At 40.2% G+C, this 121,151-nt stretch overlaps 2 protein-coding genes across 2 annotated transcripts; both read right to left on the bottom strand.

Annotated features, from left to right (window-relative positions):
* Positions 1–10,078: 10,078 nt before the first annotated feature.
* LOC118841601 (zinc finger protein OZF-like) lies at positions 10,079–75,079 on the bottom strand. The gene is made up of 4 exons (XM_036749154.1): positions 75,018–75,079; positions 67,723–67,849; positions 66,276–66,368; positions 10,079–11,485 (listed from the first exon to the last, which is right to left on the bottom strand). The coding sequence occupies exons 1-4, from the start codon at positions 75,063–75,065 to the stop codon at positions 10,230–10,232; spliced, it is 1,524 nt and encodes a 507-aa protein (XP_036605049.1). The 5' UTR covers positions 75,066–75,079; the 3' UTR covers positions 10,079–10,229.
* Positions 60,251–62,296, bottom strand: LOC118841598 (zinc finger protein 658B-like). The gene is made up of 2 exons (XM_036749151.1): positions 60,427–62,296; positions 60,251–60,342 (listed from the first exon to the last, which is right to left on the bottom strand). The coding sequence occupies exons 1-2, from the start codon at positions 62,264–62,266 to the stop codon at positions 60,251–60,253; spliced, it is 1,932 nt and encodes a 643-aa protein (XP_036605046.1). The 5' UTR covers positions 62,267–62,296.
* Positions 75,080–121,151: the final 46,072 nt, after the last annotated feature.

Below are 121,151 nucleotides of genomic sequence, written 5' to 3'. Positions count from 1 at the left end.
AAAAACCACCCAGGTCCAGAAATTTCCTACACATCCCCACCTACATACTCAATAATCCTTTCCATTGTCCTTTCATGGTGGCCCTTTACCCTTGCACTTGAGGTTCACTCAAGCGCTTCACATCTCTTTCACTTAAGGCAGGATTCCTGGGACCCTGAGGTAAGGTCTGAATTTTGGGAAAAGGGAACCCAAACTTAAATCTGGGGATGGTGACCCCAGACTTTTGAGAAGTCATTGGGAGTCTGGAAAGGAGTTAGCAGCGGGAAGCTTGTCCAGTAGCCATGACAGGGAGGGAGGATTGCTCCATGTGAACCTGGAGCTAGACTCACCACAGGGTCAGAGGAGGAGCATGAGACCCAATGGTATAAAAAGCAAGCAGAAGCCAGAAGGTGTGTGAGGGGCTGGCTCAGACCTACCTGGGACCTGCACCCAGAAAGCAGAGATCTCAAGTCCAAGTGAATGCAGTGTGCTCTTAGCTCTGGGGGAAGAAGGCAGTGACAGCTCAGCTCCAGGGAAGGCAGAGAAAGTTCCGCGGCAACGACAGAAGGCGGAGCAGGCTCAGCACAAGTTCCGGTTTTCGGCCAGCTCACTTTGGGAGGGTCCTCCCAGCCTCTGAGGCTGCAATAAGGGAGGTTTCCTCCAATCCCGCCCAGGGCCAGGTGCGCAGGACCTTTTCTTCGTCTCCTCCCCAAGCCCTGCCCTCCATCACGAGGAATGCCTGCGCCCTGCCACTGGGATGACTCTCTTTGGCCCTAGACTCCTCCCAGGCATCCAAACTCCACCCCAGAGCTCGGCCACCACGCTCCCTGCTGCTCCTCTCTGAGAGCTCCTCCTCCCCCATCATCCTACCACCTGATTTCTCATTGGAGGAAAGATTCAGGACTTTAGGAGCTGGGAGGGGAAAACAAAGAAGAGGAAACCTGGAGATTTCCAGGCAAGCAAGGGATTCACAGCCAAACAGAGCTTTGCTTCAGAATGCAGGTTGTTCACCAAATGGTCAGTTTGATTAGCACATTTCTCCTAGTTTAAATTAGAATGTGGCTCCTTTAAAGTCAGATCCCAGCAGCATAAGTGGGGCGTTTGACCAGCTAAGGGCAGAGCCAGCTTTAATGGGAAGTACACTTAAAATACGGTACGTCAGGGCATGTGTTTAGGAGCTGAAGGAATAAGAATTAAATGTAACTGGATCAGAATCCCCGTCTCTGCCTGTAATCAGCCTAGAAAGTCAAACATCAAAGATAATTCTAACCAAGTTAATCAAACGAATGGAGGATGAGGGCAATTTGGTTTCATGTGTTAACATTGTAACATTATGTTGTTATTATGGTCCAAATTTGTCTCATTTGGGGATTTGAGGGAACCATCATATACATGGTCTTCATTTGAAAAAAAAAAGATTTCGAGACATATATGCAATTGCACTCTTAGAAAAGGACTTGGTCTTTAGATCTGAATGCTGGGAAATTATAATTCAGTTTTAAGACTGGTTACAATGTTTCCAACTGTTCTCTATTTAATTGGGTATTTTTTGTTTTAAAATGAACAATAATAATTTACTCTTTGAGAAAAGTACGAAGGACCTGGTAAATTCTCCATTTAGGCTTTCACCCTAATTAAAAAGGCAAAATGTAAAACATGCAGAATTAAAAGGAGCCTAGTATACTACTTCAAGGTAGAAACACATTGAGGAGACGATTCTCTTAGGTCAGGAAGGAATTCAAGATGAAGCCAGCTTTTATGGACGTATGTTGTAATGACATAAAGACAATCTGGCTAGGTCCAGGGCAGTAAAATGGGATAGGCCATCACATCTCAGCACCTCCCCTATTGCCAGGACATGAGGGCTACCAGGTGCAAACAGGCAGAGGGTGACTGACCAGGTGATGATTTGTCATTTGTTGTCATTTTTTAACTGTCCACCCTGAAAGTTTGCTTAAAGGAGGCAAACCAACTAGGGGATAGAAAAATTTCTATTACTTAGGCATTTATTCATTCATTCCATTTAAGCATAGTGGACAGACATACATGCATGGGACTGAGCCAGAGAAAGTCTGACTGACTTGTACAGAAGAAAGAACAGGTTTTTATATTTTTAGAACAGTCACAATTCAGCATGTTTTTGTGTTACTCAATGTTATGATCCCCATGTATGCTGTCTAACTGAAAGTTAGTTAAAGGAGGCAAACAGAGCTTAGTGATAGAAAATTTATATTCCTTATACATTTATTCATTCATTCCATTTAAGCATAGTGGACAGACATGATCATGGATTGAGCCAGAGAGACTCTGACTGACTCGTACAGGGGAATGAACAGGTTTTTATATTTTTTTTGAACCATCACAATTCAGCATGTTACTCAATTTTATGATCCCCATGTATGTTTAACCACAAGACCCTTAATGGAATAGGTTTATACACCCGTAGAATATTAAGCAACATAGTCTCTCAGGATTAGGGTCTGATCCCTTAATGATTAACAGGGGAAGGAATGTTCTTAGGTCAGCTGGATCTGACCTGGTTGACCCAGAAAAGATATTCTCTGAGCAAACCATAGAGAACTAAGAAATCCAGGTTCAGGCTCTTCCAGCTGATCATTTATTCAGGCTCTGGGTCTTATTGAAATTGCAAAAATGCTATAAAATGGTATAAAATGTTCCACAATGCTTAACCATGATACAAGACAAGGATTTTCCTTAATGTAATAGGTTGTAAATACAACAAGATAAGAGTGTTGACAAGCGCCAGGTAAAACTACAACCCAGCGTTTCTGTATTTAATTTACCATTAACATTCCATAACATAGTATATGCCTGTAAAATATTAAGCGAGGTAGTTTCTCAGGATTAGGGTCTCATCCTTTAATACTTAACAGGGGAAAGAAAGTTCTTAGGTTAGCCCAATCTGGCCGTGTTGACAAAAGAAAAAGGTATTCCCTGAGCAAACTTCAGAGAACAAAGAAGCCCAGGTCCAGGCTCTTCCTCCAGTTGATCATTGTTTCAGGCCCTGGCCTTTATCCAAATTACAAAAATGATATAAAATGGTATAAAATGTTCCTCATAACCAATGGGATTCTGTATTTTGTGTAGACCCTCTGGGAGTGTCAAGGGCAAGGTCTATCCACCAATAAGACTCTATAGTTTTGGTCACCTGTACCTATATTGTCTGGATATCAAGCACTATAAAATGAAGGCCCAGGAGGAAGGGGACATCTGAGATAGGGAGGATGATTGGAGGTCCACTTCATTAGAGAAGGCCACAAGCCCTTTAATAAAGTGCCGTTGAGTCAGAGCTCTACCTCAATTTCTGTTAGGTTGGGTAATTTTTAATCCCCACATTTCAGTCACTTTAATATTAATAGAGAATTGAGAGTAACAATGTGGGGAAAGAAGGGTTCATTCATTAAAAATGTAATATTTTATCAATTGGGGTGAGAGCTAATGCATAGAAAAGACTTGGACAGCTTATTTATGAAAAACAATTACTTAAACTAGTTGCCAGAAATCTAGAAGATTAGGATCAGGAGTCAAGACTCAGGCTGATGCATAGCGTAAGAGAGTGGCCACTTCTGCAAATCCTTTAATGTTTGGGAGGGCTCATCTATTTTTCAAACCTGATACCAGGAGACACAGATTTGGCCAAAGTACTTGGCATATGATGCTCTTCCATTTCAAACAGAATGATAAGATTCACTTTATTCAAAGTTGTATTCCTTTCGTGTCAATAAAAATCTCTTTGCACTTTGTTGCATTTTGATTTCTTATTAAAATATCTGATTTATGTTACATTTTAATTTATATTTCACTTGTAACTTCCTTAATATTTATATTATTGGGCTTCTGTACAATTTAAGAATTTATTAGACTTTTCTTAATTTTTTAGATTCCCAAGAACTAAAACCTGAATCTCCCTAGTTATTATTCTTTATCTTATTCTGTTTATTCATATTATGAGCAATCACTGCCCAAAAGGCAATCCTGTCATTGATTTATAATTACCGTTATACCTTCCACATCATGGAGACTAGGGGCGCTACACCCCAGCAATCTGCTAAATCTGCATAAAATGTTTTAGTCCTTCTATTAGTACCAGAGATGAAGTCTGAATTTCTTCATTTTCTTCTATGGGGTGTTTGCAGTACCTTAAAATTTGGATTAAGGATTTGGTCATAGCTCTGTGTCATCTCCCAGACTTTGGGTGTCATCTGTGGTTTCCACAAAATTCCCACTTAATTTCTGATGCTGAACTGCTATATATTGAAAATGCCATGAAGAAAGTTGTGATGTGGAAGGTTAACTGTAATCTATGGCATCCCTATCTGCTTCTTAATAGAAGCACTTCCACATCTCTTTCCTTCTGCCTCCTCCCACATTCTCTCTTCCCTACCTTGGGGAGAGCTCATGTACTCTAAACATCCATATAAGGAGAGGGTCAGCTCACATTTCTCTGTATTTTACACCTGGCTGCACTATTTCTGACAGACTTTGCCACCATGCCCCACTGTCTGGTATCTTTTGCCCAAAATCTCTTCCTTTGGTGTGTTGTTATCCCCTTGAAAGTGTAAATGCCGTGGGGACACAACAATCTCCCTTTCTATTTGAATTCCCAGGCCTTAACACAGTGCCTGGCACATATTAGGGCCTGAATAAATGCTCATTGATCAGTGACTACCCAAATACTCTCATTTGTGGATCTTGCTTTTACTTTAACAGCTCACCATGACCCAGCCATTGCCAACTTTTTCACTCTTCTTAAGCCCTACTTCCTGATACCTACTCTTGGATCCAATGACACTGGTCTCCTTGTTATGGTAGAAAGAAGACGCTCCTCTAGGCTCAGGGAATTTTCTCTGGCTCTCCACAATACCTGGAATTCTCTGCCTCCTCATTTTGGCCTCCTAGGTTCCTTCAAGTCTCAACTAAAATCCCACCTGCTGTAGTGTAGGAACCCTTTCTCAACTCTTCATCCTAGTGCCTTTCTTCTTTTAATTATATCCTGTATAGCAGTCTATAGCTTATGTGTACATATTTGTGTGCTTGTTGTCATCCCCGTTTAGATGATGAGCTCCCTGAGGGCAGACACCACTTTTTGGTTCTTTTTGCATGACCTCTGCTAAGCACATTGCCCTACACATAGTAGGTACTTCATAACTGTTTACTGAAAAACTTCTTCACACTGGGTGCAATGTCTCCAACTAGTCTCCACAGGCAGCTCTCCCACCTTGCAATCCCTTTCATTTGGGGAACAACAACTACTTGACTGTTGGATGTCTTTTGTGTTTGACAAGGCCAACAAAGGACAAATAAGGACTGACAATCCTTTCAGATTATTTGAACCCCAAAAAGATACAAAGCTTGAACTGATCATCCAATCTGCTATGCTCTATTCTAAAAATGCCCCTTTCTCTGTCAGCAACTTCAAATACCAGATAAGATTGACAAGGGGTATCTTTCCTGTTGGTGACAGGATGTCAGCAATCAGAACACTGGAATTTCCTTTATCTTGATGTTCTAAGGAAATTTGCATCTTGGGATAATAATCTCTAAATGACACTACCTTGTCAATTGTCTTGTTCAACAAAGAAACTTCCTTTCTTATGATATAGGGATCTTAACTGACTTGTACAGGGGAATGAACAGGTTTTTATATTTTTTTGAACCATCACAATTCAGCATGTTACTCAATTTTATGATCTCCATGTATGTTTAACCACAAGACCCTTAATGGAATAGGTTTGTACACCCATAGAATATTAAGCGACGTAGTGTAATACAGGGAAAATTAGGAACCCCTGAGAAACCCCTAGCTACTCACAAGCACCCCCAGAAAGAATGGACTGAGATATCTTTGGCATTCAGCAAACCCCCTGGACTCCATGACTCCACCAAAGAATGTCAATTGATAGGACCATCCCACTGAATGATAACCTGGCAAACCCTTTCTAGCAGATATCCCTGGGGCTCTGTGACTCCACCAAGGAATGTAAATGAGATTATCCCACTAGTATGATAACCTGACTGAATCTTTTGATCACCCAGGACCTTTGTTTCTGTTCCCCCCATCCTGTAACCCCACATATCCTATATAAGTCAAGCTGTCACCCCAACAAAGGGCCATTGATTTGCAGTTGTTACCCCAATGGCCGCCAGATAATAAATTCTCCACTTAAAACTTAATTCTGTGGCATGTCTCACTCGCTTCTGGTACATTTTGGAGGCCCCAGCGAGATGAGGTGGTATTACAGGTTACCGCCCTGGAGACACAGGCAGAATTTCGGACCTCAACAGGGAGTCTCTGAACCCAATCCACCTTCTCTCACTTCAGAGGGCCGGCTCCTGGGGATTTCTTTTCCTAGGACTCTGATGTGGAGTGATGGTCTCGGAGAATGGGCTCTTTGCTGACCTATCCCTTTTTGGCCTACGGAGAATTCTGGTTTTCACACCTCTAGAGGTAAGGTTTTTCTGGTTTGGGGCTTATTCAAAATGACAGTCTGGATTCCTTACTCCTCCCTGCCCTTAGTTTAGATAAGAAGAAAAAAATTTCACCTTAGCCCACCTGTCAGAAGGGAAGATAAGAGGAGGGGCAGCAATAAGAAGATGGTAGGGGTCAAGAAGCCTCCAACATGGCTTCTTAAAAAAACTGATAAGATTAGACTAAAACTTGAGATGGGTTTGGCCTGGTAGTTTAATTAGTGAAGTCTGCCATCTAATGGAGAAGAACCCACCCTCAGGGGGAGATGAGATGGCAGATCTCTTTAATAAGTGTTCCTTTCTTTTAGAATGAGTTATCATGAAAAACAAATGCCCTTTTTGTGTCTCTATGTGTTTAAGAAGCTGGAATGGGATTCCAGCATACACAGTTATGACAATGAAAGTACTAACTTCTGAGTTGTTTTGTCTTATGGATGAAATGTAAAGGAAGACTGAGTAATGGGTTTGAAAGATTTGGAAAGGTAAATTAAGGTTGAGGGAAAATAGGAAAGGCAGATAAGAAAGTTTGGGGACAAATGGGAGTTAGCTAAGCCTCTCTTGTCCTGGGAATGATAGTTTCAGATGGTCAAAGTAAGTTGGAGATGAGTATGAGGAAGTATTTAGAAGATGGAAAAAGGTATGTAGCTTGATTTGATAATTACTAGCTCAATGAAATTTGGGCAGTCTTATCTGAAGGATATTTATTTGCTATTTAAGATTTTATGGGACTACAATTTAATATTGTCTTAAGCTCTGATTACAGGAATAGGTCACGTGAAGCCAGTAATAGTATGGCAGGCATTACAAGCTGAGAACTTTAAAGGTGGATGTCTGTGCCTGGGAAACAGTTTTGAAGATGACCTTGGACATGGCCTAGGTAGGATCTTCCTGACTTTATTTCCCAACTCTGCTATTTCCTTTCTGAAAAGGAAAGTCCCCACCTGGTTACTTCTAAGCCCTGCTTTCAGCACCTGGTGACTATATGATTGGCTATCAGATATGACGCATGCCTGGAATCAAACAGAGCTAAGGAAGTTCTTTCCCTCTGTTAAGATATATGACATTGTCCCTCGTTTCTTTCATAGCAAATTTTAATTATCAAGAAGCTTTGTAAGCACTATGCCAAATCTGTTAGGTAATAGATAGATGAATATTGAAATATCTCTGAGTTTTTATAATAGGATACAGGTACGAATAGCTTAATATTTTAACCTATGTTCATGACCAAATAAAACATTGAAATAATATACGGATAACATCCTCCAAAAGGGGAAAATGATTAGGCAAAGCAAATAAGGCAAAGATGTAATATGATCAATGTCTAATGAGAGGAAGGGATAGCGAATTTTGAAAAAGGCAATAGGATCAGATTGATTCCCCTAAGAATTATGTACAGATGTGTATGATTGGCTCTAAAAATTTATCAATTCTGGAAATTCGAGCTGATAAGTGTGTTTTGGTAATAAGATCTTAAATTTGGATGCTAACACAAGAAAATTGTATAAGATAGTGGTACAAGTGAAAATATATCCCCTTTGTAAAGTATCTGTAAGTTATAATTGTTTGAGAATTTCTAGATCTGAACCAGAGAAGCAGAACTCTCTTTTACTATCAAGGGACCAGATAACTACAATCAGGCATCTGGGATTTTAAAAATCCTGCTTTAAATGAACATTGTGACTGTAATTTAAAGTTACTCTGTATACAAAATGTGCAATTAATTGCTGGAATTGAATCAGAAACATTTTTGGCTTTGTTAAGATGTTTTGTGGACTATTTGTAAATGCCATCAAACAGACATGGCATGGGTAAAAGTCTATGATGTTATATATGATTGTTAATAATGATTGAATTACTTTGTATGGTTCAGGTTTGTTTTCTTATTATCCAATTTATGAATGTAAAACATGTGACATGCAAATCTCCCCCTCTATGGTGAGTCATCTAAGTAATTGGTCTGTACGTGACGCAATGTAATTGTGCAGTTTGTGAATTATGGGAAAAATTTTATTGTAATTGTTTGTACTCAGCCCTGTGTGGCTGGGATACTGAACTACTTATTGTATTTGTTTGAATTTGGTCCTGCGTGGCTGGGATCTATGTTGTGTTTCTTTTCTTAATCATCAAATTACATGTGTTCTGGGAACCCCGTGTGAGGAGTGGACATCTGGGCCTATAGGAGACCTTGCCCTGCGGTTCCAAGAGCCTGAGAGGGACAGCGCCGGATGCGGATGGCTTTCTCACGGGATCCGGAACCAGAACCTGAGCAAAGACCTGGTTTTTTTTTTTTCCCTTCTGAGTCCTTGTGATCCCAAGACTGTTTTCCTGAATTTTAATATTATGTTCCCTCTGCTTGCTTACAATCAGTTTACAATTTCTGCCCATCCCTGGGGATGTCCAAATACAGAAAAGGGAAAACCTGACTCCACCTAGATACGGATTTTAGAACTTCACCCCTATGGAAGTTTTTTTCCATACCTTTAATTGGTCTTTAGGCGAAACTTTCAGTTTGCCTTTGACCAGAAAGGGGGAAATGTGGAATGTTTTATACCATTTTTTTTTTAAATTTCTGGAGTGCAGTACCCAGGGAGGCTCCTTGGACTCTCCTTGAGTCTTCCAACTAGGTCTGGCCTTCCCCTGGGGCCAACGACCTAGTGTTGTCATTGGGCCAGAATCTCTGCCTGAGCCTTGCCCTTTATTGTTACTATCAAAATGCATGACCAAAAGGTCAGATCTAAAAAGCTTTTAGTCTAGGTGAATTAGGACCCATTGTGTTTTAGTCAGACAGATGTGGATAGAGATAAGATTCCCTGTCCAAGATGGAGTCATGAGTCATATCCCCCAGCCACTCAGTAGACTATGTTCACCATTCATTATAATACTCATTCTTATTAGGTTTTAACTGATCAGAATTGTTTTATGCCTGTTGGTTATGCCCACTTATCTAAGGGTATATAAGTATTGACAGGCCTCCATGATTCCTCTTCAGTTGACAGGAGATAGCTAAACAAACATTCTTTTGTTTATTATTCACTAGCAATAATTAATTAAATCCAGAAATTACATGTCTTGGTGTTTGCTTGCATCACATTTGCATATTACAGTGAGAGTCTACATACAAGTTTTTATCACATTAGGTTTCTCTCCACAGTGCATTCTCTGATGTCGAGCAAGATTGAAGCTCAGTGTGAAAGCCTTTCCACATTGATTGCATTCATAAGGTTTCTCCCCAGTGTGGATTCTCTAATGTGAAGTAAGACTACAGTTTTTTCTGAAAGCCTTTCTACACTGATTACATTCATAAGGTTTCTCCCCAGTGTGGATTCTCTCATGTACAGCAAGATTGGAGCTAGAATTGAAAGCCTTTCCACATTGATTACAATCATAAGATTTCTCCATACTGTGAATTCTCTGATGGGCAGAAAGACTGGACCTCTCTGTGAAAGCCTTTCCACAGTGATTACATTCATAAGGTTTCTTTCCAGTGTGGTCTCTCTGATGTGCAGCAAGATTGGAGCTAGAATTGAAAGCCTTTCCACATTGATTACATTCATAAGCTTTCTGCCCAGTGTGAATTCTCTGGTGTACAGTAAGATGGCTTTCGGTTTCACAACATCGTCAATTTTCTGATGTTGAGGAAGGTTGGAGCTCTGTCTGAATACCTTTCTGGATTTATCACATTCATAAGGTTTCTCCCCAGTGTGGATTCTCTGGTGCTTAGCAAGAGTGGAGATCTGTGTGAAAGCCTTTCCACACTGCTTTCACTCATAAGGTTTCTCCCCAGTGTGGATTCTCTGATGTACAGCAAGACTGCAGTTGATTCTGAACGCCTTTCCACATTGATTACATTCATATGGTTTCTCCCCAGTGTGGATTCTCTGATGTACAGCAAGATTGTAGTTGATTCTGAAAGCCTTTCCACATTGATTACATTCATATGGTTTCTCCCCAGTGTGGATTCTCTGATGTACAGCAAGATTGTAGTTGATTCTGAAAGCCATTCCACATTGATTACATTCATATGGTTTCTCCCCAGTGTGTATTCTCTGATGTCCAGCAAGAGTGGCGCTTGCTCTGAAAGCCTTTCCACATTCATTACATTCATACGGTTTCTCCCCAGTGTGGATTCTCTGATGTACAGCAAGAGTGGAGATCCGCCTGAAAGCCTTTCCACATTGATTACATTCATACGGTTTCTCCCCAGTGTGGATTCTCTGGTGCTTAGCAAGATTGGAGCTCTCTTTGAAAGCCTTTCCACACTGATTACATTCATATGGTTTCTCTCCAGTGTGGATTCTCTGGTGCTTAGCAAGAGTGACGATCTGTCTGAAAGCCTTTCCACATTCCTTACATTCATAAGGTTTCTGCCCATTGTGGATTCTCTGATGTGCAACAAGATGGGAGTTGTTTCTGAAAGCCTTTCTGCAATGAATACATTCATAAGGTTTCTCCCCAGTGTGGATTCTCTGATGTACAGCAAGATGGCTTTTAAATCTGAAAGCTTTTCCACAATGATTACATCCAAAAGGTTTCTCACCATTGTGGATTTTCTGATGTTGAGTAAGGTTTGAGCTCTGTGTGAATGCCTTTCCATATTTATCACATTCATATGGTTTCTCTCCAATGCAGATGCTCTGATGTACAGCAAGACTAGAGCTGTAACTCCAAGCCTTTCCACTCTGATTACATTCATAAGGTTTCTTGTCACTGTGAACACTGTGATGCATAATGAAGGATGAGTGTTCACTAAAAAGTTCAGCACATTTGTGACACTCGTGTGGTTTCTCTCCAGTATGAATTTTTTGTTGGCAAATCAGGGATGACTGTTGATTCATGTCTTTCCCACAATGATGACGATTATAAGCTTTCCTTCCTTTGTGGATTCTGTGAAATACAGCACAGATTTTTCTCCCAGTGAAGTCACAGGAACCATCACACATGAAGCTTTCTTTGTGACTTTCTTTCACAGAAATCCTTAGCTTTCCAGTAGTCTCTCTCATTTCAGGTCTAATCTCTCCTACAAGAAACACACAGCAAAAAATATATACAGAGACACATGTACACACACACACATAATTATAATCCTTTCCCTCCATAGCAAGAAAGTAAACTAACTGAGCTATATCCTACTTCCCTAGGTGAAAAGAATTCAAAGTGAAATGGACAGAATAAAACATTTGAAAGTGCCATTAGCTCCCATCTGCAAGATAACTTGACTTACAAAGAACTTCACACACAATCAAATGGGATCCCTACAAACACCTGTGACACTGGAAGACCCAGCATGCTTATTATATTCTCAAGTCAGGCCATGAGCTCAGCATAGCTGAGTGACCTGACCAATAACCCTGCAGCTGAAACTAGACCTCCAACCATGCAAATGGGGTTGTTCTGTCCATGGAACTAGATGGTCTGTCTTGATTGCCCTTACATTTGTTCTGTTTTGTTTAGAAAAAAAAAATTTAGTTTTGCATTTTTGACTTTTCTCTCCCTCTTTTTAGGTCTTCCTAATTTCCTAAGACACAGAAATACTGAAATTAGGCCAATTCATAACCCTGCAGTGGAGCTTTAATTTCAAGGGAAAACAAGAGTCAATCGCTGTGGCAAACTTCACTGTTGCCTTATTTTAAGAAATTCACATGGCAACCTACAACGTTGAGCAACCACCACCCTGATCACTCAGCAGCCATGAATTGGGCCACAGCCTCCACCAGCAAAAAGATTAGGAGTCACTGAAGACTCAGATGATAGCAAGATTTTATTACCAATAAAATATTTTTAAATTAAAATATGTACTTTTAAAAAACAATATAGTATTGTGCATGTTTGTTGCAAACATAACTTTTATATGAACTGAAAAACCAAAAATTCAGGTGACTCACTTGATTGCAATATTCACTTTACTGCAGAACTCTGGAACTGAATCTGCAATATCTCTGAGGGGTACCTGAAATTTTTCTCATTCTTCTTTTGATTTTGACTCTTTCCTCCCTAATTCAGTTCTCCTTCTTAAACTATTACTAGCTTTACTCCTTGAGTTCCCTTATATCCCACTGTAGCCCATTGAAGTACATGTCTTTCCACTCCAAAACACTCTGCTTTCGCTGGCTCAGCTAAGACCAAGCTTCCTCATCTGTTGCATCTTCTCAACCATCTCCATGTTTGTATGCCAGATTCGGAGTTCGACAGCAGGGACTGGCTTTTCCCTTCTTAAAGCTTGGCGAGGGGCCTAGAAAGCTGGAGGTGCTTAATCCATACTTATTGACTGGCTGACTGGACCCAAGGCTGACACCAGGGCCCAGCTTCTACCTCTGGTCTGTCTTATTTGGCAAATGCAGCATCTGGCCTCAGCCTTGTTTCTGTCTCCTTCAGGTACCTTATCTCCTATTTGAATGATCTTGGTGTGGTTCTAACGCTGATGGGACCTAACCAGACCCATAGTGAAGATCCCAGAGACTTCTTTTTAGGCTCCTGAAGCATCCCATACTATGAAACACCTGGGAATTTCTACTTCCCACTTCCCCAAATTCTGACTGCCTCTCAACACAATGAATCTGGCCAACGATTCTCCAAGAATGGGCCAAAGATTGAGCCTCAGAGATCAAAGGAGGGACACAGTTTGATGATTTATGTAAAGATGAGCCTTAGATTAATTCTAAGTCAGGCAACAGCCTTTGCTAGTCCTTAGATGCTGCTGAACAAAGACAGAAAAAAGCATAAAACCAGGCTGCCTGGGTCCACTACAAATTTAGGCTCTGTAATTTCAGGTTAGACCTAACTGTGGCAAGGGTATCCTTTGACACCTCCCTAACTGACTCCCTTCACGTAGCTAGGTGGTAGGCTGGAAAGAGCACTGGTTAGGAAGACCAAGTTTAAATCCAGCCTCACACACTTAGTAGCTTTGAGATCCTGTTCAAGTGACTCAGGCCTCTTGGCCTTGGTTTCCTCATGTGTAAAATGAGACTGAAAAGGAAATGGCAAATCACTCCAGGATCTTTGCTAAGAAAACCCCAAATGGCAACATGAAGAGTCAGAAATGACTGAAATGACTGAAAACCACATAACTGACTCCCCATCTCCTTCACCACAGCATCTTTTACACTTTTTTTCATTCTTTCCCAACAGTCCCTCACTACTTGCTCCCACTGTTCACTTCCCACTCACCTTCTAAGCAGAGAAATGTGCCTTGTATGTGTTTGTTGAAAAAATTGGATACATATCAAGAGCTATCTTATCCTCATTTCCCATATATTAAATACTTTTTTTTCCTTTTTGACACCACTAGCAGATGAAATGGTCTCTTTCTGCTAGATAAAGCAAACTCCTTTCCACTTTCCACTTGATGTGCAAATCATCCCATTCTAGGACAACATCTTCCTCATGATGCTGCCTCTCCAGCATCCCCTGTTTTGGTACTTTCTAGTCTCTCCCACACTAATGACTCCTTCCCTACTGCCACAAATAAAACCATTTCTCTCTAATCCTCAAAACACAGTCACTTGATCCATTCAACCAAAGACATAGTTTCCAATATCTTTCTTCCATTTTTTGGCTAAACACCTGGAGATACCTAGTTACAACTGGTGCCTCCACCTCCTTTCCTCTGTTTTCTCTGAAATTCTCTGCAATCTAGCTCCCAATTTCATTGTTCAACTGAAATTACTCTCTCCAAACCTCAAAGTTGCTAAATCCACTGACCATTTCTTCACCCTCTTTCTTCTTGCCTTCTCTGCAGCCCTTAACAGTCAATCACCCTCCTTTCTCTCTTTCTCTGTTTAAGTGACACTCCTCTCATTGTTCCCCAAACCAAACTCAATTTCTGTCCCCCAACCCTGCCATCTTCCTACTTTCCTAATGCTCTCCAAGGCATCCTCCTAATCCTTCAAGCTAACACACACTCTTGAGCCCAATATTCAATCTGCTGCACAGTCCTATGATTCCACCCAGGTAACATCTTTCCCATACACCCCTGCTCTCCCAGCACTGCTACTGCCTTGCAACCTGAAGTGTTACAAGAAACTGCTACTTGCTCTAGCTGCCTTAAGTCTCCCCGGACTCTGGTCATGCCGCCACCATTTATCAAAGATCATCTTCCTAAAGTTCTAGACTGACCATGTCACCATGTCCTCAATAACCTCCAGTGGCTCCCTGGGAAAAGGATCAAATATAAAATCCTCTCTATGGCTCTTAATCACCTAACCCTCTCCTAATCTGCTAATTTCCTTTCAACTCATATCCCCACTAAACATACAATAATCCAGAAGTGTGGGCCTCCCTTCTGTTCTGTGAACAGGACACTCCACCTCCTGACCCTGTGGTTTTCCATGTCATCTCCACACCTAGAATGCTCACCCTGCCTTCCCTGAAGCCACAGCTACAGCCCACCTTGCAGTCCTCCACTTTAGTGCCTTCACTGTCCCAATGAGCTCCAATTTCTCTTGTCCATAACAGGATTCTACTTTAATGTTGGCATGTCATCTGCCACAACAGTCTGAACTCCAAGAGAGTAGGGGATGATCCTTGTATCTCTTTATATCCCTGGGGCTTAGCAGAGGGTCTGGAACAAGGCAGGAACTTCACAAATGTTCACTGACTTAAAGAAAGTCTAAGAAAGAGCCCATATTGGAAAGCCTAACCCCCTTTTGCACTTTCAGGGAAGTTCCATGCCCCTAATTGCCAAACAATAACTTTTTTTAGGATCATAGATTTATGACTGGGAGAGAGCTTAATTGTCATGGTGTCACATTTCCTCTTTTTACAAAAGGGGAAATTGAGACTCAGTGGGGTTTAGAGACTTGTCCATAGGATAAAATGTCAGAAAAACAATTCCAAGTCAGGTGTTCTGCACCCAAATCCAGCACTGCCTTTGCTACAACACTAAGAAGCCTGTTGTACTCACACCTCTCATATACCTGCTTTCATCTCACTCACCTGAACGGCAGCTCCTCAGGCCTTCTTCTTCCAGCATCCATGGTGCTTCACTTTCCTCAGAATACATCAAATATTCTCTGGGAACTGGAAGCCCTGAGTATGGGGAATCAGGGATGAGCATGGACAAAAACTTGGAATTTAGTTGTCTTTAGGGAAAACAGTGTACATACAAAGCTACTCCGTTTTGAGGATCACTCCATCATATTAACATATATCTGACTTATTCTCCCATTCATGGTTGTAATTCAAGTAACCAAAGTAGGATGTACCACATCAGCCTTGACCTCCAGCAAATTTGTCCTTGATGAATCAGCTTTGGCTCTGTCTCCTACCCAACTCCTCACTCCCTGAAACCTATAAAAACCTTGCTACTGTTCATTCAGAGAGTCACTGCCTGTTCAGGAACTCAATGAACCTTAGTTACTCAAATTCTGATTTTTGGCCAGTCTGTTCTTCCTGCCATTGATAGTGGCATGCAAGCAAGGAGCACAGGATGGTTCCCAGAAGTCCTTAAGCATGATTTAAATTACATTTATTTTGGGGAGCTTTGGGGAGATGTGGGGGAGAAGGTCATGGAGCCAATGTGGAATGAGAAAGTTTGACCTTGGTGCACTTTCTTCATAGTTTCCATTATCTAGAAATCAGAGGCAGCTGGTAGTGCAATGGAAAGAGCCCTGGGCCTGGAGTCAGAAATGCCAGGGTCTAAATCTAACCTCAGACAATTTATTAGCTGTATGCCTTTGGAAAAGTCACTTAACCTCTGTTTGCTTCCGTTTTCCGAAAGGTGAAAAGGGGATAATAATATCACCTAGTAACATAATATTTTAAAGAAAGCACTTAGCACAACAGCTGGTGAACAGCAGGTGAAGAGAAAGGCTTATTCCCTTCCTTTCCCACCATCTCTGCTGGAATGTGGAGACAAAGGAAAGGGAGATTAAGGACAAATGTGTGAGACTAGGTACAACTAGGAGTTGTGAGCTACAAATTGCATGCTTCTCAAAAAGAAGGATATCCTAAATACTTGGCCCTTCCCAAAAAGGAAGTGGTTGCTAAGAAAAGCTGGTCAAGCAGTTTTTAGAGATTTGGCAGACAAAATTCATGTCCAGGGAGAGTTGGACTAAATAACCCAAGGGATTAGTTCTACATCTCAGATGCTTCAACATTCATCTCATCTTTGACTTCAAGCTACCTAGAACTGATAAGAGACTCAGGAGCTTCAGGAGCAACATGGAAACCTTCATGTTGTCTTCACACAACGTATTGACCTTTTATAGGAAAACCAGGGAACAGGAGGACCCTGTCTCTAGGACACAGGACATCAGCACTTTTCCCTTTCTGGTAATGGATAAATGCTCCAAAGCCAGCACACTGATTGATGAGGATATTCCCTTTGATAGCACATTCAGAGTGACTAGGGCAAATGTCCTTACCCACGAAGAGCAAGTTCTGGGCATTCTCCAACATGACCTCCTTGTACAATTCCTTCTGAGGACGGTCTAACAGGCTCAACTCCTCTGGGGTGAAGTCTACAGCCACATCCTGGAATGTCACCAACTCCTAAACTAGCAAGAGTCACAAGATTTCAACCTGAAAAAGACTCCAGAATTCATGCAGTCTAACCCTCATCCAGTGAGAAGAGGAAACCGTAGCACAGAAAGGGGATTGACCTAAAAGTCATAGCCTTGTAGAGTATCAGAATCAACACTTAAATCATAGTCATTAAGAGCTCAGGGAAATATTGGGAAAAGTATTTGATATGATCAGTTGGAATAAAGTGGAGGAATGTCTTACTATGGAATCTTTCTCTCTATGGCATCTAGGACAAAGTGTGTGTTTTATCTCTTAGGTAGAAGGATTTCTGGAGGAGAAACAGATGATGATGTAAAAGTTCTTCCTTATCAATACTGATAAAAGCAATACCGTATAAATAAAATTCTGTGAATTTTGTGAGAAGCAGTCAAGTACAGTAATTTTGGGAGGAGCATAATGTTTGATTATAGAAAAGAGAGGAAAGCAACAGAAAAGATCTAGTTAATTTCCCAAGACCCTCAAAGTCTTATCTAGATAAGACATGAAAATGATTCATAAGACACACAAATTACAATCTGGACTGAACTGAGGGAGATGAGACTTTCTGGCCAAGTGAAGGACAGTTATCTGTTGTTACACTGAGGGCTTGAGGGTACCTGAATATTCTATGTCATGGACAAAACATCTTCTCCCTTCACTTTATGATTGCTTTCCTTTGTCAATACCATGTATTTCCTTATTATAATATTTAGTTACACGGTTGGTCATTTTTGTTGTTTTTGGTGCTCAAAGTGGACCAAAATGACATCACTAAAGTACAATGTGTCTTCTATCCCTTCACCCCCAATTTACATAGTAAGCAAAAAGATATAGGTTATACATGTGCAACCATGTAAAACATTTCCCTATTACTTACTTTGTTCAGAATGACTGGAAAAAAAGAATGTAAGAAATAGCAGGCCCCAGTCTGTATACAAACAGTATCAGTTCTTTCTCTGGAGGTAGGTAGTATGTTTCCTCATTAGTCCTTTGCGATTTTCTTGGATCATTGTATTGCTGAGAATTGCTAAGTCATTCGCAGTTCTTCATTGAACAATATTGCTCTTGCTGTATATAATGTTCTCCTAGTTCTGTTCACTTCATTTTGCATCAGTTCAACTAAGTCTTTCCAGGTTTTTCTGAAATCATCACCTTTACCATGTCTAATAGCACAACAATACTCCATTACAATCATATACTACAGATTGTTTAGCCATTCTCAAATTGATGGGCATCTCTTCAATTTCCCTTTCATAGCCACCACAAAAACAGCTGCTGCAAGTATTTTTGTACAAAAAGGGCCTTTCCTCTTTATTTTGATGTCTTTGGGCTATAAACTTGGCAGTGGTATTGTTGGATCAAAGGCTATGCACACTTGTATAGTCCTTTGGGCACAGGTCCAAATGGCTCTCCAGAATGATTGAATCAGTTCCTAACTCTACCATCTCCTCCAACCTCCATCATTTTCCTTTTGTAACATATTAGCCAATCTCATAGGTATGAGTTGGTGCCTCAGAGTTGTTTTAATTTGCATTTCTCTAACCAATTGTGATTTAGAGCCTTTTTTCATATGATTATAGATGCCTTTGATTTCTCATTCTGAAAACTACCTGTTTATAACCTTTGACCATTTATTGATTGGGGAATGACTTGTATTTCAATAAATTAGACTCGGTTCTCTATATTTGAAGAAATGAAACCTTTATCAGAGATACTTGTTGGAAAAAAATTTCCCCAGATCTCTACTTTGCTTATAGTTTTGGTTGCACTAGTTTTGTTTGTGTTAAAACTTTTTAATTTTATGTGATGAAAATTAGGGATTTTACATTTTGTATTATTCTCTATCACTTGTTTGTTCATAAATTCTTATCTTATACATAGACAGGACAGATAAATGATTCCATGCTCTCCTAATTTACTTATGGTATTACCCTTCATGTTTAAATCATGTACCCACTTGGCCTTTATTTTGGTATACATTGTGAGATGTGGGTGTATATCTAGTTTCTTCTATAGTGTTTTCCAGTTTTCCCAGGAGTTTTTGTGAAATAATGAGTTTTTGTTTCAAAAGCTAAGATCTTTCTGTTTATCATATATCAGATTACCAGGATCATTTACTATAAGGTAATTTATGCCTAATCTAGTCCACTGATCCATCACTTGATTTCTTAATCAGAACCAGAATGTTTTGATAATTATGGCTTTATAACACAATTTGAGATTTGGTATGATTACACTGCCTCCCTTGTTTTTTTTTTCTTCCTATCTATTCCCTCAATATCCTTGACCATTCAGAAAACCTTTTTCTTGGTGTTGTTGCCAGACCAAAATTAGCAGAAGCATCAGAGAACTGATCCATATGCTGTTATTTAGTTACATAGAAACAAGAGTAATTATGGAGGGCTCCTTCATACATTAAAAGCTTAATTTAATCAATATAGGCTGTATTTCAGCTAATTCATGAGAAAGATATTGACATTTTCCTCCAGAGAAAAAGAAGATCTAAACATACCTCTAGAACTCTGGAAATTTGGAAGGACAAAAGTCAAGAGAATGGACCATATATAGGAGAGGTGGGCTAAATTGGAAAATGCCTTGATACTTGGGATCAGTCATCTATATTTCCAATCTGCTACATGCACAATTTGTGTTTGGCCAAGGTGCTTGGAATGTGAGGGCCTTCCATTTCCACCATTAGGATATGATACACTTTATCAAAAATTCTGATATTTGGGAATAATTCTCCATCATATATACAACATTGTCTTTTATGTTTTATCAATGTGTTTTCTTTTTGAAAACACCTTAATTATGGTCCATTTTTCAACATCTCACTTCTAACTTCCTTTAATTTATTATTTTACTTTGGAACAATTAAGGTATTTTTTTGACCTTTAAGATTCCCAAGAATTTATAATTCTTGTTTTGCACTGGGCTCTCTTGAGTCACTACTCTTCATTTCACAGTACTCATCAAATGGGCTTTCATTGCAGGAAGGCTGTCCTCATAGATTCAGAACTGATCTCTGACTCCCTAACTCACACCCAGCAAAAGCTATGCAAAATCTGTTTCCTTTGCAAGCCTCCCACATCCACCTCTCACCATGAACTCCAAACCTCCATTTAAGGAGAAAGCTCATTTCACAAATCTCATTTCTCATCTGGCTCAACATCTTTGGGACTTCTCTGAGAACCTGAACTGGGGTATCTGCTCCACACTCCAACCTATTTTCATCATTTTTTTTCTGTTGTTTTCCTCTTTTAGACGGTCAGGTCCTTGATGCTAGGAGAGTTCTAAAAACCATCCGAGGAAAGACTTTCAAATACAATGGAAAGGACAGAGAAATGTGCAAGACTATTCCAAACCCACTAGAAATGAGAAGGTAATAGAAGAATATGTTCCAGAGAGCAGTGAAGCCCAGTATGGAGCCCAGGGAGATTTGTGCTCCAAATAGGAGCTTAGCGATGTGGGACAAAAGGGGATGAATGTTCAATGCTAAAAGAGTCAAGTATTTTTAGAAAGAAAAACAGAAATGAAGACATTTTTGTTTCTGTGCACCCAATGAAACTTTTGCAAAAATTAACCGTGGACTAGGGCAGAATGTAAAAAAGCAGAAATTATCAATATATCCTTTCACGCCATAATAAAATAAGAATGGAAATGGGTTCAGGAACAACAAAAGATTCAAGCTCAAATGGTGATGGAACAATGATACTTACACATTTAATACTATCCTATTGAAATTATGGGGGCAGCTAGCAGGCAGAGTGGATAGAATGTTGGGCCTGAGTCAGGAATCTGAGTTCAAATTCAGCCTCAGACCCTTATTAGCTATGTGGTCCTGGGCAGGTCATTTAAACTCCCTTTCCCTCAGTATCCTCATCTGAAAAATGAGCTGGAGAAAGAAAAACAAACACTCCAGTATCTCTGCCAAGAAAACCCCAAATGGGGTCACAAAGATTTAGATACGACTGAACCACAACATCGATAATAACAACAAAATTATGAAAGAGATATTTCACAGGGCTGAAGAAAATAACAAAATACATTTCGAAAAATGAAAGACCTACAATAATATAAAGGGGAATGATGATTAGAATTAAGGACAGAGGTGTAAGAGCACTTCCAGACATCACACTATAGTATACAGCATTGGTCATCAAAATCCTGTGGTACTGGGGGGAAAGACAGAGAAAGAGAAAGAGAGAGAGAGAGAGAAAGGAAGAGGGAGATAAATGAATGGAACAGATTAAACAAAGGAGATTCAGAATCATTAGAACTCAGTAACTCCATGATTGATAAAGTGGAAAAAAGAATACTTAGGGTAAAACCCGTTATATGGTTAAAAAAAAACTGCTGAGAAAACTGGAAAGCAGTCAGGAAGGAAATTAGGATTGTACCAACATCTTACACAATACTCTACAATACATTCTATATAGATGTGATTATTGTTGTTCAGTTGCTTCAGTCATGTCTGATCCTCCATGACCCCATTTGCTAATTTCTTGGCAAAGACATTATCAAAGAAAAGAGAACTGATCTCTTAAGAGCCAGAGGGTAAAATAAAAATTGAAAGAATCCACCAATCACCTCCTAAAACAGATCCAAAATGGAAACTCCCAGGAATATTACAACCAAATTCCAGAGCTCCCACATCCAGGAGAAAAGAGTACTAGCAGACAGAAAGAAGCAATTCAAATGTCATGGAGCCACAGTCAGGCTAACACAAAAGTGAGTAGCTTTTACATTAAAAATAATCAGAGGGTGTGGAATGTGATCTTCAGCAAGACAAAGGAACTAGGATCATGACCAAGCATCACATGCTCACAGAAACTCAGTATAATCAAACACAAGAATCAAGAGACTTATGAAAAGGTAAACAGGAAAGAGAAATCATAAGGGACTTACTAAAGTTGAACTGTTTTGTTTACATTCCTACATAGAAAGATGATGTGCATGATTCATGAGACCTCAATATCATAGTAGCTGAAAGGAATATGCATATCTATATATGCATATACATATATGTACATATGTGTGTCTATGTGTGTATATATGTAGGGATGTATACATATATATGTATACATATATATACACACACATAAAGGGCACAAGGTGCGTTGAATATGAAGGGATGATATCTAAAAAAATAAAATCAATTTAAGGGATAAGAGAGAAATATATTGAGAGAGGGAGAAAGGGAGAGACAGAATGGGTTAAATTATCTTGCATAAAAGTATCAAGAAAAAGTGGTTCTGCAAGAAGGGAAGAGGGGGCAGGTGAGGGGGAATGAGTAAATCTTGCTCTCATCAGATTTGACCTGAGGAGGGAATACCATACACACTCAATTGAGTATCTTACCCCACAGGAAAGAAGGAGGAAGAGGATAAAAAAAAAGGAGGATGACAGAAATGAGGGCAGCCGGGGGAGGGGGGAGGAGGTAATCAAAAACAAACATTTTCGAAAAGAGACAGGGTCAAGGGAGAAAATTCAATAAAGGGGGATAGGTTAGGAAGGAGCAAAACATAGTTAATCTTTCACAACATGAGTATTGTGGAAGGGTTTTACATAATGATACTCATGTGGCCTATGTTGAATAGCTGCCTTCTTAGGGAGGGTGGGTGGGGAGGGAAGAGGGGAGAGAATTTGGAACTCAGTTTTAAAAACAGGCGTTCAAAAACAACAACAACAACAAAAAAGTTGTTTCATGCAACTAGGAAATAAGATACACAGGCAATGGGGCACAGAAATTTATCTTGCCCTACAAGAAAAGAAGAGAAAGGGGGATGGGAGGGGAGTGGGGTGACAGATGGGAGGCCTGACTGAGGAACGGGGCAACCAGAATATACACCATCTTGGAGTGGGGGGATGGTAGAAATGGGGAAAAAATTTGTACTTCAAACTTTTGTGAAAATCAGTGCTGAAAACTAAATATATTAAATAAATTTCAAAAAAAAGAAAAAATAAGAACTTAAAAAAAAAAAAGAACATTCTTTCCTCCGTCTATTAGCCATTAAGGATGACACCCTTAACCCAAGAAACTATCTTACTTAATATTTTATGGGCATATACAATGTTATGGAATGTTAAACACAGAAACGCTGGGTTGTAGTTTCAACTGACCCTTGTCAACTCTCTTGTCTTATTGTATTTACAACCTATTCAATTCAGAAAAGTCCTTTTCTTCTCTCATGGTTAAGCATACATGGAGATCATAAAACTGAGTAACACAGGCATGCTGAGTTGCGACTGTTCTGAAAATGTACTTAAACTTTCTCATTCTTCTGTTCAGGAAGTCAGACTTTCTCTGGCTTTATACATGTATGTATCTGCTAGCTTTAAGGGAATAAACAATATGGATTCACATATCACCTACCCTGTTTGCTTCCTTTAACGAAACTTTCAGATCAACATGCCTGTGACAAGAACTGAGCATTTCCTTCACTATTCCCCTTTCTACCATTGAAAAAGAAAACTCCCAGAACTTTGAATAGTTCCTCAACTTGGCCCTTTCCCCATATCCTCTCAAGGGAAGTACTAGGCCCTTAACAAATGCTAATTAACTAACAGCTAAAGAAGGTGCTCTTTTCTTTGGCCTCCTCCAGATATCTCTGGTAAGGGCCTTTCACCATGCGAATATTACCCAAAAGCCAACTTAACCTGTTTTCTTGAGTTTCTATATTTTCCAGAAACACTGGACCAGAGTATGCAGGAGGTCAGGAACACCCCCAGCTCCTGCTCATAGTATTTGCTCCCTTCAACCCTCACTGCCTGCTCAGTGTGGCCTTGAGAGTCAAACCAGCTACAAGACAGGGGCCAGTCAGTGTGCACCAGATGGATACATCAGACAGAGCTGTTTATGCAGCTTATACCCTGGAGGATAAGCAAAGCATCCTGTCTTCCAGGTCTGGCAAGGAGATTTGGGCCAAAGAGGCAAAGGCAGAGGGGGAAGCAGTTCTATGGACATGTGGGGCAGGGGTGCTAGGCATGGATAAGGAAGCAAAGACAAGACCCCTACAGAACAGAGAGGAATGAGTGAAGTGGTCTTCCTTGTGACAAGGATCATGAGAAAAAAACTTAAAGAAAAACCCACACAGAGGAGGGCAACAATTAGGGGTGGGGGTACGAGGTAGTGATTGTGATGCCAATGTGCCATGAATCAGTTCAAAGTACAGAGAACAGGGTGGTGGTGTGACTACTGTTTTCAATTTCCTGCCTGTTTTGGCAAAGAAACAATCCATAGGTAGGGGATTGCCAGCACCATAGACAATGCTCTTTGTCTCTGGAAATGGCCTCTTTTGGGGATGCTGGTCAAGTCTGTAGACAGAGTGCACTCACCTGGGGTGGGGGTCTGCAGCTCCCAGGGACCGTTCCCTCTGGCTTCATGCTCCCTGCTTGGGCCAGGCCTTAGTGTTCTGCAGACTCAGAAGGGAAGGGAGAAGGATCCCCGGGAAAGATGCTGGCCTACAAGGATTTAGAAAGGGTGAGGCCCTGCTCTCAGGACAGAGAATGAAACCCCCAGATAGGGTCCAGCCTGGAAAAGATGGTCTCACCCTCTCCTACTCCTCTTCTTTCCCCTTCCTTTCCCCCATTCTCCTTCAGAGAACCAAGAGACAGAAGGGGCTTGGTATCCCAGAAGGGACGAGAACAGTCAGAGCCTCAGTGGCTCCTGAATAAGATATCTCCCTCTGACTGGGTATGGGACCTGGACCCCCAAAAAGCCACCCAGCTCCAGAACTTTCCCACACATCCCCCCCTACATACTCAATAATCCTTTACATTGTCCTTTCATGGTGGCCCTTTACCCTTGCATTTGAGGTTCACTCAAGCGCTTCACTTATCTTTCACTTAATGCAGGATTCCTGGGTCCCTGCAGGTAAGGTCTGAATTTTGGGAAAAGGGAACCCAATCTTAAATCTGGGGAGGGTGACCCCAGACTTTTGAGAAGTCATTGGGAGTCTGGAAAGGACTTAGCAGCGGGAAGCTAGTCCAGTAGCCAGGCTAGGGAGGGAGGATTGCTCCACGTGGACCTGGAGCTAGACTCACCACAGGGTCACAGGAGGAGGAGCATGAGACCCAATGGTATAAAAAGCAAGCAGAAGCCAGAAGGTGTGTGAGGGGCTGGCTCAGACCTACCTGGGACCTGCACCCAGAAGCCAGAGATCTCAGGTCCAAGTGAACACAGGGTGATCTCAGCTCTGAGGGAAGAAGGCAAAGACAGCTCAGCTCCAGGGAAGGCAGAGAAAGTTCCGCTGCAACGGGAGAAGGCGGAGCAGGCTCAGTACAAGTTCCGGTTTTCAGCCAGCCCACTCTGGGAGGGTCCTCCCAGCCTCTGAGGCTGCAGTAAGGGAGGTTTCCTCCAATCACGCCCAGGGCCAGGTGCGCAGGACCCTTTCTTGGTCTCCTCCCCAAGCCCTGCCCTCCATCACCAGGAATGCCTGCGCCCTGCCACTGGGATGACTCTCTTTGGCCCTGGACTCCTCCTAGGCCTCCAAACTCCACCAGATCTCGGCCACCACCCTCTCTGCTGCTCCTCTCTGACAGCTCCTCCTCCCCCATCACCCTACCACCTGATTTCTCACTGGAGGAAAGATTCAGGACTTTAGGAGTTGGGAGGGGAAAACAAAGAAGAGGAAACCTGGAGATTTCCAGGCAAGCAAGGGATTCACAGCCAAACAGAGCTTTGCTTCAGAATGCAGGTTGTTCACCAAATGCAGTCAGTTTGATTAGCACATTTCTCCTAGTTTAAATTAGAATGTGGCTCCTTTAAAGTCAGATCCCAGCAGCATAAGTGGGATGTTTGATCAGTTGAGGGCAGAGCCACCCTCAGTGTGAAGTACACTTAAAATTTGGGCTTGTGTTTAGAAGCTGAAGGAATAGGAATTACATGTAACTGGATCAGAATTCCCGTCTCTGCCTGTAATCAGCCTAGAACGTCAAACATCAAAGATAATTCTAACCAAGTTAATCAAACGAATGAATGATGAGGGCAATTTTGTTTCATGTGTTAACATTGTAACATTGTTTATGTTGTTATTATGGTCCAAATTTGTCTCATTTGGGGATTTGAGGGAACCATCATACACATGGTCTTAATTTGAAAAAAAGATTTCGAGACAGATATGCAATTGTACTCTTAGAAAAGGACTTGGTCTTTAGATCTGAATGCTGGGAAATTATAATTCAGTTGTAAGACTGGTTACAATGTTTCCAACTGTTCTCTATTTAATTGGGTATTTTTTGCTTTAAAATGAACAATAATAATTTACTCTTTGACAAAAGTACAAAGGACCTGGTAAATTCTCCATTTAGGCTTTCACCCTAATTAAAAAGGCAAAATGTAAAACATGGACAATTAAAAGGAGCCTAGTATACTATGTCAAGGTAGAAACACATTGAGGAATTGATCCCCTTAGGTCAGGAAGGAATTCAAGATGGAACCAGATTTTATTGATACATTTTGTAATGAGATAAAGACAATCTGGCTAGGTCCAGGGCAGTAAAATGGGATAGGCCATCACATCTCAGCACCTCCCCTATTGTCAGGACATGAGGGCTACCAGGTGCAAACAGGCAGAGGGTGACTGACCAGGTGATGATTTGTCATTTGTTGTCATTTTTTAACTGTCCACCCTGAAAGTTTGCTTAAAGGAGGCAAACAGACCAGGAGATAGAAAAATTTCTATTACTTAGGCATTTATTCATTCATTCCATTTAAGCATAGTGGACAGACATACGTGCATGGGACTGAGCCAGAGAAAGTCTGACTGACTTGTACAGAAGAAAGAACAGGTTTTTATACTTTTACAACAGTCACAATTCAGCATGTTTTTGTGTTACTCAATGTTATGATCCCCATGTATGCTGTCTAACTGAAAGTTAGTTAAAGGAGGCAAACGGAGCTTAGTGATAGAAAATTTATATTCCTTATACATTTATTCATTCATTCCATTTAAGCATAGTGGACAGACATGATCATGGATTGAGCCAGAGAGACTCTGACTGACTTGTACAGGGGAATGAGCAGGTTTTTATATTTTTTTGAACCATCACAATTCAGCATGTTACTCAATTTTATGATCCCCATGTATGTTTAACCACAAGACCCTTAATGGAATAGGTTTGTACACCTGTAGAATATTAAGCGAGGTTGTCTCTCAGGATTAGGGTCTCATCCCTTAATGATTAACAGGGGAAGGAATGTTCTTAGGTCAGCCGGATCTGGCCTGGTTGACCCAGAAAAGATATTCTCTGAGCAAACTATAGAGAACAAAGAAGTCCAGGTTCAGGCTCTTCCAGCTGATCATTAATTCAGGCTCTGGGTCTTATTGAAATTGCAAAAATGCTATAAAATGGTATAAAATGTTCCACAATGCTTAACCATGATACAAGACAAGGATTTTCCTTAATGTAATAGGTTGTAAATACAACAAGATAAGAGTGTTGACAAGCGCCAGGTAAAACTACAACCCAGCATTTCTGAGTTTAATTTACCATTAACATTCCATAACATAGTATGTGCCTGTAAAATATTAAGCGAGGTAGTTTCTCAGGATAAGGGTCTCATCCTTTTAATAGTTAACAGGGGAAAGAAAGTTCTTAGGTTAGCCCAATCCGGCCCTGTTGACAAAAGAAAAAGGTATCCCCTGAGCAAACTTCAGAGAACAAAGAAGCCCAGGTCCAGGCTCTTCCTCCAGTTTATCATTGTTTCAGGCCCTGGCCTTTATCCAAATTACAAAAATGATATAAAATGGTATAAAATGTTCCTCATAACCAATGGGATTCTGTATTTTGTGTAGACCCTCTGGGAGTGTCAAGGGCAAGGTCTATCCACCAATAAGACTCTATAGTTTTGGTCACCTGTACCTATATTGTCTGGATATCAAGCACTATAAAATTAAGGGCCAGGAGGAAGGAGGCATCTGAGATAGGGAGGATGATTGGAGGTCCACTTCATTAGAGAAGGTCACAGGCCCTTTAATAAAGTGTCATTGGGTCAGAGCTCTACCTCAATTTCTTTTAGGTTGGGCAATTTTTAATCCCCACCTTTCAGTTATTTTAATATTTATAGAGAATTGAGAGTAACAATGTGGGGAAAGAAGGGTTCAATCATTAAAAATGTAATATTTTATCAATTGGGGTGAGAGCTAATGCATAGAAAAGACTTGGACAGCTTATTTATGAAAAACAATTTTTAAACTGGTTGCCAGAAATATGGAAGATTGGGATCAGGAGTCAAGGCTCAGGCTGATGCACAGCATAAGAGAGTGGCCACTTCTGCAAATCCTTTAATGTTTGGGAGGGCTCATCTATTTTTCAAACCTGATACCAGGAGACACAGATTTGGCCAAAGTACTTGGCATATGATGCTCTTCCATTTCAAACAGAATGATAAGATTCACTTTATTCAAAGTTGTATTCCTTTCTTGTCAATAAAAATCTCTTTGCACTTTTTTGCATTTTGATTTCTTATTAAAATATCTGATTTATGTTACATTTTAATCTATATTTCACTTGTAACTTCCTTAATATTTATATTTATATTATTGGGCTTCTGTACAATTAAAGAGTTTATTAGACTTTTCTTAACTTTTTAGATTCCCAAGAACTAAAAGCTGAATCTCCCTAGTTATTATTCTTTATCTTATTCTGTTTATTCATATTATGAGCAATCACTGCCCAAAAGGCAATCCTGTCATTGATTTATAATTACCGTTATACCTTCCACATAATGGAGACTAGTGGCGCTACACCCCAGCAATCTGCTAAATCTGCATAAAATGTTTTATCCCTTCTTTTAGTACCAGAGATGAAGTCTGAATTTCTTCATTTTCTTCTATGGGGTGTTTATAGTACCTTAAAATTTGGATTAAGGATTTGGTCATAGCTCTGTGTCATCTCCCAGACTTTGGGTGTCATCTGTGGTTTCCACAAAATTCCCACTTAATTTCTGATGCTGAACTGGTACATATTGAAACTGCCAAGAAGAAAGTTGTGATGTGGAAGGTTAACTGTAATCTATTGCATCCTTATCTGGTTCTTAACAGAAGCACTTCCACGTCTCTTTCCTTCTGCCTCCACCCACATTCTCTCTTCCCTACCTTGGGGAGAGCTTGTGTACTCCAAACATCCATATAAGGAGAGGGTCTGCTCACATTTCTCTGTATTTTACACCTGGCTGCACTATTTCTGACAGACTTTGCCACCATGCCCCACTGTCTGGTATCTTTTGCCCAAAATCTCTTCCTTTGGTGTGTTGTTATCCCCTAGAAAGTGTAAATGCCATGGGGACACAACAATCTCCCTTTCTATTTGAATTCCCAGGCCTTAACACAGTGCCTGGCACATATTAGGGGCTGAATAAATGCTTATTGATCAGTGACTACCCAAACACTCTCATTTGAGGATCTTGCTTTTGCTTTAACAGCTCACCATGACCCAGCCATTGCCAACTTTTTCACTCTTCTTAAGCCCTACATACCTACTCTTGGATCCAATAACACTGGTCTCCTTGTTATGCTAGGAAGAAGACACTCCATCTCTAGGCTCAGGGAATTTTCTCTGGCTCTCCAAAATGGCTGGAATTCTCTGCCTCCTCATTTTGGCCTCCTAGGTTCCTTCAAGTCTCAACTAAAATCCCACCTGCTGTAGTGTAGGAACCCTTTCTCAACTCCTCTTCATCCTAGTGCCTTTCTTCTTTTAATTATATCCTGTATAGCAGTCTATAGCTTATGTGTACATATTTGTGTGCTTGTTGTCATCCCCATTTAGATGATGAGCTCCCTGAGGGCAAACACTACTTTTTGGTTCTTTTTGCATGACCTCTGCTTAGCACAGTGCCCTACACATAGTAGGCACTTTATAACTGTTTATTGAAAAACTTCTTCCCACTGGGTGCAATGTCTCCAACTAGTCTCCACAGGCAGCTCTCCCACCTTGCAATCCCTTTCATTTGGGGAACAACTACTTGACTGTTGGATGTCTTTTGTGTTTGACAAGGCCAACAAAGGACAAATAAGGACTGACAATCTTTTCAGATTATTTGAACCCCAATAAGATACAAAGCTAGAACTAATCATCCAAACTGCTTTGCTCTATTCTAAAAATGCCCCTTTCTGTGTCAGCAACTTCAGATACCAGATAACATTGACAAGGGGTATCTTTCTCATTGGTGACAGGATGTCTGCAACCAGAACACTGGAATTTCTTTTATCTTGATGTTCTAGGGACATATGCATTTTGGGATAATAATCCCTAATGACACTACCTTGTCAATTGTCTTGTTCAACAAAGAAACTTCCTTTCTTATGATATAGGGATCTTAAAATCGAGTAACACAGGCATGCTGAGTTGGGAATAAAAATGTATTTAAACCTTCTCATTCCTTTGTCCAGACAGTCAGAACTTATGCTCTGGCTCCTCATACATACAAGTAAGCTAGCTTCATTAGATTTAAGGGAATAAACAATGTGAATTTACGTATCACCTAGCTTGTTTGCCTCCTTTAACCAAACTTTCATGTCCACAGGACCCAGATGCTATAGGTTCCCAGCTGCTACAAGCTTGGAAAGCTCAAGATAGGTGGCAGTATGTGAACTGATAAAAGAGATAGAGAAACTCCTGCCCAAGCATTCAACCATAGCTCACATTTATGCAAATTGTAAAGGCATCCTGTTGGCTGGTAAGGGATAGAAATTAAGGGTCAGATTAATTTAGGTTAAAATGATGGTGTATCATTTGATAATTGATTCTACTTCACAATGGATACTAATCCCAATTTTGTCATGCTCCATTTCTCAGTTAAGCTCAAAAGTGTGGCCTCTCCCAGTTAGAACTAAAGGCATGGTTGAATTAGAAGATCAAGAGAATGACAATAATGAGACTACACACCAAAACGTATGGGATGCAGGAAAAGCAGGATTTATCTCTTTCTTCAATCTCTGGTTCTTCTCTCTCTCTCTCTCTCTCTCTCTCTCTCTCTCTCTCTCACACACACACACACACACACACACACACACACACACACATATCAAGAGTCCCAGGTGTGTGGGGTGGCGAGACCACCTGAAAACCCCAGTAATCACAGAGGCTTCTCAGATAGGGACAGAAACTGAATTAATCTTTATTTCACAAATCTCGAGAGATTTGGGCATCACTGCCACTAGGAGAGACTAGGGGAGGGAGGCGGCTCACAAAGGCAAAGCACCAATTTATATCCTAATGCAAGAGATTCCCACCCACCACTCTCTTTCCTCCCCATTGGCTGGGAGGCGGGCTTACAATCTAGGCAAGTAAAGCTAGACAAAGAACCAGGAAATCAAAGAGGAGGAATGAGGGAAGAGGGAGGGAGCTTCCACTTCCTGGAGCAGGGAACAAACAACCCCTATGCAGTCCTTCTTGTCCTTATTTGGTAACAATTCTGTGCTAGCATAGAGAGAGAGAGGCACTTATTGCCCCAGGCCTGGAATTCCTGAGAGTTAGGTAATCACAATCCTACAAGGTTAAATCCCAAGTCCCTTCCATCCTCTCAATGCTCCTGCTTATTCCAGAAAATTTAAAAAATAGTAATTTTTATTTTCTCTCCCTGTAAAATCTTCACAACAATTATTCCCCACTCAAAGGGAAATTCACTTAAAACTTAGTTTGGATTCATTTCTTGGCTCTTCCCAATAGGGAACTGTTGTACCAGAAGCGAGCGAGACACACCACAGAGTATAAGTTTTAAGTGGAGAATTTATTAGCCGGCGGCCATCGGGGTACGGCACCACAAATCAATGGCAAATGTGTTGGGGTGATGGCTTGGCTTATATAGGATATGGGGGTACAGAGTAGGGGGGAAGAGGAACAAAGGTCCTGGCTGATCAAAAGATTCAGTCAGGTTATCGTACTAGTGGGATAATATCATTTACATTCCTTGGTGGAGTCACAGAGTCCCAGGGATATCTCCCAGGAAGGGTCTGTGAAGTTATCTCTCAGTGGGATGGTCCTATCTATTGACATTCCAGGAAGGAACCAAGGAGTCTCAGGGATATCTGCTAGACAGGATCTGCCAGGTTATCTCTCAGTGGGATGGTCCTATCTATTGACATTCCAGGAAGGAACCAAGGAGTCTCAGGGATATCTGCTAGACAGGATCTGCCAGGTTATCTCTCAGTAGGATGGTCCTATCTATTGACATTCCAGGAAGGAGTCACCGGATCCTAGGGGGCTTGCTAAATGCAAAATCTGCTCAAGGTACCACATTAATCAGTTCTACATCAATGATTGGATTCCTGTACCTAAACTGCTTAAAAGGAAAAATACCCAACTGTCCATTGACAAGAGACTTGAACAAGGAATAGCAGCAACAGGTGCACTGTTACACTCTCCCAGGGTAGTGGGAATCCAGTATTAGAAACAATTCACAGGAAAGGAATTGGACATTTCATAACAGCTCTGCACTCTACAAACAATTCCTTTGGGCTCTATGTTTTTGGGCAGGCCTGACAGGTAGTTGGGCTGGCCCTCCCACTAGGTACTTATCTTCTCCCAAATGGAGGAGTTACAAAACTCTCCTGCTACCAATCAGCACTGTCTGAGGAAACCAGCGTCCATGGATTTCTCAAATCCCAAGCCTACTCCAAGGTTGAGAAATCTATTGCAAGATCCCACTTCAGTTATCTGTATGGAGAAAATGGAAAAAAAAAAAACCATTCTTAGACCAACATAAGCAAGCCATGTGTTTCACCCACTGCCAGAGTGGAAAAAGGTCTCAACTTTACCCCCAACTCCCACAAGGAGGGCTCCAATAGGAACTTGCTGGGCAGGTGGCAGGCAGAGAATGAGCATCAGGGGAACAGCAATATCACTTACAAATTACAGCATCTCTTCATCTCATTTTTACAGGTGAGTCAACTGGAAATCAAGGAGCTAATTAAGTGGCTCCCCAAGATCATGGAGCTAGTACATGCCTGAGATGAGAATTCTCTGGATTGATTTTGAGTTCCTTCCTGCAGAGTTCATTCTTGCTATTAAAACCCATCTTTCTAAACCTCACAGAGATCCCAGCTTGCCATGGATCACAGAACAAAGTAGCCTCAAAAAAAGTCAAATCATACTTTACCTAAAGCAATGGAGAGAAATCTAGGCAGCTTAAGATCAGCAGACATCAGCAGCCAATGGGGCAAACCTCACTGAACTTTCAAAGTCATCTTTCCAAAACATCCCACCCAGTCTACTGACTTTTCCAATGTATTCCAACACAATTCACCTCATTCCATGGTGCTATGCCAAACTCCCACATTGGAAGTGTCATGGGACTCAGTGATGGTCATTGTGCTCAATTGTGATGATCCTGTGCTCTGAGGGGATAAAATGAAGTTTCCTAAGGAATGGCAGAAACAGCAATGTGTTTTAACAATCCGGCTAGCAGCTTCTGTGGGGGTATAACACCCACCCACAGCCAGCACCCAGAAAGCTGCCGGCATGCCGTGAAAGCACAGGTTCTTTTTATCTGCTTAACCAAGGAAAGCATGGTGAAGGGGCTGACAAGCTTACTTTAATCCAGCATACAGACAGCATTCAGTTAGTTCAGGGGAGCATAGCATTCAGTTAGTTCAGGGGGAAAAACAGCCAGCACCCTGAACTTTAGATCATTCATTTAGTTCAGGGGGAAAATCCAGCACCCCGAACTTCAGAACAAAATACAAATTACAAATATCAACAGACAGACCCAATACAATTTATAGTTACCAAAATCTAGGTTCATCCCGAGAGTTCGGAATGAGGGCTGGTCCAGAGTCATGCTAGCCACTGCTCCCGAAGCTGCTCCAACCGAAAAGGGATCTTCAAATTGTCTTCTCTCCTCTTATAGAGTTTTTGACATCATCAAGCGCTGCCTGAATGACCAGAGCCAATTGGTGAACCTTGGGAGGTTCACATCCACGTAGATTGGTTAATACCCAATAGGGCATGGCTCTGGAGTTAACACCTCCCCTTAGACAGCCCCATGAATCTCAGAAAGAGGCCCACATGGTCTAAAAGCCTCTGCTGTCCCAGACATGTAAACCAGGCCCTCCCTGGAGTTAGCCCTAACAGGGGCCCAGCACCTAGCAAGGCTCAATGAGATAAACTGAGTCACTCAAAGAAAACGAAGGCCATTTTGCCTACCGATTAAGAATGTAGTCTTCATTGTAAGCCTATAGGCAACTCTTCAGATAGGAGAATTGCTGGATGAACACTAAAACATAAGCTGTCCCTCTATATGGAGCACCAGTCCACTATTGAGCGTATGCCCAGGAGAGGAGGTAGTGAGCCAATTTCTATATTAAACTGTGTAGCAGCATCCAGGGATATCAGCCTTGCCTCTTTCCCTAAAATCCTTACTCTTAACACACTCCATGAGGTTCAATCACTGGTTCAACCCCACAGTAGGAGGATGGAGATGGGAAGAGTTCTCAATGGAACCAGTTTTATTGATTGACATGGCTGACAGGTTGATGATCTGAGGTTTGAACAGAAAACCCAAGTATTCCCCTTTTTGTTAATTTACACAGTCAGTGAAATGAATTTCCATGAAGAATCACATACAGGTACAGAGAATGCAGTTCACCTGACAGTTGGTGTTGTGGCTGTGTCTGAGATGTCAGTCCCAGTGGGTATAGGGAACACTTATACAAATACAACCTATCTCACACACACTTCTAGGTAAAGAAGCTTCTTTGTTCTGTAAAGTAGTAGCAGCCTTTGGGGTATCCAGATCTAGATGATGGGGTGCTGGACCAGGTAATGAATGGTCAACTGAAAAAAAACCATTTGGCTGCTGGAGCCTCAGCCCTCTACCCCCATGTCAGCCTCTTACTGGGATGGTACATCCAGAGGTAAGATTCCTTCTTCCTCATTCTTCCTTCTTCCTTCATTCTTCCTCATTCCTTCCTCCTTATTAGGTAATTTTGAAAAGACCTTCATTTTATTGGACCAATAGATAAAAGGGCAGTTCCTTCCCAGGCCTCTGAAAGTATATAACAAATGAAATTCAGGGAAAAGCTCTGAGTGTCTCTGGTCCTTTAACTGGACAGAGATCTCACCATAGCACTCCCCATGGGCCTGACACATGGAAAGTACTTAATAAATGTTTATTGACAGAGTAACTGATTTAATCTGAATGGTTTCTTTGGTTCTTTAGGATAAAATACAAACCACTCTGTCATTTGAAGTCTTCACCAGCTAGCTCAGCATCCCTTTCCAGACTAATTACAAAATATACTCCTTTACGTCTTCTACAATCAAAACTAAAGAGCGGTCTTGCCCTCCATAACAAGTGATATTTCATCTCCTGTCTCCACACCTTTGTCCAGGCTGTGCCTCATTACTGAAATACACTCTACACACGCCTGACTCTGAGAATCCTTAGTATTCTTTAAAGCCGAGCTCAAGCACCTCCCCTTATAGGAAATCTAATTTCCCTGTCTGCCCATGTCTCACCTTCCATATGAACTGAAATTACCTTTCTATAGGCTTCACTGTGGCTTCATTGCATGTAAGAAAACACTTGCACCTAAGAAAATTCTTGAAAAGAAATGCAATGTAAGCAAATGCTCATACTATATGCAAGCCCACTCCTCAGATTGGGTGCATGAGAGTGAAGGAAAGAGTCTGGGAACATTGTGAGGATGGGGATTGAGATGAATCTAGGAGGTAAGCCAATCCCCTCTTCTTTGCAGTGACAGAGGCTGACTAGAAGGCCCTTGAGTAGTAGTGAAAACATTTGCCTGCTCTTTGTCCTAAAGGGAATGGACAGGGTCTTGGACCTTTATACCACTCAGTTCCAGAAGTTTGTGAGTTCTAAATTTTCTCCCCCTCCTCTTTCTCCACCCTCCCCTCCAAGATGGTGTAAAATCTCATATAGGTTCTGCATATACCTTCATATTAGACCTATTTATAGAATATTCGAGTTGTAAAGAAGAATTATAACCAATAGAATGAATCATGAGAAAGAAGAAACAAAACCAACAAAGAAAATAACATGGAGAGAGCAAATAGTTTGCCTCTATCAGCATTAAGATGGCATAATTCTTCCTCTGGATGTGGATAGCTTTTTCCATCATGAGTCTTTTGGAACTGTCTTTGAACCTTGTATTGCTGAGAAGAGCCCTGCTTGGATCTGGTTCCCAGTCCTGGTTGCCGGTTCTTCTTTGATAAGAGATATAAAACAAAAACATGTTGCCAATTAAATGACATCAATTCAGTTGAATATATTTTCCAAATTCTCTTACATAGAAAATCACTTTGTCCAGCTATGATTTTAATACACTAGAATGATTGCAGTCAGTTATCAAAATATCTATACCAGAACTTTTTGTGCCAGCAAAGAACAAGAAACAAATTAATTACACATCAAATGTTGAATAGCTAAAGAAATTCCAGAATATGAATTTAAAGAAATATTATTGAAGAATAATGCAAGGGATTCACAGCCAAACAGAGCTTTGTTTCAGAATGCAGGTTGTTCACCAAATGCAGTCAGTTTGATTAGCACATTTCCCTAGTTTTCATTAGAATGTGGCTCCTTTAAAGTCAGATCCCAGCAGGATAATTGACATGTTTGACCAGTTAGGGGCAGAGCCAGTTTTAATGGGAAGTACACTTAAAATATGGTACTTAAGGGCGTGTGGTTAGGAACTAAAGGAATACAAATTAAATGTAACTGGATCAGAATTCCCCTTGCCTCCTCTCTGAATGTAATCAGCATAGAGGGTCAAACATCAAAGATAATTCTAACCAAGATAATCAAATGAACTGGTATTGAGGGCAATTTTGTTTCATGTGTTATCATTGTAACATTGTTTACATTGTTATTATGCTCTAAATTTGTCTCATTTGGGGATTTTGGACAACCATCACATATATGCCCTTAATTTGAAAAAAAAAAAAGATTTCGAGACAGATATGCAATTGCACTCTTAGAAAAGGAACTTGTCTTTAGATCTGAATGCTGGGAGATTATCAATTCAGTTGTAAGACTGTGATTACAATGTTTCCAAACTGTTCTCTATTGGGCATATTTTGCTTTAAAATGAACAATAATAATTTACTCTTTGAGAAAAGTACAGAGGACCTGGTAAATTCTCCATTTAGGCTTTAAAAAGGCAAAATATAAAACAAGGAGAATTAAAAAGAGCCTATTGTACTATGTCAAGGTAGAAACACATTGAGAAGTTGATCCCCTTAGGTCAGGAAGGAATTCAAGATGGAACCAGATTTTATTGATACATTTTGTAATGAGATAAAGACAATCTGGCTAGGTCCAGGGCAGTAAAATGGGATAGGCCATCACATCTCAGCACCTCCCCTATTGCCAGGACATGAGGGCTACCAGGTGCAAACAGGCAGAGGGTGACTGACCAGGTGATGATTTGTCATTTGTTGTCATTTTTTAACTGTCCACCCTGAAAGTTTGCTTAAAGGAGGCAAACAGACTAGGGGATAGAAAAATTTCTATTACTTAGGCATTTATTCATTTATTCCCTTAAGCATAGCAGACAGACATACATGCATGGGACTGAGCCAGAGAAAGTCTGACTGACTTGTACAGAAGAATGAACAGGTTTTTACATTTTTAGAACAGTCAATATTCAGCAAGTTTTTGGGTTACTCAATTTTATGATCCCCAAGTATGTTTAACCATGATACAAGACAAGGATTTTCCTCAATGGAATAGGTTGTAAATATAATAAGATAAGAGTGTTTGTTGACACACATCAGGTAAAAGTACAACCCAGCATTTCTGTGTTTAATTTACCATTAACATTCCATAACATACTATATGCTCATAAAATATTAAGCGAGGTAGTTTCTCAGGATTAGGGGCTGTGTTGGGAATCAAAATGGGCTCCTTAGCACTTAGTTCAACAAGTGCCCTTGAAGAATTTGGCCTTTGTTTCCTTTGATTAATTCAGTGTCTTTCATTGAGTCTTACTAGGTGCTAATGTTATACCAAGAGCAAGTGGGACACGCCACAGAGTGTAAGTTTTAAATGGAGAATTTATTAGCCAGTAACCATTCAGGGTTCCACCCAAATCAAAATGGACCTGGGTTGGGGTAAAGAAGCAGTTTATATAGCAAATACAGGGTACAGAGGTTAATCATCTCTTGGAACTTACAGGTCAGGTCACAGGGTGGGGGGGGGTGGCACAGGGACAGATCAAGGATTTTGACAGGTTATCGTTGAGTGGGATAATCTTATTGACATTCCTTGGTGGCATCATGGAGCCCCAGGGACATTTGCTAAATGACAAAAATTCTGAGTCCATTCTTTATTATGCAAACTGGGGTTTTCTCAGGGGTGTCCTTAGCAATAACTGATTTTCCAGTACCATATTCCCCACTTCTCTTTATGGAGCTATTCAAACCTTTGAAAGAGGAATGACCTGATGGGGCGTAGCAATAAAATGAAGTGGCCAACCAAACACTAAGCAGGGGTGAGCCTGGGGAAGGCATGCATTTTGATAGCAACAATAAAGGGCAAGGCTCAGGCAGAGAATCTGGCCCAATGATAATGCAAGGGGAAGGCCAGATTCAGTTGGAAGACTCAAGGAGAGCTCAAGGAGGCACCCCCCTCCCCCGCTGCCGGACTGCACTCCAGATTCAAAGGGGTTCCCAGAGACTGTGCCCTCATCGCATTCCCTCAAACAAATAGGACCCAAATTCTTTTGGGGTCAGGGATGAAGGTCTCAGCTTCTGAAACTGCTTCCTGCTGGCAAGGGGTGTAGAGCTGTCCCTGCCTTGATGGGTTCAGTTCAGGGGCTACACAGTCTGAGCAAAGAAGCCCAGGTCCTGGATCTTCTTCCAGTTACTCATTAATTCAGGCTCTGGGTCTGGTTGAAATTAAAAATGATACAAAATAGTACAAAATGTTCCACATTTCCCCCTTTTGGTCAAAGGCAAACTGAAGGTTTCACCTGAAGACAAATTAAGGTATGGAAAAACCTCTATCTTCCTGAGGGGTGAAGTTCTAAAAATCCTTATCTAGATGGAGTCAGGTTTTTCCCTTTTCTGTGTTTGGACATCTCCAGGGATGGACAGAAATTGTAAACTAATTGTAAGCAAGCAGAGGGAGCATAATTGCTAAAAATACTAAAAATTCAGGAAAACAGTCTTGGGAACACAAGGACTCAAAAAGGGAAAAAGCAGGTCCTTGCTCAGGTTCCGGTCTGGACCCTGTGAGAAAGCTGTCTGCGTCTGATGCTGTCCCCTTCAGGCTCTTTGAAACTGGAGAGCAAGGTCTCCTATGGGCTCAGATGTCCACTTGGGAGCAGGGGCAGTGCTCAGATGTGACAGAAGGATCAAAGAGTCGATATTCACCTAACAGGAGTTTCCAGAACACATATGATTTGATGATTGAGAGAAAAAGCACAACATAGGTCCCAGTCACGCAGGGCTAAGTTCAAACAAATACAATAAATGTTTCAGTATCCCAGCCATACAGGGCTGAGTTTAAACAATTACAGTAAAGTTTTTCTCATAATTCACAAAACTACACAATTACATTGAGTCAGGTACAGACCAAACCACTTGGATGGTTCACAATAGAGGGGAAATTTGTATGTCACATGTTTTACATTTACACATTAGATAACCAAGAAAACTTAAACATGAACCATACAAAGTAATGCAATCATTATTAACAACGCTGACTAACATTAAATTCCTTGTATCCCAGTAGCACAGTACATATAACATCATAAACTTTTTAGCCATGCCATGTCTCTTTGATGGCATTTAAAAATAATCCACAAACCATTCTTAACAAAATTAAAAATGTTTCTGATTTAATTCCAGCACTTAATTGCACATTTTGTATACAAAGTAACTTTTTTTTTCTTTTTGGCAGGGCAATTGGGGTTAAGTGACTTGCCCAAGGTCACACAGATAGTACATGTGTCAAGTGTCTGAGGCTGGATTTGAACTCAGGTCCTCCTGACTCCAGGGCCAGTGCTCTACTCACTGCGCCACCTAGCTGCCCCTACAAAGTAACTTTAAATTACAGTTACATATTTACAATGTCCATTCAAAGCAGCACTTTTAAATCCCAGATGCCTGATTATAGTTTCTGGTCCCTTGATAGTATAAGAGAGTTCTGCTTTTCTGGTTCAGATCTAGAAATTCTCAGACAATTCTAACTTAATATAACTTACTACAATCACTTAAATTTGGCTCTCTTTTTTGAAACCTCAGAGTATTTCAGTTCATACATCATCTACTGTTTCTAAATTTTGTACCTGGTAGAAGAATCCTTTAAATATGAAGGTCCAACCATAAATTGAACTCATATTCTCTTTTATTTTATTTTTTTAGATTTTTTTTTCTGCCGGTGGAAGGCAGGGCAATTGGGGTTAAGTGACTTGCCCAAGGCCACACAGCTAGTAAATGTGTCAAGTGTCTGAGGCTGAATTTGAACTCAGGTCCTCCTGACTCCAGGGCCAGTACTCTACTCACTGTGCCACCTAGCTGCCCCCCATATTCCCTTTTAAAATTATCAGACAGATACTTTACAAAGGAGATATATTTTCACTTGTGCTACTATCTTATACAATTTTCTGGTGCTAACATCCAAATTTAAGATCTTATTACCAAAACACACTTATCAGTCCGAATTTCCAGTTACTGTCATAACTGTGTATACTGGAATCCCATTCCAGCTTCTTAAACAAACAAAAGAGGTTAATGACTGACCTCAACAGGTTGATGGATTTGTGTTCCGTGTTAACTCATTCTTTAGGAAAAGGACACTTATTAAAGAGATCTGCCATATCATCTCCCCCTGAGGGTGGGTTCTTCTCCATCAGATGGCAGACTTCACTAATAAAACTACCAAAGCAAACCCATCTCAAGTCTAAGTCTAATCTTATCAGTTCGGTTGACTTTAAGAAGCCAGGTTTGGAGGCTTCTGACCCCTACCATTTTTTTATTTTCAGTAAAACTCAAATCCTAGTAATTGCTGCTCCTTCCCCCTTCTTTCCCTTTAGACAGGTGGGCTAGGGTAACATTCTTTCTTCTTATCTAAACTAAGGGTGGGGAGGAGTAAGGAATGCAGGCTGCAGTTTCGAACCTCCTTACAAGATTTTACAGAACATTTTTCAAAAGTATTTTCCCTTCTTTAAACATTTTAAAATTTTATCCTGATGTTAAAAGGAATACTTACTAAACCTTTCTGATGAGAATTATTTAGAAGGTTTTAGAATGATAGACATCTCCTTCTCTTTCCTTAAAGCAAATTAACCCTTAAAAACTGAAATTCATTAACTGAGTTGGTGGAAAATGTCCCCATTCTCAAATATTGCACACAATTCCTAGATATTACAAAGTTCCCTAGTCAAAAGGTGTTGTAATGGGGAGGACACCTAGTTTCTATAATTACATACCCAATTATATTTACCTTATCACTATAACAAAGTTTACCAGGACTTTAAAAACTTTTCATAGGAATTCCTCTACACAGAAAGCTTTACACAAGATTGATAAGAATTCATGACTACATGGTTAACAACCTCAATTTCTTAATTAAGTACAACTCTTAATCTAACAACATCCAGATTACAAGAGGAATTATTTTCTGACAGCATAGGTAATGCAATGTTAACCGATATGCATAATATAACAAATTTAGAAATATAAGTACACCACAAGCAATTATCATGTATTTAAAACTTGAAACAGAATCTAATTAATTACCAATCTAGTGATCATAACTGAGTTGGATAAGCAAATCAAATGTGATTCATAACCCCTAGTGGTAACATTTTGATTTGCAAGGCCCAATACTTAGCACTGTAAAAGATTATTACCTATAAAACCACATTTTAACATTTCACAACATATCCTGAATTGACAGAGATTATAAAAGGACCCAAAAAGGCTTTTGTATAAATACTTGATTTATAGCAAAAACAATTTCAATTGAACTTTCAGACAAAACTTGAAAGTCATAATTTCTTAGGTTACACCAACTGTCCAACTTCTTAACCTAATGCAACTTTAACAAAATTTATACTATAGAATTGTAATAATGCCCTAAACATTATTATGTATGTAAAATTTTAACTACTCATTTCTGTCTAAGTAAATACATTTCTAAACCAAATATGACAGTTTAAAATTACCAAATTTTCATCACATCCTTTAAAAGCACCCAATTCACATATATCAAACTCAGATTAAAACCACATAATGGTCTTCTCAATTACACAACCTAAGAGAATTTTAGAAATACAATACAGAAACAATAAATTTCAGATGACATCAATTGCATTTCCAGGTTATCACATATAGGAATTGTTGATCCTGTTACTTCTGGTATTTCTATATTAATACATTAATATATAAATACATGCATAACTTATATTAATACATTAATATCTGTAATACACTTTATTTATTTTGCTGTATATTCTTCAGCACCCACTACCTCTGGCCCAAGTATTAGGAATATTTGCCTGGCCATGAATGAACTTATAAAGAAAAGAGAAACTTTGTTTGCACCCCACTTTCTCCAAGCTTCATCTTAGGCACACTGGTAATTAACAAAATGCCCAAAAAGATTTTTGAGGGGGAAAGGGGTATGGCCACTTCTCTTCCAAAAAACCTTTTGGACTCTTAAGGAAGATAAGATGGAGTGGTCCTTAAGAGCACATGGGTTTGCAACTTCCCCACTCATTCTTTATATCAAGCTAAAATATTTCTCAGTTTCCCCTTCAGCCTGCTGTCTCAGATAAAGGGAAAAATCCCTTTCAGTTTTCTAAGGGCTCCTCCCTAAGTGGGGCCTGGCAGTCCCTTGAGGGCAAAGGAGCCTACCTTTCCAAGCACTAACTAATCAGCCCTATTTCCCTATCAGGTTACAAGTTTCTTTTAGCTTCAGCTCCCCATAGCCTTTCAATGTGGAAGGTGGGGGAAGGGTGTGGCCAGGAGCACATGGCAGCTAAGAGCAGCACATGGACTCCTGGCTAGTCAGGTGGTCTCAAGCTGCTATTCTACAACCCGCCCTCCCCCCCAAATTCCTTTATACAAGTTTCTATCTCTCTCTTTCTCAAATTTTACTTTTTTTTCAAGCTTTGCCAAAAAGGATGGGCTACAAAGGTACCCAGGGGCACAGGACTGACTGTGAGTATGTGAATTTCTGTCTTTCTCCTCCTTTTGCCTGGGTGATTTAAGTTTTCCCTACAGCTCTTCTGCATTCCCTTCTAATCTGATCCGGGAGGAGAGGAGTTTGTTTTGACTGCTCTAACTTTTACTGCAGCCCTGGCTCCTTCAGACACAGGACAACAATAGTGAAAAGATCTCAATGATTGTAATTCAAGCAAACTTCACCTTTTGCTCACTCCTTAAAAACATTTTTGCACTTAAATCTAAGGGAGAAGATTCCCTCCTAACTTTGGGGACAAAGACAAGCTTGAGAGTCCCACTGAAAACCTTTTACCAGACTCCGTATTTACAGATAAACAGAGGTTTTTTAGCCAGAAGGCATTCATTGGGAGGAGGTGTTTCAGCAAGAGTGAGCTCCTGGAATGAATTTACAATTTCAGGAGTTCTTTCTCCCAAAATTCAACTAACCAGTTTCCAAACTTTTTAACAATTAAAACCCAGAATTTGCCAAAATTTTAACCCTATTTCCATCATAATTCCAAGTAATAATCAATCAAGGCCTCTGAGGGTTTTCCCATCCAGGGCCTGGCCCACACCAGCTGTCTTAGAGAAGCCCTGGCTGATATATCATCACTTGGTTGAGCAAATGGGGAAAAGTGGCAATGCAGAACATTGCAAAGTTGTCAACACAGACTACCATGTATCTTTTTTAGACAAAATCATGAATGCCTAGTTTTCTATGATGTGTAATAGATACAAAACATTTTGACATTCATTCTTTCATTCGATCCTTACAAGCATCCTGTAAGGTTGTTAGGGAAGTATCTTTGACCTAAGACTTGTCCCAGCACAAGACAGGCATCAAATTGGCTACAGCTCTTTTCAGTAATTATATCTCTTTAATGTGCACAGTTCAGTGGGGAGTTGGAGGAGCAGTATAAGTGAAAGTTGATATGATGACCCTTAGCTATCATAAGCATGAAAAACATAAGGGAGAAGGGAGAATTTTCTTAAGGATCTGGATGTTTCCTCTCTTAAGAGTCAGGTAGGCTAATCTGGCAAAGCATGAGATTCAAGGGAGCCTCTCTTAATAATAGCCAGGTGGAAAAAAAATTAAATAAAAAAACCCACCAAAAAGCTAAGTATTTAGAAAGTAAACATAAGTTAAAGAATGGCCAGACAAATTGTCATATATGAATGCAGTGGAATACTAAAGAATCACAAGAAATCACAGGCACATTTCCAGAGAAACTTGGAAGAATTTGTGAACTGATTCAGAGTGAAATGATCAAAACAAGAAGAATAATTTATGCAGTAATACTAATGTTGTAAAATGAGGGGGTTGTCTTCTGTTACCTGCAAGGTCCTGTTGAGCTCTAAATCTGTGATCCTATGATTTCCTCTGTGCTCTAAACTATCCTGAGGCCGAACTCTAGTAATGACAAACAGCATATGAAGCTGTGTCCCTAAGAGATTGCATTGGCATTATGTCATGCTTAGTTAGTGTGTTGGTAAGCAAAATGGGCTCTTAGCACTTAGTCCAACCAAGTGCCCTTGAAGAGTTTGGCTTTTGTGTCCTTTGAGTAATTCAGTGTATTTTATTGAGTCTTACTAGGTGCTAAGCCCCAGGCCCAAACCCCTATTAGGTGCTAAACCTATGTGGGTATGAAGCTCCCAGGGTACCAAAGGGTGATGCTAACTCAAGAGCCAATCATAGCAGCCTAGGTTCTGGTCATTCAGATGACGTTTGATGATGTCTGAAACCCTATAAGAAGAGAAGACAGAGCCATTTGCGCAGGGCTCTCACTCTCGATGGTGTTGATGCGGACACTCTGGGCAGCTGTAGCTAAGAAGCCCTCCAGCTTGTAAACCCGGATGCTGAGACTTTGTTAAACTCTGGTAACTATGAATTGGGATTTGAATCAGACAAGGTCTGTCTGTCGATGTTTGTACTTTGTTTGTATTTTGATCTGAAGTTCAGGGTGCTTGTTTTTTCCCCTGAACTAAGTGAATGATATTCATATCCTGAATTAAAGTAAGCTTGTCAACCCCTTAACATTGCTTTCCTTTCTAAAGCAGATTCAAAGAACCTGTGCTTTTGCAGCATGTTGGCAGCTTTCTGGGTGCTGGTTGTTAGTGGATCTTACACCCCCACAAAACCTGCTAGCCAGATTGTTGAAACAGCTGGCCTTCCAGCTGTGGCTCAGAGACATCAGGAGCACACAATGGAATCTTTGTGTCCCTGAGATGAGAGGCCAGAACAGGGACTGATACTTTTGGAAAGAGAAATTGGGACACCTTTGCGGAGTGCTCTATCTACAGCACTCGCACTACTGTCCCCCCACTGCTAGCCCGTCCTCTCACTCACCAAGTCGCAGCATGATGAGTCTTCGGGGTGCCACCGGCCTCCGCGACCGTCGCGGAGGATGAACCAGACAGAACACCTGAGGTAATCAGGGAGCTCTTTATTCCATCGCGACTACATCCCGGAACCCCGCACTTCCCCGAGGGGAGTGCTCTTATATCCTTACCCCTCCCTATGCGAGCTCTATCGTCCAATCACAGGCTGAATCCTACTATATATCCTAATATGGCAATTTCAGCAAGCTAGCTCTAAGTGTTCCCGCCCCCAACATCTCCCGTTCCCGCCCCCAACATCTCCCGTTCCCGCCCCCAACACACCTTGAGCACAGAAATCCAGGTGAGCCACCAAGGACTACAAGGGTTACAGTTGGTGAGGTTGCTCTGGGTAAGTCAATGAGCATCCAGACAGGGATGTTTTATTCATAAGCTTAACCAAGACATGGACATAAACAGGACATGCCAGACTAACATTTCTTTTCCTTTCTGACATGGTCACTAAACATATACATTAAGTGAAATGCTGCATTACAGAACTTACCTAGAATTCAGAAAAGCATTGAGTTATGTTTCTCACACTGTTCTCATGGAAAAGTTTGGGAGCTGCGAGCTAAGGAGAAGTTCCTTGAAAAAAAATATTAATACCACACTCTCTATTTTAGGCACAAGTCTTCCAGAAATGCTTTTCATTCAGTTAACATTATTTCAAATCTAATTATTTCTATTTAGAAAGAGAAATGTGCAAAGTGGAAAAGTCATCTTAGGCATGCCTCTAACACAAGACATTTTGAGCTAACATTTATGGGAATATTGAACTGGGCAAGTTTCACTCTATGACAAAGTTAAGGGATAAAATATTATTTCAGCTGGTAGAACAAGAGTCTTGTTAGCCAAAGGCTATTTGCATCGTAGCATGCTGCTTCTTGAGCAATGGGGTAAAAAACAGTAAGGGGATCTAAGAGGAACCCTATCTTAAACTTAGAACAGTAGCTGCTGTGAGTCTAGGCCTCTTGAGAAAGCATCTATTCCCCTGAGCTCAGGGCTGAATGATATAGGGAGGTTTTTGTACAGGGCTGGAGTACTGTGGGGCAGGCCAGGGAGTTACCTGCACACAGTAGTACTCTACAATAACCTCAGGCTCCAGCCTACTGATTGTGAGGGTGAAATCTGTCCCAGATCCACTGCCACTGAATCAAGAGGGAACCCCAGAGGATAGATTAGAAACTTTGTAAATCAGGAATTAACAGGATGTCCTGGTTTCTGTGGGTACCAGTATAAGTAAGTGTACCCATTGCTGTGTGAGAGGCTCTGACTGGCCTTGCAGTTGATGGTGACTCTCTCTTCCAGAGTCACAGACAGGGAGGCTGGGGACTGGGTCAAAACAACTTCCCCTTGTGAACCTGAAATTAATCAAGAAACATTTGCGGTTATAGAACCAAGATTGTTTATGGTCCTTAATTAAACTGTCACTTTAATATCTGGTCACAGAAAAATGTTTGTTTATTCTCACCAAAGCCCCTTTCTTCTAACTCAAATTATCTCTCAAGGATTTTTCTCATTGAGACAGTGAATCCAGCACAGGTCAGATTGCAAGGGGCCTCTGCCAGCCTCCTGTCCTTCACCATAATCTCCTCCCCATATTCCCTGTTGTCAGCTGGGACCACAGGAACAGCACAAATAGGAGCTGATCTGGGGACTCCATCTGAACACACTGAGCTCTGTCCAGTGCTGACCTCTTCCCCAGAAGAAAAACAAGCCTGTTGATAAAGGTTTTCAGCAGCAGGGAAGAGTTTGGAGGAGTGAATGCCAAACACCTAGTTATGGGGACAGTCCTATCATCTCCATATCTTAGAACATAGTTGGCAGTTCTTCCTCATGTGAGCCTGTTGCAACAATTCAGCTACTACCTGGTGTGGGGGTGAAAGACCAACACAACCCAACATCAAGAATACTGCCAGCACAGGTTCTTTTGATCTGCTTTACTAAGGAAAGTAGCATTAAGGGGTTAACAATCTTACTTTAATCCAACATATACATATAAGGTCACTTGGTTCAGGAGGAAAAGCCAGCAACCTGAACTTCAGAGCAAATACAAACAAGTTACAAACATACACAATATAAACAGACCAGATAAAAATTCATAGTTACCAAGAAACCATCAACATCTGGGTTGAGAAGCCGGGAAGCTTTTAGAGGGGCTGCCCAGAGTCCCATGCCAACACTCCAAGACTGAGAGCCTCAAGCAAATGGCTCTGTTCTCTCTTTTTATACAGTCTTTTGACATCATCAAACATCATCTGAGGGATCAGAACTTAAGCCCATACTATTGGCTCTGGTCTTAGCAACTGCCCTTAGGGCCCCAAGGGGCTTCATGCCAACATCGGCTTAGCAGCTAGTAGTTAGGAGTTTGGGCCTAGGGTTTACCACCTAGTTAGACTCAATTAAAGACACTTAATTAATTTAGCATTCTAAAACAGTAAAAAGGTCCCACCTTAATTAGTATTACAGAGTTCTGTCAGAAATCAGATTCACATGCAACCTTCAAACAGTGAGTCTCCCTCAGGTGGTCAAATGACACAATCATTACATGATCAAGGCTGCTTTCCCCTTCGACACTACCTTCCTTCCACCAGCCCCTTTGGTATGCTCCCTCAGAAATGCACCCCTCCCTTTGTGAGCCCAAGAAATACATCACAGAATCTCACCACACCTTCTTTTATCTAAAAAACTCACTTCAAAACCATTGACTAGTAAGGCAACCTTGTGCAAATTTGCTTATTCTTGCTGAAACTCAGTTTCCTAATCTGTAAAATGGAAACAAAAATCATGTACAAATTACATAAGATAATTTCAAGGTAAGACTACTTGATAAACTCTTAAGAGCTATTAAAATATTCTACTTGGCATTTATTACTCTCATTTTTCTCATCTTGTTCTAATGAGTTCAGATAGAAATAGTCATGGGACACATCACTATCCCATTGTTAATCCTTTCTATTTTATGTTCTGAAGGTGAAAAAAATAATTACTTTTTCTAGCTGGAATAAAGTATTAAGATATAAGCTCATCCTCTGGCCTACTGGCATTGCCATCTGGCAATAATAAGAATGGCTAATATTGATACAGCCATTTTAAATTTGCAAAGGTGATTGATGTATTAGCTTATTTGATCCTCACAATCTACCTGTTATTAACCTCATTTTATGAATTAAGGAACTGAGGCTGAAAAAGGGTAAGTGACTTGCCATGGGTCACACAGCTAATGGATTACTGAAGCATGATTTGAACTTGGGTCCTCTTGTCTCCAACTGCAAAACTCTATCCACTGCCCCACCAACAACACTAGTAGAGTATAGGATGGTGAAAATTATATATATCTCTGGATATTCCCACATGCTTTTTTTCTCCTATTAAGTCCCTGTGCGTTTTATTCCATGTAACTTACAGATCATGAGTTCATGGTGTGATGGCCCCTATTAATCTGTTAGTCTTACATTTTTATGCATAAATATAAGGCCTTGGTGATTGTGGGATATACTTTAGTCAGTGATAAAGTCCTCCTTCTGGGGCAGTGAGTAGAGTGAGAGGTCAAAAATGTTTTGGGATCTATATTTATAGAAAGGGCATCTGTCATTTGTTAGTTCATGAGGCATATCAAGACTCTAGTGCACAATTGTAGCTACCTAGCCCAGTAAGGTCTCAGTCAATAGGTGCTAAATGTTTACAGGCTATAGAAATTTCTTGCATGGTTTCTAACATTTCTTTGCATGATCTTCATTGACCACTAGGTCCAGACTCCTGCCATATGATTTTTATTATTATTAGCTTTGAATTCGGTGGGCTTCAATAAATGGCTTGGATTAAATAGCCTCTGGCTCTATTCTACCTCTAACACTATATTCCCTTAATCCTCATGGAAATAATGGCCTGGACCCCAGGATTTAGCTTAACCTCTGAGTGCTCCACTTGTCCTCTAATCCAGATGGGAAGGCAGAAAAAAAAATAAGAGTTGGAAAACTGAGAAAACCCAGATCTGTTAGGGACGTATCTGGTCAGGCAGTGATCTGACATTTCTTAAGTACTCACTATAAGCCTTTGAACCATAGCTCAGTTTCCATCCCACTGAGGAGGCTTCTGCTACTCCTCCCATATATCTCTTAGTTCTCTCTTGGAATTACTTGGTAGACACCAGTTGCCTTATCCACAACTTAATGTTAAATTCCATCAGGGCAGGAAACATTCACCTATGGTTTTTGAATGCATAACATTTTGCAAATAAGAGGTCATTAAAGTGTTGCCTTTTTAAATTGATGTGTTTGTTAACTTATAACTACAACTCCTGATGAGATGGGGACCCTGTCTCTTGGTGAATGGGTAGACTAGGAGACAGAGTACTTGAGGCGTGGGCCATAAGCTGAGAGCTGATGGGTCAGGAGAGACAGTGCTGCCTGAGGCAGGTTATAAGGATTGTGATCCCAGAAAGCCAAGGATTCAAGGAGCTTCAATGATATCATGTGAACAGAACAAGACCAGATCCTGCCTTGAAGTCCTCCAGTGGAGGAGGATTGAGTATGGCCACCATATTCAGGAATTTGGAGTGTGGACCTGTATGTTTGTTTGTTGTTACTCTGCCTTCTCTGAAACTGGTTCTATACTCTCTCACTCTTGCTGTATACTTGGACTGACACTTTTGTCCATAGATTCTCAATCTAGATTTATGTTGTGTCTGCATATTTGAAATATAACTTTAAAAAAAGAAACATGTATAAGTTTGCTTTAGGAGAAGTCTTCCAAAGCACCTAGAACTAGAGCTAGTTATCAAGAAACTGGGGGTCCATGAGCAGAATTAAAAACGACTGGAATTTAGAAGGGGCTTTGAGGCACTACCAACATGCACCTGTGCTCATCTTTGGCTGTGACACTTTGGAGGGTCTTTCAGGGCATAGGCTGGGAGTCTGAGGCCATCCTTGGGCCTGGGGTCTCCCAGGACCTGACCATGCCATTGCCAAGCAATGATGGAATTCTTCAAGTTTAGTCCAGTTTGACTGATTTGATAAAATGGAGTCTCAGGACATCTTGCCCAGTGCCTAGTATAGAGCAAATGCTCAATAAATGCTTTTGAATTCAATTGAAAGGATTGGAATCTTGCTGCAATCATTTCTTTTATAACAGATATCCTCAACAAACAAAGCAGTCTAACTTTCATCTGTTGCCACCCTAATTCCAAGTATTGCTGAGTATTGATTGCAACTAAGTGTTGTGAACTTGATGGGGTGCTTGGGTGCTTGTGCTTGGACCCTAATTCTAACAGCCTCTGCTTGGGTGCCTGTGCCTGAACCCCAGTTCCAAGACCACATCCAGTTCTAAAATCACATCTCTCTATAGCCTCAAAATACTGCCCTCTCCAGTTCAAGGGCAGCATGCCTTACCAAAACACTTATCTCTCCTCCTGATAATACAGCCAGCTGTACATACAGAATTTATTAATTTGGATTTCTTGTGTATATGCTAATTGGCTGTGCACTGGCCCATAAAATATTTACTACTTACTGACCTTCCTGATACGTACCCTAGACATAGTCAAATGTATTCTCCCTTACATTCATCTTCTCTAACAAGACATTTGATGGAAGCCACCTGCATATTTCCAGTCAGCCCTGACTGTTAGTTGACTTACCACACCTCCAGGTCACCCTGCCTTGGCCTATTGCCCAGTGAGCTCTGGGTAAGATACCTGTGCAGTAGACTCAAAAAGTACATGTTCCTTTAAGAACTGATCACCCCTTAATCACTCCCTAATCCCACCCCAAAACACCTAATTGACATGTTTCACCCCCAATTCAAATATATAAACTTTCCTGTGCCCCTGTAAGGTTGCAGGTTCCCTAAAAACTGTTGCCCACTGTGAAGCATAAAAAATCTTTGCCACCTTGACTTAAAGAATGCTTGAGAGCATGAATTCATTCCAGATGGCCCCAACCTTCTCCAGTACTTGGGTCCTTGAGGGGTACTCCCTCTCAAAGACCCCATCTGGGAACTCCAGTCTTAGGATTCTTGGACCTCATCTACCTCAACCCTCAACAAAGTGTCCATGGAGCTTTTGCTACCAGGATTCACTTTTAGTTCATGCAGCACTATATCACTGAATTCATGCTGCCTCAGAAAAACTGAGACCTGGGAAAGCCCTGAGCTTAAAAAGAGCAAGGTCTGCTACTGCTTCTTGGGGTCATCTCCAGTCATTGTGATCTGTATCTTGCCCCTGGACCCAAGTGAGTCTGGAAGAGAGAGTGAGGCTAGTGATTTGGCACAGCCTTGCCTTACTTTAATCCAATTCATTTGCAAGTAAAGACCTCAACTTCTTGATGTTATTGGTAATCTTGGAGAATAGAGGACAAACAACACTCTGTGACCAGGAGAAGGGCAATGGTGCCTTCTCCTGGTCAGAGGGAGGATTGAAAGGAGGTATTCTTCATGTTCCTCATCCTTTTGCCAAGTTCCAGTAACAAGGATAGTTAGTGCTAGAACAGGGATCAGAGAAATCACCTAAGAGGGTGTTAAGGGCCAGGTATTCATTGTCATGGTAGACATGAGCTAAACAGCTTTGGTGAGCAAAGTAGTGGAGGAAGAGCTTGCATCTAGACAGAAATGTCTAATTTGCAAACCACTCTATGTTGGGTCTTTTAACCCTCACAACAAACTTGGGAAGGTGAGTGCTCCTGTTAGCCCCATTTGATGATGGTGGAAATGGAGGCTCAGAAAGCTTATTTGGTTATAACGACTCAAGGCGGGGAGAAGGAGTCAAATACAAGTCCTCATTGATCAAATCATATTATTTTATTAGTGACTTATCTGATAAATATTAGAACTGATTGTGGAAAGGAGTATTGCTCTGCTACACACTCTCCCGATCAGGGCACGATTGGCTCATAATCATTTGATTAATGTCCATCAAAAAATTACATCTTTATTCTACCTGATGCTTGCCTTGGTGGGAAGGGGCAACATCCTAGTCATATGCACGAAAGGCTTTACCTTCCCTCTCTGTGACTGAGGTTGGGCTGTCCCCCACCTCTTCTGATGTTTCACTTCCTAACTACCATATTTCAGGACCAGGACTTTAAGACTCAGGTCAAGCAGGGATTGCTCTGGGTCATTTTCTCAGTCCCCCACAGCAGTAAAATCCTTCATCCTGAGAGAAAGAGGGATCACTTAGAATCCAAGAGCTTTGTGATGCTAATCATCTCCTGTTAATTGCTCATCCAGGGATATCCCTGAGGATGGAAACCAGGGATTTTGAGGGTCTATATACTAAGAGGGCTCTTGAACAGGTGATCTTCAGCCATCTCTGAGTAAACTGTGGAATGTCTCCATGGTCTTGAGTATCCTTGGTGAACACTGACTCCTGCCACCAGGATCAAGAAGTCTGGTAGGTGTTACCTTTCTCTAAAGCAAGGGACTACTCTCAGCTCTGGTCAAAGATTGAGTCTCATAAGAACCTGGCCTTTCAATAGAATCAAGCTCTTTCTTCAATCTCTAGTTCTTCACACACACACACACACACACACACACACACACACACAAAGGGGGGAGGGGAGAGAGAGAGAGAGAGAAAGAGAGAGAGAGAGAGAGAGAGAGAGAGAGAGAGAGAGAGAGAGAGAGAGAGAGAGAGAGAGAGAGAGTCCCAGGGAAATCCACTTAAAATTTAGGTTGGACTCATTTCTTGGGTCTTCCCAATAGGGAACACGGAAAGCTGCTCAGGGTAACATGTTAATCAGTTCTATGTCAATGATTGGATTCCTGTACCTAAACTGCTTAAAAGGAAAAATACCCAAGTGTCCATTGACAAGAGACTTGAGCATGGAATAGCAGTAACATGGGCACTATTACACTCTCCCATGGTAGTAGGAATTAAACATGAGAATGTGAGACAATTCACAATAAAAGTAATTGGACATTTCATCCCAGCTCTGCACTCTACAAACTATTCCTTGGGGTTCTATCTTTTGGAGCAGGCCTGAGAGATAGTTGGGCTGGCCCTCCCACTGGGTAGTTATCTTCTCCAAATGCAGGAGTTACAAAACTCTCCTGCTACCAATTAGCACTGTCTGAGGAAACCAGTGTCCCTGGTTCTCAAATCCCAAGCCTACCTCCAAGGTTGAGAAATCTATTGCAAGATCCCACTTCAGGTATGTATATTCAAAAAAGGAAAAGAAAAAAAAAACCTGCCCCACTACCTCCCTCTGCTGGAGAAGGTGTGATTTCAAGGAGGCAGTGAGGAAGGTCTTGCTCATAGACAGATCCTAGCCTGTGCCCCTGGGAAAATCCTAGTACAGCCTCATTCCTATGTGAATGGGTTTTGTCAGTCACTAGATGACATCACTGTAGCTATTCTGAGCATTGTGGAGCAAAAGGTTGCGTCTGCCCTTTCTACATTTTCCCATTTCAGACATGCACTAAAGGACACACAATATGACAATTCCATATCTTGGCTATGACTCTTTCTAGAAATGGAAATCTGTGTTGTGTGAGACTATGAAGATAAGGGTCACTAGGTACGAAACGGAGACTAGTTATAGTCCTTCACTTCTGGCTAATCACTTCTGTCCTGGGGGATTGCAAGGGCCCCAGTTTGATTCACCTGCCTCCAGTCTCTCTGCTCTCCAAACAATCAACAGCAAATAAATGCATGAAGAAGCACTTATGTTTCACCTGCTGTTAAAAAAATACTTTCCAATTCCATGTAAAAACATTTTTAGTATCTTCTTTTAAAAATTTTGTGTTTCAAATTCTCTCTCTTTTCTACCCTGTCAGTGAGAAGGCAAACAACTGGATAGACATTATACATGTGTAATAATGCAAAACATACAATAACCAGGTTGTGAAAGAAAACATAGACCAACAGTTGAAAAACAACTTATTAAGCTGGGTACACAACAAAATACTAATGCTGAGGATAGAAAGGGAAAAGCAGAAACAGCCCATGCTGCAAAGGCACTCATAATCTAACAGAGGATGGAAAATGATAATCATAATTAAGTATTATTACTATATATTTACTATAGAGCTTGAATTTCTGACTGCCTTTTGTTTGCAAAGCACATAAAAATTTTAGCTCTTTTTCGCCTTATAATTGCACCAGGAGGTAGCTGCTATTAGCTAATAGCACTGATATGTTGCATTACACCTTTTTATAGATGAGGAAACAGTGAAACTTGAAGTGATATGGTCAGGGTCTCACAGCTAGTTGTCGTCTGACACAGGATTTGAACTAAGGTATTCCTGAATCCAGGCCTGTTCTCTAACCACTGTTGCACTTAGGATATAGAAACATAGGTATTAATATAGATAGAGATTTCTCCTGATATGATTTGGTAAGATAAGCTACCAGTGACAAACATCCACCCATGCCACTTGGCATGTTCTTTACAGCTACAGCTCAGTCCTGGGGACTTGTCTTTAGCAGTCAGAGGTTAAGTAGTTGGTAAGGAACATGGCCAGCATAGGTCAAAATTAATCCATGATCCTGGATGTCTTGATTCTCCGTCCATTTTTCCATGTTGCCTCATCTAATCACATATATTTACATTTTTATAATTAAGTCTTTATCATCTATCTATATCACCTTTATCATCTATATCATCTGTGTCTCTATCAACCTATACTGGGAGAGGAAATGGGTTCAGAGAGATATTGAAAGTTATGTTGACTCACAGCCCCATTGTTCCCTGCCCCAATTCTCAGTCTTGGGGGCGGCTCTGTTGAGGAAGGAGACATCACGTCAGTATCTTTTTGCATTACTGGCTCTTCATCATGTACCCCTACCTCCAAATTAATCACTTTCTTGCTACCTTGGGGAAGAACTAAGATGCCAGGTCTCACCCTCTCCTGCTGAAGTGGACCTCTCTGAATTGTCTTAAAGTTCCTATAAAAGCTGGACCTGCCTTAAAGCAACTGCTGATCTTCAATGGTCAGCCTGTCAACCTGCTGCTTCCTTGAAAACCTTAAAAAGAACTCCTTTTACTTCTCTTTGTCTTAGCTTTTGCCTCTAATCAAGGTGAAAGCTCAAATGAACAATTTTCCTTTCAACACAAAGAGGGAGGTTTGGTGATCCCTTAGCCTATTTTTGGAAAGAGGCCACCAAGTATATTTGGGGAAAGACTGTCAGTCCTGGAGTTTGGTCTGGCTAAGTGTCTATTCTACTATCTAATTAGCCTGGTAAGTTTGATAAGACCATTAAAATTCTGATTTGGCCAAATTATGGAACAAAAAAATCCAAGTAGAATCAAGGAATCTCTGAGTTAGGACTTATTGAAGGTATGAAACCTAACACATGACTGAACCCACAGGATTTTTTGGGGATCAGAAGAAACAAAGTACAAAAAAGCATTATTATCCTAAAGTACCAGATCAGCAGGAACTATGGGAATTTTCCCTTCTCCACACAGGTGACAAATTAATATTCATTAAATTGATATGATCTGGTCTCTCCCTTACTAGAAATCTCCACAGGATCACTCCAGCACAAAACACAAAATCATCATCCTAGCATTTAACATTCTCCACAATATGGCTCCCTCCTACCATCCCAGGCTGAGGCCACATTAACCAGCTTTGTGCCCTCTCTGTTCTAGTAGAGCCAGCATGCCAGCTCTTCCTGCACACAGCGTTCCATCATTCATTGCCAGGCCTTTGCCCAGGTGGCTCCCTCAAATGACTATGCAGGCCCTCTCCACCTCTACCAGGCAGGAATTTCTGCAGTGTCTCCTATTTTCTTTTTTCTTCATTACTTGACGAAACCCTTTAGAAAGTGAGCTCCTTGTGGGCAGGGGCTGTTTCAACTGTCCTTGGTGATACCCAGCATTTAATAGAGCCTGGAACATCACCAGGGCTTATTGAATTGACATGGAGTACCCATATAATGAGGACTGGAGTAATTCTCTTATTTTCTGCATGCCAAGATCTGACTATCAATTTTATTCGAGGAACGGGTCCCATTTTGAATGTTGGAATCTGTTGAGACTGAGTTGGTTCACAGGTGTAGGAACTGTCATACATACTGCTCTAGGTGGAATTATATAATTTTCATTAACATTGTAACCACATTCTCTAACAGTTAAATTCATTTCACAGGATCCAGATCAAAAGGGAAGTTGATTTCTGAAGATACACTTGAACCACCCTTAAGGTACCATTTCTAAAGTTAACATTTCTCATCAAATAGTTTTCCAAAATCACAAAAAAACATTGAAGCATAATAACAAAAACAATATTACAGATTTAAAACAAATCATATTCAAATCAAAACAACTCTTAGATACCACATATTTCTTGTCAGATTGGCCAACATGACAAAAGAGGAAAATCATAAATGCTGGAGAGGATGAGGGAAAATTGGAACAGTTACATTGTTGGTGGAGTTGTGAACTGATGCAGCCATTCTGGAGAGCAACCTGGAACTATATCCAAAGGGATATAAAGATGTGCATACCCTTAGAAATAGCAATGCCACTTCTAGGGCTAGATCCCAAAGAGACAACATGAGTGGGAAAGGGAGCCATATGTAAAAAATATTTATAGCAGCTCTTTCTGTGGTGGCAAAGAATTGGAAATCAAGGGTATACCAATCACTTGGGGAATGGCTGAACAATATGTGGCATATGACTGTAATGGAATACTATTGTGCTATAAGAAATGGGGAGCAGATGAACTTCATAATAACCTGGAAAGACCTACATGATCTGATGCTACATGAGGGGAGAAGAACCAAGAGAACATCATACTTGATTACAGACACACAGTATCTGTGATGACTACTTTAATAGACTTGCCTCTTCTCAGCAATACAAGTTTCAAAGACAGCTCCAAAAGACCTATGATGGAAAAAGATGTTCATATCCAGAGAAAGAATTATGGAGTCTGAATACAGATTGAGGCAAACTGCTCTCTCTCTGTTTTCTTCTTCACTGGTTTTCCTTCTTCTTTCTCATGATTTATTCTATTGGTTATAATTCTTCTTTACAACTCGAATACTGTGTAAATAAGTCTAACGCAAAGGCTTATGTACAACCTATATCAGATTACATACCATCCTGGATGGGAGGGGGGAAGAGAAGGACTGGGAGAAAATTTGGACTCAAAAACTTGCAGAATTGAGTGTTGTTAACCATAAATAAAAAATAAATTTAAAAAATAAGAAATAAAACAAATCTTATTGTTTTGATAAGACAGATTTAAAACAAAAACATGTTGCCAAATAAATGACATTAATTCAGTTGAATATATTTTCCAAATTACCTTACATAGAAAATCACTTTGTTCAGTTATGATATTAATGATCTAGACTGACTGCAGTCAGTCATCAAAATATTTATACCAGAACTTTTGTGCAGGCAAAGAACAAGAAACAAATTAAGTACACATCAAATGTTGAATAGCTAAAGAAATTCCAGAATACAAATCCAAAGGATTATTATTGAAGAACAATGAGAAACGTCAGGATTCCAGGAGAAAAAGCAATGATATTTCTAGGACTTTAATCACGGTAAGTAATTTTAGATGTTTAATGAGGTCTCTTATAGTGGGAAATCTAATGAGGTCTGGAACAAGAGGCCTAACCTTGTTAAGTAGATCCCTAAGCTCTATTTCCAGCAAGATTTTTCCATTGTATAGTCAAGTACTGTTCAAATCCAAGGAAAGCCATTCAACATCACAGTAACAAGTCTATCTTCCAAACACTGACTCCAAAGAGGCCAAAGTTCCTCAGTTCTCTGAAAACCCAAAACAAATTCTAGGGAAAAGGCAGAGGTGGTGAAGTGCTATACAATCAGTCAAAACATGACCTGGAGCTGACTGAGGCTCTGATCATGAGGTTTTTACTGCAAAATTCAGAATCTAATTGAAGAAAATAGGGGGAAACCATTAGACTCTACAGATATAACCTAAATAACATTGCTTATGGATAGGAGTTGGAAGTGATGCACAGATTCAGGGAACTAAATCTGATAGAGTGCCTGAAGAACCACAGAGAGAAGTTCTTAATATTGTACAGGAGGCAACAACTAAATATATTCCAAATAAAAAGAAGAGCAAGAAAGCAAAATAGCTGTGTGATGAGGACTTACAGATAGCAGAGGAAAGAAGGAAAGGCAGAAGAGAAAAGGAGAAGAGACAGCCAAATGAATTTAGAATTCTAGAGAAGAGCAAGGAGAGATAAGGTTTTTTAAATGAGCAATACAAAGAAATAGAAGAAAAGAAATGAATGGGAAAGACAAGAGATATGTTCAAGAAAATTTCAGCTATCAAGGCAATATTTCCTGCAAAAATGGGCATAAGGACTTCTGGAGCCAAGATGGCAAGGTGAGGCAGTAACTTTCCTGGGCTCTTCCAAACAACCTTACAATAATGGCTTAGAGCCAATTTTGGAGCAGCGGGGCAGATTACCAGCCTAGGAAAGCTTGGAGGGTGAGCAGGAAAGGTGTCTTACTATACTGGGAGGAGAGTGCAGTTAAATGAGCAAGCCAGTGGCAGGCCTCACCCTAGGGGGCCATGGAATATTTCAGGAGAGTCACGAGAGACCTTGGGATTTCAGAGAAAAATTCAATCCATTTTTAGGGATTCATGCACTATATGAAATATGTAATGTCTAATGAGGTCTGTGCCGAAGAGACAGGACATCCCTCATTGATTAGATCCATAAGTTTTCTCTCCAGGAAGATTACTCCAATGTACACATTGGGGTACATAATGTACACAAATTTATGAGCTCCAGATAAAGGGCTTCCCACAATTACTGCTTTTATCAGGCTTCCTTCCCGTGTGAATATTGTGTTATCTAGTGACTTGCCTATTCCAGGAAAAGGCAAGTCCACATTGAACACATTCATAAGTCTTCTCTCCACTATGAATCCTTGATGTGAAGGAAGAGATGATCTCTAGCTGTAGATCTATCCATAGGGCTTGTTCATAAGGCAAAATTTCTGATGTCTAGCAAGTTCTATAGTCCATCTGAATGTCTTTCCAATCATTACAGGAATATGATTTCTACTACATGTGAATTCTGATGGGAAATAAGGAATGACTGTGCCTGAACATCTTTCATATTGATTATATTAATGAGATATGTCCTCTAGAATGGATTCTGTGATGTGAGAGAAATGTTTAGTGACCAATTATTGAATCAGGATTAAGCATATGCCATCTTCCCCCTTCCTTGTTCAGAAATCAGCCCCTGCAGGTGATTCAGCCAACCTTTGAAAGGCAGGGATAATAATGAGATGAAATATTGGATAACACTTAGCCTGCTGGGAAAGTTTAGATCTGACCAAAAGGTAAAGAGATTTTAGTCTAGGTGAATTTGGGCCGATTGTGTTTTAGTCAGACAGATCTGGATAGGAATGAGACTCCCTGTTCAAGGTAGAGTCATGAGTCATATCCCCCAGCCACTCAGTAGAATATGTCAACTGCTCATTACAATACTCGTTCTCATTAGGTTTTAACCAATTAGAATTGTTTTACGCCTGTTGGTTACACCACTTCTCTACGGGCATATAAGTGTTGACAGGACTCCATGATTAGTTTTTGGTTGACAACATACAGCTAAACAATCATTATTTTGTTAATTATTCACTGGCAATAATTAATTAAATCCAGAAATTATGGCTCTTGGTCTTTGCTGCATCACATTTGTATACTAAAGTGAGAGTCTACATACGTTTTTATGACATTAGGTTTCTCTACAATGTGCATTCTCTGATGTCGATCAAGACTGGAACTCTGTGGGAAAGCCTTTCCACATTGATTACATTCACAAGGGTTTCTCCCCAGTGTGGCTTCTCTGATGTGCAGTAAGACTGGACATCTCTGGAAAAGCCTTTCCACACTGATTACATTCATAAGGTTTATCTCCAGCATGGATTCTCTGATGTACAACGAGACTATACCTTAAATCGAAAGCCTTTCCACGTTGATCACATTCATAATGTTTCTCCCCAGTGTGGATTCTCTGATGTGCAGCAAGTTTGGAGTTCATTCTGAAAGCTTTTCCGCATTGATTACATTCATAAGGTTTCTCCCCAGTGTGGATTCTCTGATGCTTAGCAAGAGTGGAGCTCTCTCTGAAAGCCTTTCCACATTGATTACATTCATAAGGTTTCTCTCCAGTGTGGATTCTCTGATGTACAGTAAGACTGGAGCTCTCTGTGAAGGCCTTTCCACATTGATTACATTGATAAGGTTTCTCTCCAGTGTGGATTCTCTGATGCTTAGCAAGACTGGAGCTCTCCGTGAAGGCCTTTCCACACTGATTACACTGATAAGGTTTCTCCCCAGTGTGGATTCTCTGATGTACAGTAAGACTGGAGCTCTCTGTGAAGGCCTTTCCACAATGCTTACATTCATAAGGTTTCTCCCCAGTGTGGATTCTCTTATGTGAAGTAAGACTGGAGCTCTCTGTGAAAGCTTTTCCACATTGATTACATTCATAAGGTTTCTCCCCAGTGTGGATTCTCTGATGTGAAGTAAGACTATAGTTTTTTCTGAAAGCCTTTCCACATTGATTACATTCATAAGGTTTCTCCCCAGTGTGGATTCTCTGATGTACAGCAAGACTGGAACTCTCTGTGAAAGCCTTTCTACACTGATTACATTCATAAGGTCTCTCTCCAGTATGGATTCTCTTATGTCTAATAAGACCAGAATTTTTTCTGAAAGCCTTTCCACATTGATTACATTCATAAGGTTTCTCCCCAGTATGGATTCTCTTATGTGTAATAAGCCAATAGTTTTTTCTGAAAGCTTTTCCACATTGATTACATTCATAAGGCTTCTCCCCAGTGTGAATTCTCTGGTGTACAGTAAGATAGCTTTTAAATCTGAATGTGTTTCCACAATGATTACATTCATAAGGTTTCTCAACATTGTAGATTCTCTGATGTTGAGTAAGGTTGGAGCTCTGTGTGAATACCTTTCTGTATTTATCACATTCATAAGGTTTCCCTCCGGTGTGGATTCTCTGATGTGCAACAAGTTGGGAGTTGATTCTGAAAGCCTTTCCACATTCATTACATTCATATGGTTTCTCCCCAGTGTGGATTCTCTGATGTACAGCAAGACTGGAGCTCTCTGTGAAAGCCTTTCCACACTGATTACATTCATAAGGTTTCTCCCCATCGTGAACTCTCTGATGTACAGCAAGACTGTAGTTGATTCTGAAAGCCTTTCCACATTGATTGCATTCATATGGTTTCTCTCCAGTGTGGATTCTCTGATGTTGAGCAAGATCGGAGCTCTCTGTGTAAGCCTTTCCAAATTGATTACATTCATAAGGTTTCTCCCCAGTGTGGATTCCTTGATGTACAGTAAGATGGCTTTTAAATCTGAAATCTTTTCCACAATGATTACATTCATAAGGTTTCTCACCATTGTGGATTCTCTGATGTTGAGTAAGGTTCGAGCTCTGTGTGAATGCCTTTCCATATTTATCACATTCATATGGTTTCTCTCCAGTGCAGATGCTCTGATGTATAGCAAGACTAGAGCTGTAACTCCAAGCCTTTCCACTCTGATTACATTCATAAAGTTTCTTGTCACTGTGAACACTGTGATGAATATTGAAGGATGAGTGTTCACTAAAAGGTTCAGCACATTTGTGACACTCATGTGGTTTCTCTCCAGTATGAATTTTTTCTTGGCAAATCAGGGATGACTGTTGATTCATGTCTTTCCCACAATGATGACAATTATAAGATTTCTTTCCTCTGTGGATTCTGTGAAATACAGCACAGATTTTTCTCCCAGTGAAGTCACAGGAACCATCACACATGAAGCTTTCTTTGTGACTTTCTTTCACAGAAATCCTTATTTCAGGTCTAATCTCTCCTACAAGAAACACACAGCAAAAAATATATACAGAGACACATGTACACACACATATAATCCTTTCCCTCCATAGCAAGAAAGTAAACTACCTGAGCTAAAACCTCCTTCCCCAGGTGAAAAGTCTTCAAAGTGAAATGTATAGAATAAATCATTTGAAAGTGCCATTAGCTCCCATCTGCAAGATAACTGGACTTACAAAGAACTTCACACACAATCACATGTGATCCCTACAAAAACCTGTGACACTGGAAGACCCAGCATGCTTATTATATTCCCAAGTCAGGCCATGAGCTCAGAATAGCTGAGTGACCTGACCAATAACCCTGCAGCTGAAACTAGACCTCCAACCATGCAAATGGGGATGTTCTGTCCATGGAACTAGATGGTCTGTCTTGATTGCACTTACATTTGTTCTGTTTTGTTTAGAAAAAAAAATTTTAGTTTTGCATTTTTGACTTTTCTCTCCCTCTTTTTGGGTCTTCCTAATTTCCTGAGACACAAAAATAATGAAATAAGGCCAATTCACAACCCTACAATGGAGCTTTAATTTTAAGGGAAAACAAGAGTCAATTGATGTGGCAAACTTCACTGTTGCCTTATTTTAAGAAATTCACATGGCAACCTACTACTCTGAGCAACCACTACCCTGATCAGTCAGCAGCCATGAATTGGGCCAGAGCCTCCACCAGCAAGAAGATTAAGACTCACTGAAGACTCAGATGATAGCAAACGTTTATTACCAATAAAATGTTTTTAAATTAAAATATGTACTTTTAAAAAACAATATAGTATTATGCATGTAATAGACAACAATTTGTTGCAAACATAACTTTTATATGAACTGAAAAACCAAAAATTCAGGTGACTCACTTGATTGCAATATTCAGTTTACTGCAGGACTCTGGAACTGAATCTGCAATATCTCTGAGGGGTACCTGAAATTTTTCTCATTCTTGTTTTGATTTTGACTCTTTCCTCCCTAATTCTATTCTCCTTCTTAAACTATTACTAGCTTCACTCCTTGAGTTCCATTATATCTCATTGTGGCCCATTGTAATGCATGTATTTCCATGCCAAAACACTCTGCTTTCACTGGATCAGCTAAGACCAAGGTTCCTCACCTGTTGCATCTTCTCAACCATCTCAATGTTTGTATGCCAGATTGGGAACTCCTTGACAGCAGGGACTGGCTTTTCCCTTCTTAAAGCTTGGTGAGGGGCCTAGAAAGCTGGAGGCGCTTAATCCATACTTATTGACTGACTGACTGGAAGCAAGGCTGACACCAGGGCCCAGCTTCTACCTCTGGTCTGTCTTATTTGGCAAATGCAGCTTCTGGCCTCAGCCCTGTTTCTGTCTCATTCATGCACCTTATCCCCTATTTGAGTGACCTCAGTCTGATTCGAACACTGACAGGACCTAACCAGACCCATAGTGACACTTTTTTTAGGCTCCTGAAGCAACCCACACTATCAAACAGCTGGCAATTTCTACTTCCCACTTCCCCAAACCCAGAGTGCCTGTCAACTCAATGAATCTGGCCAATGATTCTCCAAGAAGGGGCCAAAGATTGAGCCTCAGAGATCAAAGGAGGGTCACAGTTTGATGATTTATGTAAAGAAGAGCCTTAGATTAATTCTAAATCAGGCAACAGCCTTTGCTAGTATTTAGATGTTGCTGAATGGAAAGAGAGAAATGCATAAAACCAGGCTGCCACAGTCCACTACAAATTTAGGCTCTGTAATTTCAGGGTGGACCACACTGTGGTAAAGGTATCCTTTGACATCTCCCTGACTCCCTTGGGGTAGCTAGGTGGTGGGGTGGAGAGAGTACTGGTTAGGAAGACTCAAGTTTAAATCCAGCCTCACACACTTACTAGCTTTGAGGCCCTGCCCAAGTGACTCAGGCCTCTTGGCCTTGGTTTCCTCATGTGTAAAATGAGACTGAAAAGGAAATGGCAAATCACTCCAGGATCTTTGCCAAGAAAACCCCAAATGGCAACATGAAGAGTCAGAAATGGCTGAAAACCACATAACTGACTTCCCATCTCCTTCACCACAGCAGCTTTTCCAATTCTTTTTATTCTTTCCCAACAGTCCCTCACTACTTGCTCCCATGGTCCAAGCAACACCCCCCCCCCGCCCCCCCCCACCCACTCACATTCTCAGCAGAGAAATGTGCCTTGTATGTGTTTGTTGAAAGAACTGGATACTTACCAAAAGTTATCTTATACTCATTTCCCATATATTAAATACTTTTTTTTCCCTTTTTGACACCACTAGCAGATGAAATGGCCTCTTTCTGCTAGATAAAGCAAACTGCTTTCCACTTTCCACTTGGTGTGCAAATCATCCCATTCCAGGACACCATCTTCCTTAGGATGCTGCCTCTCCAGCATCCCCTGTTTTGGTACTTTCTAGTCTCTCCCACACTAATGACTCCTTCCCTACTGCCACAAATAAAACCATTTCTCTCTAATCCTCAAAACAAGGTCACTTGATCCATTCAACCCAAGACATAGTTTCCAATATCTTTCTTCCATTTTTTTGTCTAAACAGCTGGAGATACCTAGTTACAACTGGTGCCTCCACCTCCTTTCCTCTGTTTTCTCTGAAATTCTCTGCAATCTAGCTCCCAATATCTTATCAACTGAAATTCCTCTCTCCAAATTTACCCAAAACCTCAAAGTTGCTAAATCCACTGACCATTTCTTCACCCTCTTTCTTCTTGCCTTCTCTGCAGCCTTTAACAGTCAATCACCGTCCTTTCTCTCTTTCTCTGTTTTGGTGACACTCCTCTCATTGTTCCACAAACCAAACTCATTTTCTTTCCCCCAACCTTGCCATCCTCCTACTTTCCTAATGCTCTCCAAGGCATCTTCCTAATCCTTCAAACTAACACACACCCTTGAGCACCATATTCAATCTGCTGCACAGTCCTATGATTCCACCCAGGTAACATCTTTCCCATATACCCCCGTCTCTCCCAGCACTGCTACTGCCTTGGTTCAGCCCCCAAACACCCCACACCTGAAGTGTTACAAGAAACTGCTACTTGCTCCAGCTGCCTTAAGTCTCCCTGGACTCTGGTCATGCCTCAACCCATTTATCAAAGATCATCTTCCTAAAGTTCTAGACTGACTATGTCACCATGTCGTCAACAACCTCCAGTGGCTCCCTGGGAAAAGGATCAAATATAAAATCCTCTCTATGGCTCTTAATCACCTAACCCTCTCCTAATCTGCTAATTTTCTTTTAACTCATATCCCCACCAGTATACTATAATCCAGAGGTATGGGCCTCCCTTCTGTTCTGTGAACAGGACACTCCACCTCCTGATCCTGTGGTTTTCCATGTCATCTCCATACCTAGAATGCTCACCCTGGCTTCCCTGAAACCCCAGCTAGAGACCAGTCCTCCTTCACTTTAGTGCCTTCACTGTCCCAATGAGCTTCAATTTCTCTTGTCCATACCAGGTTTCTACATTATTGTTGGCATGTCATCTGCCCCAACAGTCTCATCTCCGGGAGAGCAGGGGATGATCTTTGTATCTCTTTATATCCCTGGCGCTTAGCAGAGGGTCTGGAACATAGCAGGAACTTCATAAATGTTCACTGACTTAAAGAAAGTCTAAGAAAGAGCCCATATTGGAAAGCCTAACCCCCTTTTGCACTTTCAGGGAAGTTCTATGCCCCCAATTTCCAAACCAAGATTTATATTAGGATCACAGATTTATGACTGGGAGAGAGCTTAATTGCCATGGTGTCCCATTTCCTCTTTTTACAAAAGGGAAAACTGAGACTCAGTGGGGTTTAGTGACTTGTCCACAGGCTGAAAATGTCAGAAAAACAATTCCAAGTAGAGTGTTATGCACTCAAATCCAGCACTGCCTTTGCTACAACACTCAGAAGCCTGCTGTACTCACACCTCTCATATACCTGCTTTCACCTCACTCACCTGGACAGCAGCTCCTCAGGCCTTCTTCTTCCAGCATCCATGGTGCTTCACTTTCCTCAGAATACATCAAATATTCTCTGGGAACTGGAAGCCCTGAGCATCGGGAATCAGGGATGAGCATGGACAAAAACTTGGAATTTAGTTGTCTTTAGGGAAAACAGTATACATACAAAGCTACTCCGTTTTGAGGATCACTCCATCATATTAACACATATCTGACTTATTCTCCCATTCATGGCTGTAATTCAAGTAACCAAAGTAGGATGTACCAGATCAGCCTTGAGCTCCAGCAAATTTGTCCTTGATGAATCAGCTTTGGCTCTGTCTCCTACCCAATTCCTCACTCCCTGAAACCTATAAAAACCTTGCTACTGTTCATTCAGGGAGTCACTGCCTGTTGAGGAACTCAGTGAACCTTAGTTACTCAAATTCTGATTTTTGGCCAGTCTGTTCTTCCTGCCATTGATAGGGGCATGCAAGCAAGGAGCACAGGATGGTTCCCAGAAGTCCTTAAATATGGTTTCCATTGCATTTATTTTGGGGAGCTTTGGGGAGATGTGGGGGAGAAGGTCATGAAGCCAATGTGGAATGAGAAAATTTAATCTTGGTGCAGCTTCTTCATAGGAGGATGGACTCATTCCATAGTTGCTATTATCTAGAAATTAGAGGCAGCTGGTAGTGCAGTAGACCAAGCCCTGGGCCTGGAGTCAGAAATGCCAGGGTGTAAATCTAGCCTCAGACAAATTATGAGCTGTGTGCCTTTGGAAAAGTCACTTAACCTCTGTTTGCTTCCATTTCCTCAAAGGTCAAAAGGGGGTAATAATATCACCTAATAACATAATATTGTAAAGAAAGCACTTAGCTCAACAGCTGGTGAACAGCAGGTGAAGAGAAAGCCTTATTCCCTTCCTTTCCCACCATCTGTGCTGGAATGTGGAGGCAAAGGAAAGGGAGGTTAAGGACAAATGTGTCATACTAGGCACAACTAGGAGTTGTGAGCCACAAATTGAGTGCAGAAAAGAAGGATATCCTAAATACTCGGCCCTTCCCAAAAAGGAAGTGGTTGCAAAGAAAAGCCAGTCAAGCAGTCTTTAGATATTTGGCAGACAAAATTCATGTCCAGGAAGAGTTGGACTAAATTCCCCAAGTGATTAGTTCTACATCTGAGATGCTTCAACACTGATCTAATCTTTGATCTCAAGCTCCCTAAAACTGGTAAGAGATTCAGGAGCTTCAGGGGCAACAAGGAAACCTTCATGTTGTCTTCACACAATGTATTGACCTTTTATAGGAAAACCAGGGAACAGGAGGACCCTGTCTCTTGGACACAGGACATCAGCACTTTTCCCTTTCTAGTAACGGATAAATGCTCCAAAGCCAGCACATTGAGGGATGAAGATATTCCCTTTGATAGCAGACTCAGATTGGCTAGGGCAAATGTCCTTACCCAAGAAGAGCAAGTTCTGGGCATTCTCCAGCATGACCTCCTTGTACAACTCCTTCTGAGGATGGGCTAAGAGGCCCAACTCTTCTGGGGTGAAGTCTACAGCCACATCCTGGAATGTCACCAACTCCTAAATCAGCAAGAGTCACAAGATTTAGACCTGAAAAAGACTCCAGAATTCATGCAGTCTAACCCTCATCCAGTGAGAAGATGAAAATGAAGCACAGAAAGGGGATTTACCTAAAAGTCATAGCCTTGTAGAGTATCAGAATCAACACTTAAAACCATAGTCATTAAGAGCTCAATGGAATATTGGGGAAAGTATTTGATATCATCAGTTGGAATAAAGTGGAGGAATGTCTTACTGTGGAATGTGTCTCTCTATGGCACATGGGACAAAGTGGGTGTTTTATCTGTTAGGCAGAAAGATTTCTGGAGGAGAAAGAGAGAAGATGATGTGAAATTTCTTCCTTATCAGTGCTGATAAAAGCAATGCGCTATCAATAAAATTCTGTGAATTTTATGAGAAGCTGTCAAGTACAGTGATTTTGGGGGCAGGGGAGGAGCATAATGTTTGATTATAGAAAAGAGAGGAAAGAAAAAGAAATATCTAGTTAATTTCCTGAGAGTCTGAAACAAAGTCTTATCTAGATAAGACATGAAAATGATTCATAAGACACACTAATTACAATCTGGACTGAACTGAGGGAGATGAGACTTTCTGGCCAAGTGAAGGAGAGTTATCTGTTGTTACATTGAGGGCTTGAGGCTGCCTGAATATTATATGTCATGGCCAAAACATCTTATGGGAGCAAATACTCCATGTGAACATTTGGGGTGGAGATGGCCCTGAATCTGCACATCTCACCATGCTTTTGAGCTACCATACTTCTGCTTTGCTAGCAAAAACAACACTTTCTTTGATGTGGGCAAGCTATGCTGGGTGGTCCTTTGCTAGGGGCTCCCATGCCTGACAATTGATTACAAAATTCCTCAGAGACCTTGGGAATGTCCTTGTTATCATTTCTTCTGACCACCTTGTGAGTGCCTTCTTGGCATGTGTTCTCCAGGAAATAGTCTTTTAGGCAAACAGACTTTTGGCATTTGACCAACATGGCCAGTCCATCAGTTGTGCTCTCTGCAGTAGAATGTGAATGCTTGGCAATCTAACTTGAGCAAGGACCTCAGTGTCCAGCACATTATCTTGCCAGATGATCTTCAGAATCTTCCTAAGATGATTCAAATGGAAATGATTCCGTTTCCTGGCATGCAGCTGTTATACTGTTCAGCTTTCAGAGGCACACAACAATGAGGTCAGCACAATAGCTCTGTACACCTTCACTTTGGTATGCAGCCCTAAACCTCTTCTCTCCCACACTTTCCTTAGGAGCCTCTCAAACACTGAGCTATCTTTGCAAGCCTCCCACATCCACTTCTCACCATGAACTCCAAACCTCCATTTAAGGAGAAAGCTCATTTCACAAATCTCATTTCTCACCTGGCTCAACATCTTTGGGACTTCTCTGAGAACCTGAACTGGGGTATCTGCTCCACACTCCAACCTGTTTTCATCATTTTTTTCTGTTGTTTTCCTCTTTTAGACTGTCAGGTCCTTGATGCTAGGAGAGTTCTAAAAACCATCCAAGGAAAGACTTTCAAATACAATGGAAAGGACAGAGAAATATGCAAGACTATTCCAAACCCACTAGAAATGAGAAGGTAATGGAAGAATATGTTCCAGAGAGCAGTGAAGCCCAGTATGGAGCCCAGGGAGATTTGTCCTCCAAATGGGAGCTTAGCGATGTGGGACAAAAAGGGGATGAATGTTCAATGCTAAAAAAGAGTCAAGTATTTTTAGAAAGTAAATCAGAACTGAAGACATTTTTGTTTCTGTGTACCCCATGAAACTTTTGCAAAAATTAACCATGGACTTGGGCAGAATGTAAAAAAGCAGAAATTATCAATATATCCTTTCACTCCATAATAAAATAAGAATGGAAATTGGTTCAGGATCAACAAAAGATTCAAGCTCAAATGGTGATGGAACTTACTTATACATTTAATACTATCCTATTGAAATTATGGGGGCAGCTAGAGGGCAGAGTAGATAGAATGTTGGGTCTGGAGTCAGGAATCTGAGTTCAAATTCAGCCTCAGACCCTTATTAGCTATGTGATCCCAGGCAGGTCATTTAAACTCCCTTTGCCTCAATATCCTCATGTGAAAAATGAGCTGGAGAAAGAAAAATAAACACTCCAATATCTTTGCCAAGAAAACCCCAAATGGGGTCACAAAGATTTAGATATGACTGAACAACAACATCGATAATAACAACAAAATTATGAAGGAGATATTTCACAGGGCTGAAGAAAATAACAAAATTCATTTTGAAAAATGAAAGACCTACAATAATATAAAGGGGAATGATGATTAGAATTAAGGACAGAGGTGTAAGAGCACTTCCAGACATCACACTATAGTATACAGCATTGGTCATCAAAATCCTGTGGTACTGGGGGGAAAGACAGACAGAGAGAGAGAGAGAGAGAGAGAGAGAGAGAGAGGAAGAGGGAGATAAATGAATGGAACAGATTAAACAAAGGAGATTCAGAATCATTAGAACTCAGTAACTCCATGATTGATAAAGTGGAAAAAAGAATACTTAGGGTAAAACCTGTTATATGGTTAAAAAAAAACTGCTGAGAAAACTGGAAAGCAGTCAGGAAGGAAATTAGGATTGTACCAACATCTTACACAATACTCTACAATACATTCTATATAGATGTGATTATTGTTGTTCAGTTGCTTCAGTCATGTATGATCCTCCATGACCCCATTTGGTATTTTCTTGGCAAAGACATTATCAAAGAAAAGAGAACTGATATCTTAACAGCCAGAGGGTAAAACAGAAATTGAAAGAATCCACCAAACACCTCCTAAAAAAGATCCAAAATGAAAACTCCCAGGAATATTACAACCAAATTCCAGAGCTCCCACGTCAAGGAGAAAAAAATACTAGCAGACAGAAAGAAGCAATTTAAATGTCATGGAGCCACAGTCAGGATAACACAAAAGTGAGTAGCTTTTACATTAAAAATAATCAGAGGGTGTGGAATGTGATCTTCAGCAAGACAAAGGAACTAGAATTATGACCAAGCATCACATGCCAAGAAAAACTGAGTATAATCCATCAGGGCAAAAAAAAAAAAATAGAGATTCAATAAATAGAGGGTAATGAAGCATTCCTGATGAAAAGATCACAGCTGAACAAAAATTTGATCTTCAAATACAAGAAGATGCAAGAGAAACATCAAAAAGTAAACAGGAAAGAGAAAACAGAAGAGATTCAGTAAGGTTAAATTGGTTATATTCCTACATTGGAAGATGATACCTGCAACTCTTAAGACTTGTAGGACTATTAGGGCAATTAGAAGGAGCATACATTGACTGCAATGGGATGATATTCAAGAAAACAAAATTAAAGAGTGAGAAAGAGAATTGCACTCTAAGAAGAAGGAAGAGAAAGGTAGAAGGGAATGAATTATCTCATGTAAAAGAGGTAAAGAAGAGCTCTTACACTGCAGGGGAAGGTGGGGGAGGTGGGAATGGGGGCTTGAGCCTTACTCTCACTAAAACTGGCTCGAAGAGGGAATAACATATATGTTTAGATAGGTATAGAAATCTATTTTATCCGACAGGGAAGTACAAAGGGACAGAGATAAGAGGGAGGGGACCGACAGAAGGAAAGGGAGGTAGGGGGAGGCACTGGTCAGAAGCAAAACACTAGTGAGGAGAGAGGGAGAGAGAAAGAACACGAAACAGGATGGAAAGAAATACACAGTTATCAAAACTGTAAATATGAATGGAATGAACTCACCCGTAAATAGCATTAATAGATGTAAAATGGATAATTTTGACTGTATTAAATTTGAAGGTTTTTTTTTTCAGAAACAAAATCAATGCAACCAAGATTAGGAGGAAAGCTGACAACTGGGAAAAAAATTTAAACCGAGTGGCTCTGATAAAGGCCTCATTTCTCAAATATATAGAGCACTGAGTTAAATTTAAAAGAATACAAGTCACAACCCAACTGATAAATGGTCAAAGAACATGAATAGTTAGTTTTTAGACAAAGAAATCAAAACTATTCACAATGACATAAAAATTCTGTAACTCATTATTGATTAGAGAAATGCAAATTAAAATAACTTTAGGTTACTACCACATACCTATTAAATTCGCTAATAAAACAGAAAAGGAAGATGATAAACACTGGAGGGAAGCAAGAAAACTAGGACACTAATGTACTGTTCTTGGATTTGTGAACTGATCCAACCATTATGGAGAGCAATTTGGAACTATACTCAAAAGGCTATGAAACTGTGCATACCCTGTGACCCGGCAATAACACTACTAAGTCAGTATCTACAAAAGATTTTTTAAAAGAGAAAAGAACCTATTTATAGGAGGGTATTTATAACAGCTTTTTTGTGGTGGCAAAGAATTGCAAATTGAGGAGATGCCCATTAACTGGGGAATGCCTTTACAAGTTGTGGTATGTGATTGCAATGGAATACTACTGTGTAACAGGAAATGACAAGCAGGGTGATTTCAGAAACACCTAAAAAGACTTACATGAACTGATGGAGAGTGACCTGAGCAGAACCAGAAGATCATTGTACAAAGTAACAACAATACTATATGATGAACAATAGTGAATAACTTCACTATTCTCAGAGATACCATCATCTACAATCCCAAGGGACTCATGATGAAAAATGCTCTCTCCCCACTCCACAGGAGGAACTGATTGAGTCAGAATAGAGACCTAAAGTATACTATTTTTCACTTTCTTTCTTTCTTTCTTTTTGGTTCAAGTTTCCTTTCACAAAATGACTAATATGGAAATGTTTTATATGACTGCATATGTACAATCTGCTTCTGATGGTTTACGATATGCAGGAGGGGTAAGAGGAAAGAGGCAGTTAGAGAATTATGACCTCAACATTTAGGAATGAAAAATGTTTTTATATGTAATTGGGGAAAAATGAAATATTATTTTAAAAAAGAAGTATAGCCAATGGCAGTTAGGTGGCCCAGTAGATGGAGTACCAGGACTGGAATCAGGAGGATCTGAGTTCAAATATAGCCCCACACACATACTAGCAATGTGACCCTGGGCAAGTCACTTCACCCTGTTTCCCAGGGTTCCTCCTATGTAAAATGCACTGGAGAAAGAAATGGCAAACCATTCCAGTATCTCTGCCAAGAAAACCCCAATGTATCACAAAGAGTCAGACATGACTGAAACAACTGAAAAACAACAAATAGCCATTCCCCAATAGATAAATGGTCAAAGGATATGAACAAAACAGTCTCAGAAAGAATTTCCAAGTATTCCCAACCATATGAAAAAATGCTCTAAACCACTAATAAGACAATAGTAAACCAAAACAACACTGAGGTTTCATCTAATACTCTGCAAAATTGACAAAAAATAGTACCAATCAATGTTGGAGGAGCTGTGGGAAGATGGGCACACTAATACATTGTTGATGGAGCTATGAAATGGGAGAAGATCATAAAAATCTCAGTTCAAATCTAGCCTCAGACACTGACTTGTTATGTGACCCTGGCTGGTAAGTCATTGAACCTCTGTTGGCCTCAAATTTCTTGAAGAGTGAAATAAAAAATATACCCTACAGGACTGTTGTGAAGATGGTCAAAAGTGGATTTTGGGGAGAAAGTTAGTCCCTCCATTGTGTCTTTGCCTTTGAGCCTGATAACTGATAATCATTTAAAATCCTTTTGGTAACTTCAGCAAGGGCCAGAGCCTAAACTGATTAATCAGAGGAAGAGCCTGAACTAATTAAATAGAAGAAGAGTCTGAACGTGGGCCTCTTTGTTCTCTGAGTAAACTCAGAGAATACCTCTTCCTATGTCAACAAGGCCAGATCAGGCTGACTTAAGACTTTCCTCCGTCTATTAGCCATTAAGGATGAGACCCTTAACCCAAGAAATTATCTTACTTAATATTTTATGGGCATATACTATGTTATGGAATGTTAAACACAGAAATGCTGGGTTGTAGTTTCAACTGACCTTGTCAACTCTCTTATCTTATTGTATTTACAACCTATTCAATTTAGAAAAATCCTTTTCTTGTTTCATGGTTAAACATACATGGAGACCATAAAATTGAGTAACACAGGCATGCTGAGTTGAGACTGTTCTGAAAATGTACTTAAACCTTCTCATTCTTCTGTTCAGGCAGGCAGACTTTGTCTGGCTTTATACATGTATGTATCTGCCAGCTTTAAGGGAATAAACAATATGGATTCACATATCACCTAGCCTGTTTGCCTCCTTTAAACAAATTTTCAGGTCAACACACCTCTTTGACAAGAACTGAGCATTTCCTTCAGTATCCCGCTTTCTACCATTGAAAAAGAAAACTCCCAGAACTTTGAATAGTTCCCCAACTCAGCCCTTTCCCTGTAGCCTCTCAAGGGAAGTACTAGGCCCTTAACAAATGCTAATTAACTAACAGCTAAAGAAGGTACTCTTTTCTTTGAACTCCTCCAGATATCTCTGGTAAGGGCCTTTCACCATGTGAATGTTACCCAAAAGTCAACTTAACCTGTTTTCTTGAGTTTCCATATTTTCCAGAAACACTGGGCCAGAGTATGCAGGAGGTCAGGAACACCCCCAGCTCCTGCTCACAGTATTTGCTCCCTTCACCCCTCACTGCCTTCTCAGTGTGGCCTTGAGAGTCAAACCAGCTACAAGACAGGGTCCAGTCAGCGTGCACCAGATGGATGCACCAGACAGAGTTGTTTATGCAGCTTACACCCTAGCGGATAAGCAAAGCATCCTGTCTTCCAGGTCTGGCAAGGAGATTTTGGCCAAAGAGCAAGGGGGGAGGGGGAAGCAGTTCTATGGACATGTGGCGGAGGGGTGCTAGGCATGGATAAAGGAGCAAAGACAAGACCCCTACAGAACAGAGAGGAATGAGTGTAGTGGTCTTCCTTGTGACAGGAATCATGAGAGAAAACTTAGGAGGGCAACAACTGGGGGTGGGGGTAGGAGGTAGTGATTGTGATGCCAATGTGCCATGAATCAGTTCAAAGTACAGAGAACAGGGTGGTGGTGTGACTACTGTTTTCAGTTTCCTGTCTGTTTTGGCAAAGAAACAATCCACAGGTAGGGGATTGCCAGCATCATAGACAATGCTCTTTGTCTATGGAAATGGCCTCTTTTGTGGATGTTGGTCAAGTCTGTAGACAGAGTGCACTCACCTGGGGTGGGGGTCTGCAGCTCCCAGGGACCATTCCCTCTGGCTCCATGCTCCCTGCTTGGGCCAGGCCTTGATCTTCTGCAGACTCAGCAGGGGAGGGAGAAGGATCCCCAGGCAGGAGACTGGCCTACAGGGATTTAGAGAGGGTGAGGTCCTGCTCAGGAGAGGGAATGAAACCCCCAGATAGGGTCCAGCCTGGAAAAGAAGATGGTCCCATCCTCTCCTACTCCTCTTCTTTCCCCCATTCTCCTTCAGGGAACAAAGAGGCAGAAGGGGCTTGGGATCCCGGAAGGGACGAGAACAGTCAGAGCCTCAGTGGCTCCTGAATAAGATATCTCCCTCTGACTGGGTATGGGACCTGGACCCCCAAAAAGCCACCCAGCTCCAGAACTTTCCCACACATCCCCACCTACATACTCAATAAGCCTTTTCATTGTCCTTTCATGGTGGCCCTTTACCCTTGCATTTGAGGTTCACTCAAGCGCTTCACTTATCTTTCACTTAAGGCAGGATTCTTGGGTCCCTGCAGGTAAGGTCTGAATTTTGGGAAAAGGGAACCCAATCTTAATTCTGGGGAGGGTGACCCCAGACTTTTGAGAAGTCATTGGGAGTCTGGAAAAGAGTGAGCAGCGGAAAGATTGTCCAGTAGCCAGGCTAGGGAGGGAGGATTGCTCCACGTAGACCTGGAGCTAGACTCACCACAGGGTCACAGGAGGAGGAGCATGAGACCCAATGGTATAAAAAGCAAGCAGAAGCCAGAAGGTGTGTGAGGGGCTGGCTCAGACCTACCTGGGACCTGCACCCAGAAGCCAGAGATCTCAGGTCCAAGTGAAGACAGGGTGATCTCAGCTCTGAGGGAAGAAGGCAGAGACAGCTCAGCTCCAGGGAAGGCAGAGAAAGTTCCGCTGCAACGGGAGAAGGCGGAGCAGGCTCAGCACAAGTTCCGGTTTTCAGCCAGCCCACTCTGGGAGGGTCCTTCCAGCCTCTGAGGCTGCAGTAAGGGTTGTTTCCTCCAATCACGCCCAGGGCAGGTGCGCAGGACCCTTTCTTGGTCTCCTCCCCAAGCCCTGCCCTCCATCACCAGGAATGCCTGCGCCGTGCCAGTGGGATGACTCTCTTTGGCCCTGGACTCCTCCCAGGGCTCGGAACTCCACCCCAAAGCCCGGCCACAACCCTCCCTGCAGCTCATCTCTGAGAGCTTCTCCTCCCCCGTCACCCTACCACCTGATTTCTCATTGGAAGAAAGATTCAGGACTTTAGGAGTTGGGAGGGGGAAAACAAGGAAGAAGCAACCTGGAGATTTCCAGACCAGCAAGGCATTCACAGCCAAAGAGAGCTTTGCTTCAGAATGCAGGTTGCTCACCAAATGCAGTCAGTTTGATTAGCACATTTCTCCTAGTTTAAAATAGAATGTGGCTCCTTTAAAGTCAGATCCCAGCAGGATAAGTGGGGTGTTCGACCAGCTAAGGGCAGAGCCACCCTCAGTGTGAAGTACACTTAAAATCTGGCATTTAAGGGCTTGTGTTTAGGAGGTGAAGGAATAAGAATCAAATGTAACTGGATCAGAATCCCCCTTTCTGAATGTAATCAGCCTAGAACGTCAAACATCACAGATAATTCTAACCAAGTTAATCAAACGAATGAATGATGAGGGCAATTTTGTTTCATGTGTTAACATTGTAACATTGTTTATGTTGTTATTATGGTCCAAATTTGTCTCATTTGGGGATTTGAGGGAACCATCATATACATGGTCTTAATTTGAAAAAAAGATTTCGAGACAGATATGCAATTGTACTCTTAGAAAAGGACTTGGCCTTTAGATCTGAATGCTGGGAAATTATAATTCAGTTGTGAGACTGGTTACAATGTTTCCAAACTGTTCTCTATTCAATTGGGTATTTTTTGTTTTAAAATGAACAATAATAATTTACTCTTTGACAAAAGTACAAAGGACCTGGTAAATTCTCCATTTAGGCTTTCACCCTAATTAAAAAGGCAAAATGTAAAACAACCAGAATTAAAAGGTGCCTATTATACTATGTCAAGGTAGAAATACATTGAGGAGTTGATCCCCTTAGGTCAGGAAGGAATTCAAGATGGAACCAGATTTTATTGATACATTTTGTAATGAGATAAAGACAATCTGGCTAGGTCCAGGGCAGTAAAATGGGATAGGCCATCACATCTCAGCACCTCCCCTATTGCCAGGACATGAGGGCTACCAGGTGCAAACAGGCAGAGGGTGACTGACCAGGTGATGATTTGTCATTTGTTGTCATTTTTTAACTCTCCACCCTGAAAGTTTGGTTAAAGGAGGCAAACAGACCAGGGGATAGAAAAATTTTTATTACTTAGTTGTTTATTCATTTACTCCCTTAAACGTAGCAGACAGATGTACATGCATGGGACTGAGCTAGAGGAAGTCTGACTGATTTGTACAGAAGAAAGAACAGGTTTTTGTATTTTTAGAACAATCACAATTCAGCATGTTTTTGTGTTACTCAATTTTATGATCACCATGTATGCTGTCTAACTGAAAGTTGGTTAAAGGAGGCAAACAGAGCTAGGTGATTGAACATTTATATTCCTTATACATTTATTCATTCATTCCATTTAAGCAGAGTGGACAGACATGATCATGGATTGAGCCAGAGAGAGTCTGACTGACTTGTACAGGGGAATGAACAGGTTTTTATATTTTTTTTGAGCCATCACAATTCAGCATGTTACTCAATTTTATGATCCCCATGTATGTTTAACCACAAGATCCTTAATGGAATAGGTTTGTATACCAATAGAATATTAAGCGACATAGTCTCTCGGGATTAGGGTCTCATTCCTTAATCGTTAACAGGGGAAGGAATGTTCTTAGGTCAGCTGGATCTGGCCTTGTTGACTGAGAAAAGATATTCTCTAAGCAAACTTTAGAGAACAAAGAAGTCCAGGTTCAGGCTCTTCCAGCTGATCATTAATTCAGGCTCTGGGTCTTATTGAAATTGCAAAAATGATATAAAATGGTATATAATGTTCCACATTTTCCTCCTTTTGGTCAAAGGCAAACTGAAAGTTTCACCTATAGACCAATTTAGGTATGGAAAAACCTCTATCTTCCTCAGAGGTGAAGTTCTAAAAATCCTTATCTACGTGGATTCAGGTTTTTCCTTGCTGTGGTTGGACCACCCCAGAGATGGGCAGTAATTGTAAACTAATTGTAAACAAGCAGAGGGAGCAAGTTGCAAGGGGGATCAGGGTATGGAGCATAATGGCTAAAGATACCAAAGACATAGGCAAACAGTCTTGGGAATGCAAGGGACTCAGAAAGGGAAAGAGCAGTTCTTCATTCAGGTTGCGGTCCAGACTCTTGGGGGGGCTGCCTGCCTCTGATGTTGTCCATTCGGGAGCAGGGGCAGTCCTCAGGTGTGACAGAAGGATCAAGGAGTCCATATCCACCAGTTGGCAGTCATAGGAGTAGTCATACCTAACAGGAGCTCCTAGAACACATATGATTTGATAATTGAGAGAAAAACAGCACAACATAGGTCCCAGCCACGTAGGGCTAAGTTCAAACAAATACAATAAAGTTTTTCTCACAATTCACAAAACTGCACAATTACATTGAATGAGGTACAGACCAAACCACTTAGATGGCTCATAACAGACTGGTATTGAGAGGGGGAAATTTACATGTCACATGTTTTACATTTACACATTAGATAACCAAGAAAACTTAAACATGATCCATACGAAGTAATGCAATCATTATCAACAATGTTGAACATCATAAACGTTTAGTTATACCGTGTCTCTTTGATGGCATTTACAAAATAACTTGCATGATGTTTTAAAAATTGCACTATAAAAAATGATAGGTAAAATGTTTCTGATTTAATTCCAGCATTAATTGCACAATTTGTATACAAAGTAACTTAAATCCCAGTTACATATTCCCAATGTCCATTTAAAGCAGCACCTTTTTTTTTTGAATCCCAGATGCCTGATTGTAGTTATCTGGTCCCTAGACAGTAAAAGATAGTTCTGCTTCTCTGGTTCAGATCTAGAAATTCTCAGATAATTCTTACTTAAAATAACTTAGTACAATCACTTAAATTTGGTTTTCCATTTTTGAAACTTCAGAAAATTTCAGTTATACATCATCTGCTGTTTCTATCCTTGCCTAAATCTTGCACCTGGTATAAGAATCTTTTAAAATATGAAGGTCCATCCAACCATACATTGAACTCATCTTCCTTTTAAAGTTATCAGACAGATACTTTATAAAGGAGATATAATTTCACTTTTTACCCCTATCTTATACAATTTTCTTGTGCAAAAATCCAAATTTGAGATTTTATTACCAAAACACACTTATTAACTTGAATTTCCATGATTGATAAATTTTGGAGCCAATCATGCACATCTGTATATAATTCTTAGAGGAATCAATCTGATCCTATCACCTTTCTCAAAATTTGCTATCCCCTTTCTTTTTTATTAGGCATCTATCACATTACATCTTTGTCTTATTACTTTGTCTAATCATTTCCTCCTTTTGGAGGATGTTATCCCTATATTATTTTAATTTTTATTTGGCCATGAACATAGGTTAAAATTGTAAGCTATTCATGCCTGCATCCCATTATAATAACTCAGAGATATTCCAATATCCATCTATTACCTAATAGATTTAGCATTGTGCTTACAAAACTTCTTGATAATATAAATTTGCTATAAAAGAAAAGAGGGACAATGTCATATATCTTAACAGAAGGAAAGAACTTCCTTAGCTCTGTTTGATTCCAGGCCTGAGTCATATCTGATAGCCAATCATATAGTCACTAGATGCTGAAAGCAGGGCTTAGGAGTAATCAGGCAGGGATTTCCCTTTTCAGAAAGGAAATAGCAGAATTCGGAAATAGAGTCAGGAAGATCCTACCTAGGCCATGTCCAAGTTCATCTTCAAAACTTTTTCCCAGGCATAGATATCCCTTTAGAAGTTCTCAGCCTGTAATGCCTGCCATTCTACTACTGGTTTCATGTGACCTATCCCTGTAATCAGAGCTTAAAACAATGTTAAATTGTAGTCCCATAAAATCTTAAACAGCAAATAAATATCCTTCAAATAGGACTGTCCCAAATTTCATTGAGCTAATAATTATCAAATCAAGCTACATAACTTTTCTGTCTTCTAAAATACCTTCTCACACTCTCTCAACTTACTTAAACCATCTGAAACTAGTATTCTCTCGGGACAGGAGAGGCTTAGCTAACTCCCACATTAAATTTGAGAGAGATAATAATCATGTTGTGTCTAACATATACCAGACATTATGTTAAGCATTTTACTATCATTATCATTTTGGTCCCATAACAACCATCATTATTATTTTCCCTTTACAAATCAGGAAACGGGTCAAATAAAGATTAAAATATAGTTTTGCAATTGAAACAATGAAGTGTGACATTACCTAGAACAGAAGCAGGTATCCCAGTGGTGACAATTCAGGGAGGCAGAGTTTAGAGAAGCTAACCAAAGTCCAAATCCATGTACCTTTCAACAATCCAGCTAGCAGCTTCTGTGGGGGTGTAAGATCCACCCACAGCCAGCACCCAGAAAGCTGCCGGCAACCTGGGAAAGCACAGGTTCTTTTAATCTGCTTAACTAAGGAAAGCAAGGTGAAGGGGTTGACAAGTTTATTTTAATCCAGCATACAGATAGCATTCACTTAGTTCAGGGGTAAAAACCAGCACCCTGAACTTCAGAACAAAATACAAACAAATTACAAATATCAGCAGGCAGACCCAATACAATTCATAGTTACCAACATCTAGGTTCAGCCCGGGAGCTCAGGAGAAGGGCTGGCCCAGAGTCATGCGCCACCACTGCTGCTGCAAAGAGCTCCAACAGAAAAGGATCTTCAAGCTGCCTTCTCTCCTCTCATAGAGTTTTTGACATCATCAAGCGTCCTCTGAATGACCAGAGCCCAGGCTCTGGTGATTGGTTCTTGAGTTGGCCCCTCCCCTTAGGACCCTGGGAGGTTCACATCCATGTAGATTCGGTTAACACCCAATAGGGCATGGCTCTGGAGTTAGCACCTCCTCTTAGCCAGCCTCATCTTGGGCCCCACCCCAGTCACCAATCCATACCCACATAGGTTCCACACCTAGCAGGGCTCTGGGCCTCAGGCCTAGCAAGGCTCAATGAAATACACTGAGTTACTCAAAGAAAACAAAGGCCATTTTGCTTACCAACACACCTTCCCTCACAACTGCAGAATATACTGAGCCTAAAGCAGTTTTGCAGCTGCTGGGGACAGAATGGGTGAAATGTATAGGACCTGGATGACATTTCCAAGTTTTGCCAAAAAGGATGGGCTACAAAGGTACCCAGGGGGCACAGGACTGTCAGGTTATTGCCAGTCTTTGAATTTCTGTCCTTCTCCTCCTTTGCCAGGTGGGGAAGAGTGATTTAAATTTTCCCTACAGTTCTCCTGCATTCTCTTCTCATAATCTGATCTAGGACGAGAGGAGTAAACAGGACTCCTGGTGGCTGTTTAAATTTCCCACACTGAGATACTCTCTTAAGGGAGTGGAGAATGATAAATGATCAGCATTTGGAGGAGGTGTCTCAGCAAGAGTGAGCTCCTGGAGTGATTTTACAGTCTCAGGAGTTCTCTTTCCCAAAATCAAACTAACCAGTTTCCAAACTTTTTGCTCTGTTTCCCTAGCTACAGCCTTAGAATTCTCCGGCTGTCTGCATTTCAGATTTTACAAGGTACAGACATTTCACAGCATACACATACTGACAGACAAAATTGACAACTTAACAGAAAAAATACAGATTGAGCTCAGAGTTTAGACAACAAAGAGAGAGGGAATTAGAAGCTTTCATGAATTGGCTATTAGCACCCCTATGGTCTTTGGAGAAGCCTTGGCATCCCTGATCCTTCTGACTCTCCACAATCTACATCCAGAGTGTAGCTGTACTTCGCAAAAAAAAAAAAAAAAAAGCCCTTGGGAAGGGGAGGAAAGGGGGCGGAGTGGTGGTGAAAAAAGGAGGCAACAGCAGCAGAAGCTGTACAAAGTTATCCTCCTTAGGCAGATAAGGGAAAGGCAAGGAGTGAGGACATTTATCCTCCCCCAAATCAGAGCCTTTAAGGGAACAGGAGGCAGGAATAGGGCAGAAGACAAAAAAGAGCCCTTATGGGAAGGGGGAAAGGGGAAGAGGAGGGAGAGAGAGAAGGCAAGGTAGCAGAACAAAGTCACCTCCCTCCAGGTTAGAGTAGATAATAGGGCGGAGAGAGTAGAACAGCTAGAACTGGAGCTGTCCAAAAAGGGGGACAGAGAAGTTGAGGGAATTAGCAGCTTTGCGAGCCTTAAGGGAAAAGGCTTTTGCCTTTTGTTCTTGCTCAGCCATCTCAGCAAGCCCAAGGTGAAAAACATTCCCAACTCATTTTCAAAGATCCATCTCCAGAGGGAACCAAATGAATCCAACGTGATTTAATGCAAATTGGTCCCCGACCCCAGAGCTAGCTTAAAGGGAATTTTCAGACTTCAACCAATTTTGTGGGAGTCCTTTTTGGAAGCTGGGAATGGGGACAACTTACCCCCAACCTTGTCAAGGCCAAAATTCCAGGAAAAATGAATCCTGTGGTGCCTGAAGCATGAGCAAGGTTGGGCTGCACTGTCCCACTTCCATCATTTCCATCCGAAGTTTGTGGCACCATAACTGTCTAAATGAAAGTTGGTTAAAGGAGGCAAACAGAGCTCGGTGATAGAAAATTTATATTACTTACATTTATTCATTCATTCCATTTAAGCATAGTGGACAGACATGGTCATGGATTGAGCCAGAGAGAGTCTGACTGACTTGTACAGGGGAATGAACAGGTTTTTATATTTTTTTGAACCATCACAATTCAGCATGTTACTCAATTTTATGATCCCCATGTATGTTTAACCACAAGACCCTTAATGGAATAGGTTTGTACACCTGTAGAATATTAAGCGATGTAGTCTCTCGGGATTAGGGTCTCATTCCTTAATGGTTAACAGGGGAAGGAATGTTCTTAGGTCAGCTGGATCTGGCCTGGTTGACCAAGAAAAGATATTCTCTAAGCAAACTTTAGAGAACAAAGAAGTCCAGGTTCAGGTTCTTCCAGCTGATCATTAATTCAGGCTCTGGGTCTTATTGAAAATGCAAAAATGATATAAAATGGTATAAAATGTTCCACAATGCTTAACCATGATAGAAGACAAGGATTTTCCTTAATGGAATAGGTTATCAATACAATAAGATAAGAGTGTTGACAAGCGCCAGGTAAAACTACAACCCAGTGTTTCTGTGTTTAATTTACCATTAACATTCCATAACATAGTATATGCCCATAAAATATTAAGCAAGGTAGTTTCTCGGGATAAGGGTCTCATCCTTTTAATGGTTAACAGGGGAAAGAACGTTCTTAGGTTAGCCCAATCTGGCCTTGTTGACAAAAGAAAAAGGTATTCCCTGAGCAAACTTCAGAGCACAAAGAAGCCCAGGTCCAGGCTCTTCCTCCAGCTGATCATTGTTTCGGGTCCTGGCCTTTATTGAAATTACAAAAATGATATAAAATGGTATAAAATGTTCCTCATAACCAATGGGATTCTGTATTTTGTGTAGACCCTCTGGGAGTGTCAAGGGCAAGGTCTGTCCACCAGTAAGACTCTATAGTTTTGGTCACCTGTACCTATATTGTCTGGATATCAAGCACTATAAAATTAAGGGCCAGGAGGAAGGAGGCATCTGAGATAGGGAGGATGATTGGAGGTCCACTTCATTAGAGAAGGTCACAGGCCCTTTAATAAAGTTCCGTGGGGTCAGAGCTCTACCTCAATTTCTGTTAGGTTGGGTAATTTTTAATCCCCACATTTCAGTTATTTTAATATTTATAGAGAATTGAGAGTAACAATGTGGGGAAAGAAGGGTTCAATCATTAAAAATGTAATATTTTATCAATTGGGGTGAGAGCTAATGCATAGAAAAGACTTGGACAGCATATTTATGAAAAACAATTACTTAAACTAGTTGCCAGAAATCTAGACGATTAGGATCAGGAGTCAAGACTCAGGCTGATGCATAGCATAAGAGAGTGGCCACTTCTGCAAATCCTTTAATGTTTGGGAGGGCTCATCTATTTTTCAAACCTGATACCAGGAGACACAGATTTGGCCAAAGTACTTGGCATATGATGCTCTTCCATTTTGAACAGAATGATAAGATTCACTTTATTCAAAGTTGTATTCCTTTCTTGTCAATAAAAATCTCTTTGCACTTTTTTGCATTTTGATTTCTTATTAAAATATCTGATTTATGTTACATTTTAATCTATATTTCACTTATAGCTTCCTTAATATTTATATTTATGCTATTGGCTTCTGTACAATTAAAGAATTTATTAGACTTTTCTTAATTTTTTAGATTCCCGAGAACTAAAAGCTAAATCTCCTTAGTTATTATTCTTTATCTTATTGTGTTTATTCATATTATGAGCAATCACTGCCCAAAAGACAATCCTGTCATTGATTTATAATTACCATTATACCTTCCACATAATGGAGACTAGGGGCGCTACACCCCAGCAATCTGCTAAATCTGCATAAAATGTTTTATCCCTTCTTTTAGTACCAGAAATGAAGTCTGAATTTCTTCATTTTCTTCTATGGGGTGATTATAGTACCTTAAAATTTGGATTAAGGATTTGGTCATAGCTCTGTGTCATCTCCCAGACTTTGGGTGTCATCTGTGGTTTCCACAAAATTCCCACTTAATTTCTGATGCTGAACTGGTACATATTGAAAATGCCATGAAGAAAGTTGTGATGTGGAAGGTTAACTGTAATCTATTGCATCCCTATCTGGTTCTTAACAGAAGCACTTCCACATCTCTTTCCTTCTGCATCCTCCCACATTCTCTCTTCCCTACCTTGGGGAGAGCTCATGTACTCCAAACCTCCATATAAGGGGAGGGTCAGCTCACACTTCTCTATGTTTTATACCTGGCTGCACTATTTCTGACAGATTTTGCCACCATGCCCCACTGTCTGGTATCTTTTGCTCAAAATCTCTTCCTTTGGTGTGTTGTTATCCCCTTGAAAGTGTAAGTGTCATGGGGACACAACAATCTCCCTTTCTATTTGAATTCCCAGGCCTTAACACAGTGCCTGGCACACATTAGGGGCTGAATAAATGCTTATTGATCAGTGACTACCCAAACACTCTCATTTGAGGATCTTGCTTTTGCTTTTGCTTTAACAGCTCACCATGACCCAGCCATTGCCAACTTTTTCATTCTTCTTAAGCCCTACTTCATCATACCTACTCTTGGATCCAATAACACTGGTCTCCTTGTTATGCTAGGAAGAAGACACTCCATCTCTAGGCTCAGGGAATTTTCTCTGGCTCTCCACAATACCTGGAATTCTCTGCCTCCTCATTTTGGCCTCCTAGGTTCCTTCAAGTCTCAACTAAAATCCCACCTGCTGTAGTGTAGGAACCCTTTCTCAACTCCTCTTCATCCTAGTGCCTTTCTTCTTTTAATTATATCCTGTATAGCAGTCTATAGCTTATGTGTACATATTTGTGTGCTTGTTGTCATCCCCGTTTAGATGATAAGCTCCCTGAGGGCAGACACCACTTTTTGGTTCTTTTTGCGTGACCTCTGCTAAGCACAGTGCCCTACACATAGTAGGCACTTTATAACTGTTTATTGAAAAACTTCTTCCCACTGGGTGCAATGTCTCCAACTAGTCTCCACAGGCAGCTCTCCTACCTTGCAATCCCTTTCATTTGGGGAACAACAACTACTTGACTGTTGGATGTCTTTTGTGTTTGACAAGGCCAACAAAGGATAAATAAGGACTGACAATCCTTTCAGATTATTTGAACCCCAATAAGATACAAAGCTAGAACTAATCATCCAATCTGCTTTGCTCTATTCTAAAAATGCCCCTTTCTCTGTCAGCAACTTCAAATACCAGATAAGATTGACAAGGGATATCTTTCCTGTTGGTGACAGGATGTCTGCAACCAGAACACTGGAATTTCTTTTATCTTGATGTTCTAGGGACATTTGCATCTTGGGATAATAATCTCTAAATGACACTACCTTGTCAATTGTCTTGTTCAACAAAGAAACTTCCTTTCTTATGATATAGGGATCTTAAAATTGAGTAACACAGGCATGCTGAGTTGGGAATAAAAATGTATTTAAACCTTCTCATTCCTTTGTTCAGACAGTCAGAACTTATGCTCTGGCTCCTCATACATACAAGTAAGCTAGCTTTCTTAGATTTAAGGGAATAAACAATGTGAATTTACATATCACCTAGCTTGTTTGCCTCCTTTAACCAAACTTTCATGTCCACAGGACCCAGATGCTATAGGTTCCCAGCTGCTGCTCTACAAGCTTGGAAAGCTCAAGATAGGTGGCAGTATGTGAACAGATAAAAGAGATAGAGAAACTCCTGCCCAAGCATTCAACCATAGCTCACATTTATGCAAATTGTAAAGGCATCCTGTTGGCTGCTAAGGGATAGAAATTAAGGGTCATATTAATTTAGGTTATAGAAGGTGAATGCGAATGATAGCATGATGTAACGAGTAGTGAGAAAAACTAAAATGATGGTGAATCATTTAATAATTAATTCTACTTCACAATAGACACTAATCCCAATTTTGTCAAGCTCCATTTCTCAGTTAAGCTCAAAAGTGTCCCTCTCCCAGTTAGAACTAAAGGCATGGTTGAATTAGAAGATCATTCCCACCCTTCTCCCACTCCATTTGCTAGCTAACCAATTTTACCTGGGAGCCCTGTTTCATTTACCTGGAAACAGAAACCAGTTTAGACTGAGCATCTGCCCCAAAGACAATTCTCTGCCCTTGTCTTTCCTTGTAAAAAAACAGGTGGTTTGGTCTTCCCCAAAGGAAGGCTACCTGGGTGATCCTGATTGGATGGTTTTGATTTTCTAGCCAAGATTACTAGAAGTAGTGGAGGCCCACAAAACAATTAGCATTCCTTAATTGTCTGAGAGGAATGATCAGCCACACTCAAAGGCCAACCCATTTTCCCCCAAGGAGCAGACTGTAAGTCTTCCTAACCACCCCAAGCTCTCCTATGTCTTAATATAAATGCGGTTTTTTCTGTACCATTTGGGTCACTGACCTAAATGATCAGGTCAGTCTGATCCACTTTATTAGCAGCTATAAGTGTCACTGTTAATAGGCACCCCCTTCCCGCCCCCCCAAATAAACCTTGTATTCTCTTCTTCTTAAAACCTTTTCATATATTCTTACAGTGGCTTCTCTCCTTCATTTTCATTTCTGTATGATTCTTCAAGTCATCATTTGGCATTTTCTTGGAAAACATGCTGGAGTAGTTTGCCATTTCCTTCTCCAGCTCATTTAACAGATGAGGAAACTGAGGCCAAAAACGTTAAGTGACTTGCTCAGGATCACACAGCTAGTGTCTGAGGCTAGATTTGAAATCATGAAGATGAGTCTTCTGATTCCATGCCCAGTGCTCTATCCACTGGGCCACCTCTCTGCCCGCCCCCCCACTTATTCCTTAACCCTTTACAGATTGGCTTTCATCTTCACTCTCCTGAAAGTGCTCTCTCCAAAGTGATCATTGAACTCTTTAATTGCCATATTTGTTGGTCTTTTCTCATCCCTAATCCTATTTGACCTCTCTTCCTCATTCAACACTCTTGACCACCCACCTTGTACAAGAAGCCTTTCTTGGTGTACTGTCTCCCTTTGATTTGTTGAAATTTATCTTATATATATTTTGTATGTAGGAAACAAAATATTTCTTTGGTGTCTACTCTGTGCCAGGCACAAGTACTTTACAAATATTATCTCATCTTATCCTAACACTAAATGTAGGCAGGTCCCACTGCTACCATTTTACAGTAGAGAAAATTGGGACCGACTCTCTAAGAAGTGTATGAGACAGGATTTGAAATCAGATTACGTTGAATCCAGGCCTAGATTTCTACTCACTGCACATCATGGCTTCTGATTTTGTATGTGTGTATGTGTGTATGTATGTATATGTAATGGTAATGTAAATTTGAAGATCTTCTCATCCAATCACAGGAAGCCTAAGTCACATGTGGTAGGAGGAACTTGTTGAAGGAGTGAAACAGGAATATTTGGAGCAGGAAATGCTCAGAGAAGGTAGAATGTGGGAGGAGGATGCAGACAAGGAGTCAGCTAGGGAATTGTGAGTGTTTGTTTGTGGGAAGGCTAAGTAGGGTGTAAGGCTATGGGACAAGGTGACTCCCTGCCATGATAATGTGTATTAATTTCTTTGCTGCTGTCATGGATTGGACTTTTTGGTTTTGGGATTTGGTTCTTTGCTGTCTGAATAAATGTTTTACTTCCATCTTCTATGTGGAGAGTCTTGTATTTTGCGATTGAGAACCATGTTAGTATATGCATAGCAATAGCAACTGTTGTGAATATTGCCTTGGTGATACATTTGGCATCACAAACAGGATCACAAGGTATAAAATCTCCCTATTTGGAGACAGAAGGGCTTTAGGGGAAGAAATGGATTTCCCAGGATGTGAGGATTTGCCTTATTCCTCCCTCGAAGGGAATGGGCTAAAGGCACCCAACCCTGTGAAAATTGGGAACAAAGGCTACAGAAGGGAGAACCTAGAGATTTGGAAAGATGTTCGCAAGTAATTAATATTAAACCAGGGAAAGAACTGCCAAGAGGGTGTAGAAGAGGCTGAGTTTTACTAACAACTTACTGTATTATATGTAAAAGCAGAGACAAACTGTTATAGGAGAAAATTCAGATGGAAAGAAAATTGACTAGTTTGCAGGGGAATCTTTCTGTGCCACCACAAGATGAAAGATCTCATGTGGCAGAAAAACAGATCACTGTTAGGGAATCTGCTGGTTTGAATGAGGATTTTGCAGTTAATTTAGTTAAGAAAAAGCAAAGAGCAAAAATGTTGAAAGTGCATGCAACCTTAGCACAGGGTGAGCCTAGTTACCCTGGCAACAGCTGCCAGGAGAGTGTGTGGGCAGAAAATGAAACAATGTTAGATGAGACTCCTCAGGCAGATGCATGCCCAGTACTACGAAAGAAGCAGATGACCCAAAGAGGCAATACAGTATTTAGAGAGGTACTTGAAGATTTTGCTCAGCAGATCACAGATATTTTGAGTCAGTTCACCCAGAGGTTGGGGGAATCATTAATATTTTGGATAGTGAGAATCAGTGATGAAGGGGCCAGAGCACTACCAGTAGATAGCATGGATTGTTTGAAATTCATAAGTATTAGTCAGAATCCTTTTATACAGCAAGCTTTTAGGGATTACCATATGCTATGAGGTAACAATACAAGCAAGCTGTTAGCTTTAGCTGGTAATGGATGTTGCAGACAATATCCTACTGACTCTGTCTGTCCCAGTGGAGATAGGCCCTGGTATTCACTTAGGGACTGTATGAGTAAGTTAAAGGAGGAGGCAATGAAGACAGCAATCATGACCACAAACACTGAGGTTTATATTGACACTCCCTTGGGAGTCTCTTATAGAAATACAATAGTGAATATGGCTCTTCCTGCTTATAAGCACCTAGTTCTGACTCTATTAATTGGGGAGATAGGGCACCCTCTTTCAGAGGTGCTAGATAAGATTTCACAGTTAAGTAACTTAGGGGTCTGGGGAAAAGATAAGTTTCCTCAAGAGAGAAGAGTGAATAACCAGTGGATTCAAAGTTAGAAAAGATTGACAAGAAAAGAATTGTTTACTGCTCTATTGAGAGCAGGAGTAGATTTTGGAAGTACAGATGGTATTCCAACTAATGAACTATATAAAATGTACCAAAATAAGGGGCTTAATATTAGATGGAACAGAGAAGTAAGAATTGCCCCTACAGACCTTCCTGAATCTTTGTATCAAAGTGTGTCACATCTTTAAGGAGAATAGGAAATTGGCCAAGCCCCAGCTCAGATTAAAGAAATACATAGAATTACAGACCCCATATCAATCTGATATGTTGGAAAAACAGATCAAATACCGTAACTAGGGCATTGATAGATACTGGGGCAGAGGCCACCCTTACATGTGGAAAGCCTGATAAATTTAAATATGGAACTCATATTACCATCACAAGACTAAGAGGGGTGAAATACCATGCTTTTCCCATCCATTAATAAGAAAATCCACTTTGCCACTATCCCTGGGTGTGCCAATCTCCACCCCAATAGCCCCCTTTCCATCCCAAAAGCTTTCCAAACCAAAGTGCTCCTCCAGAGTCACCATTCCCCCATGAGTGCTGCCTCCCCACATTAGAGTGCAAGCTTATTGAGGACATGAACTGTGTTTGCATCTCTATTACTACTTCCAACATTTTGCATAGTATTTGGCATGCAGTAAAGCACTTAATAAAGGCAGCTAGGTGGCACAGTGGATAGACCACTGGGCCTGGAATCAGGAAGACCTGAAGTCAAATCCGACCACAGATACTTACTAGCTGTGTGACCTTGGACAAGTCACTTAATCTTGTTTGCCTCAGTTTCCTCATCTGTAAAAAGGGCTGGAGAAGGAAATGACAAGCCACTGTAATATCATTTCCAGGAACAGTCAGAAGTTCATTAACCTGACCAGTATCACAAGGCTAACATCTGAGGCTGGATTTGAACTCGGGCTTTCTTGACTGAGTCCAGTACACTTTCCACTGTGCTGCCTAATTGCCAGATATGATAGCTACTTTCAATGGGCTTTCATGTGAAATAGAAATTAGAGGATTTAAATAGGATTTATTTAGGCTTTATTCCAGGAAAGATTCCTGACAATTAGATGGAAAGTAGAATGGAATTAGAAGCACTAAGTTCTTAAATGAACATTTTTAAGCAGAGTCTTGATGAGCAATTACTGGCAAATTGTAAAAACAAATAAAAAAATCTTATTCAAAAATGGATTTGAAAAAATAGTCTCTGAGGTCCATTTTCACTCTGAAACTCTTTGATTCTGTGAAATACTTGAAGACATCTGTCATGTCCCCTGTTCTTCCACCAACACTATTCTCTAGGATAAACTTGCTCTTCACTCTGACAAAGTTTATGGATAAAGTATTATTTCAGCTGGTAGAACAAGAGTCCTTGTTGGTCAAGGCTATTTACATCATGGCATACTGCTTCTTGAGCAGTGGGGTAAATACTATTAAGGGGATCTAAGAGTCCTATCTTGAATGTAGAATAGCAGCTGCTGTGAGTCTAGGTCTTTGGGGAAAGCAACTGAGCTCAGAGCTGAATTATATGGGGAGGTTTTTGTACAGGGCTGCAGCACTGTATAGGAGTTCAGTGAGTATCCTGCCTCCAGTAGTACTCTGCAGCATCCTCAGGCTCCAACCTGCTGATTGTGAGGGTGAAATCTGTCCCAGACCCACTGCCACTGAATCAAGAGGGAACCCAAGAGAATAGACTGGAAACTGTAAATCATAAGTTTAACAGGTTGTCCTGATTTCTGTTGGTAGCAGCATAAGTAAGTGGGTTCTGACTGGCCTTGCAGTTGATGATGACTCTCTCCCAGAGCCATAGACAGGGAGGCTGGAGACTGGGTCAGAACAACCTCCCCTTGTGAACCTGAAATTAATCAAGGGACATTTGAGATTATAGAACCAATGTCATTTGCTCTATTTTCCCAAACTCCCCTAGGTTAAATCTCTGATCACAAAATTGATTAATTGTCAGAAAATGAGCTTTTTTATAACTGATATCATCTCTCAAAGACTTTTCTCATTGAGACAGTGAATGTAGAAAAGCTCAAATTGCAAGGGGCCTCTCCCAGCCTCCTGTCCTCCTCCATAATGTCCTCCCCACATTCTCCTTCCTCATCTGGGAGCCACAGGAGCAGGAGACAAAAGAGCTGAGCTGAGAACTCCATGGGCACACACTGAGCTCTGTCCACTGCTGATCCCTTCCTCAGCAGAAAGATAAGCCTATTGATAAAGATTTTCAACAGTAGGGAGGAGTTTGGAGGAAAGAGTGAATGCAAAACACCTAGATGATGAGGGTAGTCCTAGCATCTTCACATCTCTGAACATATTCAGCAATTCTTCCCTGTGTCCCCTGTCAGAAATCAGACACACTTGCATCCATCAAGCAGTGAGTCTTCCTCAGGTGGTCAAATGACACAATCACTACATGATCAAGGCTGCTTTTCCCCTGGGACATTGCCTTCCTTCCACCAGTCCCTTCTATTCATTTCCTCTAAAACTTTCCCATCAATCTTTGACCTCAAGACATAGAATATAGAATCTCACCTCATCTTCTTTTGTCTAACCAACTCATTTCAAAATCACTGACTCTTTTTTTTTGAGGTGTAAAGCAGGGTAATTGCGGTTAAGTGACTTGCCCAAGGTCACACAGCTAGTAAGTGTGTCAAGTGTCTGAGGCTGGTTTTGAACTCAGGTCCTCCTGACTTCTGGTCCAGTACTCTACTCACTGTGCCACCTAGCTGCCCCAAAATCATTGACTCTTAATGCAACCCTGGGAAAATTCACTTAATCTTGATGAAACTCAATTGCCTAATCTGTAAAATGGAAAGGAAAATCATGTACAACTTACATAAGATAGTTCAAGTGTAAGACTACTTTGTAAACTCTTAAGAAGTATTAAAATACATGTGATCCTACTTGGCATTTATTACTTTCATTTTTCTCATCTTATTCTAACGGGTTCAGATAAAAATAGTCCTGGGGCACATCACTATCCCACTGTTAATCTTTTCTATTTTATGTTCTGAAGGTGAAGAAAATAATTATTTTTCTACTTGAATTAAACTATTAAGATATAAGGGCATGCTCTGACCTACTGACATTGCCATCTGGCAATAATAAGAATAGCTAACATTTACACCACTGTTTTAAATTTGCAAAAGTGATCGATATATTAGCTTATTCCTCACAATCTACCTCTTATTATCCTCATTTTACAAATTAAGGAACTGAGGCTGAAAAAGGGTAAGTGACTTGCCATAGGTCACACAGCTATTGGATTACTGAAGCAAGATTTGAAATGAGGTCCTCTTGTCTCCAACTGCAAAACTCTTATCCACTGCCCTAGTGGATAAGAACACTAGTAATAGGATGGTGGGAATTATATATACTTCTGGATATTCCCACATGCTTTGGATTTCTCCTCTTAAATCTCTGTCTTTTTTACTCCATGTAGCTTGCAGATTATGAGTTCATGGTATGATGGCCCCTATCAAAGTGTTATTCTTACATTTTATGCATAAATGTTATCCCTAGAGATTGAGATGTGGAGCCAAGATGGATGCATGAAAACAGCATCTTACCAGAGCTCTCTCATAAGCTGTGTCAGATACCTATAAAAAAGTGAATCTGAGCAGATTTGAAAGAGTTAGAAACTGCGAGCACTCTGAGTGGGGCAAATTTCCAAGCCAGGAGAGTCCGAAAGGCCAATGGGATGAATCTGTAGGCTGGGAAAGCGCTTGGCGTGAGGAGCTGCTCCAAACAGCATCAAAGTGGAAGCAGCTGCTGAAACCAACCAGTGAGACAGGCTGGGAGAAAGCTGCGCACCCGAAACTGGTGGAGATCCCCAGGCCTCCCAAAACAGAATGGGAGTCTGTCGAAAGACAAGACGCAGCAGCACAATGTCACCAGCCGTGAGACATCAACTCCCGAGGCTTGCAGCCCAAAGGTATGAAACTCATCCTCTTGATCTTCCAGGAGACATAATGGCCAGGTAAATGGCTCTAATCCCTCCCCACCCCGACCCAGAGAATTCCTTAGGAAAAAACGCTGGAATAGAGGAGACCGAAGTGGGGCTTCAGTGGCCAAGCAGTGGGAGTTTCTGAGTCCCAGAGGGGCAGAGCCAGCAGGGGTCAACACCAGGAGCCCAGACATACCCTTGCACCCCCAGGGGAAGTGGCAGACACCAGCACAAAGAGCTGAGACCATTGTTTAAGAGCAACAGTGCTGGAGAGCAGCCCCAGGGGAAGAGGAGACTTCAGGCAGCCAGACCCCTCCCCCACACCTCAGGAAACTGAAGGCTATAATACACAAAGCCAGTAACTAGACTCACAATCCCCAGAACAAGAAACCTGGGACAGAGCCCTGAGCCCCCAAAGCAGAAATTCACTGTAAAGCCAGGAAAAAGCTAACCAACATGAAGAAGAACACAAAAACACTGAGGACCATTAATTCTTTTTATGGAGACAGGCATGATCAAAATACCAATCTGGAAGAGGATAGCAATGACACTATACCCACATCTGATACCTCAAAAGGGAATGTGAACTGGTCTCAAGCCCAAAAAGCATTACTGGAAGAGCTAAAGGAGGAGTTTAAAAACCAAATTAGAGAGGTAAAAGAAAAAATGGAAAAAAAAACAATGATGAAAGCAAGTCCTTAAAAAATAAGATTGGCAAAATGGCTACAGAGATTCAGAATCTAAATAGAGAAAATGACACCCTGAGAGGCAAAATCAATCAATTGGAAAAGGAGACTCAAAAGCAAAATGAAGATGGCAACTCATTAAAAATTAGAATTGAGCAAGTGGAAGCTAATGACTCTATGAGGCATCAAGAAGAAGTCAAACAAAATGTAAAGAATGAAAAAATAGGAAAAAATGTGAAATATCTGATTGGAAAAGCAACTGACCTGGAAAATAGATCCAGGAGAGACAATTTAAGAATTATTGGTCTACCAGAAATTCATGATGAAAAAAAGAGCCTTGACAGTATCTTCGAAGAAATTATCAAAGATAACTGCCCAGAGGTCCTAGGAGCAGAGGGTAAAATAGTCACTGAAAGAATCCACCAATCACCCCTGAAAGAGATCCCAAATTGAAAACACCAAGAAATATTATAGCCAAATTTCAGAATTACAAAGTCAAGGAGAAAATACCGCAAGCAGCCAAAAAGAAACAATTCAAATATCATGGAACTATAGTAAGGATCATACAAGATCTTTCAGCTTCTACCTTAAATGACAGGAGAAATTGGAATACGATATTCCAAAGGGCAAAGGAGCTGGGACTACAACCAAGGATCAACTACCCATAAAAATTAAGCATAATTTTTCAGGCAAGGAGGTGGACATTCAACTAAATAAGGGAATTCCAGACCTTCCTGATGGAAAGGCCAGAACTCAATGAAAAATTTGATCTCCAAATACAAAACTCAAGAAAGACATAAAAAGGTAAACATGAGGAAAAAAACCCACAAACCTTATTAATCAATAAGGGCATATTATTTACATCTTTATATAGGATTAAATCATCTTATGTAAGTTATATATACATATATACACACATATATATATGTCAATCTTGAGAATAGTACAGCTATTATGACAATTGAAAGGAATACACATAGACTGTGTATGTCTGCATAAAATAACTGCTATAAGGATAAAAAATATGATTAAGAGATGTAAAGGGAAGGTTATGGGAGAAGAGGTAAGGAGGTAGTAGAAAACGGTAAATTACATGAAATGAAGAGGTACAAAAACACACTATAGGAGAGGGAAAGAAGGGAGGGAGAAGAGCAATATTTGAGCTTTACTATCACTGGATCTTATTCAAGAAGGGAATAACATACTCTGATAAGCATAGAAATCTAACTTGTCCTACAGGCAGTAGGAGGGGAAAGGGGGGGGGGAAGGAAGGGGGGTGGTCAGAAGGGAGGGAAGAAATAGCAAGTGGAAAATGGTAAGATATGGGAGGGGAATCAAGAGGGAGGGTGAACTGATGAAGGCAGAAGTCAAAAGCAAAACTCTGTTGAGGAGTGGAAGGGGAAAGGGAGAAGTAAAAGCATAAACAGGAGGGAAATAGGATAGATAAAAAGACACAAATAGAAATTATAACTGTGACACTGAATGGGATGAACTCTCCCATAAAACGGAAGCAGATAGCAGAATGGATTAAAAACCATAATCCTACAATACGCTGTTTACAAGAAACACATTTGAAACAGGGGGATACACACAGGGTAAAGGTAAAAGGCCGGAGTAAAATATATTTCACTTCAGCTAAAGTAAAAAAAAAGCAGGTGTAGCAATCCTAATCTCAGAAAAAGCAAAAGTAAAGATATATTTAATTAAAAGAGATAAGGAAAGACACTACATCCTGCTAAAAGGCACCATAAACAATGAAGCAATATCATTGTTTAACATATATGCACCAAGTACTATGGCATGCAGATTCTTAGAGGAGAGGTTAAGGGAGTTACAGGAAGAAATAGACAGCAAAACTATAATAATGGGAGACCTCAACCTCACCCTCTCTGAACTTGATAAATCTACCCTCAAAATAAATAAGAAAGAAGTTAAGGAGGTGAACAGAATTTTAGAAAAGGCAGATATGATAGACCTCTGGAGAAAACTGAATGGGGATAAAAAGAATATACTTTCTTCTCAGCGGTACATGGCACATACACAAAAACTGACCATGTACTAGGGCATAAAAACCTCAAAATCTGGTGCAGAAAGGCAGAAGTAGTTAAAGCATACTTTTCAGATCATGACGCAATAAAAATTATTTGTAATAAACAACCATGGAGAAATAAGCTAAAAATTAATTGGAAGCTAAATAATCTAATTCAAAAGAATGAGTGGGCCAAAGAAGAAATCAGAGAAACAATAACTTCATTCAAGAGAATGACAATAATGAGACAACATACCAAAACTTATGGGATGCAGGAAAAGCAGTTCTTAGGGGAAGTTTTATATCTCTAAACGCTTACACGAATAAAATAGAGAAAAGGGAGATCAATGAATTGGGCATGCAACTGAAAAAGCTAGAAAAAGAACAAATTGAAAATCCCCAATTAAATACCAAGTTAGAAATACTGAAAATCAAAGGAGAGATTAATAAAATTAAAACCAAGAAAACTATTGAATTAATAAATAAAACAAAGAGCTGGTTTTATGAAAAAACCAATAAAATTGATAAACCTTTGGTCAATTTGATTAAAAAAAGAAAGAAGAAAATCAAATTACCAGTATCAAAAATGAAAAGGGTGAATTCACCTCTAATGAAAAGCCCGATCAGAAAAAATGAGATATACTTCAACAATTGGACAATATAAATATGATAGGTTCAAACACTAACTCTATGTTTACGTTTTAGACCATGGAATGAATTCAAATACAAACAACCACATTTAACTTTTCCCACCAATGCAAAAGTATTCTACAACTTAACTAACAAATTTACACTGAAATTCTTCTCACCAAACTGAAAATATCTCTGATTTAGTTCCAGTAATTAATTATACCATTTGTATTAATACCCAATTGCTCTTACATCTCTTTGAAACAAGTAAGGACCTTATTCTACACAGATACAAAGTAACTTTAAATCCCAGCCTTAGTCTATGGGATAATGATTCAACCTTACATTTTTATCTTTATTTCACAAACTTCTTTTTCCCTTTGTCTAATTATTCCCATTAATATTTAGAAAGAATGTTATCTTTCATGTGAATATACAAGAGTACCAATTTACCCAATCATTTGAAAACAGCAAGATTTCACATATCCGCATCAATCAAATTTTCCATTTTTCCCCATAAAACCTTCTAGGTCTTTAGGTATCACAACTTCACTTCACAATGATAACAGATCCTGACAGATACCTTTCCTTTTATCACTAACTACTTATTTTTGATTACAGTGACCTACTATAAAAAACATCATATCTACCTGCTCTCTCTCTCTTGAGTAACTAATGGCATCTCCTCAGAGGGTGGGTTCTTTTACATCAGATGACAAGTTTCACTAGTCCAAATTTACCAGGACCCACATCTCAAATTCTGATCTTATCCTAAAAACCAATCACTAGAAATCAGTTCTGATGACTTTGTAAAGCCAGGTTTGGAGGTCAGCTGGTTTCTCACCCTTGCTGTTCTCTCTCAGCAGATCTCAGTAACTGCTGCCCCTCCCCCCTCCTTCACTTCTACCAGGTTGAAAAAGGTCCTAATGGCAGTTATAAAACATATGCCCTTCAGAGGGTAGATGTTCCCAAGGGATGCCAATTGATGGGCCTACATTCTGGGAGGGGAGCTATATTAAAATGTGTTCTGGGATAGACCTAGGTCACCAGATCCTGATCAAAGAGACATCAATTTCCACCTCACTCAACAATAGGGGGGATTAACATTTGCCCAGACCTGTCTGGGTATCTGTCTGAGGCACATTCAACTTGTGCATATCTTCCTAGCATCTTGTCCCAACCAGAGACTCATAAAATTCAAGACCTTACACAGGGTTGACTAGAATTTATGCCAAAAATTCTTCTTTTAGTAAACAGCATCAGTTCTTGATTAAGTACAATTCTTAATCTAACAACATCTAGATTATAAGAGGAATTGCTTTTCATAAATTCCCAAAGTATTATAACAACTAAATTCCTAGATATTACAAAGTGCCAAATTGTCACAAAACCCTTCTGTACATGATTGACAAAAATTAATTTCAGCAATAATTCAATAACATATTTTAACCCCTTTATCATTTTTCTCTGACAGCACAATTCTTAGCAACATTTAAACCATACAAATGAAAGAATACCTTAAACATTTTTATGTATTTAAAACTTGGAACTACTCGTCTTCAATTTAGGAGAATGAATTTCTAAGTCTCCTTACACAGGGAGTCAATCATCTCATAATCACTGTATACATTTTCATAAATAACCCAGATTTCATAAGGAAAATTTGCTGTAATATTACTTGTTTATAACCAAATATGACAGTTTCAAACTATCACATTTTTTTTTATCACATGCTTTTTAAAAGATCAATTCATATGTAACAAAAACCAGATTAAAATTGCTTTTAACACATTTCTGCCTAACGACAGTCTCTCAGATTTTACAACCTAAGAGAACTCTAAAAATACAATTTATAAATAAGATGACCTCAATTACATTTCTAGATTTGAAGTTGGAACCCTGACCCTCATTGGTCAGCTTTCCCCAAACCTTAGGCACTCCAATTCCTTACTCCTGCTCTTCAGATATTTTACAAAAAGATTTGAATTAACAAAAGGCTTAAGGAATTTGAAGGAGGTGTGGCTACTTCCCTTCCAAGCAAAAAGCTTTGGACTCTTTAAAGCACATGGATTTGCTGTTCCCCTCTCTTCATACACACCAATTCTTTATTCCAAGTTAAAATACTTTTAGTTTCCCCTCCCCTTGTCTGCCTCAGATAGCATGGGAGGGGAATCCCTTTCAGTTGCTAAAGAGAATAGACTTAGGAGTCCAGGATTATCAATAAAGATCTCATCCCTAGGTGAATTACTTTGGGCCTGGTAGCCCTTTGAGATACTAGAGGCCTTTCTAAGAACAAGGGAGCTAGCCCTTTTAGATATGCTAATTTTCAGGTGGCTAGCTTCTTCAACCACTTGGGAAGGCAGTTTTATTCCCTACCCCCAGCCACCAGTACATGGCTTCAAATCATAATTCTATACAATCTCTGTGGAAACAAAATTCAATTATACCTTATACAGGCAAAGTTTAATAATTATACAAATCAATATCTTTACTATAAAACCTTTGATTACTAACTAATCTGCCTTATTTTCCAATCAAGCTACAAGTTTTAGTTTCAAGCTCCTGACTGACACACCCAAGTCTTCCAACATGGGGTGGGGGAGGGGGTGACCAAGAACACATGGACTTGTGAGCCACATGGACTAACTGCCATTCCACCCCCACCCAAATCCCTTACCTCCAGTTTCTATCTCTCTTTTTTTCCCCAATCTTTACTCAAACATTTTACCCTCCATGTTGTCACTCCAATTTTCATCTCTCTTTCCTAATCTTGACCCAAACTACCTCAAACATTTCAAATAAATAAAAAAATTATACTCAGCAAGCTTCTCCAGGTGCTTCTACTTTAAAACTTAAAGTTAAATGTCTAACAATTTAATCACATTCTAAACAGACCACTGAACCCCTAAAGTGATCATCCCATTATCATACAGAAGACCCCTTTACTTCTGCAGCTTTAAAACACTTTGCTTGATGCCAGATACATTGAGTTAATGCAAACATACAGATTTTTAACCTTTAAGACCTAATTAAACCTTTATTCAGAGCCCTCAGCTTTCTTCTCCCTATCAGCCCTCTCTTCCTCTGGGCTACTTTGGCTCTGATTTCTCATCAGTTCTAAAAGCTGCTCGCTTTTCACAATTCAATTTCTAGTCTGGTTATTCCAACTTGGCCAGCGTCGGAACCAAAAAGAATCTTAATCTCCCACTAAAAGCCTAAAAATGAGAGTTCTTTCCCAATATTAAAACCTAAAGTTAAGTTAAATGACTAACAATTTTCATACTAAAGGAGCTTATCTCCATCCCCCAACCTCAGTTTTCTTTCTCCACAGCCTTCCAGAGATCTATTTCTTTTGCTAATTGATTCCTTTTAACCTCTCTATTCCTAGAGTTAAAAAATTCTACAGGAACATAAAACATAAAACTTTTCTTAAACACACAGACAAGGCATTAGACAAAACATTGCACATGAACAATTTAGAATTCAAATTCAGACCCATCCCAAGCATTAAATTAAAAATAACACATTACATGCTTCACATTTCCAAATCACCTTGTGGCTGTGTGAAAGGTTTTGAAATGCAAATCCAACTACCTCTCCCTGAGAGAGAATTTTTACCACCCAATCCTTTTCCTGGGTCAACCCACTGTTTTTCCCAGTTTCCCTCTCGATTCAGTGGCAGTGGGTCTGGAACAAATTTCACCCTCACAATCTGCAGGCTGGAGCATGAAGATTGTATTACTGTGCACACGGAACTCACTTTCCTCCCCACAGCGGTCCACCCCTGTACAAAAACCTCCCCATATCATTCAGCCCTGAGCTCAGGGGAATAGCTGCTCTCCCCAGAGGTCTAGACTCACAGCAGCTGCTGTTCTACATTCAAGATAGGACTCCTCTTAGATCCCTTTACAATTATTTACCCCATTGCTGAAGAAGTAGCATACCATGATGGAAATAGCCATTGACCAACAAGGACTCTTATTCTACCAGCTGGAATAACATTTTATCCCTAAACTTTGTCAAAGAGTGAGATTTTCCCAGTTCAATATTCCCATAATTGTTACCTCAAATGTCTTGTGTTAGATGCATGCCTGAGATGACTTTTCTGGTTTGCACATTTCTCTTTCTAAGTAGAAATGCTTAGATTTAAAATGTCAACTGAATAAAAACCATTTCTGGCAGATGTGCCTAAAATACAGAGTACAGTATTAATCTTATATATAATATTATATATACTTTATATATAATATTATATATTAATTTTATATACTTCTAGAAACTCTAGCTATAGCAACAAGAAAGAAAATTGAGGGAATAATCAGAGGAAATGGAGGCAAAATTATCTTTGTTGATGGCTTACTTAGAGAATCCTAGACATGGAATGACAAAATCAGTTAAAACTATTAGTGATATGAGGAGGACCATAACATCCTAGATGTAGAGCTAGAAGGGAATGTTGAGGCCATAGCACACAATTCCCTTATTTTGTAGATGAGGAAACTGAGGCACAGAGAGGTTAAGTGCCTTTTAAAAAAATAATTGAGCAAGTTTAGCCTAGAGAATAGTGATGGTGGGAGAGCAGGGGACATAATAGACATCTTCAAATATTTAATGGAATCAAAGAGTTTCAGAGCGGAAATGGACCTCAGAGACTATTTTTTGAAATCCATTCTTCAATAAGTTTTTTCTTTGTTTTTACAATTTGCCAGTAAATGTTCATTGACTGCTTAAAAATGTTCATTTAAGAACTTAGTGCTCCTAATTCCATTCTACCTGTGATCTAATTGTCAGGGATTTTTCCTGGAATCAAGCCTAAATATTCTTCTTCTTAATTTAAATCCTCTGTTCCGAGTTCTGCCTTCCAGGAGAAGAATAAGTCTAATTTCTATTTCACATGAATGCCCATTGAAGCTCAGAATGTTCTACCACAGGTCATGCACAAATAGGCCATGTGAACACTTGGGGTGAATTCTTTAAATTTGTGCATCTTGAGCTTTTTAAACTACTTCAATTCTGCTTTGCTCATAGAGCACAGCACCTTCTCTGATGTGGGCACACTATTCTGAGCAGTCCTGTGCCAGTGTCTCCCATGTCACACAATTGATTCCAAAGTTCTTAAAAATGTCCTTGCATCACTTCTTCTGACCACTGTGTGAAAGCTTGCCCTGTGTGAGTTCTCCATAAAATAGTCTTTTTGGCAAGCATATGTTTTGCATTTGAATGTGGTCAGCCCATTGGAGTTACACCTTCTGAAGCAGAGGTTGAATACTTGGCAATTTAGTTCAAGTAAGGACCTCAGTGTCTGGTACTTTATCCTGCCAGGTGATCTTGAGAATCTTCCAAAGACAATTCAAGTGGAAGTGATTCAGTTTCCAGGCATGGTGCTGGTATACTGTCCAGGTTTCACAAGCATACAACAATGAGGTCAGAACAATGGCTCTGTAGACCTTCAGTTTGGTAATCAGTCTAATACCTCTTCTCTCCCATACTTTCCTTCGGAGCCTCCCGAACATTGAGCTAGCTCTAGCAATGCATGCATCAACCTCATTATCAATGTGCACATTCCTGAAAAGTACATTACCAAGGCAAGTAAACTTACCCACAGCTTTCAAAAAAAAAATTCCCAGAATTATAAGCTTGTCCTCATTTAGCAGATTGATGATAAGGGTCTCCATGTCTTCATAAAGGGTTCATCATAGTGGGCATGGGTACTGATGATAGTGGTGTGATGTTTTCCTGCAATTGAGGCTGAAAAAGGGTAAGTGACTTGCCATCGGTCACACAGCTAATGGTTTACTGAAGCAAGATTTGAACTTGGGTCCTCTTGTCTCCAAGTCCAAAACTCTATCCACCGCCCCACCAACAACACTAGTAGCGTATAGGATGATGGGAATTATATATGCCTCAGGATGTTCCTACATTCCTTTATCCTTTTCCTACATTCATACATGTGCTGTTCCTACATCTTCTGTGCTTTTTTTTAAATTTTTTTTAATTTTTTTTTTTTTATCTTCTGTGCTTTTAATTTCATGTAGCTTGCAGATCACGAGTACATGGTGGGATGGCCCCTATAAAATGTTGTTCTTACATTTTTATGTATAAATGTTATGTCTGGGTGATTGTGGAATATAGTTTGTTCAGTGAGAATGATCTCCTTCTAGGGCAGTGAGTAGGGTGAGAGGTCAAGGATATATTGACACCTGTATTTATAAGAAGGGCATTTGTCATTTGTTTGTCCATGAGAGATAGCAGTATTCTAGTGTATAATTCTAGCTACATAGCCTGGTTGGATCTTGGTCAGTGGGGTGGTGAATGTTTACTGCCTACAGTGATTTCTTGCACTATTTCTAATATTTATTTTCATGATCTTCATTGACCACTAGTTCTAGGTTCCTGACATATAGCCATTATTAGTAATAATTTCAAATTCTCTGGGCTTTGATAAAGGGCTGGTCTGTAAATGATCTCTGGTTCCTTTCTACCTCTAATCCTGTAGTCCCTTAATCCTCATGGAAATAATGACCTAGATTGCAGGATTTAGCTTGACTTCTGGGTACTCCCCTTGTCCACTAATCCGGATCAGAAAGCGGAAGAAAATTGGGGTTGGAAAGCCGAGAAAACCCCAGAGCTGTTTGGTAATTATTTGGTCAAAGAGTCAACTGACATTTCTTAAGTACTTGCTATGTACCAAGTACTGTGCTAAGTGCTGACGATAGAAAGAAAGACCATACCAGTCCCTACCATCAAGGATCTTATATCCTGATGGAGGAAACAATGTGTAAATAATTAGATATAAAAAGATATGTACAAAGTAGGGGGAAAGAGAAGGAAATAAGCATTCATGTTGTTTCCCAAGCACTCTGCTAAGTATTTTTTTTTTACAAATATCATCTTATTTGATCCTCACAGCAACCCTGTAAGGTAGGTGTTATTATTATTGCATTTTGCAGTTAAGGAAACTGAGGCAAAGATGGGGTTAAGTGACTTACCCAGGGTCACTTAGCTAGTAATGTCTGAGCCAAGATTTTGAACTTAGCTCTTCCATACTCCAGGCCTAGCATTCTTTCTACTGTGCCACCAGCTGTGTAAAGAAAAATGTAGGGTTATGGTTAATAATCTCAGAAGGAAGGGTGAATTGCTTCACATGGACAAAGACCTGTTGTATTCTAGGTTTCAGAAGTAAAATCAAGTAGCATAAGGAATGCTTACCACAAGCATAGGTGAGGTATCTAACAGAGTTCTGCTCCCTGGATCAGGAGGTATAGTTCCCCCCCAACAAATATGTATTTATATGTATAAAATAAGCATTATATACATATGCACACATTTTCATATATATGTATGTTTCTGTGTATATATCTATTGGGAAACTGAGAGGATTCTTCTCTATGTTGGAAAGAACTTGATTACTAGAGAAAAGAAACAGCAGGAGGTGGCAAAACGCTTCTTAACAATCATCTGTGGAAATATACCACAGCGGACTATAAAGGAAAAAGAGAAGACATCTCCATGTACACACTGTATACCCAAGACTATTTCTTGCCCTGTGGCTGAAGGCAGTTGCTTTTCTTAAAATACTGTAAAAACCGTGTGACTTAGAAAGAGAATCACAGAGCTCATTTGTCTCATGAAGAAGAGACTGCACAAAAGCTGAAAGCAGAAGGAAGCTCCCTAGTTAAGCACACAGTGATGCTTTTTTGGTGGATAAAAATGGTCTTTCCCATCTCAAATTGTCCTCCAGAAATTTCTTTGGATCTCTCTATTGCCCATGTTGTACTGCTGCCTATATATTAGTGTTATATCTATAAAAGTTCTTGCCCACTCTTAGTAGATTATAAATTCTGTTAGGTAGGAACTGCATCTGGGAGGTTTGGCAAACTGACTTGCACATAGGAAGTATTAAGTAATTCAGCAATTATTAAGTTATTGACTTGCCAGTATAACCAGGGACTGGCCAATAAGCCCAGTCTTCATCAACCTATGCAGACAGCATCAGTATGCTCTGAAGATGAACTTCCTAATGTGGAAAGTGTCAGGGGGAGCCTGCTTCAGGGAGTCCTGATAATGTATAATGGAAGTGCCTTGGAGAGACTTTGGACCATAGGCATACATTCAGTAACTGGATCTAGTTTGCTTAGCATGTACTACCCATCAGTCTCTTAGACTGGCTGTGATTATAGAACTAGAACTGGAGGTACCTTAAAAAGACCTTCATTGGTTTCTACTCTCTTTCTCTTAGTTAGATCTTCTTCTTGATTTGTTTTCATTTCTTTCTCTGACTTCTTCTTGCTACATAGTCCTATTTTGTTCTTGTTGCTCAGTCATTTATCATTCTTATCTGACTCTTCATCAACTCATTTTGGATTTTCTTGGCAGAGACACTGGAGTGGTTTGCCATTCCTTTCTCCACATTTTACAGATAAGAAAACTGAGAAAAGTAGGGTTATGTGACTTGGCCAGGGTCACACAGCTAGCAAGTATCTGAGGGCAGATTTGAACTTAGCAAGATGAGTTTCCTGACTCCAGTCCCAGTGCTCTAGCCACTGCACCACCTGGCTGGCCTAATACTTATACATTAGAGTAATGTCTATAAAATGTTCTTGCCCACTCTTAATAGATTATAAACTCTGTTAGGATAGAAACTGTATCTAGGAGGTTTGCCAAACTGACTTGCACATAGAAAATATTAAGTCATTCAACAATTATTGAGTTGTTTACTTGCCAGTACAACAAGGGACTGGCCAATAACCCCAGTCCTTCTCAACCTATGCAGGGAGCATCAGTATGCTCAGATGATGCAATTCCCCATGTGAACGAGGTCAGGGAGCCTGCTTCAGGGAGAGCCCTGATAATGCATAATGGAAGTGCTTTGGAGAGACTTTGGACAGTAGATATATACTTAGTTACTGGTTCTAGTTTGCTTAGGATGTGATTAATATCAAGCTCTTAGATTAGCTATAATTACAGATCGAGAACTGGAGACACTTTAGAAAGACCTTCATGGTTCCTGCTTCTTCCTCTTAGTTCAACCTGCTTCATTTCTTCCCCTGACTTCTCCTTGCTGGATAGTCATTTTGCTACTGTATAAGTTTAGGAGGCCTCAGACACTACCCAACAAAGCCAACATGTGTCTGTGAATATAGGTCTTGGTTCTTTGAGTGCCTTCACATTTGTTTTTTCAAGTAAGATGATGGAAGTCAGAGGTCATGACCTTGTGAATTTTGAAAAGTCAGAGAAGAGACACAAGGAGACTTAGAGTTCAGGAATCAAGTCCATGTCAGGCTTTGTAGCCAGCAAAATATGAATGCCCTGAGAAGGAAGCAGTGACCTTAGGGACCTAGCCCCACAGTAGCTAAAGACAAAGATTCATCCAGCATCAATGACAAACTCGGACAAGAACTTAGTGGGTCCAACACTATAAACTGAAATAAGTCTGAGACCACTCTCCTCAGAGCCCAAAATGGCATAGGGGAGAGTATGCCTTCATGGTGTTGGAGAGAAATGCTTGTACCTTTGTGATTACAATATCTTCAAAGTAAACACCCCATCTTAAATGCTAAATGATGTCAATTGGTGGAATGGTTCTAGGGTAGTAGTCACTGGCAATAAACAGAGGGACTAGGCAATAAACCTAGAATTGGAGCTCAAGGCAAAGGTCTTAGAGGAAAACCTAACCCTCAACAATAGCCCTAGGATCCTGAAGGGGAGGTAGAGGAAGGTAATGGAGCAACCTCCCTCTGGGATAGTGAGTCAAAAGTGGATTTCTGTGGAAAAAAATATATCATTCAGAAAACTCATCATTATACTGTTGAAATCCAACATTATATGATTAGGGGTGGTTTGTGCCCAGAATGTGACCTGTTCTCAGTAACTCTCTAAGGAATCCTGAGATAACTACAAGGAATTTTGGCATGTCCCAGGTCCTGAATCTACCCCTAATATTCTTATTTGACTTTATCACACCCAAGACTGGTGTGGAGCCCAGCCAAGCTTGTGTTTTGGGTATAGGGTCTTGGATTTGTGTTTTTGTTGTGCCTAAATTTTACTTTTTTACATTTGTAGAAGGAGAAGGAAATGGCAAACCACTGCAGTATCTTAGCCAAGAAAACTCAAATAGGGTTACAAAGAGTCCGATACCATTCATACAACTCAATAAAAATAATTCATAGCTATCTCAATGTACCTGACTTTCAAATGGTCCCCATGGTGAAATTCCTTTACTGAAGACCATGTGATTTATGTATGACTCATGTGTGGATGTTTGTCAAAATCCTATATAATATAAACCTTCCAGAACCTGGAAGAGAGGAAGACATACCTCCTTTACAGCTGGCTCTCTTCTACCAAAAGTTCAGATAAATTTCTTCTAAAACTATTTCAGATTTGAGATTTCTTCTTGCAAATAACACTCCCTCAACCAGAAGTGAGTAGGCATGTTGAACTTGAAGAACAGAAATGAGAAAGGACATCAGTGCAAGATTGTTTTGGTTTTTTTTTTAAATGCCTACGTCTCCTGAGAGGGATACCTGGGAGAAGTTTACACAAGCTGGGATGAAATTTGGTGGGGTATATAGATAGGGTAATAATTTTACAAGTATGTTTTTGGGCAATGGGGCTACACAGTATGGTGACAACACACAGCTGATATAACTTTGATTTACAGACACAGCACCTGAGAGTCTCCATAGCAGTTCGGTGAAAGAGGAAGGAGTTGGGGCAGCTAAGTCCCAGTGGCCCGCCTGCCCATACCTGAGGATTGGCTGGGGCACTAAGTGAGGGAACTGAGGAATTTGTAGATATTAATAGTTTTCTGAATCTTCAACCTCCAACCTGCTGATTATAGGATTATTGTCCTAGACCTACTCCTCCCGGACGAGGCAGGGACCAAGGGATGAAAGGAGAAGACATAATAAACAAAACCTTAGGAACTTGTCTCCATTTTTTGTGGGAGACTTTGTGTCTCCCACATTGTGTAGGAGACTTTCACTGGCCCTGCATGGAGTGACCCTGCATGCTGGCTGTTGAGGGAGGTTTCAACAAAGAAGAGATAGTTGGTCCCCAGCCTTCAGAACATGAAAAGTTTCTACTTGTTTGGCCCCATCCTGTAGAACAGATCTGTACTTTTATGTTGAGGGATGCAGAGTGTGTGTGTGTGTGTGTGTGTGTGTGTGTGTGCATCACTGATATAAGAAGGGAGGGAATTATCAATTTTCTCATAACCAGTCGTTGCTTATTTCCAGAAGGATTTTCACTGCAAATTCACTCCAAGACATGATTACAGAATGGCACTTTCTTCAACCACAGTATATCACCAATGCAATATTCACAACAGTTGCTATTGTTATGAATATGCTAACTTGGTCCTGTATCACAAAATATAAAAGACTCTCCATATAGAAGACAGAAGGAAAACATTTATTCAGACACAAGAGAACCCAGTAAGTCCAATTCATCATAGCAACAAAGAACTTAAGATACAATATCACAGCAGGGAGCCACTCCATTCTCTAGCCTCCCTCTGCTGGTGCCTTCCCACAAACACTCACAATTTCTAGTTCACTCCTTGCCTTCATTCTCTCCTCCTGCCATTTCTAACTGCTCTCAGCATTTCCTGCTCCACCCTTCCAGTTCCACTAATTCAGCAAGCTCCTCCCACCACATGTGACTTAGGCTTCCTTCGATGTAAGCAGGTCACATGGGCCTATTAATGAATGGGAAAGACTTTCAAATTTAAATTACCATTACACGCAGGAAGTTGGACCCTATGGAAGATACAGAGCACATCATAAACACACAGATGCCTAGACAATTTGTAGACACTGAACCTCACTTACAAATACAAAATCACACCCTCAACCTCGAAGCTGCTGGGTTTTCATTCCCTTTACATTTTAGTACTGTCCTTGATGTACACTCTGGCTCGATTTTTTCACCTGTGAAATAATATTCAAGGGTCTACAGAGGGGCTCAAAATATGATAGAGAGAGTTAGTGTGGCATAGCGGGTAGAATGCTGGACCTGAATTCCAAGGAAGACCTGGTCCCGATTTGACACCAAACATACAAGAATTGTGTGACTCTGGGCATGTCACCTGACCTCTCTGGCCCTCAATTTCCTGATCTATTAAAGAAAAAGGTGGCATCAGATTGGTGAAGTTGGCAAATAAAAGAAAAGAACAAACGTGAGAGTGGGGCTTCAGGGGTAAAGGCAACTTAATGCACTGTTAGTCTCATTATTTTGGAAAGTAGTTAGGAACTGTGCCCTGAGAGTTAAACTCAGCATACTCTTTGAACCAGAAACACCATTACTAGGACTAAGTACAGAAAAGAGAAAAGAAAGAAAAAAGTGTATATCCACAAATATGTTCAAAGCAGATCATTTTATAGAGGCAACAAACTGGATACTGAGGGAGTATCCATAAATTGGAGAATGGCTAGACAGATCATCATATATGAATGAAATCACACTAAATCACAAGAAATGACAGATGCAGTTTCAGAGAATCCTGGGAAGAGTTTGTGAACTGATTCAGAGTGAAATGAGCAAAACCAGAAGAATAATTTATACAGTAACACAAATATTGTAAAATAAGGGGGTTAGATTCTTTGACCTCTAAGGTCCTCTTGAGCTCTAAATCTATCATGCTCTGGTTTGCCTTGGGCTCTAAACTGTCCTTAAGGGTAACTCTAGTAATGGAGAGAAGCACATGAAGCTGCTTCCCTCAGAGATGGCATTGGCATCATGTCCCACTTAGCTGGCCTTCCCCTTGGCTCAGAGGCATCTAGGGAGTGCAATGGGATCCTTGTCCATCTGGGACAGGATATCAGAAGAGAGAATAGTACTATTGGAAGGAGACATTGGGACACTTTGAGCACAGAAATCCAGGTGAGACTCTGAATAGCAGAGGGGTCATAAAGTAGATCTGAATCAGGTAATAAGCAACTAGAAAGGGACGTTTTGTGACATGGCAATAAAAAAGACATGCCAGCCTAAGTTTTTTTTTCCTTTTTGACATAGTCACTAAATGGTTCCATTAAGTGCAATGCTGTATTATAAAGTTTACCTAGAATTCAGAAAAGCATTGGTTTAAGTGCCTCACACTATTATCACCATTGTAATCAGAAAAGATTGGGAGCTGTGAGCTAAGTGGTACTTCAATAATAGAAAAATAATAATTCTGGGAGCTAAGATGGCTGAAAAAGCAGGAAATTGCATGAACTGTCCCATATCCACCTCCAAACAACTATAAAATAGCATCTCAAGATGAATTCTGGAATGGCAGAACCAATAAAAATATGAGTTAAAACAATTTTTTAGCCTAAGACAACTTGGAAGGTCAACAGAAAAGGTCTGTCTCACTCAAGTAAAAGGGGAGTGCAGTCCTGGGCAGGCAGTATTGTTCAGCAAGTTAGTGTGAGGCTGGGAGCCCCAGGGAAGGACAGAGGCCCCACAGCACCATACACACACACATGCTCGCGCGCACACACGCACAAACACACACCTCAGCACAGCACCAGTCTAACAGGCAAACCCACATGGCACTTGTGCAGCACCAACCTCATACCACATGCCTCAGTGAAGCAACAGGCAAATGGGCAGACCCTGGTGCAGCACCAGGCCCCCCTCCCAATACTTCAGAGCAAAACCAGGTGAACTACCAGATGCCTGAAGCCTCAATATAGCACAAGGGTCCCCCATGGGCCTCAGGACAGCACCATCACAGCACAACACAAAGTGAAAGCCTGCAGCTCCTGACACAAAAAGCTTGGGACAGGTCCCTTTCAACCCAACTAAGAGAGTTCAACTTTAAAAGTAATGAAATAGGCTGGAAACAGATGAGCAAAAAAAAAGAAGAACCTGACCATAGAAGGTTATTATGGTGAAGGGGAAGATCAAGACACAAATGCAGAAGATGACAAAAATGTCAAAACACATGCAAAATCTCAAAGAAAAATATGAATTGGTCTCAAACCAAAAAAGAACTCTCAAAAAGAACATTATGATAAGATTTATACCAGAAATGCAGAGCTGGTTGAATATTAGGAAAACTATCAACATAATTGACAATGCAAAATTATCAGAAATCATACGATCATCTCAATAGATGCCAAAAAAGCTTTTGACACAGTACAGCACCAATTCCTATTTTAAAAAATATTAGAGAGCACAGAAATAGGTGCAGCTTTCCTTAAATTGAAAGTAGTATCTGCCTAAAACTGCCAGCAAGCATTATCTGTCATGGGGATAAGCAAGAAGCATTTCCAATAAGATCAGGGGTAAAGCATAGATACCCATTGTCACAATTATTATTCAATATTGTACTAGAAATGATAGCTATAGCAAAAGAAATTGAAATAATTAGAATAGACAATGAAGAAACAAAATTATCAATTTTTGCAGATGATATAATGGAATACATAGAGAAACCTAGAGAATCTACTAAAAACTAATTGAAATAATTTACAATTTTAGCAAAATTGCAAGATACAAAATAAACCCACACAAATCATCAACATTTCTTTATAATACCAACAAAGCCCAGCAGCAAGAGATAGAAAGAAAAATCCTATTTAAAATAACTGTAAACAATATAAAATACTTGGGAATCTACCTGCCAAGACAAACCCAGGAACTATATGAACATAATTACAAAAAGCTTTTCACAAAAATAAAGTCAAGTCTAAACAATTTCAAAAAATATCAGTTGCTCATGGGTAGGCCAAGCCAATAAAATAAAAATGACAATTTATCCAAAATTAATTTACTTATTCAGTGCCATACCAATCAAACTACCAAAAATTTATTTTATAGAGCTACAAAAATAATAAAATCAACCTAGAGGGGGAAAATGATCAAGAATATCAAGGGAATTAATGAAAAAATGCAAAGGGAGGCGGCCTAGCCATACCAGATCTCACACTGTATAATAAAAGGGTAACCATAAAACAATCTGATACTAGCTAAGAAACAGGATGGCAAATCACTTCACAAGACACAGTGATAAATGACCATAGTAATCTAATATTTGATAAGCCCAAAGATCCCAGTTTCTAGGATAAGAACTCACTATTTGGAAAAAGACTGCTAGGAAAACTAGAAAACAATCATACACAAACTAAGTGTAGACCAACATCTTACAGTATACCAACATATGGTCCAAAAGGGTACATGATTAAGACATAAAGAGTGATACCATAAGCAAATCAGGAGAGCAAGGAATAGTTTACCTGTTAGATCTATAGAGATGTGAAGAATTTAGGACCAAATAAGACACAGAGAGCATTATGAAATATAAAATGGATAATTTTGATTATATGAAATTAAAAAGGTTTTGCACAAATAAAACCAACACAACCATGATTAGAAGGAAACAAGAAATCTGGGAAACAATCTTTATAGCAAGTGTCTCTGATAAAGTCCTCACTTCTCAAATATATAGAGAACTGAGTCAAATTATAAGAATACAAGCCATTCACTGATTGATAAATGGTCAAAAGATATGAACAGGCAATTATCAGATGAAAACATCAAAGCTATCTATAGTAATAATGTAGAAGACTACATTAACATATAGAAGAAATTCTCTAAGTGACTTTTTATTAGAGAAATGCACATTAAAACACCTAACACCTATCACATTGGCTAATGTAACAAAAAAGGATAATTATATATATTACATATGTTGTAGAGGATGTGGGAAAATTGGGACACTAATGCACTGTTGGTGGAGTTGTGAACTGAATCAACAATTCTGGAGAGAAATTTGGAACTATGCTCAAAGGGCAACCAAACTGTATATAGCCTTTGTTCCAGCAATACCACTACTGGGTCTATATTCCAAAGAGATCACTAAAAAGGGAAAAGGGCCTACATGTGCCAAAAATGTGTATAATAGCCCTCTTCATGGTGGCAAAGAATTGGAAATTGAGGAGATGCCAATCAGCTGGGGAATGGCTGAACAAGCTGTGGTATATGAATGTAATGAAATACTATTTTGCAATAAGAAATGATGAGTAGGCAGATCTCAGAAAAACCTGGGAAGACTTGTATGAATTAATGCAAAGTGAAATGAGCAGAACCAGGAAAACATTGTACACAGTATCAGCAACATTGTGTGATGATCAACTGTGAATGACTTAGCTCTTCTCAGCAACACAATGATCCAAGACAGTTCCAAAAGACTAATGATGAAAGATGTTATCCACATCCAGATAAAGAACTGAATGCAGATGAAAGCATACTTTTTTCACTTTATTTTTTTGTGTGTTTTTCCTTTTGATCTGCTTTTTCTTTCACAACAATGACAAATACGTAAATATGTATTATATAATTGAACACCTATAACCTATATCAAGTTGCCTACCATTTTAGGAAGAGGAGAGGGGAAGGACAAAGGGAGAAAATTTTGGAACACAAAATTTCATAAAAATGAATGCTAAAAATTACCCTACATATAATTGGGAAAAATAAAATACTATTTAAAAATAAAAATAAAATTAAAAAGAGTATACCAAATACAAAAAAAATACAAACACCTGGACCATGAGTGTCTTCAATGTGTGACAATTTCTTCACATGTTCATAGCACTACTCTACCCTCTAGCCCAGAGTACTCCAAGCATCAGTCTTTTACATACACTGGTTTTGATCCAATGGGATACCCTAAAAGATCTATTTATCTCTTCCTCATTATATTCCCAGGGTCTGTCATTTTGTACTTGAATGTTTAACATTCAACAAGAAGGGAAGTTGTGAGGTGTCATAAAATGAGCTAGAGAGAGAACGAAGGGACCTAGGTCCTTTTCCCCCATGTTCCTGGATGACCATATCTTCCCTCTCAGATGGGGCCTTTAATCCCCTCAGGGACATGCACCAGAAATGCTATCTTAGAGAAACCAGTTTGTTTCAAAATAAATGGCAAATCAGAAAGCAAAATAAACACTGTAAGTCAAATCAACAATCATTTATTAATTACACTCACTATGTGCCAGGCACTCTTCTAAGCACTGTAGATACAAAGAAAAACCATCCGTGCATCAAAGAGCTCACAGTCTAATGAGGAAACACCACATGAAAAGTATATACCAAAAAAGATAGATACACACACACATATAATAAATTGGATATAATTACAGAGGGAAAGTACTAGCATTTAGGAGAATTAGAAAAGTCTTCTTGTAGAAGGTAGGATTTAGCTGAGACTTTAAGGAAGTCACAGAAACCAGGAGATGGAAATGAAGAAGGATGAAGTTCAAGGCCTGAGGAAGAGTCGATAAAAATGCTTGGAATTGGGAGATGAAGTGAGTAACAGTAAAAAGGCTAGTGCCACTGAATTGTGGAGTACATGGAGGGGAGAATAATGTAAGCTTTTGCACACACGCTCCCTAATCAATTCTCTATCCCACTCAGCCCACCTATTTTTCCAAATTTTTCACCCCTCAAACCTCCCAGTAGCTTCTTCATCTTCTATCCTGTCAAATGAGAAACTTGCCATATTTCACTGAAACACTGAAGCCATTCACTGAGAGCTCTCTCTCACCTTCACTCTTCCTCATCTCAGATGCCTTCCTCTAATCTCCTTCACCCCTGTCTCATATGTAGAGGTGGCCTTTCTCCTTGCCTTGCCAAGGCCAACCCCCTCTACATGCACAACTGATCTCATGTCATCACATCTCCTCCAGCAGATTGTCGCCTCTATCAAGCCCACTGTCTAACTAATCTTCACTCTCCCTGTCTACTGTCTTTCCAGGTTATCAGTCTGCTTATCATTTCTTATAGAACAATAATATTTCCTTACAATCACATACACCAACTTGTTCAGCCATTGCCTAATTGATGGGGATTTGCTTTACAAAATAATATATACCTCAAATGAATAGAAAGAATAAACTTACAAACATCCCCTCAACTCCTGGTGGGAAATAATCTGTTCCTTCCCTTTTTCTGTTTCTTCTCTCCTTCCTTCTCTCCTTCTTTGCTTCCCTCATTCCTCCCTTCCCTCTTTCTTTCCATCCTTCTTTTTCTTCCTTCTTTCCTTTGTCCTACCTTCCTTTTTCCTTCATTATCTCCTTTTCTTCCCTCCTTTCTATTTTCCTTCTCTTCTTCCTTCTTTCCTTCCTTTTTCCTTCCTTCCTACCTTTCCTTATTTTCCCTTCACTTCCCTCTCTCTTTCCTTCCTTTCTTGTTTCTTTTCATCCTTCTTGCCTGCCCACGTTGCCCAGGAATGGGGAGAAGCAATAAGACTGAAGCCGTAATTTCTGTTCCTATACCCTCAGCCCTTTTGCCTGAACAGAGTCAGAAATATTTCACTGAAGCAGCCCCCGTAGAGCAGCTCTGAAGGAAGTTGCTCATTCCCCATTGAGCAACACACCTGAGGCTTCCAGATGTTTTTGTTTGGGGCTGGAGCTCTGTGAGAGGGAACTTGATGCTATGCCAACAGTAATATCGTGCAGCCTCCTTATCCTCCACACTGCTTATTGTGATGGTGAAATCTGTCCAGATTCCACTTTCACTGAATCAGTCCAGGACCCCAGAACTCTGGTGGGATGCAGCATAGATAATAAGTTTGAAAGGCTCTCCTGGTTTCTGTGAGTACTGGTGGAAGTGATTTTTCCCATTACTGTACTCTTTCACTGATCTTGTAGCTAATAGTGACTCTCTCTCCTGGAGCCACAGCAGGTTGGAGATTGAGTCAACACAATGGCACCAATGGAACCTGAAATTAATCATGAGAGTCATGTTTAAGAATATAATGTTCTCTCACCCTCTCCTTTTTGTCACTGACTTGAGGACAGTATGGTTCTATGATTCTATTTCACCAAAACCTTCCTTTTTCTAGTTCCCATCTAATCTCAGAGATGTGTCCAATACAAAGAACCAAGATGCCTGAGCCTGGAAGGATCCAGTCCTGGTCATTTCCCTCCTCCCCACATAGATACAGACTTCACAGTTTTTCTTATGGTTACATTACTTTTCCAAAGCCTTTCTTCCCATCAGTCCTTAACCCTCACTACCCATCCACACTCAAGAAGGATGGATGGCAAAGGAAGGAACATCAAAATGAGGAATGCATGTAGCCATGAAATTGGAAAATTCCCTTTGTTTCTCTTCCTCACCTGGAAGCAGGAGGCAGAAGAACTGAGAGGATGCCACCAAATCCATGTTGTGCTCTGTCCAGCGCTGATCCTACCCAGAGGACTAACAAGCCCCAATGGTAAGGGCTTTGACCAGCAGGAACCAGCTGGGTAAGAAAACACACAAAGCAGCCTCCCTGTAGGTGAATTCCTCTCCTCCAGCTGCAGAGATTATTTCTTCCCCAAGTGATCCAAGCCAAAAAGAAAAGGCTACACATTCAAACTCTGGGGAGTGTATTTGTACTTCCCCATAGTGGTAAAGGGGGTAGAACTAGCTAACTTTGCAGCCTCCAAATGATGTTGAAGCATGCTACCACCTCCTGACAGAGAGGTGATGGACCCAGTTTGCCGAATGAGACATATAAGTTTGGACATAGTCAATGTGGGAATTTCTTTTGCTTCACAATGTATATTTTTGATGAGAGTTTTCTTTTCTTTTTTTTCTTTTCTTCCCAATGGTAGGGAACAGTGGGAAGAGAAAATAGATTCTTTTTAATGTGAAAAAAATTAATTAATGGTAAAAAGTTTAAGCTTCTATAATCCCATAGTCTCAGAAGGATATGTTATGTTTCCTGATACCTTAAGTCAGAAAAACTTATTGAAATGTAGTCCCTCTGAGGTAGAGAAGTTGCATACAACAACTTTGTTGTTTTAGGGAAATTACTTCTGCTGGGATTGCCATCACCTCTACACACAAACACCCTGGTACACTCCATGACTATTTCTGGTGCCCTATTAATATAAATGTAGCATTCTGAATTTCCCATCAATATAATGGGTGAGGTCCTCATGTGATGCATAGGCTCAGATGCCCAGGGTAGAAGAAACCAAGCAATCTCAATGATGAATTCTATCTCCTCTATCTCCCTTTCATCTTTATCTTTTGGGCTTGCCCAGAAAATGCATATACTTATGTACATACATATATACTTATGTCTGCGTGTGTATACACATACATGCATAAAATCTAGGGGAATGATGGCTCAGATTAAAATCTCTCTCTTTGATTTTATTTCTCCTTGCTTATGACCTTGAATTGACTAAATTGGCTACATTCAGAAATATCACCAGATAAGAAACTGAGGGTGGGGGAATTGTTCAGCAACTTTACACAAAACCTTCATGCCAGTCTCCAAAGCCAGTGCTAAGTGAATCTACAGCTTTTTATTCCAAATTCACCATCACTCCCAAATAATCACATAACAAAAGTGAGCACTCCAGGATTTTCATTTTTTGTTTTTGTTTTTAATATCTGTGAAGTATCCAATATCAAAGACAAGACAGGAGGAAAAGAAACAGGGGATTCTGGCCAGATCAGCTCATTAGAAATACAGAATCCTATATTACTTTTTACAAGATCATAGAAGAGCTAGAGAAGGGAAGTTTCTGAATGATCCACTGCTGTGTATTCTGGGAATGCCATGCCTCACAAGGCAGGGCTACATTAAATGCCTACATATAGTCCTATATGGACTATTCATGCCTTTGCTCTTACAGAGTTTACAGAAGAACAGGTGTGGAAACATGCAATTTACTGGGGGTAATCCCCAGGCTGAATTTTCAGGAGAATCTACATATCTCTATTTCATCTTTAGGCCAAGGAAAAGTATAGTCAATTGGATAATTTTCTTTCCACCCACACCCCAACCTGCAGGGGGTGTACTGTTTGTTTTCCTGCAGGAACTAATCACAAATTATGTGAATTACAAATGCTATCTGGTCTCACTTCTAAGGGAGAAAACAGGGTCTGAGGAAACCCTCTCTTACTCTCTAGCTTATTACAGAGTGAAGCTTCCTAAATGGAATGGATTAAATAATACTAGAAGGAAGAGGGAGGAGAAATACAAAGAGGCTGAGATGAATCAGACAGGGATAGGGACTGAATCTGTAATCTCATTAGTTTTCAGAGAACTCCCAAATAATGAAACACCCTCCAGCTATATGGATTGGCACATTCTCCTCAATTTAGTGTCTTAGAAAGTGGTCCGGGGCATTGAGAGCTTAAATGTCTTCTTCAGGATGTGGAAAATATTATACTATTTTATATCATTTCTAATTTCTACCAGACCCAGAGCTTCCATTAATGAGTAACTGGATGAAGATCCAGGACCTGGGCTTCTTTGTTCTCTCTAAAAGTTTGCTCAGGCAATACCCTTACCTCTGTCAACAAGGCCAGGTTAGACTGACCTAAGGACATTACCCTAACCCCAAGAGAGATTATCTTGCTTAATATTCTACAGGTATATACTATGTTATGGAATGTAATGAGACACAGAGACACTGGGCTGTAGTTTCAACTGACTTTTGTCAACGTCCTTTACAACTCTATTCCATTAAGGAAAATCCTCTTCTTGTATCATGGTTAAACATACATGGGGGTCATAAACGTGAGGTAATACAGGCTTGCTAGCTCTGCTAAAATAACGTATATAAGTTTTCTCATTGCTTTGTTCAGGCAGCCAGAGTTTATACTCTGACTCCTTGTACGTACAAGTAAGCTAGCTTCGCTATGCTTTAAGGGAAAATAATAAACAACATGGATTTTTCTATCACCTAGCTCTGTTGTTTCCTTCAACCAAATTTTCAATTTTAACAAGGGTCACAGAGGTAGTATGTGCCATAGGCAGGACTTGATTTTGTCTGGTCTTCCTGTCTAGCTCTCTATTCCTTATGCCACAATGAGATGAATAAAAACTAGTGGCAAAATATCAATGCATGGAGGAATAAAGTAAATGAATTACAGCATTGTGGCTATTGAACAGTGTCAAGTTCACAGATGGATTAATAATTCAACTGAATATTCATTACCTACTTCCTAACTCTCAAGTACTATGCAAGGTGATGAAAATAAAAAGGCCAAAATGAAACAAGCATTGGCCTCATGGAAAGTTTGGTTGTACCACATTGTGCATAAGGGAGAGTAATATCCAATAATGCTAAAAGGTCAGTTGGGGCTAGGTTTTAAAGGGTTTTTAAGTCAAACAGAATTTATATTCAGTCCTGAAGGTAATGGAGTAGTCAATGGAGTTCATAAAAAAAAAAAGGAATAACATAGGTCACATTTACATTTTAGGAAAATCCATTTAGCAGCAAGGTGAAGGATGGATTAGAGAGGGAAAGACAAAGGTGGGAGACAGATTAGGAGTCCAGGCAAGAGGTGATAGAAGCCTGAATGAGATTATTGGTTGTAAGTGGAAAGAAGGGGATGCATGCAAGATACATTGTGAAAGCAGAAACAAGATTTGGCACCTAATTGTATATGTACAGTGTGAGTGAAGACTCAAGGGCAACACAGAAGTTTTAGCCTAGGTGAGTGGAAGAAGTTGTAGCCTAGGTGAGCCCCTAAAGGACATAAAAAATTGGAGGGATGGGATCAAATTAATGAACTCATGATAGCTCCTGCCACTTCCTACAGGAAGTCTTTACTGATCCCCTTATTATTAATTCTCTCTTCCCTAAATTACTTTTATATTACATTTTCTAACCTCTATATATGTTGTATTCTTCATTATATACCAAGCTCCTAAAGTTTTGTTTTAATATCCCTAGCACTTAACATAACACCTTACACTCAGAGGACGATATTTCTTGAACTGAATTGTACTAATAGGTAAATGAAAACTTTTTTTTAATGTTAAGACATGTCTGGACCATCTGACTTGGAAGAGAACTACACCCTGGATGATCTGCTAGGCAACCAATAATTCTGAATGTTGTGACCAAACAGTTGATCCTCTTGAATCACCTCCTTGACAGAGGAAGACAAGGAAAAAATGACCTTCATCTCTTCAGTAGTGTTCTACCAAGTTGATCACATGCCACCAAGGAATTTTCAGGGCCTCTGCCACTTTTCAGCAGCATGTGGAAAAAGTAGTTGGTAACACAAACCACCTGGAGGTGTTGGTTTATCTACATTATCTCACTGGATACCTCAGCTTGAACAGCATAAGGTAATTTGGGTGAATTTGTTGGACTGCCAAGAGCCATTGGTCCAAAGCTCTCAAATGACTGGTGCCAGTTGTGCAGAACCTGTCAATTTTGTCAATCACAGGCAATCTCAGCAGGACTAAGGACCAATCCTGAATGATATCTGCTTATCACCTGGCCACTAACATTGCATTATCAAATGCAGTCCTGCCTATTAGTTATACCCTTTGGATATAGCATAATGCCTATGCCTTTCATTACAATTATTTGTGCATGTGGCACATTCCTTAACCCTATTCCCAAACCCTGACCTTGAGCTACATGTTACCAGAAAAGTTGTTTTAGTTAATCTTCCTAATCAAACAAGAATTTAAGTGCCCTAGGCACTGTGAATATAAAGACAATATGGGAAAAAAGCCAGTCCCTGCCTTCTGAAGGGGCTGACATACATAGATATCATATGAGTGTGTGTATGGTGTTCCCGAGGGTGTGTTTCTATGACATAGGTCAGGGCTGTCCAAAATGTGGCCAACAGGAGAAAGAGGTGAGGAGGGAGAGCACTCTACTGCAATGTATAGAGAAGGAAGATGGAGTGTTGTTTGTGAGAATAGCAAGTAGACCACAGAATGGAGGGAAGCCATAGGTAAGGTAGAATGGGGCCAGGCTGTAAGGTTTTTAAGTGCAAGCATCAAGCATAGTTATTTTTCTCTCTTGAGACAAAAAGCCTTGAAGCATCTGACAAAATCTGACACCTTGACTTTCCAATATATTATTTTGATTTTATATCAATGAATTCAGTATCAGTTGATGATCAGTTGAGTGTCTCCAGTTGAGTGTCTCAGAGACTCGTGCTATGCTTTGTCCTGCTTAATATTTTTATTAATGACTTTGATAAAGGCATTATTTATATGGTTACTAGATCTTCAGATGATACAAACCTGGGGGAAATAGCTAAAACATTGTATCACAAAGATAGGATTCCAAAAGGACT

The sequence above is a fragment of the Trichosurus vulpecula genome, chromosome 3 (assembly GCF_011100635.1).
Source record: "Trichosurus vulpecula isolate mTriVul1 chromosome 3, mTriVul1.pri, whole genome shotgun sequence".
Lineage (NCBI taxonomy): Eukaryota > Metazoa > Chordata > Mammalia > Diprotodontia > Phalangeridae > Trichosurus > Trichosurus vulpecula.
The sequence above is the reverse complement of the archived record's forward strand: the minus strand, read 5'-3'. Positions and strand labels throughout refer to the sequence as shown.

What these genes read in the sequence shown, in the direction of transcription:
- LOC118841598 (XM_036749151.1), bottom strand. Translation starts at nt 62,266, where the DNA reads ATGTGTGATGGTTCCTGTGACTTCACTGGGAGAAAAATCTGTGCTGTA. An exon ending in AATCCACACTGGGGAGAAAC is followed by an intron (nt 60,343 to 60,426) that starts ATTATGAATGTG and finishes CTGGAGATAAAC; the next exon opens with CTTATGAATGTAATCAGTGT.
- LOC118841601 (XM_036749154.1), bottom strand. Translation starts at nt 75,065, where the DNA reads ATGGAGCCAGAGGGAATGGTCCCTGGGAGCTGCAGACCCCCACCCCAG. An exon ending in CCAGAACTTGCTCTTCTTGG is followed by an intron (nt 66,369 to 67,722) that starts GTAAGGACATTT and finishes CCCGATGCTCAG; the next exon opens with GGCTTCCAGTTCCCAGAGAA. An exon ending in CCTGAGGAGCTGCTGTCCAG is followed by an intron (nt 11,486 to 66,275) that starts GTGAGTGAGGTG and finishes TGTTTCTTGTAG; the next exon opens with GAGAGATTAGACCTGAAATG.